At 42.5% G+C, this 144,179-nt stretch overlaps 2 protein-coding genes across 2 annotated transcripts in view; one reads left to right on the plus strand and one right to left on the minus strand.

The window, feature by feature from the left end:
- Positions 1 to 25,530: 25,530 nt before the first annotated feature.
- tmtc1 (transmembrane O-mannosyltransferase targeting cadherins 1) lies at positions 25,531 to 115,937 on the minus strand. Its single transcript, XM_085376360.1, has 19 exons — positions 115,586 to 115,937; positions 99,323 to 99,500; positions 90,850 to 90,923; positions 90,006 to 90,182; positions 74,386 to 74,467; positions 72,365 to 72,468; positions 68,730 to 68,919; positions 61,264 to 61,385; positions 59,415 to 59,582; positions 52,622 to 52,735; positions 49,839 to 49,982; positions 46,777 to 46,885; positions 46,554 to 46,656; positions 44,372 to 44,507; positions 40,602 to 40,746; positions 40,340 to 40,477; positions 35,169 to 35,291; positions 27,371 to 27,448; positions 25,531 to 26,816 (listed from the first exon to the last, which is right to left on the minus strand). Exons 1-19 carry the CDS (start codon positions 115,879 to 115,881, stop codon positions 26,691 to 26,693), a joined length of 2,607 nt encoding a protein of 868 aa, XP_085232486.1. The 5' UTR covers positions 115,882 to 115,937; the 3' UTR covers positions 25,531 to 26,690.
- A 20,611-nt stretch (positions 115,938 to 136,548) lies between these two features.
- Positions 136,549 to 144,179, plus strand: part of LOC146615528 (uncharacterized) — a 9,672-nt gene continuing 2,041 nt past the window's right edge. The window contains exons 1-10 of the mRNA XM_085375574.1: positions 136,549 to 136,744; positions 136,861 to 137,003; positions 137,172 to 137,316; positions 137,413 to 137,456; positions 137,599 to 137,628; positions 141,711 to 141,755; positions 142,564 to 142,602; positions 142,780 to 142,800; positions 142,901 to 143,045; positions 143,226 to 143,300. Coding sequence (XP_085231700.1) covers positions 136,549 to 136,744; positions 136,861 to 137,003; positions 137,172 to 137,316; positions 137,413 to 137,456; positions 137,599 to 137,628; positions 141,711 to 141,755; positions 142,564 to 142,602; positions 142,780 to 142,800; positions 142,901 to 143,045; positions 143,226 to 143,300 — 883 coding nt within the window. The remainder of the gene's footprint in view (positions 136,745 to 136,860; positions 137,004 to 137,171; positions 137,317 to 137,412; positions 137,457 to 137,598; positions 137,629 to 141,710; positions 141,756 to 142,563; positions 142,603 to 142,779; positions 142,801 to 142,900; positions 143,046 to 143,225; positions 143,301 to 144,179) is intronic.

The raw sequence follows: 144,179 nt of genomic DNA on the forward strand, positions 1-144,179 counted from the left end.
CCCTCTCCTGATTGGTGCCCGAAGTGCCCTTTTCTTTATTTTCTATGTGTGCATGTGGACTCCTGCCTGTGCCCCTCAACAATAGCATTTAACTATTAATCACAGTTTTGCTAATCAGAGGGATCTGGCTTCCATCAGTCACATGATGACCATTAGCCAATGATCGTCCTTGACGGCAGAGCGGGCTGGTTACGAGCCGGGAACAAGCTCTCAAAGAGCATGTGCATGTTTTGCCCATTGTTTTGCCCATTGAAGCCAAAACGTCTCTATCGCCCCCTGGTGTCTGGCTGCAGTATAGGTCATAACCCCCCCCCCCCTCCACGTTAGCAGATGGGACTGGGGTCAGACTAAAATAAATTTATTCTCCTCAGATTTTTTTTTCAAAGATTCTTTCTTTTGTTTTCAATAGTTCTCATCACGCTGATTTATGTTCAAGGGGTCTCCTTTCCCATAAGTGTGATTCTAATTCCTAGAGTGGTGATGTTAAATTGTTGTGAAACGTCATCATAACAGCTTTGACTGGCAGCTGCAGTCACGGAGAAACTTGCGTATCTCTGTTCGGGAATAGCAGATAGAGCGTAGGCTCTGAGAGGAGTGCCAGCGTTTACGCTACGAAAACACGACCGAGTGTTTTAACCTGACAGCCTGAGGTAGTGAGGCCTCGTGAGGCGTTTCAGCACATTCCCAAAACTGTATCTGTTATATTCTCTCTTATAACTTAACTGGTAAGTAACGACGCCTTCTTTAGTTGTAGTGATTTACTTTAATAACCAGTCTAAGGAAAGGCGCAGGCATATCAATGCGCACATACACCACACTTTGTGTTCTCTACTATGTAACAGAAAGTAGTACCACAAACTATAAACTGATTTTACTAAATACATAACAGTTCCTCCCATCCAACTTTGATGAACACAATAGATACCAAACAATCAAAATATTTTCAGATAAATGCTGTAAACCAACAATTTAACTTGAACTGAAATATGACACCTACTCAGTGATTTACAACATGGAGGTAGGTTGTTTCCTCTTAAACATTTGAACTGCTTTCCTATAAAATTAACTTGAAACCTATAAGTTCAGTCTCTGAGGTGCTCTGCGATTTCTCTCAGGGTACCGTCTGCCTATTTGGTCAGACTCCATAGTGCTCTGTGTGGGAAGTTCAGGTGTTTGAGCATTGGTAGTTTCACGTAAATCCTGAACCTCAGGTGGTGGAGCGAGGGCAAACTCTTCTGAATCTTGGTGTGTAGATGTGCTCTCAGGTTGCTGTGGAACCATGTGACTTTCCGCATCTACAATCTGATCAACATGTCTACGCCAGACTAAGTTGGCTCCAACATTTACAGTGTATGTCAGTGGTCCGGTCCGTGACAGGATCGTGCCAGGCTGCCATTTCTGACTTGGGTCTCTGTAGTCCCTGGCGAGAACTTTTTGTCCAACATTGAAGAATCTAGTTTTGTTTCTTGTTGCTTCCACCATGGAAGACTGTTTGTCTTGGACATTCTTGCGAATGTCTGGTTTCAGCAAATCTAGACGTGATCTCAGATTCCGTTCCATGAAGAGCATTGCAGGTGTGTGTCCAGTTGTTGCATGGGTGGCGTTCCTGTAAGCCAGTAAGAAATTGTCTATTTTCTGTTGTAGCGGCTTCCCCTCTGTGCGACTGGCTTTCATTGACCGCTTGAAGGACTGGATGAACCGTTCGGCTTGTCCATTTGTTGCAGGATGATGGGGAGCTGAAGTGATATGTCGTATGCCGTTACGCCGGAGGAAACACTGGAACTCCTCTCCAGTAAACTGACGACCATTGTCGCTTACGAGCTGTTGTGGCAGACCTGTGCGTGCAAACAGTGACCGAAGGCTATTGATCGTGCTGGCAGCTGTTGCTTGCTTTACGGGGAAGATTTCTGGCCATTTTGAGTGAGCATCAACCACAACCAGGAACATTTGGTCCATAAATGGGCCAGCATAGTCTATATGAATGCGTTGCCATGGAGCGGATGGCCACTCCCACGCGTGTACAGGTGCTGTTTGAGGCTGACGCAGCGTCTGCTGACAACCAGTGCAGGATTTAGCCATGTTCTCTATTTCACAGTCAAGGCCTGGCCACCAAACATAGCTTCTAGCAAGAGATTTCATCTTAACCACACCTAAATGTCCATTGTGCAGTGAGTCCAGTACCGTTGTACGTAGTTTGGGTGGCAGGATGACACGAGTTCCCCACATAACACATCCTTGGCAAACGGATAGTTGGTCTTTGCGGGTGGAGTACGCAGAGAACTGAGTGTCAGTGCAGGACGGCCAACCATTCACAGTAAAATCGTATACTTTGGACAAGATTGTGTCTCGGCTCGTTTCTCTTTTCACCTGAGCACTTGTGACAGGTAGGGGTTCCATTTGTGTAACGTGAAACACAGTAGCTGGATCAGTCAGTTCTTCAGTGGGTTGCATGTGTGGAAGACGTGAAAGTCCATCTGCATTTCCATGTAACTTTGTCCCTTTGAACTCAATGGTGTAGGTGTGTGCACCCAGGAACAAAGCCCATCGCTGCAAGCGTGCCGCAGCCATGGTTGGAATACCTTTCTGAGGGTTAAAGATGGACACCAGCGGTCGGTGGTCTGTGATCAGGGTGAAGTGTCGTCCATATAAATACTGATTAAACTTCTTCACGCCCCACACTAGACTGAGTGCTTCTCTGTCTATCTGCGCATAGTTGCGCTCGGCTGCATTTAGGGACCTTGAAGCAAAGGCAACTGGGCGTTCCGATCCATCAGGCATTTTGTGAGATAGCACAGCACCAATGCCATATGGTGAGGCATCACAGGCGAGGCGAAGTGGTAGATTGGAGTCAAAGTGTGTCAGAACCTCCTCTGATGTAATGAGCTGCTTAGCGCCATTAAATGCCTCTTCACAGTTTTTTGTCCATTTCCATTTGACATTTTGTTGCAGCAGAGAGTTCAGCAGGTGCAGGACTGTTGAAAGGTTTGGTAGAAACTTGTGGTAATAATTAACTAAGCCCAAGAAAGAGCGTAGCTGACTCACATTTTTAGGTTCTGGTGCCTTCAGGACTGCTTCAACTTTGTCCTTGGTTTTGTGGAGCCCATGTCTGTCGATCTTGTGTTCACAATACTCAATGGCATCCTTAAAGAACTCACATTTGTTTTTGTTTGCTCTCAGTCCATATTTTTCTAGCCTGGCCAGGACTGCTGTTAGGTTAGCCAGATGAGTCTCCTCATCAACACCAGTGACGATTATGTCATCCAGAAAACACTGTGTTCCTGGAATGCCTTGTAGGACCTGATCCATGGCACGTTGCCATACTGCTGGGGCACTGGCGATACCAAATACCAGTCTGTTGTACTGATATAGGCCTTTGTGAGTGTTTATTACCAGATATTTCCTGGATGTCTCTTCTACTTCCATCTGGAGATAAGCCTGGGCAAGGTCAATTTTTGAAAAGTGTCTTCTATCCGTGGAAGTGGGTATTGATCTATGCGGAGAACTGGGTTCACTGAAACCTTAAAATCACCACAGATCCGCACACTGTCACTTGCTTTCTTGCTTACTGATACTATTGGTGTAGCCCAATCTGACCATTCCACCTTGGTGAGTATTCCTTGCTCTTCCAAGCGTTGAAGCTCTGCTTCAACTTTAGGGCGTAGAGCATAAGGTACAGGGCGTGCCTTGTGGAATCTTGGTTTTGCATTGTCCTCTAGTATGATCTGTGCTTTAATATTTTTCAGGGTGCCGATTCCATCTTTGAACACCTGGGCATGGTTATTAAGGATCTGTTTCAGTCTTTCATCTACAGAATTTGCACTCAGGCCTCGTTCCAGTCTCATTGACTTTATTTCTTTCCAGTTGAGGCGGATGTGTTTCAACCAGTCACGCCCAAATAATGGCACACCTCCATTTTTCAGAACATAAAGTTCCAGGTTGCATTTCTTTTTCTCATATTCCACTTTCACTTTTAGTTTTCCCAGAGGAGTTATTCTTTCACCTGTGTACGTTTTCAGTTTCACCGAGGTGTGCTTCAGTTTCAGATTGGGGAATTTGCTTCTATAATCTTCATATGAAATCAGTGAGAGAGCAGACCCGGTGTCCAGTTCCATCTGTAACTCAATCCCTTGTATTTTAGGTGTGAGCCATATTGCATCGTTATCTTTCTCTTGCATTGTGTACAGTTCCAGGCATGCCAAATCCTCCTCAGAATCAGTTGGCTCTGACTCGTTTACTTCATGCAGCTTTCTGTCTCTTTTCCACATTTTGTTTTTCTTTTTATCATACTGCTTTGATTTACACATTTTCTGTATATGCCCCTTTTTGTTACATTGCAGGTGTAACAGAGTCATAAATAACATTGTTATAATTACACAAAATGTGTTCTAAACCGCCAAACTTCTCCTTTTATACCTGACTTTTAGGACCTCCAAGTCTGTAGTTGTGTTCATTATCAGTTAGAGCCCCTCCTCATTCTTTTCTTCTTCTTTGGTGCAATACTATAAATACAGTGTACCCCTTTTGCCTCTCCCCTTTTTCTACAATTCCCCTGTGGGAGAGGTGGGTGTCATTTCTTTCCAGCACCTTAAAGCACACATAATTCATATTTAACCACCCTGATGTTTATGATTGCGATTTTAATTCAGTTATTGTCATTATTGAGCCTGTTTTTGTAAGATGTTATAAGTGTGTAGTATGTGTGTGTCATAAATGTGTTTTAGGCGCCATAAATGATAGCATGAATATGTATTCCTTGCTAGCTTGGGAGCTGTGGTGGGTTGAGCTAATCCTCTTCCCCACTGTCTGTATTTGGTCGTAGGAGCTGGAGTGGGCAAATTATTTACTTGGAGGTCTTTCTTTCTTTTACCTTTTTTATCAGGTATGTCAGATTTCATGTTGTTTTTGTTTTATCTTATGTCAAATATGTTACGTGTAAATGCATATTTTATGTTTAATGTAAAAATAAATGCCAGCCCTTTTTCTACAATTCCCCTGTGGGAGAGGAGCTGGAGTGGGCAAATTATTTACTTGGAGGTCTTTCTTTCTTTTACCTTTTTTATCAGACACAACGCAGAATCACACCGGTTACACTTGGTGCCGCTGACCCGTCACATCGCCAAACCGCGATCCACCCCTCCTCCTTCTGCTGCCGCTGTTTTCCCGCCTCCTCTCTGCAGCTGTGTGCCAGAATCCTGTGCCCTGCGCTTTGACTCACAGGTTTTTATATCGCGTGTGTGATCGATGCCCCGTAATTTGGCTTGCAGGCATCTCTGTCACGTGTGAACTTAAAGGGCAAATACGTAGGTGATCATTTCTGTCACTGTTTCATATTGTTGCCTCAAATTATGCAGGCACGGATTGTAATTTTTTTTCTCTATTGATATTGGCTTTTACAGCCTGTTTTAATTGAGAGGAGAAAACAACATTTTATTTTCTATGGTGTTTTGATTCTTTGATTTTTTTTTTTCTTCTCCCCACATTTCATTGTTTTGTGAAGTTTTGCATAATTGTGTGTGGGGGTTAGGCTCGTTTTTTTTTGCTGTTGAACAGTGATATCTCACTTGGGCCAACATGTTAAGTGAGGAAACTGTGGATAGCGCTTTGCCTGATCTGTTCTCTGCGGGGAGTAATATGACCTTTGGTTTGGGGAGGGGTCATCAGATTGCTCCAAAGTTTTTTGGGAGGGGTAGGCCAGTAGTCCCGGGTATTGGTGCCCACACTGTAGACCAGCCAGTGATGCACTCACCATTAATGCCAGCAGCTAGCTCCACACCAGCTGCTTGCGAACGCCAAACACACACCCAGGCTGTCACTAGTGACATGTTGAGCAGCTTGATCACTGACTTAGCAAAGCAAATTGGGGAAAATATCACATCCTCTCTTAACTCTATGCACCAGCCAGCCCCCACCCAGCCACAGTCTCCCCAGAATGTGCCCTCGAGCTGCAATGACCAGTCCCAGCTGAAGGTTGTTGTTCAGTCAGACACCAAAGCTCCACCATACTTCAAGGGTGACAACACAGATCTATTTCCCATCGGTGAATGGGAGGACATGATGAGATGTTATCTGCACAGAATCAGCTGTGACACAGATGAAGAAATGTTTGCCATATTAATGTCTAGACTAACTGGCAAAGCCAGAGATGTGGTCAAGGTGTCACTTCGTTGCCGCCCTGAGTTGAATCGGAATGATCCTATTACTGCTGTGTTTGACATACTGAGGTCTAACTTCAGCGACTTGACATATTCCAGCCTGCCCATGAAAGATTTCTACAGTACTGTGCCACGTCCAGGTGAGAACGCCATGGATTACTGGATCCGGTTGAACAAGTCTATTGATGCTGCTGATGAGTGTCTCCGCAGGCGCGGCAAGATGGTAGAGGACCCCAGTAGTGAGGTTGTTTCGATGTTCATTAATCACTGTCCTGACCACAGTCTTACGTTGTCTTTTCAACTGAAGGCCCCTGAGGAGTGGACTGCAGCTGAGGTTCAGAGCCGTCTGGACAACTATGTGAGGAAAATGAGACAGTCTAGTGTTTTGTCTCATAATACAGCAAGTCTGTCCATCCCGCATCAGAGCCCTGTCGCTGTTAACAGCCAGCCCCACTCCAGCGGTGCTCAAGCAGTCCCAGTAACACATGAGCCAGCCTTGTATCCTATGCCCTCTGTTCCCTCTGCAGCCACATGTCAGCCTCTCTCTTCTGATGGCATGGTAAGTGTGCAGCAGCCCTCTGCTTGTCCTCCTTTGACTCTACATGTCATGCCCCCATCTTTGCCAGTTTCTGGCCCTCCTCCAGCTGAGCCAGGTGTTCAACAGATGGTAGCACTGTTTGACAAGGTTCTGTCCATGTGCACTGCATCACTAGCCACTGGTCCTAGGTGCCCACAACCCACAGGTCATTCCCATGGGCACCACAATGCTCATCGTGCTTCGTGCAGAGTGTGTGGCTCACATGAACACACAACCCATGTGCATTGTAGGCTGTACAAGCTATGCCACAGCTGCTTTGACCCTGGACACATGAGGCGTGAATGCCCACAGTTGCACCAGAAACCAAGCGTTTCAGTCCCTCCTCCCACCGATGCTGCTTTAAACTAGCCAGCCCATGTAACGAGAGGGGTAGCATGGGCAGTGTTGATGAAACCCTCAGAAATGCAACAGACCCAGAAGCCATATATGTTAACTGCTGTAGTAGCCTCTCTGATGAGAAGACTGTTATTATGGGTTCACAAAGAGTTGGCAGGGCTAGTGAGTTGTTTTACACTCCAGTGTCGGTCAGTGGCCGGTGTTCCCTGACAAGCATGCTTGATTCAGGAAGTATGTCATGCACACTAAGTGAAGAGGCTGATAGCAAGCTAAGAGCCGCTGGTGTTGCTCTGATTCCGCAGCATATCCCTGAAAATGTGGTGCTGGTTGGTTGCGGTGGCCTTCTCACACAACCGAAATGCATCTATGATTTGGACATTGAAGTATATGGGACTAGGTTTCTTGTACCAACATTTGTGGTTCCTGGGCAAAAAGATGAGCTCATCGTGGGGAGCAATGTGATCCGGCCCATCATTCAGAAGATGAAGGCTGATACAAAGTACTGGGAGCTTATTAACTCCAATTACACTGGCACTGATTGTGAAGACTTCCTGCAGTTGCTGAGCTGTATCTCACGGTGGTCTGCTCCTGTGTTGCCAGATAAAGTAGGTACAGTCAGGTTGCGGAAGAGTGTCACTCTCCTGCCACAAAAAGAATATGTAGTTTGGGGAAAGCTGCCACCTTCTGCCCTCGTGTCTCCAGGAAGTACTGTCGTTGTGGAACCCACGTCAGCCCGTTCCACTCCAAAGAACATAATGGTGGGGCGCATTATAACACCCATGTGGGGAGATCGTTGGGTCCCTATGAAAGTCCTTAACCCAACAGAGAGCCCTGTGACACTTCGTCGCAATGCTAAGATTGCGGATGTCTTTCCTTGTATTGCTGTGGAGGACCTGCCCATCACTCAAGGTCTCTGCGAGACTCTGACTGACCAGCATACCAGTTTTCCCCCCTCATCAGACTCTGTGCCTGACTCTGCACAGCTACTCAAAGATGCTGGGTTGGCTGACATTGATGTTGAGGGCTGTGAAGTGTCAGATGGGTGGAAGAGGAAATTGGTGGAGCTTGTGTTGACTTACCAAGATGTGTTCTCTAGAGACAAACTGGACTGTGGTGAGGTGAAAGACTTTGTCCATCGTATCCACCTCACTGACGACCGCCCTTTCAGGCTTCCCTATCGCAGAGTACCCCCGGCTCACTATCACAAGTTGCGAGAGGTGCTGTCAGACATGGAGATGAAAGGCATCATCAGTAAGTCCACCAGCGAATACGCCTCGCCACTGGTAATGGTTTGGAAGAAGTCAGGTGACTTGAGGATATGCACTGACTTCCGCTGGCTCAATGCCAAAACCATTAAGGATGCTCACCCACTGCCCCATCAGGCTGACTGTCTTGCTGCCCTTGGTGGGAATGCTTTCTTCAGCACCATGGACCTCACATCTGGGTTCTACAACGTTCCCCTCCATGAGTCTGACAGACGGTACACTGCTTTCACTACACCTCTTGGCCTGTATGAGTACAACAGACTTCCCCAGGGTCTATGCAACAGCCCAGCATCTTTCATGCGGATGATGCTCAGCATCTTTGGTGATTTGAACTTTTCCAGCCTCCTGTGTTATCTTGATGACCTGCTGGTGTTTGCGCCTTCAGAAGAGGAGGCCCTAAGACGTCTTGAGATTGTTTTCTCTCGCCTGAGGACCAGCAATCTGAAGCTGGCGCAGAAAAAATGTCACTTTCTCAGACGCTCTGTGAGGTTTTTGGGTCATGTCGTGGATGCTGGTGGTGTCTCGGTTGATCAGGATAAAGTGAGGGTTATCGCCAATTTTCAGAAGACTGACCTTATGGATGGTGACGGTTGCACCCCTTCTCAGAGGAAAGTGAGATCCTTCCTTGGCATGGTGATGTTTTACCAGCATTTTATTCCAGGGTGCTCTCGTATTGCGAAGCCACTCTTTGCTCTAACTGCCGGTCAGAAGAGGACTAAAGGCTGCCATGGGAGTCGGAAACCTGGAACTTTTCGCAAGCTCACCCCTCAAGATTGGACTCCTGCTTGTGAGAAAGCATTTGAGGGACTCAAAGGTGCACTCCTCAGCTGTGCGGTGCTGGCACATCCTGATTTTGAGAGGCCATTCATCCTTTCAACTGACGCTTCCATGGATGGGCTGGGTGCTGTCTTATCCCAGGTGCCAGCTGGTGAGGAGAGAGCAAGACCTATAGCCTTTGCTAGTAAGTCTCTCAGCCGCAGTCAGGCCAAATACCCAGCACACCGGCTCGAATTTTTGGCTCTGAAGTGGGCTGTGTGCGATAAGTTCAGCCACTGGCTCAAGGGTCATCGGTTCACTGTCTGGACTGATAACAATCCTCTCACATACATTCTGACTAAGCCAAAGCTGGATGCCTGTGAACAGCGTTGGGTCTCTAAGCTTGCACCATACTGCTTTGAGATCAAATATGTTCCTGGAAAGCTGAACATTGTGGCAGACACCCTGAGCAGGGAACCGTTTGTGAGGCCGTTGGCCCAGCGGCTCCTGTCGGAGCCCTACTTTGAGCTGCTAGAGCAAGTCAGTGGTGTGAAAGATGCCAGTGTCCAAGATGCCTTCCGTTTGACCTGTCAACCTCAATCGATACGCAGTGCTCCACCCTCTGCTGTGCTTGATGTGTCTCTGTCAACTGATGACGTGTCTTCTCTCATGTCTTCGCTCTGTGAGTGGGAGTCTGCTTCTCGCCAGCGTGCAACATCCCTCGCTGGTCACCTAACCTCCATCAGTCCACCTGACTGTGATGTTACTCATGCGCTGTCCCGTGCTGATCTCCTGTCTCATCAAACAGGGGATCCTGTGATTTCCAGAGTAGCCCGCTATGTTGAGCGTAAGCGCAGACCCTCCAGACGTGAGCGCTGTCATGAGAACCAACATACGTTGCGGCTCCTGAAACAATGGGATAAGCTCACATTCCTCAATGGTGTCCTCTACAGAGTCGTGAGGGACCCACTGACCAAACACAAGAGATTCCAGTTTGTGGTACCTGACTCCCTAAAACAAGTGGTGCTGTCTGGCATACACGACAATGCTGGTCATCAAGGTCAACCTCGCACACTCTCCTTGGCTCGTCAGCGTTTTTTCTGGTATGATATGGAGAAGGATGTGCGCGGTCATGTGAGAAATTGCCGCAGGTGTGTTCTCAGCAAGACCCCAGAGCCAGCAGCTAGGGCCCCGTTGGAAAGCATTAAGACCTGTGCTCCACTGGAACTTGTGTGCATTGACTTCTGGTCAGCTGAGGACAGCAACAACAAGTCTGTGGATGTCCTTGTGATTACTGACCACTTCACAAAATTAGCACATGCATTCCAATGCCAGGATCAGACAGCTAAGAGAGTCGCTAAAAAGCTCTGGGATGGATTCTTCTGTGTGTATGGCTTCCCTCAGCGCATTCACTCTGACCAGGGAGCTAGTTTTGAGAGTGAGCTGCTTGCAGAGCTTCTGGTTTTGGGTGGCGTTGCCAAATCCCACACTTCACCATACCACCCCATGGGTAATGGTACCACAGAGAGATTTAATCGCACCCTTGGAAACATGTTACGGTCCCTCCCCCCCAGATGTAAGCAGAAATGGCCGCAGATGATACAGTCCATGACGTTTGTGTATAACTGTACGGCACACGAGACCACCGGCTTTGCGCCATTCTACCTGATGTTTGGGAGGGTGCCAAGGTTGCCAGTTGACCTCATGTTTCGGGATGTCCTTCATGATGACACCATTTGTGACTATGATACCTATGTCAAGTCACTGATGGATGACCTGCGCTCTGCCATGCTCCGAGCCCAGGAACACAGCACAATGGAGCAGAGACACCAGTCCGACCAGTACAACAGAAAAGTGAAGGGTCTGCCTCTTTCACTAGGGGACCAGGTGTTGTTGGCAAACAAGGGAGTCAGAGGAAAAAGGAAGCTCTCTGACAAATGGGAACCTGTTGTGTACACGGTAGTTGACTTGGATCCTGCTCTTCACATCTGCCGTATCAGAGACAAAGAAGGTCATGAGCGTGTGGTGCATCGCAACCTGCTCCTTCAAGTTAACTTTTTGCCCTTGGACACAACACTGAATGACGATGCTGCACATCCTGCTGTGAGCGTTGTCAGTGGCCCCGCTGAGTCTGACCTGGATGGGTCTGTGACATCTTTTGGGGGCACAGGAGCTGTACCTCCTGCCACCTGGACTGTGGATTCCGTCTCCAGCATTGGCGAGTGTGATGACCGCACACTATCATGGATCCATCAGCAATCTGCCGCTGACCCGGTCGAAGATGGCGTTCATGGGACCCCTCCCATAATGGGTGTTTCTGATCTTGGTGGGCTGGCTGGTGATGGAGCCTCCCCAGGCTCCCCTGCTGCTTTCCCGTCCCACACTTTTCATTCTCTTGAACCCAAAAATGTGGACGTGGATCAAGGACTTACCACACGTTTTGGTAGAATCATTAAACCAGTTCGTCGCTTGATTGAATCAATGGCTCAACTTGAAACACTCCTTGGTGTTGAACCTGTTCAAGCAGCGGTTATTGATGTGTGAATTTGCTTATTTCTGTATGTTTTTCATTGCTATTGTTTTTGGAAAAGAATAATACAGGCACAGAGTTCATTGTATTTTGTCAGTCTGTGCAGTCTGATAGTGACGCCCATAGATATTATGGCCTGTTTTGTGTGGTGTAAATGGCACCTCATTTTGTCTATAGAAAGTCCTGGGATCTTGCTAGGCGCCGAGCAGGTCTCAGGTCTCTTATCCTCCTTGGAGGAAGCTATGTTGCTGATCTAATTCATTGTATATGCGATGTGAATTTGTTTGAGGCCACTGTATCTGTTATTGTGGGTTTATATATATTTTTTTGGTGTACCCTTTAGGATTTTGTGTAATTCTTGGGGGGTGAATGTAACAGAGTCATAAATAACATTGTTATAATTACACAAAATGTGTTCTAAACCGCCAAACTTCTCCTTTTATACCTGACTTTTAGGACCTCCAAGTCTGTAGTTGTGTTCATTATCAGTTAGAGCCCCTCCTCATTCTTTTCTTCTTCTTTGGTGCAATACTATAAATACAGTGTACCCCTTTTGCCTCTCCCCTTTTTCTACAATTCCCCTGTGGGAGAGGTGGGTGTCATTTCTTTCCAGCACCTTAAAGCACACATAATTCATATTTAACCACCCTGATGTTTATGATTGCGATTTTAATTCAGTTATTGTCATTATTGAGCCTGTTTTTGTAAGATGTTATAAGTGTGTAGTATGTGTGTGTCATAAATGTGTTTTAGGCGCCATAAATGATAGCATGAATATGTATTCCTTGCTAGCTTGGGAGCTGTGGTGGGTTGAGCTAATCCTCTTCCCCACTGTCTGTATTTGGTCGTAGGAGCTGGAGTGGGCAAATTATTTACTTGGAGGTCTTTCTTTCTTTTACCTTTTTTATCAGGTATGTCAGATTTCATGTTGTTTTTGTTTTATCTTATGTCAAATATGTTACGTGTAAATGCATATTTTATGTTTAATGTAAAAATAAATGCCAGCCCTTTTTCTACAATTCCCCTGTGGGAGAGGAGCTGGAGTGGGCAAATTATTTACTTGGAGGTCTTTCTTTCTTTTACCTTTTTTATCAGACACAACGCAGAATCACACCGGTTACACAGGCATTCTTTCTCTTTAAACCAGCAATTAGCAGCGTCATGTGACTTCTTGCCGCATCTGAAGCACATCGGTAATTTGTTATTGCGCTGCGGATATATTTTGTTTACAGAACCCTTCTCCGTGCCTTTTCCCTGAAGCTCTCCGGCATCTTTTGCTGCTGTCTCCATCGATATCGCTATCTCTAATGCACGGTGCAAAGTGAGGTTATCCTCTGTGAGAAGTCGTTTCTGTGTGCCTTCATTGTTCATGCCGCAGACGAAACGGTCTCTCAGCGCATCTGACAGCCCCTCCCCGAACTGACAGTGTTCCGACAGCCGCCGGAGTTTCGCGATGTACTCCGATGTGGACTTTAGTTGATTTCGTTTATGAAATCGGAAAGGTTTCGGCTATAACCAATGGCTTCGGTTGGAAATGTTTTTGGAGCACTTCTGTGATCTCCTTGAAACGTTTGTCAGCTGGTTTGATCGGTGTGATGAGGCTGCGCAACAAGTTGTATGTTTTCGCTCCCATCACACTCAGTAACACAGCAACTTTCCTCTCATCCTCTACTTTGTTAGCCCGACAATACTGTTCAACTCTCTCAACATATGTTGTCCAAGCCTCTGTGCCATTATCAAAAACGTCCATTTGTCCAACGCCTCCTGACATTTTCTCGGTATTTTTATAAGCGTCCTTCACTTAAAAGAATTGATGTTACTCCTCTCTTTAGCCAGGCAGGTGAGCTAGCATCCACACGGAGGGTTAGTTGTTTTGGCCCTAACCTTTTTCGTGTCTTTTTGGCCACTTTCACAAGGATTTCCCCCTCTCTGTCGTCCAATGCACATCGGGGATCCGTTTTAATCCTCGTCGCCAGTCTGTTATATTCTCTCTTATAACTTAACTGGTAAGTAACGACGCCTTCTTTAGTTGTAGTGATTTACTTTAATAACCAGTCTAAGGAAAGGCGCAGGCATATCAATGCGCACATACACCACACTTTGTGTTCTCTACTATGTAACAGAAAGTAGTACCACAAACTATAAACTGATTTTACTAAATACATAACAGTATCGATACTGTGTCGACACAGTGTTGCTGTTTTGCTCCATACTGACACCTGCTGGACCTTAAATATCATTGCAGGCAACTTACTTGAGACTCACAACAGACACTGATACTTGTTTACACTGTAAGGTATTGTACTTTCCATGGAATCATTTTATATCTTTTACATTTCAAATATTGTGAATGACATTAAGTGAAAATTAAAATGAAAGTATTGTGAATATAATATTACCCATTTAAATGTAATTGACTCAGAGTTTAAGAAAAATAAGTTTATTCAATGTTTTTGCATTCAGTCTATTGTGTTTTTTTTGACACCATTTCCCCAGCTTTGGAAAACTCAGAGGCATAAATGAAGCTGGGGTACACAAAAACTGTAAAGCCAGGTGGAAAAGGTTCGGATGTCTTCCTTTTCCCCCAGTATGTTAAAGGATCCTCTGATCTTGGAATGTTTCTCTCCGACACTCTCCACAATACTAAGGGGTTGGCAGTCTTTTATAATAAAATTCAGGACTGCCTGGTCCAGAACAGTCTTCCTAGATGTTTGATTTCAAAATAATAAAACACATTTTAATAAAAAAAAAAAAAAAGATGATAAAGCTGTTCAGTGTCAGTATAGGCCTACCTGTGTTCATTCTCGGTGTGTTTATCTCCTCATCTTCATGTTTGGCTCTGTAATGCCTTAACACTGAGGAGGTGCTTTTGTTTGTGTAAGAAATGCAGAACAGATGCGACATTTAACCTGCATAAAATAAAATAAATAATTTACACTGCAGGTCACATTGCTGTTTTTTCTATTCTGATAGATCACACTGAAACAAAGACAGACTAACTATTTGCAGTTAAAAGATCAAAATGATCCCCCGCAGCAGAAACATTTATTTTTCTTTCGGGCTCCATTTTGTTATGGAGAGATGTGTATTTTTTTTTTATCTTTGCCAGAGTAAATTTGTGTTTTTTTGGTGGCGACTCATTCCGTTGGCAGATGCGGATGCGGTACCTTTTAAACACAGTTTGGCGCGTTGGCAATGAGCGATACAGCAGCTGTATCGATCACGTGACTTTTTCTTAAAGCGACGCACGCACCGATACAGGTTTCACTCTGTGAGCTTGATACATGCGTCGGTGGGTACAGGTGATCAACCACTTCTCCAAAGCTTCTGGCCTACAGCTGAATATTAATAAATGCGAAATTCTAGCTCTGCATGAGTGTCCCCTGCAAGCAATAAATAATATACACATCAAAAAAGAGGTGAAGTATCTGTGAAGTATTTGGAATACTTGCTGAGAATGCAGATTTTGACCTGTTGATTAGGACGTTTTTGTTTATGGGAAAAAATTTTATTCACAAATGCAGATACTTTAAAGCTAAACCATGTATAAACAGATGGCTGAATGACTTTAACTTTCCCTGGCGGGTCGCGGAGTATGGGGGTCACTTGCCCCTCCCTTCCTTCCCTCCCCATCTCCAGCTGCCTCCCTCTTCCCGCTCCACCACAACCACCCACACATGCAGGGCCTTGGAGTAGGGGTATGTCACCAGGGTGCAGAGGAGGCTACCCCCCTGTCCCCTTCTGGCTGCCTCTGCCTCAATTTTATCCCACAACTTAGACATTCACATTACTCACACTCTCATTACACATACATATAGGACCTTGGGGGTGGGCACGCTACACGGACTCCAAAAGACCATCAGGGTGTACACCTCACCCCTGGCGTCGTTGCCCACCTCTCAATTTTGAATACACGTAGACATTGAGGGCTAGCAGGAGGGACTATGCGCTTACCTGCTGCTCTCTGGCAGGTAGCTCCATGCCCTCCTGGGTTTTAAATGCACCTTAGATCACACATGCATCAACACTACAATGAGTGGGTGGAGGGAGGTTTGGAGTCTTCTCTCACCCCCGTTCTCTGCGGCCTGCTGGAGCAGGGGGGCTAGGAGGAGGAGTTGGCCGTCCGACTGCGGTCTGGAGTGTGGGGCCTCCCTGCTGCTGCGGAGTCGGGGCGGTCTGCCTCCCCCCACCGCAGGGAAAAGGGTAACACCACCTGGGTCTGGGTGCAGTTCCCCCCTCCAGGGGCAAGGGTACCTAGACCCGGTTCGTAGAGTACGCTTGGGGAGTGTGATCGTGTGTACAGCGTCTCTTTATGTCTGTCTCCACGTTGGTTGAGTGTGGAGTAAGTGCATATGAGAGCATGAGGGTGGGAATGGATGTTTGTATCTGTGTGTGCCTGTATGTCTGTGTCTATATGTCAGGTTGGGTATCAGACGCCACCTCTCTGGGGACATCTCAGGCCCTCCAAGGTTTGGAGGCCTATCTTCCCCCACCACCACTTCCCCTGCCAGTGGCGGACTCCCTCAGACATCGGTGCGTTGGTGGTTCTTTGTGTCTGGGGATGGGCATCCAGGTACACACCGGCTCACTCCTTGGCGGCCGCTTGTCGGGGCCTGGAGCCTGGGGCTCGCTCGGGCCACTTCAGAGGTGGGGTGCCCCCGGCCTCTCGGCCTGGGGCTCGGTCACTCAGGCACAGCTGGGGGCCGGCGGAGCTCACGGGCGCGTCACTGCAACTCCCCCTGGTTTCTGCTCCGCGGCTGCTGAGTGAGCCCTCATCTGGGACTCTCCTCAGCTCTTTCCGGGACAGTGGCGCGGCTGCCCCTCTGTTGGTCTTCCTTGGTCTCTTGTGTTCTGGGAGCCTCTGGATGTCTGGAGTTTTGATCTCCTCCATACCTGCTTCATGCCCTGGAGGACGGGGCTGTGGCCCCCCCACACCCTCTAGCAGATCATTACATGAAGGAACCTTTTAAAAAAACAAGCGCGTCCATGCTCACAGGTGTACACACGGGTGATCACACCCACAAACTACACCCTTTTTGGCTCTTACCTCAAAGCACACTGTGTTCTGTTGATCTTATGTGCTGCACAATAATGTTTAATATTTAGTATTTACTGTCATATTCCCATATATCATTGTGATGTTGTTTATTCTACTACTCTTGTTCTCTTCTGCTTGTTTTCTTTTTTCTTTCTCAACAGGTGATCCAGGTGATCGATATATGCATTTTTTTTCCTGCCCATTCTGTTGGTTTTTGTTTTTTTGCCCTTCTCCCCCGTCCCTCTTCTCAGCTGTTTCTCTTTCCCTCTTTCTTTCTCCCCTTCTTTCCCCCAGTCAAGTCTGTCCCGTATTCAGCAAGTGAAAATAAAATAAACAATAAAAGGTGAATCAAATGGACCATTACGGCAAGGCTGGGATGGTCAATTTGGTAAAGTAAATCCATTGGGCATCTTTCTTTGCCTTTAGACAATAATTCTGATGGCAAAAGAGCCAAACGGGACAGGCAAGAGGGAAAAAAAAGAAAAAATGAAAAAGAAAAAAAAATCAGCTTTATTTCAATTTTGAGGGATAAAATTTATATTTGAGTTTGATGGTTCTGTTGTCTTTGTGATTACAGGAGCTGCCTTCAGATTCAGACCTCAGCAACACCCAGTGACAGCAGACAGATCATCCAACATCAGAATCAGAATCAGAATCAGAAAGGGGTTTATTGCCAAATGTTGAGCAGGTTTACAACATTAGGAAATTGCTGTGGTGCTTCAGTGCAAACATAGTGTCATAAATAGCACTTAAATAGGGACTTCCGGTTGAGCTTTGATGGAGTAGGACGCGAGTCTGGGAGCTCCCGCCGATTTCGATTAAATTGTTATTTATTCGCGCGTTTTGGCCGTATTTTCAGTCCTGTTTTGGTTTGTGGATTGTCTTGTTGAGAAGTTTTACTCGGGCCGGCGTAAAATGGCAGCAAAAAATGTTAAAACCCGCAGTACTATTCAGACACAACTGAGGCCTAGTTTGCAAACCGCGACCACACCCTCGAGTGAGCCGTCGTCTCCTGCAAAGCCCCCCACATGTCAAGCTAATCCTGATATTGAGGCTCTCAAGGTCGAGTTGCTGGCTTCGCTGAGGAAAGATATCGCCGACATCTTTAAAAAGGAACTTCAGGATACTCTGGGTGATGCTTTGTCTACCATTAAGTTCGACCTGCAGGCGGTGAAGACGCAGCTGGCGATCGATAAAGCTGCAAATGACGCTACCATGTCTGAGCTAAAAGGTACGGTGAAGGAGATGGAGCACGCACTTACTGTCTGCTCTGATGATATAGCTGAGATGAAAAACACTATCAAGGGTCTCACAGCTCATGTAGCCAAGCTGGAAAGTAAGTGTGAAGATTTGGAGTCCAGATCGCGGCGCAACAATGTTAGGATAGTGGGAGTACCGGAGGGCCCTGACACGTGCACCACTGCCGCCGTAGCTTCCTTGCTAAAAGAAGCATTTGATCTGGGGAAGGAGCCGCTTTTGGATCGTTCGCACAGGACCCTCCAACCCGCACCTAAGCCTGGCGACCGTCCACGAGCCATTGTATGCAGGTTTCATTACCACACTGACTGTGTCGACATTTTACGACGTGCTAGAGAACGCCGACAGATTAAAGTTGGAGATCGGACCATCTCAGTCTTCCCCGACTACACCGCCAGGGTGGCACGGGCTCGTGCTGCATTCAACACGGTCAGGCAGCAACTCCGTGGCATTGACGGTGTTCGGTATGGCCTGCTTCATCCAGCGCGACTCCGCATCACATATAAGGGTGTCGAGAAGGACTTTGTTTCGGCAGAGGAGGCCAGTGATTATGTCAAAACTTTGATTTCTGGGTGAGCCTCGTTAGCTCCTCAGTTTGATACTGTAATGCTGCTAAGGGTTCACGGTCTCCTTAGGTTTAACGCCACCTGTGCATTGTTTTCTTAGGCCATTGTGCTGGTTATTGTACTGTTGGTGTGCTGGTTCCTTTTATTTTCATTGTTATTTATTGAAACTGGATCATATAATATACTCTTGAACTTCGGACCAGTCCGGCACAATCTTCTCCAAGCTTGCTGCATTGATTTGCATAGGACTGAGTTGTTTTTCGTTTCTGTTAAATTTTTATTTATTTATTTTTTTGTTTGGTTGTTTTTGTTTTAATTGTTTATCTATTTATGTATGTTGTTTTTGTTTTTTGTTTTTTTAAATTTTATGCACTTTCGGTGATTTGTTGGAAAGTTCTCCTTCTGAGGAAGTCATATTTTGTACTGTGAGATCTTTTTTTGGTTGGTTGGTTTCCTTTTTATTTTTTCCCTTTTTAAAAAAAACATGTTTACTGTTACGCGCACACTGTTATGCTGTAGAGAAGTTGGTGAGAGGTTATTTTTCCCTCTCTCGCTTTTATTTTTATTTAGACAACAATTAGTCCAGTCACTTCGGTGAATCATTTTTGCTACTTTGGGGGTACACTGCTGTCTCCTTTGTTCTGTTCTGTGGAGACTTGGGGGTGTATTTGTGTTCAGGGTTGGGTTGGGGGGGGGGCTGTCCCATTTCGGCTCTTCATGGCCACTGGCATTTTGGTTTGGTCTTTTTCCTCTTCCTTTTTGTAAATGGTTAATGGAAATATAGACCCCAGCATTGCTGGGTCAGGTATGCCTCTTAGATTCATTAGTTGGAATATCAGAGGTATGGGTAACCCTGTTAAGAGATCTAAGGTTTTTACTCACTTGAAACGTCTAAATTCTGACATAGCATTTTTACAGGAGACTCATCTTCGCATTAAGGATCATTATAGGTTATATTGCCCTTGGGTAGGTCAGGTCTTTCACTCAAATTTTAATTCGAAGGCTAGAGGAGTGGCCATTCTCATTAATAAGAAAGTTCAATTCACTTTGACCAATGTTGTCGCTGATAGGAACGGTAGATACATCATTGTTGCTGGTACCCTAATGCAGAAAAAGGTTTTGTTGGTAAATGTATATGCCCCGAATTTTGATGATGCTGAATTCGCTAATAGATTGCTGAGTAACATCCCCTTTCTGAATACACATTTGCTTATCCTTGGTGGTGATCTGAATTGTGTTTTTGATCCAATTTTGGATCGATCTAGTCCTCGTAATTTGACTCAATCATCTATGTCTAAAACATTCTCAGATTTTATGAAACAGAATGATCTTGTTGATCCATGGAGATTTCGCAACCCTTCAATCAAAAAATTTTCATTCTTCTCTCAGGTCCACCAGTCTTATTCCAGGATTGATTATTTTTTCATCGACAGAACTCTTAATTCATGTGTTAATTCTTCCGACTATTCTGGTATTGTAATATCTGATCATTCTCCTCTGCTATTGGATGTTCATCTTTCTACCCATAAACGTAGCCCTCCACTTTGGAGATTTAACTCTCTCCTTCTGGCGGATAAAGAATTTTGTGAATTTATTTCAGGCTCTATTGAGGAGTTCTTGTCCTTCAATCAGGATGATTCTGTCTCATATTCTCTGCTATGGGAGACTCTTAAATGCTACCTGAGAGGTCAAGTTATTTCTTACTCTGTCCGTGCTAATAAAAAGATTAATGCCAGGCTTAAAGAACTTATAGCTGCAATTAGTAACCTTGATCAAAGTTATACACTGAACCCTTCTCCAGAATTACTGAAGCAGCGCCTTGATTTGCAAGCAGAATTTGATCTTATGTCAACCAAAGAGGCTGAGTACTTATTACTACGCAGTCGTGGCTCATATTACGAATATGGTGACAAGGCTAGTCGCTTGTTGGCACATCAGTTACGACGTCAGGCCTCCTCGCGTGTGATCCCCATTATTAAACACTCTGATGACAATATTACTACAGATCCCTTGGAAATTAATTCTACCTTTAAAACATTTTACTCTTTGTTGTACAGGTCCGAATTTCCCACGGATAAAGCTAAAATGAATGCATTTCTTCATAATCTTTCAAACCCTGTTATTGGTGCTAATGATGCGGGGCAATTGGACTCCCCATTATCTGTTGAAGAAGTATTAAAAGCTATTACAGCTATGCAGTCTAATAAAGCCCCGGGCCCGGATGGGTTTCCAATTGAATTCTATAAAACATTTATTGGTAAATTGGCACCATTGCTTTTGTCTGTGTTTAACGAATCCTTGGAAACCGGTTCATTACCACCTACTTTCACACAAGCAACCATAGCGCTCCTTCTCAAAAATGACAAGGACCCAACCTCCTGTGGTTCCTACAGGCCATTATCTCTGCTTAATGCCGATGCAAAGGTATTGGCTAAAGTAATTTCATCTCGCCTTGAGGATGTGCTTCCTCGAATTATATCTGAAGAGCAGAATGGCTTTATAAAGGGACGGCAATTGTTTTTTAATACCCGTACACTCTTTAATGTTATTTACTCAAAGCGTCTATCTGAACTTCCTGAACTTGTGATTTCTTTAGATGCTGAAAAGGCTTTCGATAGGGTGGAGTGGGAGTACTTGTTTGCAGTTTTAGAGAAATTTGGTTTTGGTGATAAATTTATTTCCTGGATTCGGCTTCTTTATTCGTCCCCTAAAGCCAGTGTTCATACTAATGATGTTTACTCTGATTATTTTGCGCTGGGTCGTGGTTGTCGTCAAGGTTGCCCTTTGTCTCCCTTACTCTTTGCCATTGCCATCGAGCCTCTGTCTATTACATTGCGATCTTCTTCTGTATTCAGGGGAATCATCCGTAATGGAATTACACATAAAGTATCATTGTATGCGGATGACTTGTTATTATATATGACTGACCCCGCATGCTCCATCCCTGCTGTTTTAAGTATTCTGGAGAACTTCAGTTCGTTTTCAGGTTATAAATTGAATTTGGGGAAAAGTGAGTGTTTTCCTGTTAATACGGCAGCACGTCAACTTCAACAGTCCGATCTACCCTTTCGTCTCAGTCCGTCTGGGTTTAAGTACTTAGGGATTAACGTGACTCGCTCTCTAGCTGGCCTTAAATCAGCAAATTTGTCTCCTCTTATATCTAGGGTCACATCTGATATTCAAAGATGGGGTAATCTCCCCCTTTCTTTAATCGGTAAGATTAACGTTGTTAAAATGAACATCTTACCAAAATTTTTATTTTTATTTCAGTCAATTCCCTTATTTTTGCCGAAACATTTTTTTGTTTCACTGGACAAGATTATTGGTTCTTTCATTTGGGGAGGGAAGCCACCTAGGGTCTCTAAAACTTTGCTGCAGCGATGCAGATTTAGTGGAGGACTTGCATTACCTAATTTTTTAGTCTATTACTGGGCCGCTCACATCCATAAACTTTGCTACTGGCTAAAATCTTCTGGTTCCTCGTGGTGTAAATTGGAGCTATCATCATGTAAGGGCTCTTCTTTACCGGCTTTGCTCTATTCCTCTTTACCCGTGAGACCCTCTCTGTACACTGATAATCAGGTGGTTCTTAACACACTCAAAATCTGGTTTCAGTTTAGACGTCACTTTAATTTTGTAATGCCGTCTTCCTCGGGTCCTCTAAGCGAAAACCATTTGTTTCCCCCTTCACTTTTGGACTCGACATTTTCAGTGTGGTGTGACAAGGGTATAAAACAGTTCAAACATTTATATGTGGATGGTGTTTTCGATAGTTTTCCCAACTTGTCTTCTCGTTACAATCTCCCTGTTACCCATTTGTTTCGCTATTTTCAAATTCGAAATTTTGTTGCTAAGTGTTTCCCAAATTTCCCCTCTTTACCTCCAGAACAGCAGTGGGAAACTACGTTATCATTTGTTCCTCATCACAGAGGAACCATTTCGAAACTCTATGATGCTATTCTGTCTTTTAGTAACCACTCTAATGTTAAGCTTAAGCGTACATGGGAAGAAGAACTGGGATTTCGAATACATGAGGAGTCTTGGGAACGGGCTATAACGAGGATACGATCTTCCACCTCCTGTGCTCGTCTTGGACTTATTCAATTTAAGGTCATACACAGGGTGCATTTCTCTAAGTCTAGACTTTCTGAATTGTATCCAGAAGTGGAAAATAAATGTGATAAATGCCATGGTTCTCCTTGTCACCTTAGCCACATGTTTTTTCTGTGCCCTGAGCTACAAGGTTTCTGGACAAGGTATTTTGCTATTATGTCAACTGTTCTTGGGGTAACTCTTCATCCTTGTCCTCTGATTGCTGTGTTTGGGATTCCTGCTCGCTCACTTACACTTGATTCCACACAAAGGGATATTATAGCCTTCACATCCCTATTAGCGAGACGTCTAATATTGTTGCATTGGAAGTCTGCTAAGTATCCTACTATTTCCCGGTGGCTTAAAGATGTCATGTTTTTTTTAAAACTTGAAAAAATTAAATATACGTTGAGAGGTTGCACAGCCAAATTTTTTCACAAGTGGCAACCCTTTATCTCTTATTTTGCTAGTCTAGAGGTATTGCCTGTTTAAATCTACTTTTGTTACTGTTATATTCCTCTAATATGTTTGATGGTTGTGTTGATCTGTGTGGGACTGGGGGGGGGGGGGGGGGGGGGGCGTTGTGTTTTGTTTTTTTGTTTATTTTTTTTTGTTTTTTTCATATATATATATATGTTAATTTACTTAGGAAAATTAAGAAAGGTTGATTGTATTTCGGTAACTGCAAGTACTGTTTTCTTTTTTCAATAAAAATATTTTCAAAAAATAAATAGCACTTAAATAGACATGAAAAAACATGTTCACATGTTAACTGCAAAATGAACCGATGACAACAGTACAAAGGTCAAAGTACCACACGTGCTGTAGTGAAAGCTGCAGCTGTTTTTGTCATGGTCCTGGGTCGTGTGACCCGGTGTTTTGTGTTTAGTCTATTTTGATGTTTATTGATTGTTTAGGTTCATTAAGGTAGTCCAGCCATTTGTATATATCACCCTTGCATTACGTCTCCCTTGCCCTTCGTGTGTTTATGTCTGTGTGTCTTGTACTGTCAAGTTCATGCTGTCAGTATTGTCACCTCCCCCTGTACTACATCTCCCCGGTTCATGTCTCATGTTTCCTGTTTTACTTTGAAGGCCTGCATTCACTGTCAGTGTATTCAGTTTCACTCCTCCTGTCCTGTCGTTAAGTTCATGTGTGTCAGCTGCGTTCCCATGTGTGGCCACTTCCCCTGATCATCCCTCATGTGTATTTAGTCTCTGTGTTTCTTACAGTCTGTGTCGCGTCGTCTGTGTTCCCACCCCCCGTGTTTCCATGCCCGGTCTGTTGTATTCTAAGTCATAGCCTTACCTTAGTTCATTCCCAGTTTAGGTTTCTGTTTAGTTATTGCTTTTGTGCTGCCCTTATTCTTGTTTGTTTCTCGTGTTACCAGCCACAATAAAAGGCTCGCCTTCTGTTAAAGCTCACTCCCGTCTGCTCACTTGTGTACGCACCTGGGTCCATTACACGCATTCTCCACTCGGTTCGTCACAGCGGACCGTGACAGTTTTATTGATAAAGTTCCATCCATCCATCTTCATCTGCTTTATCCGAGGCCGGGTCGTGGGGGCAGCAGCCTAAGCAGAGAAGCCCAGACCTCCCTCTCCCCAGCCACCTCCTCCAGCTTATCCGGGGGAACACCAAGGCGTTCCCAGGCCAGCCGAGAGATATAATCTCTCCAGCGTGTCCTGGGTCTGCCCCGGGGCCTCCTCCCGGTGGGACATGCCTGGAACACCTCATCCAGGAGGCACCCAGGGGGCATCCTGCTCAGATGCCCGAACCACCTCAGCTGGCTCCTTTCGATGTGGAGGAGCAGCGGCTCTACTCTGAGCCCCTCCTGGATGGCCGAACTTCTCACCCTATCTCTAAGGGAGAGGCCAGCCACCCTTCGGAGGAAGCCCATTTCCGCCGCTTGTATCCGTGATCTCGTTCTTTCGGTCACTACCCACAGCTCGTGACCATAGGTGAGGGTAGGGACGTAGATCGACCGGTAAATTGAGAGCTTCGCTTTTACACTCAGCTCCCTCTTCACCACGACGGACCGGTGCAGCGTCCGCATTACTGCAGCTGCAGCCCCAATCTGTCTACTGAGAATATTTCATGTTTTTTTCTTAGACATTTAAAAGAAGAACAACTCCAAACACCATTTAATAAAAGATATATTTTATTTTCTTGGTGCAACCCAGTCACTGCACTAGTCACTTCACTTTCATCTCATTGGCATTCCACAATAAAATTCACTCGAGAGAATCAATAAAACCACAACGATCAGCGAAACAGCATTCCTCAGAGGTTATGTTGCACATGAACCCACAAGTTGGAGCTCCACACAGGAGCCGACACATTAGCTTATTCTACTTGCTGAAGACTTGTGACATCAGGCTGTTTATTCTAGCTTCTGCCATAAGTGGAGATCAGATAAATATGATTTAGGTAATCTAGAGAGGAAGCAGCTGTTACCAGAATAATGACATTTTAAGAGAGCTTTACACATATATTCATTTAAATATCCCAGCAGAGTGGGATCCAAATGAATCTGTCCTTATTTCCCATTGGGTTATACAAATATAAACTTCACTTACTTTGCAGATCTTTAAATAACCTTCTTTAGTTAATATAGTTACTGATTTAATCATGAGGCCCAAGAATGGAGCTCAAGTATGATAGCGGTGTGCGTTGCTTATCTTAGCTGAAAAAACATTATAGACAGAGGCAATCTGATGTCTGTAATGAACTCATTTAAATTTTTATTCACCATCTGATGTTTGCTCATTTTCAATTAGAGTTTGGAAATTTTATTTTCTAAAAATGTAAAGTTAAAAGTCTGAGGACAGACAATGCTGCAAACAAGACAGCGTAACACTGCCTGTGTGATTTTTGATGATGGACACAATGTATCAGAGAATACAATCATATCATTGTTACACTTATACCACTGAACAATGTACAAGGAACCAGTCAAGCCAAAACTTCCTTCTGCTGCAGAGAAGTTCAGAGTTAGCAGTCTGAAAGTCCCCAGCTGCTGGAGGGCAGGAGCCATAAACTGTAACAGCAGAAATGGGACTACTTTTGTGTCCCGTGGATACAATATCAGAGCATCAAGACACTGTTTCAGCAAAGAGCTCCTCTGCTGAATTTCAGAGTTGCTCAGAGTTAAATGTGCCTGATTGATTCCAACTCCAAAGCCACATTGTACTACCACTCATTTTAAAATAATAAGTAATCAATAAAAACTTTGCTGAGACGCTTCATTTTGAATTGATAAAGAACAACAATCCAAATGACAGCACGTTCCAAGAGTTTGTGTGAGTTGGTTTGCTGTGATACTGACGGAGATGGAAATCATTGCTGGCTGGGATTTGGAATTTTCAGAAGCTGGAAGTTACCAACATCATAAATGTTTGGCTCTGAGGCTTACCAACAGTTAGGTTACACTTGGTCTTGATTTGAGATTTGTCTTCAATATTAATTCATGCAAAAGCATAAAAATAATCGATACACCTCCGTTTATGGGCATTGATTCACAAAAATGTCTTTGTGTGAAGTGTAGGTGTCTTATGTCAGGTTGGGACATGGTTTGTTTGCATGAAACAGTGGGCTCTGATGTTCTCCGTGTCCATGAGCTGAAAGAACCCCAAAGCAAACAGGTGACTTCTGAACCTACATCATTTTATTATTCATACCTTAGGGTCAGGAAAATACCTGCCCACTCGTTCCCTTCATTAAATCTGCACACTTTTATTGCATTAATGTAAATATGTGAATCATTTTCAAAGGCAGAGCACAGAGCTCAGGAAGATCTCTGATTAAGTGCCTTAAAGAAAATGAAACGCAAATGTTGAAAACAGATATGCATGTTGAAGAAAAGCTGATGCAGGCTGGTAATGCACAGAGCTCTTACCAGCTTCTCTTTGTATCCTTCAGGAAAGGCTTTGGGCCTGTAGTTGGGGGCCAGTCTCTTTGAAGGCCCGAGAGGTTCACCCTACTTCTTTTCTCTCCTACCCATCGTCGTAACAGACTAAGTTTATTCAACAGTCTTAATGGGTGGTGTTTGGGCTCCAGAGCAAGTGTTTGTCCCACTGTGTCGTGTCACTGGCACCAGTCTACACAGCCCCTGTCAGTCTCCTCTCCAGTCGGTCCAGCTTGGCAAGGTTTTCCTTCAGAAGTTTGGAACCTGGACTGAGAAGGAGGGCGCGTTGGTAGTACATCCTGGCAGCTGCATAATCTCCCTAAACAAACACACACATATTACAAATCTGATTTCACATTAGACCTGCCTGCTGCCGCTGAGCTCTGCCATTAGGTTGAGGTCATTTTGAGTTGGGTTTAAATCTGCCTGACCTGGATCAAAATCACAGCACAACACGACACTGTTTTTGCTAGCAGCTTATGTGTAGTTCAGCTTCACAGCTGTTGCACATGTTTCCATGACCTTTTTGAGACAGAAGGGGGTGAGTGATCACCATGAATGGGGTGAAATAAATGGACGTGCGGTTTGGGCTCAAACTGGTGGATGGGTCCAACAAGGCCCATTTCCCAAGGACAGCTGTTGGTTTCTGTCAGCCTCTAACATGGTTTCTGTAGTGGAAGACTTGGGCAGTACGAGCCAGCAGACATCTTGGGCAACCACCCCAGTAGTGATTTAGAGAGTGAGGTAGAGTGGACAGAAGTTTATATAGCACAAACATCACAGTACATGCTGATGCTCGCAGATGTCGGACACATGTAAAGTTTGTCAGGAGTGTTCAGTTGTATTGTCAGATTTTAAATGTGTCTTTTCTACCTTGATGTGCTGAATTCCTCCCATGTTCATCCAGGCCTGTGATTGGTCTGGTTTGAGCTCAACAGCGAGCTTGTAACTCTGGTGATAGAGAAGAGGACTCAGTTATCTCTGGGGGCAAATCTCAGGTAAACACATATTATTTTGTCATAATGCAACCAGGTACAAACCTTGCAGCTTTGTACCTGGTTGCTTCAGTTGCTTTCTGAAAATTACTCAAAGGCTCACTGGTAAATTTACCAACTGATAGCAGCAGCTACAACTCTGGGTTTTCCATTCACAACATTTTTAACAGCAGAAGTGGGACCGGACTCAATATGTCTTGATGCATGCTCAATCATCCAGGTGAGTAAATCCCAAACGGTCGACTCTGTTCATCTAGACCATCCAGATGAACAGAATCGACCAGACTTAATAGTTAGTTGGTCAGCTGGTGTAGGTTGCGGTTACACCTAAGCCACATAACCCACAGCAACACATGCTAAAGGTTCACTACTGGGTTCAGATCTGGAGAGTTGGGCTCCTGAACTTCTCTGAACTCAATTTGTAAGATCTGACCATTCAAAAAAGACACAAATTTTGATGGAGCGCTGTAATCAAATCTCTGCCATTGGTTTCAATAACTTATTGAGTCCAGTTTGACTCCATGACATTATCTGGCTAGAAGAGACCTTTAGAGATGGTCATGAAGGGATCCATATGGTCAGAAACAACACTCATCAGTCAGGAAGACAAACATGTTTTAACTATAATTTGTGACATATCACATGATATGCCAACCTTTATACCATTTTATAAAGTGTTGTTGTATTTAGGTGATTATGTTTCAGCTCGGCAGCATCCTGGAGATCCTGTGACTTCAATTCAATTCAATTCAATTTATTTATACAGATCACAACAACAGTAGCCTCAAAGCGCTTTATATTGTACAGTAGATCGTACAATAATAGATTCAGAAAAAAGCCCAACAATCATATGACCCCCTATGAGCAAGCACTTTGGTGACAGTGGGAAGGAAAAACTCCCTTTTAACAGGAAGAAACCTCCAGCAGAACCAGGCTCAGGGAGGGGCGGCCATCTGCTGTGATTGATTGGGGAGAGAGAAGTAAGACAGGATAAAGACATGCTGTGGAAGAGAGACAGAGGTTAATAACAGATATGATTCAATGCAGAGAGGTCTGTTAACACATAGTGAGTGAGAAAGGTGACTGGAAAGGAAAAACTCAATGCATCATGGGAATCCCCGGCAGCCTACGTCTATTGCAGCATAACTAAGGGAGGATTCAGGGTCACCTGGTCCAGCCCTAACTATATGCTTTAGCAAAAAGGAAAGTTTGAAGCCTAATCTTGAAAGTAGAGATAGTGTCCGTCTCCTGAATCCAAACTGGAAGCTGGTTCCACAGAAGAGGGGCCTGAAAACTGAAGGCTCTGCCTCCCATTCTACTTTTAAATACTCTAGGAACAACAAGTAGGCCTGCAGAGCGAGAGCCAAGTGCTCTAATAGGGTGATATGGTACTACAAGGTCATTAAGATAAGATGGGGCCTTCAGTTTTAGAATACAACAGGCAGTAAGAGATTAAAATTATAATATTATAAACCAGTGCGTTTGATTGAAAGTGTAAAATTCAAACTGCTTCTCAGGCTGTTAGCCTCACATTGGCTTCTTTAGACACTGTGCTGATGCTGTGAAATAAAACATCCCACGTGCACAGACATGGCCTTCTTTGAAGCTTCAGTGACCTCAGATGACCCCCACCCCTGTTTCTTCCAGTCTCTTTTTCAGTCCATCAGCGTTTCTGGCAGAATCATCAGTCTCTTGCAGTTCTGTTTGCTTTCTCTCCTCTCAAGCCTCCTCAGAAAGTCATTTCAAGTTTCCTGTATCCTCCACAAATTTCCTTTGCAGATTGCATCTCAACCATCGGTCTCGGATGACTTCTTGTGAGTGTGCCAGCAATTCTGAATGGGTGGAACTTCCACAGTGGGAGGAAGGCCAGCAGGCAGGGACAAGCCTGCCTGACTTTAATCACATTAATGACCTGATTCCTTTCAGTTCACTTTCTGCTGAATTTCCAGAGATTGCTCAACTTTACAAAAACAAGAACAAAAAAACGAAACCTCGATGTATACCCGAGTTCAACGCTATGTTCACTCCAAAGAAGACTCCATCTTTCTCTGTGTCATCTCTGTTGATGTGTGGCATGTGCAATAAATATATGATGCCAAGAGAGATCAGAGGAAAGACACAGGAGAGCCTGATGAATCTGCACTTAATAACTGAGGAAATTAAGCAAAAATAACAGCAAAAAAACCCTCTTGAATGACTTTGGGCGGACCGTGCATCGTACCGTGCACCTTTGTTGTGAGAGCAGTTACAAATGCTATGCACATTGTAGAGAATGAAGTTTAAGCACACAGCACAGCATATTTTGGACATAGGTTTTACATCATTCCCTACTGATAAAGATTTCCACCATTGCAATTAAATTTAAAACTACACTGATAATTAATAGATAAACAATAACAATTAAGTCACAGAAAAGTTGCTGTTTTTTCATTATCCACTCAGAAATGTCTATTTTTCACAGTGGATCCACAGCATGGGGAGAAAAGGACATTTTCTGAGCAGGATTTTTTCTGTCATTTTACACATTTATTTATTTAGGCTGGAAGATCAAAGTGCACCCGGTGGAAGTGCGGTGCAGGGGCTTTGTTGCCAGTACAACAGCAAAGCTGCTTAGAGAGAATGGGATCAGAGGACAGGCGCAACGGCAGGCTATAAGAGAACTAGCTGACACTGCTGAGAGGACCAGTCACTGGCTATGGTTAAAAAGGGCTGACATCACTTGGGCAGCTAAGGCAGTCAGCTAACCGCGAGAGAAAAGAAAATACTCTGCTCTTCTCCCCTCTGCTCTTCTTCCCTTTTTGGGAGGCAGTGGGGAGGTAGAGCGTACAGCCCGATCCGGCGGGGAGGTGTAGGAAGCCAGATCGGGCGCCCCACTTCCGGCTCTCCGCTCTGCTCTCTCCTATCTTGCTAAAATAGCAGTTTAGCCAGAGGTTAGGTTATGCTTTGTGCTGTTAGCTGCTTATTAAAAAGCACTAGTTACCATCTAGTACTGTTAGTGAATAAACCTCCTCTGTCAGAAACCTCTAAAAGCTCCCTTTTTCCTTTTACATCTCACCCTTGGTCAATATGGAACGCCAGGACTGCCATAATGAATTAATTAAATACACCATTAAATAATTAATTAAATGTGGCAATAATGAATTAAAATCGGAAATAATTAATTACGTAAATATTTACGACACATGTAATTGATTAATTATTGACACATTTAATTAATTATTGACATATTTATTTAATTAATGACATAATTAATTATTAACATATTTAATTAATTAATAACACATTTAAATAATTATTGACAGTTTTAATTCATTATTTAATGATTTATTTATTTAATTCATTTTGGCACTTTTGTCCCCTTCATCTCTCCCCTTGAAATAATTTTATCTGTCAGCCTCACCCATCAAACTAAGTGGGCGGGGTTAACGCTGCCATGCAGCTTCTCTAACATTTGATTGGTTGCCGTGCAAAATAAGTCAAGACAGGTCGATCCTAGATAATCGATTGCTTGTGTAGACTTGGGGCAGCCAGGTATCCCAGAATGCATTTCAAATCACAGGCAGCAATGGTGGTGGTGTAGTTTTAAAATACCCCGTTTTTCTGTCACCAACTACACTTTTAACAGTGTTTTAGCCGCGAATGTCGCGCCGTAATCTTCACACGTCTGGTCAGGTTGTCAACATAGAGCACGTTTGCAAAAGTGCTCAGATGTTTTCAGAGATGTCACTCGCTCTGCTAACAGTCAGCTGACAGAGTGCACCGAGCTCACAGCCCCGGTGTTCCAGCTTAACTGTTTGTTTGTTTTCTTTAGTTTTTTATAGTTTGGTTTTTTTTTTTGTTTGTTTGTTTTGTTTTGTTTTGTTTTTTTTTTTGGGGGGGGGGGGGGGTGTACGTTAACCGGTTTGTTTATTCCACTCTCCGTGTTCCACATGTTGCATTCGCAGATTCTCATTTTCACCGAACGATCGTCTCTTTCCGCCTGGTCTTGTGTCTCTGTGCTTCTGTAACATAAAGAACGAGCTGACATTTTTCTCACGACACCAGCGATCAGCTCAACAGACCCTCAGTTTACCTGCATGCATCCTCCTCTTCCTCATCTGTCAGCTGTTTAACACCTGCTGCTAATTCAAGAAACGCGCCCACGTTACCTGGTGATAGTCACAGTTTAACTGGGCAGCCGGTGCTCGATATAAAGCAATGTCAGCGCATTTTTCTGCACAAGATAAGTAAATATAGTGTTTTCCCCGAGCGCAGAGCTGCTGGAGCTTGTTTCCCAACAGAGCACTTTATAGGCGAACAGCTTCATCAGCGGCTGATGTCCGATCACTGGCACAGCTTTGAAACCTCACCTGAGTTTTAGCTCTCAGTGGTTAAACGCTGGACTTAATTCACTCAGGTTTTGTCTGTCGGGTCACGTTTACTTCGCTGTTTTATTTACAACTGAGCAAATCGGTTTGGCTGAGGTTAAAGTTACGTTTCAGAACTGCACAGTTTTACAGACGTTTAATGGTTCACATGTGTTAGACTGAACCATTCGCTTTTCTTTATCTGGTGTGTTTTGGATTTAACAGTGAATTTTGAGAGTAAACTGACTTATAAAATGTTTTAAAGAAAGAGAAGAGAAGGCGCATTTCCACCGAGAGGAGCAGAGTTTGCAACAGCGTGTTCATCATGCAGACTGCAACCTGGACAGAAATATTATATCATCTGTTTTTTAATAGTTATTCAACTGTATTCTAAGCACCAGCTGTCTGTTAGAATTTTTAGAGTTTACTTAACTAAAATAAATGAGGTTAACATATAATTTGTGTGATTTTTTTTCTCCTTTTTTTTTTGGTGTTTCGGTCATGTTATGTTTACCTGTCAAAGGCTTGTTAGAAACTATGAAACACATGGTGCAGACTTCTGGATGTTAGACGAAAACTAATACTGCTCATGAATGAGACTAAAGGCAGGAAGGTGTCCTTTAAAACTAAACATGTTAATAGGACCTCCCTGTTTATATCATAGTTTATGATATAGCACGTGTATTTCAGTAATAGCCTACTGATTTCAGTGTAGTGGTGAACAGTCACACAGCTCACGTGGGCGTTATCTGTGATACTCCTTAACTATAATTTATCCAAGTTAACTTCAGTTAACCATTCAGACGGTTCTTTTGCAATGACAAACATAAACACTCATGTTGCTGGTAGGTTTCCGCTGTGCCAGCTGTTTACATTACAGCTGCTTATGCAGTAACCATGGTAACCACGGACTCTGAGCGGCTGGATCGACGGAGGTCAGACAACAATTTTACATGTATGATCTTAAAACAGGACACAGCCACTATACGTGCTGGCCTCATATCAAATGTGAACGCAGACTGAGTCTATGTTTGACGTTTTTTATATCTAATCTTCCTTTTCAAACATTTAAACAACAGCGAGTCTGCAGCTGAGGGAATACAAACTCAAACTGTCCGAACAGGTTTGTTAATTTTGTGATTTATTAAATGTATAACTGTTATTCTAATCTGCTGCTGAGTCTCTTACGCTGATGAAAATGCAGAAAACACAGATCACACCTGTTCAACCAATCACTTTCATTCCACTTTGATCTGCGACAAACTGACGGTTCATCTCTGTTACAGTGTTGCGTTAGACTGCTATATTTTTGTGTTCTTTATGCTGTAGATTTTCACGTCTCTGGAATAGTTGGCAGTAATACGGATGATTTCCTGTAAAATCATATAGATATGAGCCGTGACATATTCGTAGATGACAGTTAGATAGTCAGCTGGGAAACTCTGTGTTAACTCATGGAGCTGAGGATATCGTGGATATGCTGACCTCGCTCCGTGGTGTACAGGGCCGTTTACCCTCATGATTAATATTCACAATAAAAATATTAGCCGAACATCATGAAGTCTGTATGTGTTTCATAGTGTCGAACAACCTTTGTACAGTTAAAGCCAGCAGTTACTACATGACGGAAACACCAACGTTATTTCTTTTATGCGTTTATACACAGGTCACGTTGATTACTGAACAAAAACCCAAAGATCAGCTGTTAATTGAATTTATTTGCTCTCTCTCCTCCTTAAACATGTTTTTAATGTTAGTTATAATTCAGAATTGGCGACTGAAACACGTAGGACACATAAGAACATCAGGAAATAAAACTCCGATAAATATAACCTCAGTAAAAAAAGTCAGTGTCAGCGGGGGTTATTACAGCTGTGTACCAGGCCTGCGCTTTGCCAGTGGCAATAACAGCTCGATTGCTTGCGAGGCGAGCGGGTCTATCCCACGCTTTGCCGTCAGACTGGGCAGACATCTCCGAAATCATTGAAGCACTTTTGCAAAGAGGCTGTATCTTGACAAACCGACCAGACACATGAAGATTAAACCACTACATTCTCGGCTAAAAAAATATTAAAACGGTATTTGGTGACACACAAACAGGGTTTTTCAAAGTTCAGTTCTGTTAGCTGCCACATGCCGGTTGTTGTGTGCTAAAACCAATGGCCACCAGGCCAAAGCAATGGTTTTGACTCGATCAGCGTTAACCCCGCCCCCTGAGTTTGATGGGTGAGGTTGACAGATAAAATGGGTGAGACCTGGTGAGACCAGAAGGAGTCAACTGTGCCAAAATGAATTAATTAAATACACCATTAAATAATTATTTAAATGTGGCAATAATTAATTAAAATGTAAAATAAATAAATAATTAATTAAATGTGTAAATAATTAATTAATTACATGTGTCGTAAATATTTATGTAATTAATTATTTCCAATTTTAATTAATTATTGCCACATTTAATTAATTATTTAATGGTGTATTTAATTAATTCATTATGGCAGTCCTGGCGTTCCATAGGGTCAACACACATTCATATGATGATGTTACCAGGCCTCTGGAGAACTCAAAGACATGCTGATGAGGTCATTTAGCCATTTGAATCAGCTGTGTTGGACCAAGGACACATCTAAAACCTGCAGGACACCGGCCCTCGATTCGCCACCCCTGCTGTAGTGGGAGGAAAAACACTCTACAAGACAACTTGATTTCGCTTTGATTTGTGAGTCTAAAAAACAGTTTTGCTGATCAAATTTAGTGATTTGTTGTAAATATCTTGAGAAGATTAGCCCAGACCAGAAAAATACTTTGTTTAAAAGTAAAAGTAAAAGTGACTGAGTTAGCATTAAGCACAGTTGCAGACCATGTAATTTTGTACCTGGCATCGTTTCTTACATTCAGGGTTCATACACCTTTTTCGGGGTCAAATTCAAGCACTTTTTAAGGACTTCCAGCTTTTCCAGCCCCCCCCCACCAAAAAAAAGAATGCATGTTTCAATTCGCATCACCTCAGTAAGACCATATGAAAAGATAGTTATTTGTGGTGAATGAAATACAGTTACACTTTCCAGCACTTTTAAGCACCACATCTTGAATTCAAGCACTTTTCAAAACCTTGAAAAGACAACATTAAAATTCAAGCATTTTCAAGGATTTCAAACACCCATACGAACCCTGTACATTACTGTTTGCATCACAGAATCAAACACAGACAGAGAGTCATCATTAGCAGCTACAGAAAATCCATGTTGCTTACAGGAAGAAAAAGAGAGAAAAATATGAGAGGGGAAAGATGATAAGTCTGTGTGTGACAGAGAGTGCAGATTGTAGTACCTCAAAGGCTCGGTCCAGCTGGTTCATCTCTCTGAGCTGGTTCCCTTTGGAAAAATATAGCTCTGCTCTCACTGTCAGGTCACTGGGATTCTGCTGCAGGGCCTTGTCCAAAGCCTCCAGAGCCTGGAAAACACACACACACACACACACACACACACACACACACACACACACACACACACACACACACACACACACACACACTGCAGGTGAACAGACCTGTCGAACTCTACATGCTAGTCTGACTGTATGTGTGTGTAGGCTCTCAGTCAAATGTGGCAGTCTAAGGAGCTTGGAAAGAAAAACATCTGGACATCTTCAAGTTTCTTGAAGATGTTTGATGCAAGATGTTAGTGGGGATTAAAGTGCTCGGAAGGGGATCTCAAAACTGCATTGTAGGAGGCACTTGGTGTTGTAAGCCACCCCCTCTGTTCAAACATAGTCAATCACACTCCTTTTTTAAACCATGTGAACATTGGCATCCTTGAAAGAGTGACCGTTATCCTTTAAATGCAGACGTAGAGGTCTGAGCACTGCTCGCTGCATTACACAGCATACTCTGTTTCTGTTTGGGCTTGCTTTATGTGTGTGTTCCCTTTCTTTCCCTTCTGGCTTAGAGGGAACATTTTCTTCCCGGTGTTGTAGGGTCCTGATTACTCCAAGTTTGTGTTCCCGAGGATGGTGGGAGTCAAAGAGGAGATACTGGTCTGTGTGTGTTGGCTTTAGGTAAACGTCAATGTTGAGGTTTCCATGAACAGTGAAGGCATCAAAGTTTTTAAGAAAGTGCTATTACTATTTTGCTTGTAAATTAATAACTTCACCTGCAGTTTCTCAGTTCTTCTTTCTTGCTTGGTAAGAGAAATCTAGTCTTATCTAAGCTTGAACAAGTGCATTAGTATCAGGTTCAATGTCTGAGGTGAAAACGTTAAGTATAATCACAACAGCAAATGCAGGATCCGACTCCCATTCTGCCCATTCTGCATCTGAGAACTTCTCCCTCTCAGATCTGGACAACCATCAGTTGTAACAGCTGCCAGTTTGTCCCATTTCAGTCCAAGTCCATTCAGGCCTATCCGGTCACTTCCTTTAACTACTTACTTTCTGTCACAGTGCCTTTCATTGATTGCATTGCTGCTAGCTCTCCTGTAATCACAAACTTTGTCATTATCCTACTTACAAAAACTAATCAGCGGGCTGTGACATCACAGCTCTAGTCCAGAGCCAGGGAGAAAATGTCAAAATTGCTTGTTTATTAACTGAAGCTCCAGATCCGTCCGTCCATTCAGGGCCAGATGGTGAATTTGAAAACATTCTCAAATGCTTCTTTTTTGTTTTTGCTTTGTTTTTTTTAAATCAGTGTATATTAACATGGCAGAGTCTACCAACGACTCTTTGATAAACTCTCTATGAGAGAAAATGTTACTGTTATGGTAAATGGTAAATGGCCTGTATTTGTATAGTGCTTTTCTAGTCCCTAAGGACTAAAAGCGCTTTACACGTTCAGTCATCCACCCATTCACACACACATCCACACACTGGTGATGGCAGCTACATTGTAGCCACAGCCACCCTGGGGCGCACTGACAGAGGCGAGGCTGCCGGACACTGGCGCCACCGGGCCCTCTGACCACCACCAGTAGGCAACGGGTGAAGTGTCTTACCCAAGGACACAACGACCGAGACTGTCGGAGCCGGGGCTCGAACCGGCAACCTTCCGATTACAAGACGAACTCCCAACTCTTGAGCCACGATCGCCTGTTATTTTGGGGCAGATTTTTGTAAGAAATTACAACTGAATCCTAATTTCCCATTGGCCTCATGGGATGGTCAGGGAGATGAGGATGATTTAGAATGCATAACAGCGTCTTACCCATATGTTAGGAGGTTTTTCTCCTACATACATATAAACTTACGTTCAGTCTTGTACTGTATATAAATAAGATTCTCTACCACCTTGGTTTGTGCAAGGCATACATTCATGTATCATCATTCAACACACGAATCATTACACTCCAGACTTGACTGATTGGTAAAAGCCGAGAAATGTGCTGTGTTTGATAGCTTGCTGTGAGACCTCACACCGAGCACATCTACTGCGGGTGTGGTGCCTGTTATCGGACCCGGAGTTAGCAACATCCCCCAAGAACCCGAAGAGGAGAGTCCTGGCCCCTAGCCCTGCCAGTGTAGCAGAAATGATGAGGATGATGATGCAGCAGCAGCCGTTCTTCTCTGCGTGTGTAGCTTAATGTTGTTCGTGTGTAATTTACGTTGAGTAGGCTAACCACGTTATTACATTAATGCATGTAAGGTGAACTAGCAAACACCGTCGTAGTTACATGCGGCTGCCTTCTTGTTTGATGGCAGGTACTCCCTTCACCCTGGCCAAAAATGACCAAAGAAAAAGTGGAAAACAGCTAAACATGAGAGGTTTTTGGACAAAGTTTGTGTTTTTTCCATTGTTTAAGCACTGCTTCCAGACAAGAGTGATACCATATATGCCCTATAGCTGCAGAAAAGGCTAACATTGTTATCTTTTTACAAAAAAACAGCTACACATGAGAGGTTTTTGGACAAAGTTTGTGTTCTCCATTCTTTAAGCACCAGTTCGAGCACCGTTTAAGCACCGGCACAGTTTCAAAAGTACCGGTTTGGCACCGGTATCGGATAAAACCTAAACAATACCTAACCCTATCTACATGTCAAAGAATTCTTAGGCAAGATACCAATGCATCCTTGCAGGAGTCCACTCTGCAGGTGGGGGAGAGACATAGGAAAGGTGGAGAATAAACTTAACCTGGGTGTCTGTTGTCTTGTGTAGTATGGGAGACGATTGAATGTTGGGGTGGGTACAGTTTCCTCTGCGGTGGGGTAGGGTGGGCTGCCCCGGGTCCTGTGGGGCTTGGCAGTGCTACCGTAGGCCCCGGTCTGGATGGACCTGGGCTCCCTTGCCTTGGTGGGTACCAGAGGACGGGGGTGCCTACTGGGGCCAGCGGGGGAGCTGGCCCTAGGGAGGGGCATCCTCCCCTCCCTCCTTTTCCTCCCCATCCCTGGCTACCTCCCTCTTCCCGCTCCACCACACTCACCCACACAGGTAGGGCCTTGGGGTGCGGGTGTGTCACCAGGGTGCAGGGGAGACATTCCCCCCCCTCTGTCCCCTTCTGGCCACCTGTGCCTCAATTTTATCTCACAACTTAGACATCCACATTACTTACACTCTCATAACACACACATATATATAGGGCCTTGAGGGTGGGCACGTTAACGGCGTCCAGTGGACGGTCTGTATACTCAAACCTACCTCTGGCACCGGTGCCCACCTCTCAATTTTAAATCCATGTAGACATTGAGGGTTCTCGTGAGGGGCCGTGCTGACACCTGCTGCTCTCTGGCAGCAGCAGCACCATGCTCTCCCTTGTTTTAAATGCACTTTAAACAACACGCAGCAACACTACACATGAGCGGGGGGAGGGAGGTATGGGGTCTTCACACACCCCCGTTCTCTGCTAGCCATCGGGGCGGGGGGGCTGGGAGGAGATGTTGGCTGTCCGATTGGCCTCCCTGCTGCTGCGGAGCCTGGGACGGTCTGCTTGCCTCCACCCCGGGGGGAAGGGTAACATCTCTTGGGTCTGGGTTCTGTCTCCCCCTCTGGGGGCGAGGGTACCTGGACCCGGGGTATAGAGCATGTTTGGGGAGTGTGATTGTGTGTACATGTCCAATCCTTACGTTGGGTGAGTGCTGAGTGTTTGTATATGTGTGCATGAGGGTGGGAATGCATGTTTGTGTCTGTGTGTGCCTGTTTGTCTGTGTCTATATGTCAGGTCGGGTCTTAGACTCCACCTCTCTGGGAACTCCCAGGCCCTCCAGGGCCTATCTCACCTCACCACACTCCCTGCCGGTGACTGATGCCCTCAGGGGTCGGTGCATTGGTGGTTCTTGGTGTCTGGGGCTGGGCACTCAGGTATGTACCGGCTCACTCCCGGTGGCTACCTGGCGGGGCCTGGCGCCTGTTGCTCAGTCAGGCCTCCTCCGGGGTGCGGGGGGCCCTCGGGCCTCCGGCCTCTGGGCCTGCGGCTCAGTTCACTCTGACACAGCTGGCTGCCGGCAGAGCCGGCGGGCACGCCGGTGCAGCCCCCTCTAGCTTCTGCTCGGTGGCTACTGGGTGATGCCTCGTCTGGGGATCCTCAGCCCTTCCCATGAGGGTGGCACGGATGCCCTCCGGTGGTCCTCCTTGGGCTCTCGCACTCTGGGGCCTCTGGATGTCTGGGGCCTGGATCTCCTCCATGCCTGCTTCATGCCCTGGGGGGCGGGGCTATGGCTCTCTACATCCTCTTGCAGACCATTACATGTGGAAACCATTTGAATACAAGCGCGCTGATCCACACAGGTGTGCACACGGGTGTTCACTGTTCGTAGACTTAAATTACACCTTTCTTGGCTGCTACTTCAAAGCACATTGTGCGCTGTCTGTCCTGCATGCTGCACAACAACATTGAATATTTAGTATTTACTGCTGTTTACACTTAGCTAGATTAATGCGATGGTGTTGTGTTTAGTATGTTGCTTTGGTTTTTTTTGCTTGTTTTCTATTCTTCTTCTCTCAAAAGGTGATCCAGGAGATTTTATTTTTTCTCCCCCCCTTTCTCACTGTCCCTCTCCCCTTCTGTTTTTCTTTTCCTTCCTCTTTCTTTCTCCCTTTCCTATCCCTGACTCATGTCTGTCCCGTCTGTAACAATTGAAAATAAAATAAAATAAATAATAAAAACAAAGGTCGATCAAATGGACCAATACGGCAATGCCACGATGATCCATTTGGCAAAATAAATCCATTGGGTATCCTTGTTGGTCTTCAGACAACAATTCTGACGGCTAAAGAACCAAATGGGACAGGCAAAAAAAAAAAAAAGATACCAATGCATCGGAGTGTCAGTGGATACAAGTGTCCTGATGACTCTTGTATGAATATTTTTGAGAGTGATTGCAGCTTGTACTAAAAAGTGCTTTGAGTGCTCAGTTGGAGTAGAAAGGCGCCATATAACTACCAGTCCATTTACCATCTCTTCTGTCAAACTGGGTCATAAACACTGACGGCCGTACACGCTGCTGGTGCTAACACAACAGATTCAGAAAGATCATTAGCAGTTGCTCTTATGTAAAGCAGACGCGATACCTACCTCTGTGTAGTTGCCACGCTTGCTGTAGATTGCAGACAGGAGGCGGTAACATTCTATGCAGTTGCCTTTTCTGGATATGACATCGAGCATCATCTTCTCTGCCTCTTTGGTACGACCAGCCATTGCTAAAACCTGAGCCTGAAACATACATAGAGAGTTTTTGTGTGAAACAAGTTATGGTTAGCACGTGGTCTCCTTTCCAACTAACGCACAAGAAACTAAATGCTATTCTTAGTAAGTCTGAGTATGTATGCCTACTCACGAGAGCCAGCCAGATGTCGGTGCTCTCCGGTTGCAGGGCCACAGCTTCTCTGTACACCTGCAAAGCCTCCTCGTAGCGACCTGTGTTGTAGTATAATGCTCCAAGTGGTGTCAGAATGTCCACCTTCCTTGTCACCTGCAGTGCCCTTCATACAAAGGTCAAAGGTCATGGTTTTCAATGGAGGGGATTAGAGACTCAATGGTAGACAGACTGGCATCTGAAAACAACTGTATTAAACCTCATTTACCCATTCACACATAATTCAAGAAAGCACTTTATTCTATGCATTTTAACCTTTTTTACTAATGGTTGGATGGATATCAGGGTTTCTGTGCAGGGGACTCGGACCTGTACATGACCCACTATATATACAAACTTGTTGTAAACCCTGGAGTACTTCATCTGAATGTCACAACTTTAAAGGGTCCCAGAAAGACGCCAGCTTTTTGATCCCCATAAGAAGATTATTCTCTTAACCCATCCTAAATATTAGGACCAGTGGGAACCTCCAGTGTTTAATTCCAGTTATAGGTCTATGCCTCGGTTAAGGACTCAAAGTTCCTCAAAGAAATCCTTGCATGAAGCAAAATTCAATTCAATTTCAATTTTATTCAAACAATGACAAAACACAACAACAGCAGGTGCCTCAAAGCAAAGTGATAACAACTGAGCAATCGTGCTTAAAAGTGTTTCAGTAATTTGATTGCCAATATCAATTTAATTTCTGGGTTCAGACTAGGACTGGGCGATATATCGAGTTTTTAAATATATCGATATGAGATGTGAGATGTGACAATATCGTTTATATCGATATAGTCTATGTTACGTTATAATTATACTTGTGGAGCTGCAAGTTTGCCTCTCTTTCGTCCATTTTTATTTTTAGCACCTGGCGACTCTTTTTGGCTTCTCATCCGTAAATACTCTGCATCTTTCACGTGATTCAGTTTATTTTAAAGAGTCTCAACAGGATCTTCAGCTTTATTGTGAAAGGTTAATATGCAAAACAAACAAGCAGACGGCGGAGCCATGCCATTGTTTTACTGTCGTTGTTGCTAACGGCAACACATAAAAACAGGCGCTTGTCCGTCCGTAGTGTGGTTATATTACATAGAAGAGAAAGAGAACTTTAACAAATTAATAAAGCCACTACAGTGACCATCAAAACGATAAAAAAATATTCCCGTAAACAGTTTATTTTGCGACACCACGAAACAAACGACAGCGTAAAATGAAACGATAGACGTTTTTATATCGTCATCCGATATATATATCGTTATATCGAGCAGCCCTATGCTCAGCGTCTGTTAGTTTACATTTTGACTGCACAATTGTGAGCTTTTTGTTATGGACAAAAACAACATTGTTTTATTTTATTTATGGAGCATTATTATTTAATAAATGCTGATAATTTATTTCTGAGTAATTTTTTCTTGTACATCTGCGCTGTATGTTAATAAAAGTGCCTGTGTGAGATCTGGGACACAGCTTTGGCGAAGAACTCTCTTTTTGTTCTTACTTTATGGCTTTAAAAAAATATCGAGATATATATCATATATCACCATCCAGCTAAAGAATATCGAGATATGAATTTTGGGCCATATTGCCCAGTCCTAGTTCAGACCACAAGAACAACCCGCAGAAAGAGGAGTCTCTCTCTGTCTGTGCTTCACTCCATGCTATGTCTCTCTCTGCTGTCTGGTATTCCAGCACGCAGTGTAACTAAACTGATTTCTTTTGACACATATCTTTTCCCAGAACAAGTGTATGAACAGAGAGACGCATAAAAAGGCTCAGCAGGATCGCCCTGAAGTGCACTCACACATAGACTTTAACTATGTTGTCGTTTCTTCCTTTGAAAGAGAACAAAGGCATTAAACCTGTCGCTCCAAGTGTCCCACTTTTGAAGAAATTTCTTCCTGCTTCGTCATTCGAGCTGGAGTTTATCATCTGTCCCATCCATTTTCCACAGACACTGACTGATGCCGTGCACAAGAAAAAAAACCCTCTAACCTGTTACTCAAACTGCTGTTTGGGAGGGGGAGGCCAGCAGCAGGAAAATGACTGGGAGGGTGATGTAAATCCATAGTTTATGCAATCGTTTTCACACCTTACCTCATGTGATTAGGTAGAGGACCAATAGGGCGTCCAGGCCCCTCTTAGGGACACACACCCATAGGGCTTAAAATCTGGAACTGTTCACCAGTTGCTCTCAGAGCTGAAGAAGCTCCTTGAAATGAAACTTAAAGTAGTCCAGACGCTTTTCTTTCTAAGCTCCTGGATGACTGAGAACCTTCACAGACATATTCTCTACAGAAAGGGGAATTTCACTGGTCTGTCCCAGTTAAGGTGAAAGTGGGCTGTATGTGGCCCGCGAAATGAGTTTGATGGCCCAGTCTACACAATGAGCCAAGATGTCATCTAGGAAACATCTAGAACACCCAAAAGTTTGTGCTTGGATTCTATTTGGTGATTTCAGTGTCCCTGGTAACTTTTCTGGTTTGAGTTTCTAGTATTCAGTGTGAGAGTTTTTCTCAGCAAATAAAACTTCTGCTTTGAGTTTACCTTTACACGTACAAGTCCTGCATTTGGGCCTGCCACAGCACAAACCTCAACAGATACTGATCCAAAAACAGCTGCCCTCACAGGTGATATGTTACATAGCAAAGGGGGACTGGATATCGGCATGAAACAACACTCAACAACTTCAGGAAAAGCATTTTGGAAAAAGAAACGTGCTTCGATGACTCTTCATCATTCATTTGTATGACCTGGAATTTATAGATACAGAGCAATATTGGTGGAGGCAGCTACAGTTGTAGCCACAGCTGCCCTGGGGCAGACTGACAGAAGGCTGCCATATCGCGCCATCGGCCCCTCTGGCCATCACCAGTAGGCGGTAGGTGAAGTGTCTTGCCCAAGGACACAACGACCAGGACAGAGAGAGCAGGGGATTGGTTACAAGTATTCTAGCACGATGTGTAAGTAAACTGATTTCTTTTGACACATTTCTTTTCCCAGAACAAGATTAGAGAAATGTATAAATGTCACGGTCCTGGGTCGGTGACAGTGTTTTGAATTTCGTACTATTAGTGATCTTCGATTTTCATCGTGGCTTATGACTGCTAGTGTTTTGGTTTCTGTTTTGTATTTCTAGATGATCTCTAGTTCTTAGGTTTTGGTTCCTGTGCCCCTCATGTTTAGTGTAGGTTTAGTTCTGTCATGTTTATTTTCTTGTTCCCTAGTCAGTCGTGTTTCATCTTGCAGTTTGTTACTCCTGTCCCTGTGCTCCGTGTTCCCTTTGTTCAGGGTCTAGTCCGGATTGGATTTTTGCTTCTATTATCCTTTTTACTACAGTGCAATAAAGATGCCTCTTTTAGTTTATCATTCTGTCTCCGGGGCCTGCGTTTGGGTCCTACATCGTGCCTGCCACAGCACACCATGACAATAAAAAGGCTCGACAGGATCGCCCTGACGAGCACTGGCAAAGACTTTTGCTCCTTTTCACGAGAAGAAATGTGTTAAACTCGCCACTCTGAGTGTCTAATCATATGAGAGAGTTTTTCTGACAGGAGCTGAACAACAGAGTTTTGTAAGGCTCTGTCGAGTGTATTCCTGTCGTGCACTGAGGATTCTATTATTTTTGGATCCTGTCAATTCTGAATGTTCTGAACATGTATGTGAAACTCATTTTTAGCCACACGGCAGCACAGATAGGTACTTTTGCTGACAGATACTTTTGTTCTTCTTAGAAAAACTATTTTGCTCACCTTTTGTACCAAGACTCAGCTTCTTTATTCTCATTGGACGATCGGAGCAGACGGCCCAGGTTTACCATGGCTACGTAATGTGCCGGTTTGAGTCGCACAGCTTGCTGGTAGTGAGCAGCTGCCCGCTGTCCTTCTCCTGGGGGAAACGAAAGTGTAAGAATGAATGAAAAGAGGGAGGAAAGGAAAGAAGTGTTATGGGGAGGAGTGAATTAAAGAGCACGCTGGTGTGTCACTTCCTATCAGTGAAGAACATTGGCATTGTATTAATTTGCAACCCCATCAGCAGCCGCAAACTACCGTAAACAATTTCAGTTGCTGCAATGACATTTCTGCAAAATGGACTTTGATGTAGGGTGTCTTTTGAATTTAACCCTCTGTAGGTTGATAATTTTTTTATTTCCATCGAACAATCTCCAAAAGTTGATTCTGTTCATCTGGTCGTAGCGTTTTCAGTGGTACAGTACATTTGCATAATGACTGAAACTAGCACCTCCAAGCTCATTGTTCCTTTAGTGGGCTGGTTTCAGTCATTGTGCTGTACTGTTTATAAGATTGGGGAAAACTTCAGTCAGCTGAGACTGAAGAAGCCACTTGGATGAGTGATGAAACATTTCTCCCACTGAAAATGTCCAGATCAACAGAATCAACCTTTGGAGATTTACTTACCTGATTGAGAATGCATTGAGACGTCCATCAAACAATGTTTTTTGAGCAGTCTATAAGCATATACTTTGTGAAAAAGGGCAAAACAGTCAAAATATTGACCAGTACAAGTAGCTCTCTGTCCATGTTTTTCTTTCTCAGTCCCTCTTTTATTTCCATTCTGTTCTCTTTCTGTTAATACATATGCAAAATATGCGGTATAATATATGGTAATGCTCAGCCATTATGTTACCACATTGTCCCTAGCATTTGACAGACTCGGGTCTGTTTTTTAGCACAAACTTTTATTTTGGAGAGATAATCTCATACAATTCTTCCACTGAGTGGACCCAGAGTGTCAAGGGGCTCGGTCCGTGACCCAGCATTTTTGAGTTTTTTTGTATTTTTATTGCTTATTATATATTGATATAATGTTAAGTTCTAATATCATAATTAGTTTGTCTTCATTGGGTTTTTGCCTAGTTTATGTTTCTTCTGTGTCTCCTTATTTACTAGTCTTCCTGTCCTCTGAGTGGTTTGTTTTACTTTAAGTTACAGTGGCTTGGAAAAGTATTCGGCCCCCTTGAACTTTTCCACATTTTGTCACATTACAGCCACAAACATGAATCAATTTTATTGGAATTCCAGGTGAAAGACCAACACAAAGTGGTGCACACGTGAGAAGTGGAACGAAAATCAGACATGATTCCAAACATTTTTTACAAATAAATAACTGCAAAGTGGGGTGTGTGTAATTATTCAGCCCCCTGAGTCGTAGAACCACCTTTTGCTGCAGTTACAGCTGCCAGTCTTTTAGGGTCTGTCTCTACCAGCTTTGCACATCTACAGACTGAAATCCTTGCCCATTCTTCTTTGCAAAACAGCTCCAGCTCAGTCAGATTAGTCGTTACCCTTGTATCTAAGTCCTCTGCGTCCCTCTGTTAAGTGTCAGGTCGTCTGCTCGCCTCATGTCTATGGATTTTTCATGTTTTGTCAAGTCTGCGTTTTTCATGCTTCTGTTCAGGTTCATGTCACAGTTTTCTTGTCTTGTTCTATCTGTTCCCAGTTTAGGTTTATTATTCTTTGCCTCAGTTCGCCTTTGCCTTTGTTTTTGTTATCACCCTAAATAAACGGTTTGCCTTATGTTACACTTCATTTTTTGAGGTATGAACCCGCTTTTGGGTCCACACCTCAAACACCCCCAGGTGCTCCGCCGTGACATAGAGGTGCTTTATATATGTATTTTTCGTTTTTCTTCCACCAGTTTAATATTTGATTACCAAAGGGCCAAATACTTACATTCATTTTTTGAAATTGTTGCTAAATGTGAATTTCTCTGGGGTGTTAATCAGAAGCCCACTCAAATTTTGATACAGTATAGATTATTATATTAAGGCTCAGTTCTCTGGCTGTGGGTTCATTTTTAAAATTCTGAAAGGAAGAAAAATGAAGTCCTTTAAAACAGGCTTATATATGGTCAGTGTTTGAATCTTTTAGTTAAAGTAAGCCTGCGTTTGGAAAACTGGAAGGTTCAACTCACCCGTATCCACCAGAAACACGCCGTAGTTGTTATGCAGGTCGGAGCTGTCGGGACAGTTCTCTATACCTTTTAAATAAACTTCATTGGCTTCAGAAAAGCGTTTCTGTGGGAGAACAAAGAACAATCAGAAAGGATTAAAAAGAGTTACAACAGCCTTTCAGGCACAGTAATAGAATGTGATACATTACAATGTATGTACATTTTTGTTTGTGGTTTGAGTTACCTGTTCAGCATAGAGTGATGCCAAACTGGAGTAAGCATCAGCAAAATGTGGACCAAAGCGAATCGAGTCCTTGAGCAGAGCCTCAGCTTCTTTCTCCTTCCCCTGAGATCTGTAGACATCACTCAGCATTAGCATCATTATCATCATCATCAATTCCATTAACAGCATTTTTATCATTATATCCTCATTATCATAATAACAGCAATACTCTGTTATCGTCATTATATAGTGTTTTTCAACTCTGAGTGCTCAAAGTATTTTGTTTCTACAAGGAGGAGATAGCTCAGTAGGTAGAGTGTTTGCCCCATGAACCCACAGGGGTTCAAATGCACCGAATACTGCTCCCCCGGCGCTGTGTTGGCGGCTTCTTGAGGAGAGCCTTAATTTCAGGATTTATCCATGGCTGGAGGTCATCCTCCAAAGGGCTGCAAAGGTTGTCCCACACAGTAGAACGGAAACAGTCCCTCATAGCCTCTTCAGTCTCTGCCGACTATTTCCTAACTGTGCCTTTCACAACTGGTTCTCTGTGTACTAGAGGTTTATACACAGGCTGGAGATGAACCAGGTTGTGATCTGAGCCCCCCAGGGGAGCAAGAGGTGATGAGCTGTATACCTCCTTGGTGTTGGCATACAATAAGTCCAATGTTTTATTGTCTCTGGTGTGGCAGGTAACATACTGGGTGAAGGTGGGGAGAGTGGAGGACAGGGAGATGTGATTAAAGTCCCCAGAGATCAGGAAAAGGGCCTGAGGGTGCTGTGTTTGGAGTCTGCTGGTTACAGTGTGCAGGACCTCGCAGGCTGCTGCAGCGCTAGCAGAGGGCGGGACATACACAGCTATCACAATGACATGTGTAAACCTTCATGGTTTACACACAGATAGTACGGTCTCATGCTAACCGCTAGCAGCTCAATGTCCTTACAGCATAGCGTCTCTTTGATAGATAGATAGATAGATGCCCAGAGTTACACCATCTATCGTTCACAAACACAGCCAGACCCCCTCCTCTCTTCTTACCACTCTCCGTTGTTCTGTCGGCCCGGATCAGATGAAAACCATCCATGTTTACGTGTGAGTCCGGAGTTAGCGCAGTTAGCCACGACTCTGTGAAGCTGGATTTAAAAACAACCACTGATGTAGACTGCCTGATGTGAAGAGGAAGATCGTTCCAAAGCTTCGGGCCACCATAGAGAATGCTTGGTCTCCTCTAAGTTTCAGCCATGATTTAGGGACTGAAAGCAACACCTGCTCATGAACAAGGGGGGGCACAGGGCAAATATACCCTGCCAGACCAATTAAGGATTTAAAACCACTAAGAGGATTTTAAATTAGATTCTAAATTCAGTTCAAAGCCAGTGTAAAGAGGCTAGAACCAGAGTAATGTGCTCAAATTTTCTTTTACCCGTTGTGTCGCAGATCACACCCAGTGGCAGGAGACACAATGAAAACAGCAATGGCCCAAGAATAGATCCCTGCGGTACGCCCCATAGCAGAGGGGCCACAGAGGATGAAGCCGAACCCAACTTAACAGAAAAGCTCCTGTTAGAGAGATATGATTTTATTCACCAAAGTGCCAAGATGGAAAATCCTACACAATGCTGTACTCGAGACCAGTGTTGGTCAAGTTACTTGTTAACTAATTACTGATTACTTCCCCAAAAAAGTAATCCCGTTACTTTACTGATTACTTATTTTCAAAAGTAATTAACTACTTAGTTACTTAGTTACTTTTTAAAAACACGATTTACAACCTGAAGAGGTGATAAAGCGATAGATCTTTCAGCCCAATTCTACTTTTTCTGCATAATCCATCATACAAAATGTAATCAAATGGAAAAGTCTCTTTTTTTTAATCTTGTTTTATCAGTTTTAATCTTTTAACTTTATGCATCAAGCAAAAATTTAATTATATGCACCATTCTCTGACTGGAAGAAATTTGTTTAACATTTAAACCTATTTTCTGCACATTCCAGCACATAAAATAATTTTTTTTGTGTTTACACTCACTCTTTCAAATAGATGCAAGTAAAACGCAGCAGAAAATAAATAAAGTCAAAGACTCAGCGGTCCTGTTGCTCTATTTTAACCTGTAAAGCAGGACTGGGGGTAGGCGGAGGTTTACCCTGGTGCAGGTGTGCCGCGGTCAGTGGAAGAATCCGCGAGTTTCTCTGTGAATTTCCCATTACGTCGTTGCGCACTCTGTGCTTGCTTGGAAGTTTAGGGGTTTTTTTGGCTGTAAAAAGTTTTCTTCCCACGCACAGCGGACGCTAATGTTTTTGTCACTTTTTATGGAATCAAACTCAAAGTAAGGTCAGTACTTCCATGCTTTCAACGCTGCACGCTCATACTCTCTCCCACAATTGATATATGATCCATTGTTGATATGCACACAGCTGTTGTCACAAACAGCGCACTCGCTTACGTCACTGTCATGAGACATTCTTGCAAAAAAAAAAAAATCATGGTTTTAGTAACGCAGTAACGCAGCGTTCCTACGGGAAAGTAACGGTAATCTAATTAAAAGTAATCAGATTACAGTAACGCGTTACTGCCCATCTCTGGTCGAGACATCAGCAGGTCATGATGCACAGTGTTGAATGCAGCAGTCATATCCAATAAAACAAGCACTACATGCTTACGACAGTCCATCGCTAACAGAATCTCATTCAGGTCTTATCTTGGTGCTAACCAACTCTTCATACAGTGGATCCAAAATCTACTCAAAGCGTTTCACTTGTTCCACATTTTGTCATGTTGCAGCCTTATTCTGAAATTAAATTCTTGTAAATTTATTAAGAATAAAAAACTAAAAAATACCACATACAGCCTTTGCCATGAAACTCAAGACTGAGTTCAGTTTTAAAACTAAACTCAACTGAACTCAACTTTTCAGAGCTGAGGGAAAACAGAAGCTTTAAGCAGGAATTGAATGTTGCTGATGGAACAATAAGGCATAGTAAATAAATTCAAAAAAGTTCCCAAAAGTTCAACGTTCAAACCAAAATTAGAAAGTAGTGATGAGTGGTGGTCACGTTTCAACCTTGTTGTTTGTGTATCTCTTACTTAAAGAGGTTTCCCAGGTTAAACAGAGCTCGGTTGTGCTGAGGGTTGGTTTCCAGTGCTTTCCTGTAGTACATCTCTGCCTCCTCTGGGCTGCGAGTCAAAGTGCCAAGATTATTCATGGCACTGGCATGACGGGGGTATAACCTGAGAGCAGAGGAGGATGCTATTGATCAAGAACATTTTGTATAATCAGCATTGGAGAATGCTGGACAGCACACTCCAATTAACTGATAATAGTCTTATGTGTCAACAACACTTGCCCTACCTGAAACTTTGCGCATATGTGAATCTTATGACATGCTCTGAAGCCATGTTTCATCCCCTCATGAAGCTTTTTATGAGGAGGCAAATTTTTAACACGTCAGTGGTGGCTTCAGAGCAAGTTAAACACGTATATATCTCTGACTGCCATCTACATACTCGTTCAAGTAAAGGACGCAACTTTCATACAAATGAAGTTATTGATATGTCAATGTTACTCACCGGATTATAAGGCACACTGTCAATTTTTGAGAAAATTAAAGGATTTTAAGTGCACCGTATAGTGCGGAAAATACAGTAAGTAAAATTGAACTGAATTTACTAAGAATTACATTATTGGGAGCCCCCAGCAGCCTAAGCCTAAAGCAGCATATAGTTAGGACCAGCCCTAACTACATGCTTTGTCAAAAAGAAAAGTTTTAAGTTTGATGGTGAAAATACAGGGAGTGCAGAATTATTAGGCAAATGAGTATTTTGTCCACATCATCCTCTTCATGCATGTTGTCTTACTCCAAGCTGTATAGGCTCGAAAGCCTACTACCAATTAAGCATATTAGGTGATGTGCATATCTGTAATGAGAAGGGGTGTGGTCTAATGACATCAACACCCTATATCAGGTGTGCATAATTATTAGGCAACTTCTTTTCCTTTGGCAAAATGGGTCAAAAGAAGGACTTGACAGGCTCAGAAAAGTCAAAAATAGTGAGATATCTTGCAGAGGGATGCAGCAGTCTCAAAATTGCAAAGCTTCTGAAGCGTGATCATCGAACAATCAAGCGTTTCATTCAAAATAGTCAACAGGGTCGCAAGAAGCGTGTGGAAAAACCAAGGCGCAAAATAACTGCCCATGAACTGAGAAAAGTCAAGTGTGCAGCTGCCAAGATGCCACTTGCCACCAGTTTGGCCATATTTCAGAGCTGCAACATCACTGGAGTGCCCAAAAGCACAAGGTGTGCAATACTCAGAGACATGGCCAAGGTAAGAAAGGCTGAAAGACGACCACCACTGAACAAGACACACAAGCTGAAACGTCAAGACTGGGCCAAGAAATATCTCAAGGCTGGTTTTTCTAAGGTTTTATGGACTGATGAAATGAGAGTGAGTCTTGATGGGCCAGATGGATGGGCCCGTGGCTGGATTGGTAAAGGGCAGAGAGCTCCAGTCCCACTCAGACGCCAGCAAGGTGGAGGTGGAGTACTGGTTTGGGCTGGTATCATCAAAGATGAGCTTGTGGGGCCTTTTCGGGTTGAGGATGGAGTCAAGCTCAACTCCCAGTCCTACTGCCAGTTTCTGGAAGACACCTTCTTCAAGCAGTGGTACAGGAAGAAGTCTGCATCCTTCAAGAAAAACATGATTTTCATGCAGGACAATGCTCCATCACACGCGTCCAAGTACTCCATAGCGTGGCTGGTAAGAAAGGGTATAAAAGAAGAAAAACTAATGACATGGCCTCCTTGTTCACCTGATCTGAACCCCATTGAGAACCTGTGGTCCATCATCAAATGTGAGATTTACAAGGAGGGAAAACAGTACACCTCTCTGAACAGTGTCTGGGAGGCTGTGGTTGCTGCTGCACGCAATGTTGATGGTGAACAGATCAAAACACTGACAGAATCCATGGATGGCAGGCTTTTGAGTGTCCTTGCAAAGAAAGGTGGCTATATTGGTCGCTGATTTGTTTTTGAATGTCAGAAATGTATATTTGTGAATGTGGAGATGTTATATTGGTTTCACTGGTAAAAATAAATAATTGAAATGGGTATATATTTGTTTTTTGTTAAGTTGCCTAATAATTATGCACAGTAATAGTCACCTGCACACGCAGATATCCCCCTAAAATAGCTAAAACTAAAAACAAACTGCAAACTACTTCCAAAAACATTCAGCTTTGATATTAATGAGTTTTTTTGGGTTCATTGAGAACATGGTTGTTGTTCAATAATAACATTATTCCTCAAAAATACAACTTGCCTAATAATTCTGCACTCTCTGTAGAGACTGTGTCTGGCTCCCAAATCATGGACTGGGAGCTGGATCCATAGGAGAGGGACCTGACAGCTGAAGGCTCTGCCTCCCATTGTACTTTTAAATACCCTATAACCCACAAGTAAACAACCCAGCTAAGAGCAACGCGGTCTGTTGGGGTGTCACAGTACGATGAGGTCTTTAAGATAAGATGGTGCCCGATTATTCAGAATCAGAATACTTTATTGACAAAGTATTTGCTTCATATCTTTACATGTATACATTTCATAAATGTATACATGTAAAGTCATAAATTTATACATAAAATGTTGAGGCTAAATCAGATGTGTTTTGACCATGGACGACACAAAATATGGGGGAAGCTTCTTGGTTTAGAAAGTGAAGCCAGCAGAGTGGAAAGCTGTCCACATTAGTATCACTTTATCCAGCATGGGTTGTGTGTTTTTTACTGTACTTATGTATTCCTCTAATGTCCATTGCTCGCTTCCATAGAAGCAAAAGTATGTTTTGTGCAAAAAAAACAACAAAAAAAAACCTGAGGGCAGTGGTGTAGTGGTGAATTGCCTCCTGGTGCCGACCGGCGTCTTTCAGGAAGTTGGCATAGTTGTAGTGGACTTTGGCATTGTGAGGCAGCGTCTGGATACCAGAACTACAATAAGGAAAAAGAGCATGTGGGAAAAAAACACTTTTTGAGGAAAGTTCTCTGCAAACTGAGCAAATGTGCAAATTTGGTTTGATGAGTGTGACAGTACTAGTCTGTGGTAACTGAGCAGTGGCTAAATTCTAGGAGCTCACTGGTCCTATAATTTAATAAACGTCATAAATAAATAACTCTGAGATACTGATATCTTTGGCATATGCATTGTGACTGGATACAACATTAGAGCCACCTGCCTAGTCCTGTGTATGTAACCTTCATTCCTGGTGCAGGACACCAGGCTGATGTGTCCTTGATCCAACACAGTTGATTCAAACGGAAAAATGACCTCAACATGGCTGTATCCCAATTCAGGGTCTGCAGCCTTAAAGGCCGCATTTCACGTCACAGCGACGCGACGAAGGCTGTCCCAATTCAAAGGCTGCACGAAATGCAGCCCTCAAATGCGTCCTTCGTTTCCCCGGATTTGAAGGATGGGTCCGTGTATCCTCCATGGCCCAACATATCCCAGACTTCATAGCGCGGCGGTGGGTGTGGATAATTTTGCCGGAAAAAAACGGCGGACGGCTGAAGCGGGGCGGAAGAAGAGTAAACTTTCAAAAGTAAGTACTGAATATGATGTCACTTATTTATGTGCGAATGTTTAATAATGAAGAACATTAAACATGACTGTTGGCCACATGTCGGCAAAGTTATGTGACGTTAGAGATGTTTGTACTAACTTGGTTTTAAAGCCTTTACTTTAAAATATACGCCGTTCAATAGTCGACCTTAATCTTACAGAGAATGTGATGATTTTATGGATAATTAAAGTCAGTCATATATCCACAAACACAACAAGCTGAAAGTCGGTGATGCTGCTCGGTTTGCAGTCCTGAATATCACGGCACAAGCAGGATTCACTGCACTGTTAATGTTAGCTATGTTATATTGCTGCCTCTGTTCGGTGGTGTCGAGCCAAACGGACTTTAACGTGTGTTTGAACGAGCTGACGGTTCACTCGTTAAGCTGAAAGAAAGATGCTTTAATCACAGCAGTCACACATGTGTCCACTGCACCATCTGGAACTCTTCTTGTTTACACTCGTAATAACACAAACACTAAATCCTGCTTCTCTGGTGCTGTTGTGTAGCAGTGTGTACACCTGAGACTGTCACCTGTCTGTCTGTCCTGCACTCTCTCTCTGTTTCTTTCTCTCTGATTGTGGAATAAAAGTATGAACATGTGTTTATAAGTTACACTTGTGTCTGAATCCTGCAGCTTATCACACATTTGATTTCCATGTGTGACGACTGCAAGTGTCCAGAGTGAGGACAGACTGAGGGACCCACTGCTGTACATCATCTGTGAGGCTTTGCAGCCCTGATGATCCACCAGGACAAACTCAGCAGTGTGTGAGGAAGAGGAGGAGGAAGAGCCAGCAGCAGCTGACAGATGGAGAGAATAGACAGACTGTTCCCTGTTTGTGAAGGACTGCTAGGAAAGTTTAAAATAACTAACTGTCTGTTCTGAATCAGTCTTATTAGGTAATGTTCAAATAATGTTATCATCCCAGTGTTTTCAGTGTGGGAGAAAGTACTCAGGGCCTTCAAGTTACACACTATGAAAGGCAGCAACAAGTTTATATGTAAGCACTGAGCCAAATTTAGTAATGCCAACATATCTTTGAGTGAAGATTTAAGGTGATAGGAAATTTAAATAACTTGAATATTTGCTGCAGCTCAGTATTTGACACAGAGTTCAAGTTCACTGCTGTAATAAATCATAATGATTAATATAATAACTTTAATATTGGCCATATTATATTTACATTACCACAGTGAGATAACTTTAATCTCATGAACAACATGAGCTAATTGTTATTTACTAGCTAATCTTAAATGACTGTTCAGTACAGAAATGAAGCCCAACAATCATGTTTTACAGTCCTGTGGTCTCAGCCTCAACTAATCACACAAAGCTCATGTAGAAGCAAACAAACAAATGAACAAATATTTTCTCCTTCATTTCTGTCAAACAAAGCTGTTTGAAACGTTTCCAGCTGTTAGTGTCATAGTTGCTAGGCAACCTGAGCAGTGCGGGGAAGGTTAGACCGTCCCATTTCACAAGCCTCGCACTTCCGACCTCAGCAGTCTTTGAGTGCGCGGCCCTTGTGGACCGTTAAGGCTGCAGACCCTGAATTGAGATACAGCCATGTCTTGAAGTTCTCCAGAGGCCTGGTAACGAACTAATCATGTGATTCACGTGTGGTGACCCAGGGTGATGTCCCCCCGACCCCTGCTCTAAAACATAAAGCAGATATTCAGCTTTTCACTCAAAATGTTAAACACAAACTAGTAATGGTTAGAATTTTCAACTACAACTACAGTGGGGCAAAAAAGTATTTAGTCAGCCACCGATTGTGCAAGTTCCCCCACCTAAAATGATGACAGAGGTCAGTAATTTGCACCAGAGGTACACTTCAACTGTGAGAGACAGAATGTGAAAAAAAAATCCATGAATCCACATGGTAGGATTTGTAAAGAATTTATTCGTAAATCAGGGTGGAAAATAAGTATTTGGTCAATAACAAAAATACAACTCAATACTTTGTAACATAACCTTTGTTGGCAATAACAGAGGTCAAACGTTTACTATAGGTCTTTACCAGGTTTGCACACACAGTAGCTGGTATTTTGGCCCATTCCTCCATGCAGATCTTCTCGAGAGCAGTGATGTTTTGGGGCTGTCACCGAGCAACACGGACTTTCAACTCCCGCCACAGATTTTCTATGGGGTTGAGGTCTGGAGACTGGCTAGGCCACTCCAGGACTTTCAAATGCTTCTTACGGAGCCACTCCTTTGTTGCCCGGGCGGTGTGTTTTGGATCATTGTCATGTTGGAAGACCCAGCCTCGTTTCATCTTCTCACTGATGGAAGGAGGTTTTGGCTCAAAATCTCACGATACATGGCCCCATTCATTCTGTCCTTAACACGGATCAGTCGTCCTGTCCCCTTGGCAGAAAAACAGCCCCATAGCATGATGTTTCCACCCCCATGCTTCACAGTAGGTATGGTGTTCTTGGGATGCAACTCAGTATTCTTCTTCCTCCAAACACGACGAGTTGAGTTTATACCAAAAAGTTCTACTTTGGTTTCATCTGACCACATTACATTCTCCCAATCCTCTGCTGTATCATACATGTGCTCTCTGGCAAACTTAAGATAAGATAAGATAAAACTTTATTAATCCCTCGGGTGGGTTCCTCTGGGAAATTCGATTTCCAAAAAAGCACAGCACCGACAGAAGTTACAGTTACAGAATGTTATATATATATATATATATATATATATATATACACACACACACACACACACATACACACACATATATAAATACAGAGACAAATATAAATAAAATATACAAAGGGGATCAATAGAATAAATAGGAATAAAAAATAAAAATACAAGTGATGTCACGGACCCGGTGCCGGGGACTCGGGGTTCGTGAACAGTGTGGACCTTTATTGTTATTAGTGTATTGGATGTATGTTTGCTGCACTGTGCTCTTGTGTTCCATGCTGGTGTGTGTGTGTGTGTGAGGCTGGAGGATGAAGGACAGCCACCTGCAGGCCTGATGGGTGTGGCCCTGCCAGCTGCTGGTCACGCCTAGCTTACCACACACCTGCTTCTGATCAGGATCGTCGGGGGAGCTACTTAACAGAGCGATGGAGCTTCCTCCGGCGCAGGATCGTTGAGTTAGACTCCATGAGGACAGCGGAACACAGGACTGCAAGACACACGGGGTGTGTGAAGGCACAGGGGCAGAGAGCACGGGATACCAGCACTTGGGAGAAGACACGTCACGGGAGTCGAGGGAGCACTTTTGGAGATTTAATGTGTGGTGTACAATTACCTCACTGTAAATAAACCCACTGTTCATTCCATTAAGTCTGCGTTTTGGGTCCCTTCTCCTACATCCCCCACGGTCTGCCCTCCAGACCGTGACAAGTGAATTGCACATTTCAAGTATTGAGTCTATTGCACTGTTGACTATTTACAAAAGTATTGCACAAGGTATTGTACAGTGAGGTGAAGAGGCAATACAGCTTAGTTGTTCCCCCCTCCTTTGTCCTCCTGTCTCCCCTCCCTCTCCCCTCCAGAGAGGAGTTAAACAGTTTGATGGCGTGTGGGACAAAGGAGTTTTTAAGTCTGTTAGTTCTTGTCTTGGGGAGAAGCAACCTGTCACTGAACAGACTCTTCTGGTTGTTTATGGCCGTGTGCAGAGGATGCCCAGCATTGTTCATAATGTCCAGCAGTTTCTTTAATGTCCTTTTCTCTGCCACTGTCACCAGAGTGTCCAGCTTCATGCCGACCACAGAGCTAGCCTTCCTGATCAGTTTCTCCAGCCTGGATGAGTCCTTCTTTGCTGTGCTGCTCCCCCAGCACACCACAGCATAGAAAAGTACTCCAGCAACCACCGACTGGTAAAACATCCTCAGGAGCTTCCTGCAGATGTTAAAAGACCCCTATCCCCAAGCCATCCGTGCCCTAAACACACACACCCGCCCTCTCACATCATCTATAATTGACTGAGACAGGACTCTTCCAGACACTAAACCAAGGCACAATGTACATTCCAATTCCTTTAATTTTAAATATGTTTATATTGTCTATCCTGTAAAATAGTCAGATATCTATTCATACTAATGTACAGAATTCACCTGCTTGCTGCTACTACTGCACATTCACCCGGTGTATATACTAATACAATTTTTGCACATGTCGAGGAGCGTGTCAGGCTACATTTCACTGTGTGTTATACTTGTATAACTATGCATGTGACAAATAATAAAGAACCTTGAACCTTGAACCCCTCAGCCTCCTGAGGAAGTACAGTCGGCTTTGGGCTTTTTTATACAGGTGCTCTGTGTTGCATGACCAGTCCAGTTTATTGTCCACCCACAGCCCGAGGTACTTGTACTTGTTGACCACCTCCACCTCCTCCCCCTCTATCTGAACCGGCAGTGGACCTTCTCTGGACCTCCCGAAGTCCACAACCAGTTCCTTAGTCTTTGAGGTGTTGAGTTGCAGGTGGTTTGTGTGACTCCATGCGACAAAGTTCCTCACCAGACTTCTGTACTCCTCTTCCTGATCATCCCAGATACACCCCATGATGGCCGTGTCATCTGCAAACTTCTGAATATGGCATAATTCAGAGTTGTAGCAGAAGTCAGAGGTGTACAGGGTGAAGAGAAGAGGGGACAGCACAGTTCCCTGTGGTGCTCCTGTGCTGCTGACCACAGTGTCAGACGTGATGTCCTTCAGCCTGACGTACTGTGGTCTGTCGGTGAGGTAGTCGGAGATCCAAGCCACCAGGCAGGGGTCCACCTCCATCCTGTTCAGTTTTTCCTGAAGCATACAGGGCCGGATGGTATTAAAGGCACTGGAAAAGTCAAGAAACAGGATCCTGACCGTGCCTTTTCCCCCATCCAGGTGTGAGTGGGCTCTGTGTAGGAGGTACAGGATGGCATCCTCCACTCCGACACCCGCCTTGTATGCAAACTGTAGTGGGTCCTGGGCATGTTGTACCTGTGGTCGGAGGAGGTTGAGGAAGAGCCGCTCTAGAGTCTTCATAAGATGTGACGTCAGTGCCACCGGTCGGAAGTCATTCAGCTCATTGGGCCGGTTCCTTTTGGGGACCGGGACGATGCAGGATGTCGGATTCAGACAGGCCCGTCTGAATCCGACATCCTGCATCGGACATGCACTGGCTTCAGCAGCGGAACACATCTGGCACTGCGGGATTTGATTCCCTGCCGTTGTAGTGTGTTACTGATGGTGACCTTTGTTACTTTGGTCCCAGCTCTCTGCAGGTCATTCACCAGGTCCCCCCGTGTGGTTCTGGGATCTTTGCTCACCGTTCTCATGATCATTTTGACCCCACGGGATGAGATCTTGCGTGGAGCCCCAGATCGAGGGAGATTATCAGTGGTCTTGTATGTCTTCCATTTTCTGATGATTGCTCCCACAGTTGATTTGTTCACACCAAGCTGCTTGCCTATTGTAGATTCACTCTTCCCAGTCTGGTGCAGGTCTACAATACTTTTCCTGGTGTCCTTCAAAAGCTCTTTGGTCTTGGCCATGGCGGAGTTTGGAGTCTGACTGTTTGAGGCTGTGGACAGGTGTCTTTTATACAGATGATGAGTTCAAACAGGTGCCATTCATACAGGTAACGAGTGGGGGACAGAAAAGCTTCTTACAGAAGACGTTACAGGTCTGTGAGAGCCAGAGATTTTCCTTGTTTGAGGTAACCAAATACTTATTTTCCACCCTAATTTACGAATAAATTCTTTACAAATCCTACCATGTGAATTCATGGATATTTTTTTTCACATTCTGTCTCTCACAGTTGAAGTGTACCTCTGGTGCAAATTACTGACCTCTGTCATCATTTTAAGTGGGGGAACTTGCACAATCGGTGGCTGACTAAATACTTTTTTGCCCCACTGTATATGAGTAGTTTCACCTTGCAGCAGAGCTGGAGTCATAGAGTCTGTTTTCTTAGATTTCTTAGCATGTCATCCGTTATATTTTCAGATTGCACTCTTTTGATGGAGTAGATCTCTCTGCTGATCTAAAACTTCAGTGTGAGCTGATAACTGTGACTAAAGTACACAGGAACTCTTACAGGAACAGGGCCTCCCTGGAGAGCCACACATTGTTCTGATGGACAGTCTTCCATGAGAACAGCAGGACCAGTAGCAGCATGGACACACTGAGAACTGCGGTGCCCCAACGGCCAACCGACGAACACAGACGACCAAGTCCATGAGCCACCAGGATACAGTAACCCATGCTGCGAGAGGACAGACAGTGAAGGAGGAAGAAAGAGAAGAGGAAGGAAGCAGTGGGAGGTTTGTGAAGAACAGAAAAGTTACGTTGAAACCAAGCACACCATTGTTTTTCCTGTGACATTACCAATAAGTTTGATGTGTCACATGGCCCTCTTCCTATTGAAAAAAACAAAAGTTGTATCCAAGATGGCCGACTTCTAAATGGCCACCATGGTCACCACCCATCTTGAGGAGTTTGCCCCCTCACATATACTAATGTGCCACAAACAGGACTTTAATATCACCAACCATTCCCATGTTGTTACGGTGTATCCATATAAATGGCCCATCCTGTACATACTAGCTGTATACAGCCACAACCCACAACCCTATATAAGGAAAAAAGTTTACCTTGAAGTAAACTGAAGAGACTTGTGATTATGTTGTAAGAGAGAAGCCTACACCACTAAGACAAGAAAGGAGAAAGTTTTGACTGAAGGAACTTAAATTATTGTCCATGGTCCAAGGATGAATCCAGAAAAGGGGGTTTATAAATAAATAAATTAAAGCAAAATAAAACGCGATGCTGAGGCTAAAACAAGCGGGTAGCTGAAAAGTAGTTTTTGGTTTGCTTGTTTTTTTCCAAATATAAGTTTAAAAAACCATTTGGACTCAAAGTCCTTCTGAAAAAAGTACTAACAGGCCAGAAGAAAAAGACGAATACAGGTGAAGGACAAAGAGCATGTCATGGCTGGAATTTCCATGAGGCTCCTGAACCTACCTGGGATCCGCCCCTGGACAGGGCCACCTCCTCCAGCTCCTGCACACCTGGAGCCAATTGCAGGCAATCAAGCCAGAGTGATTTAAGCCACATGCTGACATTCATTTAACGCCAGTTTGTCATCGACCCATTTCCTGGATTTGTCTTGGCTCGTGCTCTCCCTTCGGACTCAGGATACCATCATTCTGAAAATCACTCTATGCCTCACCTGCCTGCCCGCCATCACACTCCATCTGAAGACACCGGATCTCAGGTCAGCCTTTCCACGCCATTCAGCTCCCCTGGATTCTCGTCACCCCCCCTCTCAACACTCTGTCTCCCCTACTGCAATATGACTGTTTCCTGCCCAGCTCCAGTCTGCATCTTAGGCCCCGTTTCCTCGCCCTAGTTCTGCATTCCCCTAGCCACTTTTTCCAGGCCGCGCCAAGCTCTACGTTTTATTGCTTTTGTCCTTGCCACATTTACAGAGCTTAAGTCTAATAAAATATTGTTAAACCACCTGCTGTCTCGTCTCTGTTCTGGGTTTCTGCGCCTGAGTTCAGTTCAGTACAGACCACTCGGTCCCGTGACAGAGCACTTGGTTTGTCAGGTAAGATAAGAAATGCTAGAATATGTTTACATTAAGGCTAAAGCTTAAATCTGTGATTTATTATTTTTGTTTTCCTAACATACAAATTCTAATTGAGCTTTTTGTGGCTTATTTTTGAAAAGCTAAATAATGCTTAAGAGGTAATAATAATCATCATAATAACAATAATAATAGTTATTATTATTATTGAATATCACATTGTGTCAAAGGTAATTTATTAGACCAAGGCAAACCATCTCCACAAAAAGATATCATTGTTTTTTAAAGCAAACAAACATCAGATGTAGAGCTGTGCAATTAGTAATCAATTGCCAATAGTCTGACACGCACTCACCTCGGCATGTAGAGAACCCTTTCAGCCACGACAAATCCAACCCTAAAGAACAGGTTACTGGCAGGAATGAAGGGAAACACCAGAAACAACAATCCCACCAACACCTCCCTACTGTCTCGCCTCTGTGGAAAAAGAGAGAGAGATGAGCACAGTCACAGCAAACAAATCAAACCAAAAAGTTCCAAGTGAAGAAGCTTCAAACACCATGTGTGAGAAGTTTATTCATTTGGCAGAAAAACTATGTACATTACTCAATAACACATCAAATACACTTGAGAACAGACTATTTATTTATCAACACTGAAGACCGGCATAGAATCAAAGGGTGAAAGAAAGGAAGAGCAGACGTATCAGATCATAATCCACTGTTTCTGAGGAGGTGGAAGAGAAGAATATATCTGTAAGGCTGAGTTACTACAAAATGGGACCAAAAGTCAACAAACGTCTACCAAGACAAACACAATACACACAATTTAAAACTCATGAAACATATCACCTCCTGAAGATTAGCTCCATTGTCAGCATGTCAGTTATCCACAAATTTAAACTGGAGGAAAAAAAGATTTCCTTAGGACTTGCTGAGGAACATCACTGTTTACTTCAGTGTCAGTATAAATCCACTGATACCTATCCGTACATCTATAGAAGCTAAGTAACAGTTAAACTGTCAAACTTTTAATTGTGCAAATATATTGTTAGGCGGTAGGGCTGGGCCATATTATACCGTTCACGGTAATACCGGTATAATGTTAGGCAACGATAGGAAAATGAAATATCGCGATAGAATATGAGTGAAACGCGCATGCACAGTGCCTTTGTTTTCATACGCACATGGCCGATTGTTGAGTGAAACAGATGAACCAGAATTGGTTTGTACAAATGGTGCAACTTCAGTGATGTGGAACTGGTTTGGTGTTTGTCCGTCAAATACACGACAAAGCACATTTTTTTGCAGAACATGCAAGCGGCCGTCGTTATTGTCGGACTAAGATGCTCTTAAATCTGGGAGTAATCTGGGTCCTAAACTCCGTACTCCTCAGTTCAAACGAACACTGCAGCATCACTGAGAGTTAAAAACTGTCTAAATTCTTTCATCTTTAATAAAACAATCAGCATTGCTGCTTTACCAGGTGTAACTATGAAGTTTAACTTCCAGGCATCCATGAAAACAAAATTTATTACATTTAACGGAGTTAGAAGTTAGCAGGAAGCTAGCGGAAGTTAGCTCGCTAGTTTCGCTAGTTACCTAAACATGATATTGCATGTTTTGACTGAGAGATTTCTGAAAAAAATCAAACGTACAGCTCTGCTATCACTTCCAACATAAATGAAGACAGGAAACTAAACAGCAGTGACGTTTGTAGGGTTACTGAAGTTGGGCTAGCTGGTATATAATCATGTGCTACGTGATCGCTAGCGACACAGCTATGTTAGCATAACATAAACAGTGAAGCTGGAGGACGAACACTAACACTTTTCCACTTATAAAAGTTAACGTGAAGGTTCCTCATGGTTAGAGACAAATGCAATCGCATGGCAGGATGCTGTAAAAGGACCAATCTTCAGTCAGGAGAACAACTGAGATAATCCATCCACAATACGAGGTTAGTCATTAATATACTGCAACAACATGGGAATAGAGCAGCTGCCAGAGAATTCAACATTAATGAATCAATGGTACAGAAGTGGAGGAAGCAAGAAGAATGAGTTTAATAAAGTTTGATTTATCTGACTGCTTTGTTTCGCTTAATGTGCCTTATAATCCTGTGCACTTTATGGTCCGAAAAATACGTACTGCACACTGCAGTTTAATGTTGCAAAGCACCTCTTTTTAACTTCAGTGGATATTATACATGGTTATGCTCAGGATATGTCAGCCCATTTTCACTGGAAATGCCTTTTGGTTAAACTTTCAGCAAGGAATTTGCATTTGCACTGTTACATTTTTATAAAGCTTTAATGTACATAAAAACCAGCTTCTTGTTTAAGTGAAAATAAATGGAAGGTTGTCTTTTTGCGCTAGTAATGTTGTGGAGTTGTATTTTGTCTCGCATCAATTATATCGTCAGTTATATCGTTATCACAAATTTTCAAATATATATCGTGATAAATATTTTTGGCCATATCGCCCTGTTCTATTAGGCGGTACAGTTTACTGCAGTTAACATTAACAACCCGCTAGCTGCAAATGATCACGTGCAGTTCTGAAAGCAGTGTGGTACAAACAACATTTGAACTTGAATTCATGTTGTTTGTACCAGACTTGTTCTCCAGACAGTGAAGTAGGACCGTCTCTGTCACTTAAATTCCAGTGAATTAAATACAAAATGTTTGAGAAAAACTTATATGTGTACATTCACAATTTCCAACCTTCCCTTTATTTCAAAGGCTAAGTGATCATCTGCAGAGGAAAAAATTTGCCACGGTGTGGTGCACCAAGGTATTTTTTAAATGGACCCAAGAGCAGACACTGCAGGAGACAGAGTGAGCCTTTATTAGGGCTGAATGAAGGCAAAAAACAAAAACGCTAAGAAGAAAAACAGAAAAAGACAACTAAACTGAGTACAGGCTATGAACTACTATGAAACTGTGAAAAACTGAAAACTATGATGAGTATGGTGTGGAATAACAGAGGCCTTGACAGTGAGTGAATGGAAACACAAATAAAATGTCCATCAAAAGCACAGGAGCGCAGGGAACAGTTCATAACTCCTCAGGGGGCCGACCCGGAGGGTGACGGTCCAGAAATTCATAGTTCATTTGATCAGGGGGCCGGCCCGGAGGCCGACGGCACAGGAGTTCATGGTCAAACAGTTCCGGGGGCCAACCGTGCGGACGGCAGCGGCGTAGAAACAGTTCCGGCGGCCGACCTCGACGGCGATGACGTCCAGCTGGTGGCCCGGAGAGTGGCCGGTAATTCCGAGGTGCAGAACGTGGCCTGGGCGGTGGCATAACAGCCACAGGACCAGGCGAAGCAGATGCAGAAGCCGGACCAGGCGACGCTGAAGCAGAGGCCGAGGCCGGACCAGACGAGGATGACGACTCGGATGAAGCTGGACCAGGCGACGCTGATGAAGCCGAAGCCGAAGCTGGACCAGGCGACTGCGTGGGCGGAGACACGGAGGCCGCAGCTGGCGTGGGTGAAGACACGGCTGCTGCAAACGTGGATGAGGCTGCTGGTGGAGCAGCTGGTGGCTGAACGGGCCCCTCGGACCCTCCAGCGGAGACAGGAGGCTGAACGGGCCCCTCGGACCCTCCAGCGGAGACAGGTGGCTGGTGCGGTTCTCCTGAAACCCCAGCTGACGTGGCATGAGGCTGAACGGGCCCCTCGGACCCTCCAGCGGAGACAGGAGGCTGAACGGGCCCCTCGGACCCTCCAGCGGAGACAGGTGGCTGGACGGGCTCGCCAGAACCCCCAGCGGACGAGGAAGGTTGCTGGACGGCCTCCTCGGGCCCTCCAGCTGACGAGGCATGAGGCTGGTGCGGTTCTCCTGAACCCCCAGCTGACGTGGCATGAGGCTGGACGGGCTCCTCGGGCCCTCCAGCTGACGTGGCATGAGGCTGGACGGGCTCCTCGGGCCCTCCAGCTGAAGCAGTGGCAGGACCAGTAGGTGCAGAGACTACTGGCTGAACAGAAGGCTGAGCGGGTGATGGAACAAATGACTGAGCTAAACACTGGGGAGCTGGCTGAGCTGCACAGTGGGCTAACGGCTGAGCTAACGGAAACACAGGAAAATGAACTATGGACTGGGCTGCTAACAGAGCTAATGACTGAGCTATAGACTGAAAAGCATGCAGTAGTGATGGTGGCGATGGTTGTGGACTGAACTCTCCTGAGCCTCTGGAACACAGGGAGGACTGCTGGGGGGGTTGCCTGAGCCTTCAGCAGAAACAAGAACTGGTGCAGGCACCTGCCGGACACTAGCCGCTCCCACCCGAGGAGTAGGTACGGGTGCGGAGACGGGCTATATCCTGGCTGACCTCACCCTGGGGACCGGCATGGGTGCAGGGGTGGACTGGTTCACAGCCCCCCTCACCCTGGAAGCCGGGACAGGCACCGGCAACGGCTGGGCAACTGCCCTTCTCACCCGAGGAGCTGGTACGGGTGCAGAAACTGACAGAGCCTCAGCTGGCCTGGAAACCAGAGCAGGGACCAACTGGACCTCAGTCTCCCTCACCCGAGGAACTGGTACGGGTGAAGGGGCACGCTGGGCCCGAGCTGCCCCAGGAGCAGGAACACGAGCAGGCAAAGGAGCAGGCTCAGAAAAAACAGTCTTAGAATTGGCAGGCTTAGGGTTAATATGTACCGGGTCGACAAAAACAGACCTATCAAAAATGAACTTAGCATTTTTCCCACAATGTTTTTCAGTCTTTGTTTTAGCAGGTTTTGACGTCCTCGGGTTAACAGTCTTAGAGTGAGCTGACTTGGGGATGACTGAACCAGACTTGACAAAACCTGAACTGACAGAACCTGAACTGAGTGTTTTAGACCTGGTGACATTGCTCAGTTTTTCCTTTAACAGCATTTACAGCCTTTGGCGAGTGCTTATTGTCTGTGATTTCTCCCTGTTCAAAGGGAGAAAAATGAAAAAACTTTTCCCAGTCTATGTCATCATCCAAAAGGGAGACTCCAACAGTGTCTGGGGTGAGTTTATTGTCCTTTTCAGTTATGGCTTCAGGTGGGATGTGTGAAAGGCAGTCATTATAACTCACCACCGGGAGTTGCTCAGCAAGTGAAAAGTGACGGCGGCGTGAGCGTCGCTTCCTCTGAGGAGAGGAAGCTGACGGGGCATACAGCTGAGCCTCTGACGTGCGGGACGGCAAGGCAGAGGCTGGAGCGTGAGCATCCGAAGAAAAACAGAGCACTCCCACCTCCCACCGGGGCAACAGGCGGAGGCTTTTGGCAACTTCGGGGACCTCCAAAAGCCAGCCGAGTTCCGCGGAATATGTGCTCAAAATCCGGAGTGCGCCACGGCTTCCAGCGGAGCTCCTCCTCCAGCTGGGCGAGGGCTGCCTCCTGGCGCTCATACAGCTCACTGTCTGCTGGGTCCATGTAATGGTCGTAGTCTTCTGTCATGTTTCGGCTGTGTACAGGCAGGAGAAGGACCCAAACGCAAAACTCACGACAACGAAATTAAACTCAAAAAGCTGCTTTATTGCAGAATGGCATGGAAAACTAAACTGGGACATGGATAACTAACACACAGGGAAACACAGCCATGAGGGAGACTACGACACTGACAAAGAGAAACACAGGGCTTAAATACACAGAGGGATAACGAGGGAATGAGACACAGAAGGAGAGCACAGCTGGGAGTAATCAGGCATGGACGAGATAAGGGAAGCAAAGCTAGAAACACTCACATGAGACATGGACCTTCAAAGTAAAACAGGAAACACACTGACTGAACTCTAAACATGCAAACTTAACAGCAACTGAGAAGACAGACTATAGGGACCAGAAACATGGTACAAAGAGGTCACAGTAGACACAACATTGAACACAGGGAAGCCATATTACAAAGCCAAAGAACTAAACCTATGATAACCATAACTGAAATCTAGGGAAACAAGAAACAGTACAACAAAGGACTCAAAACATAATCCATAATATAAAAACACGAGATCTCTTCAAAATAAAACAGGAAACATGAGAGGCAGACATGACAACATAAGACAACAGACATGAAACACACGAAGGGAAAGGGAGACTTCACAGGGGTTGAAAACACAAGGGGGAGCTAATAAGCAAATGAACATAGGAAACCTAATAAGCTTAAACATACACTATAAACATCAAAAGAACCAAAACTCAAAACACTGGGTCATAAGACCCAGGATCGTGACATAAATGACTGTTCAGTACAGAAATGAAGCCCAACAATCATGTTTTACAGTCCTGTGGTCTCAGCCTCAGATACTCAACTAATCAAAGCTCATGTAGAAACAAACAAACAAATGAACAAATATTTTCTCCTTCATTTCTGTCAAACAAAGCTGTTTGAAACGTTTCCAGCTGTTAGTGTCATGGTTGCTAGGCAACCTGGGCAGCGCGACGGAGGCTAGACCGTCCCATTTCAGAAGCCTCGCACTTCCGGCCTTAGCGGTCTTTGAGTACGCGGCCCTTGTGGACCGTTAAGGCTGCAGACCGTGAATTGGGATACAGCCATACACACTAGGGGTAATCAGGGGAAGGAAATAGCTGACACAAATGAACCCAATGACGTTACAGGGGAAGTGAACCTAAACACAAAGATAAAGACACAACAGACTCTTTCAAAATAAAACAGGAAACACTAAGAACATACAAAAATCAAAGAATAAAACTAAAATACACAAATCACTGAGTGTTAGTGTTAGTCAAATTTTAGCACAGAAATGGCTTTAGTGAAGGTTACAAATTATCTTCTTATGGCCTCTGACAGTGGACTCATCTCTGTGCTTGTCCTGCTAGACCTCAGTGCAGCGTTCGATACTGTCGACCATAATATCCTATTAGAGCGATTAGAACATGCTGTAGGTATTACAGGTACTGCACTGCAGTGGTTTGTATGATATCTATCTAATAGACTCCAGTTTGTGCATGTAAATGGAGAGTCCTCTTCACACACTGAGGTTAATTATGGAGTTCCACAGGGTTCAGTGCTAGGACCAATTCTGTTTACATTATACATGCTTCCCTTAGGCAGCATCATTAGAAGACATAGCATACATTTACACTGCTATGCAGATGACACCCAGCTCTATCTGTCCATGAAGCCAGATAACACACACCAATTACCGTAAATCCCGGACTACAGAGCGCACCTAATTAAAAGCCACATGCTGTAATTTTAGAAAGAAAATTAATTTTGTATACAGAAATATTACACCTGAGGATTTTTACCGTTTAATTTAATCCGTAAGGTAATATAAACATAGTAACATACAAAAATACATACTGCAAATGCTTTTTTTCCCCTCGAACAGCGCCTGTAACACGGCTACCTGTAAGTATACGTACGTATTGGTAACACACAAATTACGCTGCTTATGGTTTTTTTACGGAACAGTGCACAAACAACATTACAACGTCTCTTAACAACCGGTAAAAATATATACCGTATATATACACTACTTATCAATTTTATTGGTCTACTATTACCAGGCAAAATGTTTTTGACCGCATGAAAAAAGATATGCATTAGCCGCACGTCAGTATAAGCCGCAGTGTTCACAGTGTGGGAAAAAAGTAGCAGCTTATGACCCGAAAACTAGAGTAGTTAAACTGCAGGAATGTCTTAAAGACATAAAGGCCTCCAATTTTCTGCTCTTAAATACAGATAGAACTGAGGTTATTGTACTCATCCCTAAAAAACTTTTATGCCCTTTAAATGACACATTTGAGGGCAGACAAGATTCACGAGGCAGCAGAGATCATGGGAAATGTGATCTAAAGCTTTTTTGAACTACATTTCTGTTCTTACCTGCAGTGAAAAGATGCAGTGCAGGCATAAAGCAATCATCACTACAGCCAGCAGCATAGTGGCCACATTGCGCACATCACCCAGCGATTCCACCAACATAATGCTGCCAACCTGCCAGTCATAACACAGCACAATGGGGGCCAGCAGCAACCAGGCATTAAAGGACAGCAAATATGAGTAGGTTAAAAACCTGTGGAGAGAGGTTAGAGAAAAAAGAAGAAAAGGACAAAGATATAATAGATGCTTGGTTGTCTAAGGTTACAACTAATTTAGAATAATCTAATAAACTGACATTTAAAGCCCAGTCAAAGAAACCTATAGCAGATCATGGTATACTGAATCCTAAACGTCTTTAAAAGAGTCATGCTGCAGTTGCTGCTGGTGTTCATGTTTGCTCTGATTTAGTCTTTGTATTCTCCCCTTTTGTAAGTGCAGCACAGTATTAAATCCCAGTTCTTTTGTGTTCTTTACGGCCAAGAAAGACACAGGGCTCAGAGTGGTCAAACTGAAACAATGATCTTTAATTTTACATATCTGGGATATGGAGACCTGAACACAAAACACACAACCCCAGGTCTGAAGCACAAACGGAAGCCTAGTTATTTATATACTTGCTCTCTACGTCACACCACACTTTAAGTTTCGATCGAACAGCCTAGTTGGTTTCACTTTCTACTGCAGTTACCATGCTTCTGCAAAACCATGTCGTTTCCTGTCAACACTTTTGGCACAGAGTGTACTCAGAGTTAGGCCTTTCTTATATAAATCTGAAGATTTGTTGTAGCTACCTGCTTCTATTAAAACAGCAAAACTCAACAGTGAGAACTGACAAACAGGACATTGAAGGCTAAAACACCTCTTAATTGAAAGAGTAATTTGGCACCCAGACTTTGCTGTCTGCTTTTATAAATTACAAAATTCAAGAGGCAATGTGTTTGATATGTCAGTAATAATTAATTTGATCCTCAAAGCCTGTTAGGACGTTAAAGTGGTTCAATCTTTTGGCAGAAAGCATCTTTGGATACTTCCAAACTATGGGCACTAATGTGTTACAACCTCAACTCTTTTAGATTTTTCCAAGTAATGCTGACACCACCAGTGGGTAGGAATAATGGTAAATGGCCTGCATTTGTATAGCGCTTTTCTAGTCCCTAAGGACCCCAAAGCGCTTCACACTACATTCAGTCATTCACCCATTCACACACACATTCACACAATGATGGCAAGCTACATTGTAGCCACAGCCACCCTGGGGCGCACTGACAGAGGTGAGGCTGCCGGACACTGGCGCCACCGGGCCCTCTGACCACCACCAGTAGGCAAACACGGGGTTAGTATCTTGCCCAAGGATATTTGGCATGCAGCCACGAGGCAGCCTGGGATCGAACCACCGACCTTCTGATTAGTGGCTGACCTGCTCTGCCACCTGAGCTACAGCCAGCTAAATAATGTAAACTTCATTCTACTCCTTTTTTAAGTATATATATTTTGTGGTATATTTGTGGGAACTTTATTTTTATTTTCTATGTTGTTTTGAATTTACAATGTATTTTCTTGCTTGTTGTTATTTCTATTTACATATTCAAAATAAAACAATTGATCAGTCAACCAGTCAATCAAAATGTGCAGTGATTTGTGCCAGTTCATATACAAAAAAGGTTATGGTGCTTTATATTGATTTATATTGATAAACATATGCAGATACATTAACATTAATTAAAACTAGATACAATATAAAAATAAGAATAAATAATAAATAAATGTCAAACTTTACTACAGTACACAGGGTTTACCAGATGAGAATTTCATTCACTGTTAAATGCTGTGCACGGAGCACACGTGCTAATAAGAGAACACACAGTCTTGCCAAAAAGAAGGTTTTCAAAGGACTTCATGTGGTCCTGTGAAAAACTAAGTACATCCTTATGGAATCCAAAATACATGGGTAACATGAAAGACCAACACAAAGTGGTGCAGACGTGAGAAGTGGAACGAAAATCATACATGATTTCAAACATTTTTTACAAATAAATAACTGCAAAGTGGGGTCTGCGTAATTATTCAGCCCCTTTTGGTCTGAGTGCATAGGCAATTGTCTATGGTGTGAAAAAAGTGTGTAAAAGCAGCAGGATATATATTTCAGTTCTGCTGAGCCAAATAAGACTGGTCAGGGTGAAGAAGTGACAGCCAAAGAAAAGCTTACCACAAAACAGAAAAGTTATGACAAATCAGACTATAAGGCAAAAAGAAAGTGCAGCTTTATGGTTTCATGGACAAAATCATTTCTGTGGCTGCGATATGATGAGCTATATAACCAGGGCTGCACATAAGTGGTCCGCAGGTGCGCATTCGCTGTCAAAATAAAAAACACGCACAAGGGTTAGGGTTAAATTTAAAAACTGTACTTTTGAGTTAAAATATATATTTATAATTTTAATAAATGACAAATTAAAAAGGCATGAACATTTTTTTTTGTATCGAAAAAATATCGAACCGTGACACCAAAGTGTGTGTGTGTGTGTGTGTGTGTGTGTGTGTGTGTGTGTGTGTGTGTATATATATATATATATATGGGCGATCGTGGCTCAAGAGTTGGGAGGTCTAGTAAAACGCTATACAAATACAGGCCATTTACCATTTACATACTTAAGGCACATATTAAACAAATATGTAATAAATATCCTGTCTCAGAGTGACGCTGAAAAACTAGTTCATGCATTTATTACTTCGAGGTTGGACAGCTGTAATTCATTATTATCAGGAAGTCAGGATGAAAATCCTTCAATTATTCCATAATGCTGCAGCAAGAGTACTGACTAGAAAGAGAGAGCATATAGTTAGGGCTGGAACAGGTGACCCTGAATCCTCCCTTAGTTACGCTGCAATAGACGTAGGCTGCCAGGGATTCCCATGATGCACTGGGTGTTTCCTTTCCAGTCACTTTTCTCACTCACTATGTGTTAACAGACCTCTCTGCATTGAATCATATCTGTTATTAATCTCTGTCTCTCTTCAACAGCATGTCTTTATCCTGTCTTCCCCCCCTAACCAATGACAGCAGATGGCCCCGCCCCTCCCTGAGCCCTCCCTGATCAATTTTAATTATTATTTTATATTTAATTATTGATGACTTGCTGATCTGCTTTCCATTTTTAATTTTCTTTATCCCTCCTTTTGATCTCCTTGCAGTGCCAGTATTCCTATATCAATTTTTTTATTTTTATGTCTTCTTAAGTGTTTTATTTTCTATTTATTTCCAATCTCTGTCTTGTGCAATAATGATAAGTCTTATCATTAGTGGCTACTTAAACACAATGCACAAAAAACCCCAAACAGGATCAGGGTTAGTTAACGCTCCTATTGTTCATTTTTGTAAGCGGCTTGTCATAAATCAATGATGTAGCATAAATCGGCTGCCTGGACACATCAAGTTGTTTTTCCCCGTGTATCAGATAGTTCAGTTGCGCCAGGCCTCCACTCCCGTCCACCACTGATATAAAAACCATATATATGTATTTATGGTTTACCGGACAATATTTCAATGTTAGAAACAAGTTATATGGATATTAGAAGACTTTTTAGGACAAAATGTTCAATACCAGATTCTTCTGTCTCCATCTGAGTGTGATGCTGACCTGGTGAGAAAGTGAGGTGAGAAGGAGGCGGGATTGTCTTGTTCAGAAAAAAGCGGCATGGATCCTCCCATCAGCCAAAGCCTGAAAGACACGATGATCACTACCTGCAGGATAGAGGAGAGAAACATCTCAGCAAGCCACTCCTTTTTAGACGAAAGTCTTTCCAGGGATTGTGAGTCTACAGCAGGCAAAAAGGTATTGAACATATCACCAATTCTCTAAGTAAATATCTTTCTAAAGGTGACATGGAATTCTCATCAAATGTTGGAAACAGCCTGTCCAGACCACACACGCAAAGACATTAAACCATAAATTATGTGTAATCATTTCCATTCATCCTTTCTTCAATTATATGAACCATGCCAGTGTCATATTCTGAAAAACAGCCCCACACTTCCAAACTTTTCTTTTGATGTTGTGTTTTTGGTGATTTTTGATCTGCAAACATGCGTGTATTATGGCAGAGTTCAACGTTTACCAGACCATTCTTCTGGGATTTCACAGGCTTATTTAAATGTTGCTCAACAAACTTTAAAGGATGTTTTTGCGTGGTGGATGTGCATACTTGCCAAGGCACTTGACTGCATCACTTATCATTTTCTTTAAAACAAGACCAGTCATTACCTGCGGATTCCAGGTATTTCTGCAGCTCTCCACAACTGCTCCTTGGCTCTTGGATAACTGATAGTTCTATTCACTCCTCTGTCTGAAACAAGGCAGGGAGGATCTGGTCACAGCCAGTTTATGGTGAAATAATGTTCTTCCCACTTCCCAGTTATAGATCCAACACTGCTCAATGGGACATTCAGTGTTTAATCATTTCTTCTGTAACAATGCCATCAGCATGTTATGAAACAACAGGGTTGTGAAGGTCATAGGAGACCTCAGCGGTTTTACCCGTCATGAGAGGTTTCGTGTGCGACACCTTGGTAATGTCGCACCATTTACAGGCCATCAGTTGGAACTGAAGCAGCTGGTGTTCATTTGCACTAAGTGGCAGGACTGATTTCTAATTACTGATAGATTTCAGCTGATGCCATGAATTTCCATGGCTTTTTGCACCTTCCCTGTACAATACTTTCTTTTTTTTACAATTATTATAGGTGTTTTAAGGCTGTAAAACCCATCACTACACACTTTATACACTTTTTTCAGACAGGCATGAACATTTTCACACTTTTCTGTCTTGTTTAAACTCTCAAAGTTCAAATCTTCGTAGAAAAATAAGTCCAGTATTATAGAATGAAACCAAATATCAAACCCTGTTTTCAGGCCAACAACACGGGAACAGAGCAGCTGCCAGAGAATTCAACATTAATGAATCATTAAAGAATCAATGAGGAGTAGGGGAAGCAAGAGGAATGAGTTGAGTAAAGTTTGACTTATCTGACTGTTTTGTTTTGCTTAATGCACCTAATCCAAAAAAAAATAGGGTAACTAGCATGTCCAGAAGTCCAACTTTTTGTGCAATGGATAGCATCTTCCTCTGCCCTTTCGGTGCTACCATAGGAGCCTTTGATGGTGCAAAATGTTTCGTCAACAGTGTTGTGTTTGTTGGAGAGAAAACTTACAAACATACAGTATAGCACCTCAGAGTCACACTGCTAGTGATTGAAGATTTATATAAATTTGACAAGCTGAATGCATTCTGGAGACACAGCACAAGATTGATTGATAATTGTCTACAGCCAATCAGGATGCAGAACACAATGGCTGTTTAAAAAAAAAAAAAGAAAATAAAAGAAGAAAAAGTATGGAAAATTGCCCCCCAAAAAATCCACAAAACAGCGAGGCCGCGAAAGGTGGACCACATTATAGCGATGGAATAACTTAATTCTTGGAAATCTATGGTTTCATTTCTTTGAATGTGTGGAGTTGATGGGTTGTTACCAACATTTGGTGATAAATTCATGTAAATAGCTCCTTTAGAAATATATTAACACAGAACATTGGTGACGTGTTCGATGCTTACTTTACCCGGTATATATACACTGCAAAGCTATGCACACACAAATACTCACATAGCCGGTGATAAGGCAGGCTCGTTTGATGAAGGGGCTACAGATGTGGAGGAGCTCCCTGAGTGTAGAACTAGACAGGTGACTGTGAGTCAGAGACAGACAGACAATAGTCAGAGTAAAACAATAAAATTAAGTTAGAATTTAAAAAAAAAACACATAGGTGTCTATGACAGACTCAATTTTTAACAGCAAAGTTATAGTTTATGGGAATAAAGAGCAAAAAATTGTCGTAGAAGGGAAATAAAAACAGGAATTATGTATAATGTCAATTCCAAAAAATGTTGACTGCAAATATCTTTTTAAAAACCAAACACTTTTTAGCCACGTTTATTTTTGTAATTTTTTCTGTATTCTGTATGATTTAACTTCCGTTTGCCTTGTATGCTTTTGAAGCGTTGTTTCAGTTTAAGCATTTATTGGTTTTCTGTCCGACTGTAAATGAAAAATTTATTTTTGAGATTTTCATGCCATTGCATTTTGTGTTAAAAAATGTCATAACATTTTTAGGGCCCGAGCACTGAGAGTGCGAAGGCCCTATTGTATCTGCTCCGTTTATTATTAATTATTATTATTAGTAGTATTATCATTATTAGGGCCCGAGCACTGAGCGTGTGAAGGCCCTATTGTATTTGCTCCGTTTATTAGGGCCCGAGCACTGAGAGCACCCTAAACCCTATTCTTTGATCCCCATGATAGAACAGAGAAAACCCGACTCAGAGTGGTCAAAACATTTATATTTCTTTATTCAATCATCTTCTGGAAGAGAGAGCCCTGCACAGCCCCAAAAGCCAGTTGCAGAAACTCTAACATTAGAATTTAAAAATGTGTCTCATATAGGTGTTATTTTGGTCCTTTACACGTCACACATAGTTTCATGTTACTAGTTCCTCTTTTTGTCTGGGTGTCCTGTTTTTATTTATATGCTTGTATAGCTCTACACCACGTGTCAAAGTCAAGGCCCGCGGGCCACATCCGGCCCGGCGGACATTTATATCCGGCCCGCGAGATCATTTTATATAGATGTACTATTATTGTTATGCATGACCCGGCGATATGAGGTGCTAATAATATACAAACTACAGATCCCATAATGCAGCGCTGCAGCCTCCGTGCTGAATGCTAGGCTAACTGGGAACATTCCCGCGTCAATCAAGTCAAACTTCTGTTATTGCGAAGCTAGCCGCTCACAATGGTGGAGAGAAAAGTTGATTCTGAAAGCAGAGCCTTTCAGCGCCAGAGACTGAATATATGTTTACAGACATGCTGGTAAACCCGTGTGTCTTATTAGTGGAGCTAATGTGGCTGTAATGAAGGAATTTAATTTTAGACGGCACTATGAGACAAAACGTCAGGATAAGCTGAAAAACCTAAATGCAGAGCAGAAACTACAGAAAGTAGACGAGCTAAAGAAGAATCTGACATTTCAGCAGAGTTTTTGCACCAGAGCAAAATCACAAAGTGCAGGTGTTGTGAAAGCAAGTTTTATTGTAGTAGAGGAGCCAAATCAGCCCGGTACCACTCTGAAGGGCTGCATGATGAAGCTGTGCGACGTCTTGTGTCCAGACAAAACGCAGATTTTGGCAAATGTGAGCCTGAGGAGAAATACGATTGCTGATCGGGTTTGTGAGATGGCCACTGATTTAAGAACACAGTTGTGTGAAAGAAGCAAAAAGTTCATTGCATACTGTCTGTGGATGAAAGTATAGACATGATGGACATTGCACAGCTGGTCATCTTCATCCGTGGAGAGGAAATATTGAACATTAAATCGATGCACGGGACAACGACAGGAAAAGACATTTTTTAAAACGTATGTCAAAGTGTAACCGACATGAAACTGCCCTGGGACAAACTTGTTGGACTTACAACAGATGGAGCGCCGGTGTTGTGCGGTGAAAAAAGCGGACAAGTCAGCAGGATGCAAGTAAAGATGCAGGATCACTGTACCGGTGAGTTAGCAGCATATCACTGCTTCATACACCAGGAAACGCTGTGTGGTAAAGTCCTAAAAATGGAGCATGTAATGATCTGAAGGCCCGCAACACCGCCTTTAGGTCAGGAGATGCACATGCCTACGCCCAGGGCTAATCTAAAGAAGGGTATCAAAAAAGCCAAACACCATTACAAAAAGAAGGTAGAAGAACACTTCTCTAACTCCAACCCCCGATGCAGGTGGCAAGAACTCCAGACCATTACAGACTACAGGACCACCAAACCCTCCCCCGTATCCTCTGATGTCTCCTTCCTCAACGAGCTCAACAACTTTTATGCTCGTTTTGAGCGAGGGAACCCCACAATCACAACCAAAGCAGACATGACGCCAAACCACCAACCTCTGACTCTCTCCCCCACCGATGTAGGAGCGGTGCTGAGCAGGATCAATGTCCACAAGGCTGCAGGTCCCGATGGCATCCCCGGACGTGTTCTCAGAGCGTGTTCTGGGGAGCTTACAGGAGTGCTGACAGACATATTCAATCTGTCCTTGGCCCACGCTGTGGTACCGGCCTGCTTCAAATCCACCTCCATCGTCCCGACACCCAAAAACTCCAACCCATCTAGCCTCAATGACTACCGCCCAGTAGCCCTCACCCCCATCATCACTAAGTGCTTAGGGCAGCTGGTCCTAGCACACTTCAAATCCTGTCTCCCCCCCACCCTGGACCCCCACTAATTCGCATACCGCCAGAACAGGAGCACAGAGGATGCAGTCTCCATCGCACTGCACTCTGTCCTCTCACACCTGGACAACAACAACACCTACGCCAGAATGCTGTTTATAGACTTCAGTTCAGCATTCAATACAATCCTCCCCTCACAACTCATCAGGAAACTGACAGACCTGGGCATCAGTTCCCTCATCTGCAAATGGTTACTGGACTTCCTGACCAACCGCCCCCAACATGTCCGGCTGGATAACCGCTGCTCATCTACAATCACAATGAACACCGGTGTACCACAAGGCTGTGTGATGAGCCCTTTCCTCTACTCCCTCTTCACCCACGACTGCAGACCTGCTGATGGTTCCAACACCATCATTAAGTTTGCAGATGACACCACGGTGATTGGCCTCATCAGTGACAACGATGAGACCGCCTACTGGGAGGAGGTAGATCGTCTGGCTGAGTGGTGCGACACAAACAACCTGCTGCTCAACACCGAGAAGACCAAGGAGCTCATCGTGGACTACAGGAGGAACGCTGACCCACATCCACCCATCTACATTAAGGGGACAGCTGTGGAGCGTGTGAGCAGCTTCAAGTTCCTGGGAGTCCACATCTCCGAGGATCTCATCTGGACGTCCACGCTCACCTGTGCCTCTTCTTCTTGAGGACTCTGAGGAAGAACCACCTGTCCTCAGACATCCTGGTGAACTTCTATCGCTGCACCATCGAGAGCATCCTGACCAACTGTATAAGAAAGAAAGAAGTGTACTTTATTGGTCCCCGTGGGGAAAATCCCTCTCTGCATTTAACCCATTCACTCAGTGAAACAGTGGGCAGCCATTGGGCGCCCGGGGAGCAGTGTGTAGGGACGGTACCTTGCTCAGGGGTACCTCAGGGTAGCTGTTCAGGGGAATCGAACCCCCGACCTTCCGATCATGGGGCCGCCACTCTACCTACTGAGCTATCCCTGCCCTACAACAGGGTACGGGAACTGGTACGGGAACTGCTCTGCCTCGGACCGGAAGGCGTTGCAGAGGGTCGTGAAAACTGCCCAGCGCATCGCCAGAGCACCACTTCCTGCCATAAAAGACATCTACAGGAAGCGGTGTCTGAAAAGGGCTGGGAAAATCATCAAAGACCCCAGTCACCCATCACATGGACTCTTCACCCTCCTGCCCTCTGGGAGGCGCTACAGGAGCCTCCGGACTAAGACCACCAGGTACCGGAACAGCTTCTTCCCCACAGCTGTCAGACTCCTGAACTCTGCGCCCTCCACGCCACCCACGTCTAGCGCGCCCTCCACACCGCCCACGTCTAGCACGCCCTTCACACCGCCCACGTCAGCGACCAGTGCTTCATAGGCCATGTGCCACTCCTAGCTGTTGCTCACCGGAGCAGTGCCGTTGCCGTCGGACCCGGGGCAAGCCGCCGGAGGAGCAGCGCCGCCGCCACGGGGCCCGGAGTAAGCCGCTGGAGGAGCAGCGCCGCCGCCACTGGACCCGAGGAAGGCCACTGGAACCGTTTCGCCGCTACTGCCGGACCTGTGGCAGGCTGCAGGAGGTACAGCGCCGCCACCTCTGGACGCGTGGCAAGCCACTGGAGCTGCAGCTCCACTGCCACTGGATCAGTGGCAGGCCCCCAGAACAGTTTTGCTGCTGCTGCCGGATCCATGGCTGCCTGCCGGAGCTGTAACGCTGCCCCCACTGGACTCGAGGTCGGCCGTCTAAAGCGTCCCACTGCCGTCACGGGACCCGAGGTAGGCCACTGAAACTCTTTTGTTGTAGTGATGGGCCGCCTGAGACTGTTTTGTGGCGTTTTTGTTTTTGTTCTTTTTGCACCGCTGCGGGATGCGCGGTCTGACTTTGGGACTGTGACCTGGGAGGGGTTGTTGATTTATGGTTTTTGCTGGTTTTGGTTCTGCAGTGTAATGACACACTCAAGGGAAAGTACGACACAGAATGGCCCGCACAGTTTATTAGTTCCATTCCTGAAGCAACGCCCAGCTTGAATTTGCTTTCATTTATTTTTTCTGGGGTTTTTGGCAGCATGTTCATATTTCTAACTTGCATAATTTTGACAGGATATATTTTTATGAAGAGCAAAATATTTAAAGTTAAAGTTTATTTTTTTAAGTTTATTTAATCTGGAATAATATTCCTGTCTGTTTTTATTAAAAAACATTGTTTTAGTGTGTTCAATAAATGTTTATCTTGTTTGGCCCGCGACCTAAAGTGTGCCTTGAGTTTTCGCCCCCTGTGCAATTGAGTTTGACACCCCTGCTCTACACTAACTTCCTGTTTTCAGTCTGGCTGAGCCCTTAGTTTACGAGTCAAAAGTGGCCTTGCTTTACAAGCTTTTATTACTAACATACATTAAACATTATAATAAGAAAATAAGCACTAAGAATATATTAATTACATGACACTACCCCACAGTTACAGCATGTCTGACTGCCTGTTCATGCAAAAATATATGAGTTTAAGCATGTGATGACAAAGGCCTTCTATTATGTTGTTTGTCATCACATGTCACAGACATCTGGATGATCATTTGGAATAAACAAAAAACTCAAAACTTGTTACTTTATCCTTTACCTTTAGTATTATTATTATTATTGTTCTTATTTTACATTTTTCATTGTTAGGCATTAGGTTTATTTGTAGTTGTCCTTTCCAACTTCTTTCCCTCTTCCATGTTACTGTGTCAGCTTGCCAGCATCTATTTGGGGTTGGGAGTGGAACAGAAAGTAAGGAAATCCAAAGTGCCATTAAAACCAGGAGAGGTTCAAATTCAAATTCAAATTCAAAATTCAAATTCAAATTCAAATTTTATTTGTCACGTACACAGTCATACACAGTACGATATGTAGTGAAATGCTTGGACAACTGCTCGTGACCTAAAGAAAACAAAAAAGGAAAAGGCTATGAATAAGATAGGAAATAAATATGAAAAATTAAAAAGGGTAAATTTAACTAGGGAGGAATAAAATATAAATTAAGGTTAAAAATGAAATAACTGTACAACACAAATTAGAATGAAGGGTAATTTTAACTGGGAAAGAATAAGATAAAATATATAAATTAAAGTTGAAAATAAAATAACTGTACAACAAAATACACAATATAGAACTATATAAGAATGTATGAAGAAATATAAATAAATATATACACAATAACAGCAGCTGTACAAGTATTAACTGGAAATGAAGAATATAATGTCCAGTGTTGTGCAATCCACATTATGTCTTGTGCAGTGCAAATATGCTTAAAGTGATTTAAGTGATGAAGTGAAAACAATGTCCAGAATGTCCAGTGTGTGTGTAAGAACTATATGTGTGGGTCAGTATTGTGTGGTGGTGTGATTGAGAGACCGTATCGCCTGCGGGAAGAAGCTCCTCCTCAGTCTCTCTGTGTTGGTCTTCAGGGAGCGGAATCGCTTTCCTGACCTCAGCAGAGAGAACAGTCTGTTGTTGGGATGGCTGAGGTCCTTCACCATCTTCCTGGCCTTGGTCCAGCACCGCCTGCTGTAGATTGAGTGCAGGTCAGGGAGCTCGGAGCGGATGGTGCGCTCAGCTGATCGCACAACCCTCTGTAGAGCTCGTCTGTCCTGCATGGTGCTGTTCCCGAACCAGGTTAAGATGTTTCCCGTCAGGATGCTCTCTATGGTGCACGAGTAAAAGTTCCTGAGCACCTTGGAGGGCAGTTGGAAGTCTCTCAAGCGTCTGAGGTGGTAGAGACGCTGTCGGGCCTTTTTCACCATGGTGTTGATGTGACAGGACCATGACAGGTCCTGCGTGATGTGAACTCCGAGGTATTTGAAGCTGTCCACTCTCTCCACTGGGCACTCGTTGATGACAGGGGTCTGGTAGTTCCTCTCCTGCTTAGTGCTGAAGTCCACTATCAGCTCCTTTGTCTTACTGACGTTTAGAAGGAGGTTGTTCCTCTGGCACCAGTTCTCCAGATTCCTAATCTCCTTCAGGTAGGCCGTCTCGTTGTTATCAGAGATCAGGCCCACCACGACGGTGTCGTCAGCAAACTTGATGATGGTGGTGGAGCTGGTAGTGGCCACACAGTCATATGTGTACAAAGAGTACAGCAGGGGGCTCAGAACACACCCCTGGGGGGCTCCAGTGCTGAGAGTGGTGGAGGCTGAGACATGTCCGCCCATCCTTACTGCCTGTGGTCTGCCAGTTAGGAAGTTGGAGATCCACTGACACATAGATGAGCTGAGTCCCAGATGCTCCAGCTTGGTGGTGAGTGTGGAGGGAATTATGGTGTTAAATGCAGAGCTGTAGTCTATGAAGAGCATTTTAACATAATTCCCCCTTCTAGTGTCCAAGTGGGTGAGTGATGTGTGGAGGAGATGAGAGATGGCATCGTCTGTGGAACGATTTGGACGGTAAGCGAACTGTAGTGGGTCCAGTGTGTCTGGTAGTGAAGAAATGATGAAGTCTCTGACCAGGCGTTCAAAGCACTTCATCACTACTGAGGTGAGGGCTACAGGGCGATAGTCATTGAGAGAAGCAGGGTGGGGTTTCTTCGGGACAGGAACAATGATGGACTCTTTGAAGCATGTGGGGATGACCGACTGAGATAAAGAGATGTTGAATATCTCAGTGAACACAGGAGCTAGCTGGTATGCGCAGTCTCTTAGGATACGACCTGGGATGCCGTCTGGTCCTGCTGCTTTCCTGGTGTTCACTCTTTTGAAGGCTCTCCTTACTTCATGCTCGGAGATGACGAGCACGTTTCCGGTGCTGGCAGTATCTTCCTGTCTGCAGCCATTAGCGCCGCTAGCACTAGCATTGTTGGAGTCCTTAGCTGCAGCCTCGAAGCGAGCATAGAAAGTGTTTAGCTCGTCTGCCAGAGTCACGGCCGCGTTCGTCATACCGGTTGTTGGTGCTTTATAGTCCGTTATTGTCCTTAGTCCCCGCCACAGGCTCCTAGAGTCACTCTGTTGGAGTTGTGACTCTAGTTTCCTCCCGTAGCGCTGCTTCGCCTCTTTCACCGCCCTCCGCACGTTATATGACGCGGCTTTGTACGGGTCCATGTCCCCCGTCGTGAGTCCCGTGTTGTAGGCAGCGGTGCGGGATCTCAGAGCGTCGCGGATGGTTTTATCCACCCACGGCTTCTGGTTGGGAAACGTTGTGATAGTCTTTGTCTCCACGGTATCATCCACTAGTTTCCTGATGAATCCCACAACCGCTTCCGTAAACACGTTGACATCATCATCGGAGCTGTTTCTGAACATGCCCCAGTCTGCGTCATCGAGTGCGTCCTGTAACGCGGCCACCGATTGATCCGTCCAGCGCGCGACCTTCCTCTGAACCGGAACTTCCTGTTTCAGCCTTTGTTTGTATTTTGGCATGAGGAAGATGGTGGCGTGATCAGATTTGCCAAACGGAGGGCGGGATTGTGCCTTGTAGCCGTCCTTGACCGTAGTGTAGCAGTGGTCCAGTGTCCTTTCACCTCTGGTGGGGCAGGTGATGTGTTGATAAAAGTTCGGCGCTGCGCGTTTGAGGTTGGCGCTATTAAAGTCCCCCGTCACAATAAGCGCAGCGTCCCGGTGTTGTGTCTGGTGCTGTGTGAGTGCCTCATGCAGCTCGCATAAGGCGGTGACCGTGTCCGCTTGTGGTGGAATATAAACGGCACTTATAATGACCGATGTAAATTCCCGAGGTAGATAAAAAGGACAACAGATGATGGACAGTAGTTCCAGATTTGGTGTGCAGGAGCGTGTGAGAGGAACAACGTTCGCACTGTTGCACCAGTTGTTGTTCACCATTAAACACACGCCGCCTCCCCTTGACTTCCCCGAGTCCCGTGTCCTGTCCATGCGGTGAACCGAGAAGAACTCGGCCGGCTGGATGGCGTGGTCCGGCACCGCTGGGTTCAGCCATGTCTCGGTGAAGCAGAGGAGATTGCAGTCCCGAATGTCTCTCTGGAACTTTACCCTGGCCCTGAGGTCGTCAAGCTTGTTCTCCAGTGACTGGACGTTGGCGAGCAGGATGCTAGGCAGAGGTGTGCGGTGTGCACGAGCTCTCAGCCTGTTCCTGACGCCGGCTCGCTTCCCTCTAGGCCGCCACCGCTTCCCTTTGTTCTCCCTCAAGATCTCACTCGGCCAGCTCTGATCCGGAGTTAAAAACTTCGAATTGTGAGTACATTGTATACCAATAGAAACAAGAGTGTCACTGTTATACCTAATGTACCCAATGGTGATGATTTTGCCGATTTAGAAACGCTGAAAACTAACTTAAAAAACAAAGACAAAGAAAAAGTGGTCGGAGCAGTCGTGACGGCAGCCGACCTCACCGGCGCCATCTTATTATCTTATATTTCTTATATTTCAGAACAGGGATTAATTCAAAAGAAATGACCTCAATGCCATATTTTATTTAGGAACCCTAGAGAGCACTTTGAAAAATAACACATTCTTATAATTTCACCCTCAGATGAGCCAAGCTACGACTGTCAGGGAAGGTGATGTAGGTACAGAGCATGTGAGAGTGGTTAAGTTAATGTCTCTTGTCTAGATGAAGGCACAAGTGGGATCAATGGCAAGGTGTAGAGATTCAGTATCTTCAGTCTTCAGTGGACACTCCATTTCTGGCACAGAACACCTGTAAAAGATGGTCGGGTCACCTCCTAAATCGACAACTTCAGCCTGTCAAACATAGTAATGGAGCAGTATGTTTAAAAAAAAAAAAATCTAATTAAGCATGCACTCAGCACCCTAAGAATTATTATGGTAGTTAAACACAGTGATAGTCACATATCATATCACTTCAAACAGAGATGATCCAGTAATGCTGCACTAACGAATTAGACTAACTATTCACTTTAGCTAAAGTTATTAAGCCAGCTAAAGACTTGGGATGCTGTGTAAGACATAAATAAAGCTAAAACACAAAGGTTTGGACACCGTTTTGCATGTTTCCCTACTGTAGGGGTCTTTGGAAGCATACAGGGCTCTGAGAGGGTGACAACTTTGGAATTCTACTAGAAACAGTCGATCATATTTGTTTGTCAAAGCTGAATCCAGGGCAAACTACGCTAAATTAGCGTTTTTAGCTAACAGCTACAATAAGCATAAAAGTTACTGTACGGCTATCATTTGTTAACATGACGCTTGTTCTTATACGTGTAATACATTTATTACCAACCTGAGAGTTTATCCGCTGGTCATTTGACATGACGAATGACTTCTGAAGTCTTAATTCAGCTCATGATGCTGTAGATTCCCGTCAGTAACACTTTCGGTCCGTTAGTAAAACGTAGCTCTATTAATCTGCGCTCGATTACTCTTGAACCTGAACCGGATGTAAGTCCCAAAAAACTGGATTTTGGAACTGAAATTGAATTGTAGAACTGAAACTGAATGGTGAGAAGTGAATCTGAAATTATTTGAGAACATAAATTTTAATTGATAAAATACAGTTTCAAAACAATTGAATTCATTTTCAAAATATAAAATTCAATTTAAAGTTAGTGATGATCATTTTCAAACCAATAAATTGAATTTCAAATTAGGATAATTCATATTCAGTTTTTAAAAGCATTTATTCAAGTTACAATTCAGATTCAATCCAAGCAATTCAAATTCTAATTTAACTTATTCAAATACAGTTTCTGATGGCACAGATTTCTGCCCATAGGAGTCACTCTGCAGATGCGGCTGAGAAGGTTCAGTTGATTATAATGTAACTTGTTTCCACAGCACACTTGAAATTTTTCATATGCTTATACTTACAAGTACTTATATTATAAAAAACAGTGATAGAGGGACTTGAAAATGGATAGTTTTATCTTTATAATAATTTTGTTTACAAGTTCCTGTTGTAATGAAATACTTTTATTTAAGTATTAGAGACGTCATAGAACCATGAGGCACTTTGTCATTTTGATCTGAGGGATGACGTGAGCAGCAGCAGAGAAGCTGTAGCAGCAGTTACTTTCAGCAACCACAATCTGCTGTATCTTGTCTGTACACAGACGTTTGTGTTAATTTTACCTCATGAATCACATCCAATTTTTATACAGTGGAATTAAAAGAAAAAAGAATCAGTCATTGCAATTTGTGTTCTATTGTCCTAGTTGTCCAATACTAGGCAGATTAGAATTAATTAATTATATTATATGAGCTGCTGTAAGATCTAGCTTTTTTCATTTGAGGGAATTAGCCAAAATAAAGCCTATCTTATCGAAACAGCATTTTGAGACAGTAATCCATGCCTTTGTTACTTCTAGGCTGGATTATTGTAACGCACTTTATTTTGGGGTTAGTGATGCGTCCATTAGGCGCCTGCAGGTTGTGCAAAATGCTGCAGCACGTCTTTTAACTGGAACAAAAAAGTTTGAGCACATTACCCCAATTTTAATTTCACTCCATTGGCTACCTGTACATTTTAGGATTGTTTTTAAAATTCTCTTATTTGCTTTTAAATCTCTTAATGGCCTGGCCCCCCCCTACCTCTCGGAGCTACTACAACCATATACACCTCCCCGTTCCCTTAGGTCCGCCAATCAGCAGCTCCTTAAGGTACCAAAAACTAAGTATAAATCTAAAGGTGATCGTGCTTTTGCTGTAGTTGCTCCAAAGTTGTGGAATGATCTACCCTTGCATGTTAGGCAGGCCTCTTCTCTCTCTGAATTTAAAAGTCTTCTTAAAACATATTTATTCGCTGAAGCCTTTGGCATTGATTAGAGGGGTTGACTAAATTTGTTTTGACATGTTTTAATTTATTTTAGTTTTTTAGTTATTTATTTTATCTTATCTCATTTTAATTTGCTTTTAGCATGTACAGCACTTTGTGAACTCTGGTTTTATGTTAAAGTGCTTTATAAATAAAGGTGGTATGGTATGGTATATTATGACATTAGAAATTAAAATTCTAATATCAAGCCCACGATGTGAAAAAAAAATTCTGCTGCTGTTAACAGCAGGATGCCAATTTTCTGTAACTGGGGAAAAAGGAAAGGAGCGAAGGGATGGAGGTGTGCATATCTCAGGGAAGATGTGGTGAAAGTAAAACACTGATTTTGATCGAGTTCAAAATCACCAACACTGTCTAATTTTTGCACTGAATCCAACTCAGCCTACATTTCACTCAGAGCTGAAAGTTTTCACATTCCTCACTCTGTATGGAATTTCCTCTCCTGTTCCTTCATTGTACCCCTTAGAGGGTAATTAATTAATTAGTAAGTATTAGAGATGGACCGATCCGATATTACGTATCGGTATCGGTCCGATACTGACCTAAATTACTGGATCGGATATCGGAGAAAAATAAAAAATGTAATCCGATCCATTAAATATCACGAAAGCACCTCGCAAAACTTGCAACACGCCGTAACTCACCTCAGAACGTTAGCAAGTCGGAGCAGTATGCATCACGTGATAGAGCAGCTGTGGCATGCCGGACCTGTCGGTGGTCTGGATAGCATGTGGAGCTTCGCTAGCAACCTGGCATTTCATCTCCGACAAAGTTATCCCCGAGAGAAGTAAAGCAAGTGTGTAAGTCCATCTCTGAATGTTTGTAAAGCATTCCCACGTTAAGCTTAACAAGTGACTGCCTCTCGCTCTCCGGCTGCTACTTCAATCGTGAAACTGCTTAAATGATCAGCTGATCGGCTTTTCTGTCGTGAGTCTCTCTTGTTTGTTTTTGGCCCACTTTGCACCAGAAAGAGGAAACCAGCGGCTGAACAACAGCAGAACGTTTAAGCTTGATAAGCTGTTGTTAGAATTTATTTAATATTTCTTTCTACACCAGGATCTTTTTCTACGTAGCTGACGCTGGTAACTGTGCAGGGGCGGATCTAGCAAAGTTTAGCCAGGGGGGCCGATAAGGCATGAACAGGGAAAAGGGGGCACAAAGACATACTTTTCTTTCTTATTCTCATTTAAAATGTCGAGCTTTTAATAAATAATTATCTGACACCCAAAGTTTTAATTTGATGTAAAATGAATAGAAGTCAATTACTGTATATAGTAACTATTAAGTCTAATATATATACCCTAGTAAGCTATAGTACTTTTTCCTTTGGGAAGGTACCATCTGTGCAGTCTGCAATTTTGTTGAAGAAAGATGTTGAATCTATTTAATATTTCTTGAAAAATAATTGATTTCTGTGCATTTTTTTTCACACTGCATCAAATTAAGGTTGATTACGTCGATTAAGCATCATGAGGTGGCGCGTGAGGGGTGGTTCCTTATTTTTTATTTATTTATGTTTGTTGTTGCTGGGAGTTGGAACCCTATTAGTTAGGTTGCTTAATATATATGCTAAGTACTCTTTAAAATACCAGAATAGGGAGGATGGTGTAGGTCTAAGTTTATTAGATTGATCAGTATTGCTGAACTATGAAATATTTTTTTTGTATACAGGTATAACAGAATAGCTTTAGTGTAGTTGTTGTTTTAAACTTGAGTATGAACTTGCAGACTTGCAAAATGCAGCAAGATATTTTAAAAAACAGTTTTGTTGATTAAAAAACACTATATCGGATTCATATCGGTATCGGCAGATATCCAAATTTATGATATCGGTATCGGTATCGGACATAAAAAAGTGGTATCGTGCCATCTCTAGTAAGTATGTCATGAGTCATCACGTTGGGATGTATTATTGTGTGTATTGTAGTGTAGTGTAGGGTCTGCCTTACAACATAAAGCACCTTAAGGTGACTGCTGTTGTGATTTGGCGCTGTATAAATAAAACTGGTTTGAACTGAACTGACGTATAGTTGCACTTCTAAGCTATATAATGTGGTTGAATTACTGGAGTCTTCTTACGGTAGAGATATTATATACTGTTTCTATGAATATGTAAAACTGAAGAATAAAGTACATCAGAAAAAGTGATAGTCCTGCTTCTAGTAAAAACAGTCTCTTTTTCCATTCAAGAAACTGCCCTTAGATGCTTAACTAATAATCTTAATTATTTCATATTTGTCTAAAACAACATTAATACGAAAAAATGCATAAAATATCCCAACAATTGTTGTAATAATTTTTTTTTTTTTTTTTATATATGTATTTTGTAACTAACCCTAACCTCCTTCGTGTCAAGCATGTGCATGCTACAAAAATATGGCAACTTTAAATAATTAAGCATTAACTGCAGAAAATAGCAGATGTTTTGGGACATTCACCTAGCTCATATTTGGATTTAATTTTAGCAACCATTCAGTGGCATGACTTACTCTTTTCTCCAGCTTTGCACTTAGGTAATGCTAATGCCAATATATAATATAATATACAGCATAACTGTATTGGCTTTACATAAAATATTCAAAAGACTAATGTAGTTATTTTTCATAAGATTGTTTTCATTATGTATGATGATCATTTTTACGCAGGAATTTGTCATAACTTTGAATAAACCCTAACTCATTCGTTGCACACTTAAATACAATCAAAGGGTTTAGTTTTTTGGACAGATGTTGTATGCAGTTTATTTTGAAAAAGTTTTTTGTCTTTTGAATATTTATAATTTCCCATGAATAAAAAAAAGTATTTCTTATCCAACTACTCAATTAATCAAAGGAATAATCGATACTCTATTATTAAAACAATCATCCCTAGTTACAAGTATTTAGGTCAAGTTTGTTTATTATAGCACATTTCCAAACAGTGCTTAACACTGTAAAATGCCACTAAAATAAATAAAATGCACAACAATGATGCAGTAAAATATAGAAAAACAAATAAATACAATATGTCAATAAAAACAACTAAAACAACAACAACAACTAAGGCTATTAAAGTCAATGTGTGTTAAAATCCAGACCACAAAAATGTCTCTTTATTAACGATTTGAAATGTTTGAGCGTTTGTGCAGATCTAATATCAGGAGGAAGACTATTCCAGGCTCTGTCACCACAACGAGTTTAGACTGTGGAACAGTTAAAGGTTGGTTAAAACATATTCTTGGATTGCTGTAGAAAGTGCTTGAAAGGTCCAGGTCAAAACTAAGCCTAAAAATGGTTGTGTGGCTCTGGGGAGAGCAGCCAAAGTGCACAACTGGGAACCTGACAAAGAGTGAGTGTGTGGGGTCAAGGGGTTAATCTGGCTCTCGTTTAATTCTTATCTTTTAAATTCACTGATGGATAAAAAAAAATCCCCTCAAACTGCCTGCTGGATCTTTTAATCTGGTAGATTTAATCTCGTGTACCTTGGACAGCACTAGCACAGAGAAAGGATGAGCAAGAGCATAATACAGTAGAACACAATGTATGTATAGAGGAGTCACCAGTTACACAAATACAAAACATACTCTGATATATTTGTGTTTAATTCATTTATATTGTGATAATTATTGCCAGCTTTTTTGAATCAGTCAGCCCCTAACACTTCTAGAGTAAGCTTGTTCACTTCCTGTTTAATAACATCAGGTGTACACCTCTAATAAAACATCTGAAGATCCAGCGGCATCACGCTCTGTTACAGGCACAAATTAGACTGCTCGTATTATTTTCAAACACTGTTTAAAAAAGCTCTTTCTCTCTGAAGGTCTGACACTTTTTATTAGTTTCTTTTAATTTTATAAGTCCAAAGCAAGTCTTTCAGAAATATAGAATGAAATGTGAAGACGGATAAAACACAGATCATAAAAAACAGATTGGGTGTAAAGATGTCTAAATCAAACCTTGACCTTTACACAAGACTTACACTAGACCTCTTTATGAAAGCTGTCATTATTGTTTCAATATAAAAGTGTTTTTTACTTGGAGAAAGTAAAACCCAACAGAAGCTTTTCAGTGATCTATTCTTTATGCGCACGGTGCCTGAAAAAGCTCATTTTGTCTGCTAACAAACAAATTCTTTATGGTTGTAGTGGTAGCTCACAGGTGTTAGAATTTGCTGAAAAACGATGCCCACGTTCAGCAACATGTTGGCCAGATAAAAGAAGATGGGGAAAAAATAAACAGGAAGAAAGGAAGAGCCTGTGTCCTTACTACATGAGAGGCTTGCGGCAAAGCACCAGGGCGTCGTAGAGCAAGCACACTCCAAACACGGTGATGCCTGTCTCTTTCACCAGCATGGCGCAGGTGCCCAGCAGCAAACTGAGGAACAGCGAAGATGACGACACCGTGAAGGCCAGCGAGTCCTCAGAGACACGCCCACCCACACTCCTGAGAGAGGAGACGAGACAAAAGTATGAGAGAACAAAACAGCTCGGCTTTTGTAAAGTCACTAGCTTCAGGACAGCTTCTGTTCGTTAAATGTGACGTGGCAGTCATGTTGCAGCACGTCTAACACAACGACAGAAATCACTTGTTACATTAGCTAAATTTAGATGTTTTTTATGGCTGTAATTAAGAACTGTCAGACCTGCGTGTTCATAAGCTTTTATATGTTCAGCTGATATACTGAACATATAAATTATACACTAATAGGCTGTAACACTTCCTGTATGTAAATGAGACTAAACATGATGTTTTTATGAACAATTTTCCATCCATCCCGTAACAAATCTAACTATGGTAACAGTAAAAGTACTCTGTAAAATCTTATGTGCTTTGAGATTCTGTTCACTTTTTAAACACCAAGCTGTAATCATAAACCTCACAAAGTCATATGCATTACACGACTGAACATGAGTAACAAAACCGTTTAACATTTTCACTCACTTGTTAAAAATAATTCAGTATTACAACCACCCGTTTGTAGGAGCTTTCCAAGTTTATTCTATTCACTCGATCTGCATCAGTCTCTCAGGCAGGCCAATCTAATTTACAGTTGCAAATGTGCATAGAGAGGTTGAGGATGGTGTTGTCTTACAATAATCTAATATCTTACCTAATATAGGAGAGGAATGTCAGCAAAAACAGCAGACAGGCCAACACATCAGCTCTACCCACGATACCAGACACCTGCGAAACAGACGTGCACAGATTTGAGAGATTACGCATGTGCCAGAATGCTCCATTGAGGACACACTGCTGGATGTCTATGTGCAGCCCATTACTGTTGCTATGCTACAGTGAGCTGCACATCACTGTCTCAGTAGAACCAGCCTCTGTACTTTCCTTTCAAACCTTGAGAGCGATACGCAGTGTGACCATGGCTCATGGTTACTGGTGCCAAGAATAAGTATTAAGGCTTTTCTATAATGTCTGATCACACACGTGTTTCCGTTGGGCAAGCATGATTTGTTCATAAACAATTCTCCCCAGAACTTTACTTAGACTAACAGGTCTGCTACTGACACCATTAAAAACAGCATTCTTATTTTTTGGAATTGGAATTCTTTCCGATTCATTCCACTGCGATGGAAATAAGCTGCATGCCAAACATCTATGTGATGTATAGGAAGGGACACAAACTTGGCTGCAGCTTTGAGCAGTTTACTGTCTATGTTATCAGAACCTGAAGATGTATCATCAGGTAGTGATATTAATAAACGCTCCATCGTCTCAACATTCACTGCCTCAAACTTAAATTGGCATTGCTTATTATCCATGATAGCATGATAGGATGGGATCTCCTCTACTCATTTTAAATTTGTTATTTTATTGCTGTAGTAAATCTTGAAATATATCCTTAGCTTTACTTATAAACATTCCATCTGTGCTGATGTGTGGCACCACCAGAGCATCACTCTGCCCATTATATTGGTTAAAACTTTCCACATCTTCTTTCTGTCCTTATTGGCCTCCTTGAGCTCATGTTGATAATATAAATTCTTCTTATTAAAATATTTGTCTGTGTTAAAGTTTATGTATGATCTACGAAAAACAATCTCTCGTGCAGTTTTCAGTGGTTTCATTTTCTTGGTCAAGCCTACAAGATTATGGTCACTATAACTAACTGGAACAGAGACAATGTTTAAGCATTGTTCAGGAACATTTGTATATATATGATCAATACAAGATGATGACCTATGACCTGCCTCTGTTGACCGTCATCCGCGTGGGAATGATTACCATCTGAGACAGACAGCAGTAGATGCTAATGAACTCTTCTTTTTCCTTAAAGGACAAGAAGTAGATGACCAATTAATATTAAAATCTCCAAATAAAAATATGTCCTTGTCTTCCATCTTTCCAACATTTCACAGATTCGTTCTACATACAACGTATTGCTACTAGGGCGTCTGTAGCAGCAACCTACCAATAACAGCGTGCCATGGAGCGGGTGTAACTGAACCCACACGATTTCCAGATCGTCAAACATTAAGTTCATACGTAGTTTGCTTGCCACATTGTCATTAATATATATAAGGCAACACCCCCTCCAAATCTGTTTAAGTCTTTCCTATACAACTTATAACCATTCATTTCAAATTCATTATTCTCAAAGGCAGCACCTAAATGTGTCTCAGAAATGAGTTTGTTGACAGCAATGACTGAATTTCCTGAAACTTATATTTAAGGCTACAAATACTACCATGAGCTACTGAAAAATATTTTGCGGAGAATCCGGGAATAAACTGATCAACCATAACGGCTAGAAATCAGAATCAGCATTCTGATTCTGATTTCTAGCCGTTAAATGGCAATATTACTGAAAGTGTAAGTGTTAAATCCAGCATTCCGGGACCTCGGTTTAACAATAAATTTATCATGTTTCAGGACGGCAATATCACCTCTGTCTCTGGCCACTCTCAGCTGTAGTAATAGTTCTTTCCTCTTCTTCCTGATCTTTGTAACCTGACCACAATCTGCCTGGCTCAGCCATACGTGACCGCGTTCGATTTGAACGTGTCGCTGTCGAGGCCCTGCTGGTTCTTCAGCAAGTGTTGGACTTTATCCTCTAATTCAGGGGTGGCCAACCAGTCAGAGACCAAGAGCCACTTTTTTTTCTTTTACTGTGTTACCGCAAAGAGCCACATCATACACATGGGCACACATGAACATCACCCATCCTCCCTCTCTCTCTCTCACACACACACACACACACACACACACACACACACACCTCTGCTCAGCCAGATTTATTGTAAATGTCACACACCAACATGATAATGACAGAAATGGACTCCTACAGTACTAAAACCACAGGCCAGTCATTTTCAACAATGAACATTGTGTGCACTGTCTCACACACACAAACTCTCAGTTTAACCAAGTCCACAAACAAAAATATAATAATCTACAATAGCATTTACTTCTACAATGCATGTTGTTTAGTGGGACTTCTGGCATTCCTTGCCTTGAACAATCCTCTTCAAATCTGGCTTGTATTCCGTTGTTGCCACTCGAAGCAATTCGAGTGTCAGTCAGAACAGATCGATGCTTTGATTTCACAGACTCGCAGACGTATGTTGACCCAAACATTGACAGTATCTTAAGCGCGGCCCATTTGACATTGGGGTATTTTTCCATTGGCACACTTTTCCAGAACTCAATGGTCCCTTCCCTTAAAGCAGGTTTCAATTGGTCCTTTTCACAAAGATCGATCATCTCCAACTCAGCCGCAGCTTCATCTGTGACTAGCGGGACTTTCAAACAGCTGGTCTCTGCATTAAATCGGTCGACGAGGAACGTAATCTGTGGCCTTTTCAATTGTAGATCATGGAACCGGGTCACGAAGCTTTCGTGCAAGTTTTCAATCAGCATTGCATATCTGGCTCTTTGCTTACTCAGGGCAGCGCTGGCGACTTGCCCGCTGGCTTTTAGCAGTGGGAAAATGCTATAACTCCCTTTTGAATATGTCTTGAACAGCTTCAGTTTGTTGACAAATGCAAACACACTTTGCACCAGGTCAGGCAGCATTTTTAACTTACCCTGCAGGGTCAGGTTCAGTCTGTCCAAGTGACACAGCATGTCGACCAAAAAGGCCAGATCCATAATCCACTTGAGGTTCGAGAGCTCGGGATAGTCCTTCTCTTCCATAAACAGTTTCACGGCATCCAAAAGCTCAAAGAAGCGAGAGAGTACCCGGCCTTTTGACAGCCACCTCACAGTGCAGCGGCAGGTCACCTGGAAGCCCTTGGTCCAGCTCAGCAATGAGATTCTTGAATTGCCTGTGGCTAAGCGCATGTGTGCGGATATAGTTGACGATTTCCATCACAGGCTTCGTGACGTTATCTAAATTCAATGATTTAGACACGAGTTGCTCCATGTGGATGATGCAGTGGATGATCCAAAAGTCAGGAATAGTTTGGTCAGCTTTGCACAGCCCCACAAGCCCGTTCACAGATCCCATCGTGGCTGGTGCTCCATCCGTGGCTATTGCAGTTAATTTCGTTATGGGCAGATTTGCTTTTTCAAATGCAGCCATCATGGTTTGTTCACATCTATGCCACGGGTTCTGTCTTTTAATGGCACAATATCCAGGAGTTCTTCTTTGATCACACAATCGTTTGACACAGACCGTGCAAATATTGCCAACTGAGGCTTGTCTTCTATATCACAACTCTCATCCAAAGCGACACTAAAATACTCACATGCTTGAAGGTCAGAGTGCAACTGTGATTCAATAGCCGTGTTAATGTCCGATATTCTGTGTTCAACAGTGTGGCGGGACAGTTGGACGTCTGATACCACGCGTTTTAATTTGTTGTTTTCAGGAGACAAGATTTCAACAACGTCACTGAGGCATTTTTTAACGAACTCCCCTTCATTGTATGGCTTTTTAGCCCGTGCAATGTTCCCAAGCCAGCTGATAGGATGCGAGCGTTATGGTCTCTGACCGCTTCGTAAATTTTTGGAAAAACTGTATCTGCTTTTCTGCCTGACTTTTCAAAGTGTGCTTGTGAAGTTCAGTCCCTTTTGGAAATTCCTGGTCGATGTTAGCATGGAGTGAGCTGAAGTGGCGCTGAAGATTTGAAGCTTTGAAATGCACTAATGACGTCTGACATATAAGGCAGAATGGCTTGCCATTGCGTTCAACAAAAAAAAATATAAACTCTCCCACTCTGTTAAAAACGTCCTTTGTTCATCTTCATATTTTCTTTTCACTGTGCATTTTTTCCCTGCCATTTTAAGGGCGAACTTGCTCCTACTGGGAGGAGAGTCCTGGCCCCTAGCCCTGCCAGTGTAGCAGAAATGATGAGGATGATGATGCAGCAGCAGCCGTTCTTCTCTGGGTGAGTCGCTTAATGTTGTTCGTGTGTAATTTACGTTGAGTAGGCTAACCACGTTATTAAATTAATGCATGTAAGGTGAACTAGCAAACACCGTCGTAGTTGCATGCGGCTGCCTTCTTGTTTGATGGCAGATACTCCCTTCACCCTGGCCAAAAATGACCAAAGAAAAAGTGGAAAACAGCTAAACATGAGAGGTTTTTGGACAAAGTTTGTGTTTTTTCCATTTTTTAAGCACTGCTTCCAGCCAAAAGTGATACCATATATGCCCTATAGCTGCAGAAAAGGCTAACATCTTTTTACAAAAAAACAGCTGAACATGAGGTTTTTGGACAAAGTGTGTGTTCTCCATTCTTTAAGCACCGGCACCGTTTCAAAAGTACCGGTTTGGTACTGGTATTGGATAAAACCTAAACGATACCCATCCCTATGCACGACACGTTATTAAGGCGAAACTCGGGCTGATCCCCAAAACGGTCACACAACTGAAAACTCGGCTCAAAATGGGCCAAAAATTGCACAGTGTATGCCCAGCTTACCTGACTCGATGTCAAACTCTTATTAAAATGTGTTGAGTTCATTTTTGAGCAGTGTTGTTCTCATGTGGCTTCTAAGCACCTCCAGATGTGCTAGGTGTAACTGAGAGAGAGGTTGTAAATATCTATTATCTATAACAGCCACAGACAGACAGCCCCCATTCCAAAAAGAGCACCTGTGCAAAATGTACATAAAAACCTGATGAACAAAATGATTTGCAAATACTGTAAACCCCCATTTTATTCATAAAAGAAAACATTCATGGAAAACACGAAGTTGACAAAATATATATTTATAAGAAACAAATCAGCACTTTGAATTTGATGGCAGAAACACATTAACACAAAATACATTTTTCACTCCTATTAGTATTTATCAGCATGTGTGTTACAGCCAATTAGCAGCTCCTCATCCTCTCCCCCAACCGATCCAAGAGTTTGGGCCTGAGATGAGCATCAAAGTCTATGCAAGACTGAACTAGCTGTTTCATGCTTCCTATTCTCACTTTGTTTTCTACTGCGTAGTCTTTCCAGTTCACTCTCTCTGTCTCTCTCCCTCGCTTCTTTCTCTTAATGTCTCTCTGTCCTGTTACAGCCCCTGCTGCACTCAATTCCTATTTTCTTGCCCGATCTCTCTTTGCCTGCCTCTGATTTCCTTTCATCACCCTCGTGTGCCAATTTCTATACAGCTCTTTTTCCACGCTACACATTCATCTACCCTCCCCTTCTGCTCCTTCCATCTCCAATTTCTCTGCAGCGCTCCTGTAGTGAACGTCTGAGCCCTTTGTTGTTGTCTCACCTGTTGAAGTGAGTGAGAAGAGTCGTAGACTGTAAGCTTACAGAACTTGACTCACCACCTCTCAGAGGCAGATCAGGAGAAATGTTGCCCTTTGGGAATCACATGGAGGTTGAGCCGAGGGCACAAAGAACTCAGAGGACTGATAGCCAGTGATGGGAATAACGGCATTACTTCTTTCATTAACGAGTAATCTAACTAATTACTATTCCTATCATTACAACGCTGTTACAGTTACTAACAAGAAAATGCGTTTGCGTTACTATTCTTCAACTAACAGACGGTTGAAGCTGTGTTCAGCTTACCGCACCTTATACCAGCTGCAGGAAGTAGCTGTAAGTAATCTGGACGCTACAGCTTTAAGTGGCTGCGCGCTCCCGCGGACGGCGATCACGATCACTGTCTAGAACAACACCTGGAGCTAAGGGGGCAAAACAATCGCATGAGTGCTGCTGTTTGACTGAGGAAGAATAAAGTAGTCGTGGTAAGCCAATCACATGACCACTTAAAGACAAAGCAACAAGGTGACATATACCAGTGTATAAACTGTGTTGATAGGCCAGTAAAACCAGAGTCATGATAAAAAATATATACGCGTGTTTTTCCTCAATAGTTTGGTCACGTTTACTGTCTAAGGACAGCGCAGCGAGCACTCTCTGCTTATGAGCAAAAAAACAAAACAAAAAAACAGGGGAAGTTTTAGGAGAGAGAGAGACAGCAGAAAAACAGAGAGAAGGAGTTTTGAGATGTGAGAGATTTGTGACGTTTAGCGTGTTTGGAGTGTGTAGTTAATGTGTAGTGTTGTGACAATGAGGCGACTGCTGTCTCCAGGTAGAAACAGTAGTGATACACCTGCTGCTGTCAGACCTGCAGGTATCAGCCTGTGATGTTCTCCTTTATAGTGGACAGAAATTATTTTTTTGGAGTGGCACAAATAATTTGTGTGGCATCTTATTGAAATTTGTCTGATTTTAGATCAGTTGTGTTAATACAGTATGTCAAAATGAAAACCTAACTGTAATTTCAGACACGAAAATCAAAAGTAGTTAAAAATGGCCAATTATACCCTGGACCCCAGAGGGTTAAACTTTTTTTTTTTGTTTAGGCTAACGCAATAGTTACTTTTCAAGTAATTAATTACTTTTAGAATATTGTAACTCAATTACTAACTCAGTTACCTTTTTGAAGAAGTAACTAGTGACTATAATTAATTACTTTTTCAAAGTAACTTGCCCAACACTGCTGATAGCAGGATACCTGAGCCCTGCTGTGTTTCTCAAAGCTTTGCCCCCGTAGCTTGATAATGCTTTCTTTCTCCTTTCCTTGATCCTTTGGCTCTGACAGGGAAAAGTTGCTCCATTTGAGGGATGATTTTAGATGAACAAAATGAATAGATAATTTAAATAAATTAAACAATCTTTCTTCTTCTTCTTTCATATATTGCAATCTATTTGTCATACAAGTTTATATCGTGAAAAAAATATGAATACTCAGTGAAGAAGTCAGTCAGAAATCAGTTACTATTGCCTGGCCACTGATTTCCTCTGCATACCAAGATGGTCAGCGATTTCATCACCTCCTTCAATTGTTTGTTGTCATTTGGTTTTAGAAGCATTTTTTGGTTGTCATTTTCTAAATCTGTTAATGACTGAAATATCATTATCATTAACAGATATACAGTAATTCTCCAACTGCCCCTGCGGGCGGTCTATCCTTCAAGCTGAGGTCCTCTACCAGAGGCCTGGGAGCTTGAGGGTCCTGCAGTATCTTAGCTGTTCCCAGGACTGCGCTCTTCTGGACAGAGATCTCTGATGTTGTTCCCGGGATCTGCTGGAGCCACTCGCCTAGCTTGGGAGTCACCGCACCTAGTGCTCCGATTACCACGGGGACCACCGTTACCTTCACCCTCCACATCCTCTCGAGCTCTTCTCTGAGCCCTTGGTATTTCTCCAGCTTCTCGTGTTCCTTCTTCCTGATATTGCTGTCATTGGGAACCCCTACATCGATCACTACAGCCGTCTTCTTCTGTTTGTCTACCACCACTATGTCCGGTTGGTTAGCCACCACCATTTTGTCCGTCTGTATGTGGAAGTCCCACAGGATCTTAGCTCGGTCGTTCTCCACCACCCTTGGGGGCGTCTCCCATTGTGACCTCGGGACTTCCAGGTTATACTCGACACAGATGTTCCTGTACACTATGCCGGCCACTCGGTTATGGCGTTCCATGTATGCCCTGCCTGCTAGCATCTTGCACCCTGCTGTTATGTGCTGGATTGTCTCTGGGGCATCTTTACACAGCCTGCACCTGGGGTCTTGCCTGGTGTGATAGACCCCAGCCTCTATGGATCTGTGCTCAGAGCTTGTTCCTGTGCTGCCATGATTAGTGCCTCTGTGCTGTCTTTCAGTCCAGCTTTCCACTGTGACAACTTGGTCTCTACAATAATGACTCAGTTTCTAACTGGAACACAGACCATCAGCTCCACCCAGACATATGATCTCATCCCAAAATACAGGAGAAAACACAGACACAGATTGATGCTTCATGAAAATCAAAACCTTCATTTTTGAAACCTGGCAACAAGGGGAATGGCTGTCTGACAAATGTGTGACAAAAAGCAACAAAACGAGCAGCGGGAGCAGCTTAATGAAGATAGACTTGAGAAGATAAAAGTCACTGCTCTGTTGGTTACCATTTCAAATGAATGAAATATCCTGTGACTATCCTGTGGTCAACGTTTCAACTTAGAGGAGGAAAAATTTATCATTTTGAATGAACCTCTTTGTCTGAGATGTTGAAGTGGAAACCAGTTCTAGTGGGCCAGGACAGTCAAGTTCAATATGTTTCATGTGATAACTGAAACTCTGTTGTCATATTCCCCGAGCAGCCTGTAACTTTATGGTTATACTCACAGCCTCGGTGTGGACAGGGTGCACGGTGAAGAGGAGCGCCGTGACGAAGGCCAGGCGGCGGTTTTCAAACACGTGGCACTGGCATACATGCATCAGCAGGCAGGTTACGGTGCAGTGCAAACACACGTTGACAATGTGGAAATACAGAGGTGTCATACCACCCAGCACGATGTTCAACCTAACAGAGAGAAAAATTCAGCTCTGTGAGATGGACAAAGTATAAAAAATAGAAATCTTAAAATATCATTAAGAGAGTGAAAAATAAAGTTTAATATCTTTATTTTTCTCAAAGACCGACACTGTTAGGGGACAGCCTTGTCTAAAACACATGCACATCTTTGGATTTACTGAGACAATTCCTGAAGTAAATTCGGTTCTGTGTTCGTGGATAAGGTGACCGTCTTATAATTCTTAACAGAATCTCAGTTTTCACAGTGGCATGAATTTCAAACACAACGTGATTGCTTTGAAGGAAAATGTTAGAGCAAGTAAGTGAACATTTTGTCCTCAAAGTTGATGCATTATACTGGAAAGATGTTCATAAAGCTATTCAAAACATCTTTAGCACATATTTACCCTTTGATTTCAAATCTATATTTTAGGATACACACCCTCAAACATAAAGAGTGCAGAATAAATACTTGGTCTGCTGTTGGCTGCAAGTAAAAAGGCACTGACCAAAAGATGGCTAACACAGGATTCACCAACAATTAAACACAGCTGGATTGATGTAACTTGAGAGATTTATAAGATGAAAAAGATAACTCTTTTTTTAGTGAATTTAGAGTATGAGAAATATATAAAACACTGGAGAAAATGGCTCTGCTATGTGGGTTCTATGAGGCTGGGTGTTAGGCCTGGGCGATATGGCCTAAAATCCATATCGCAGTATAATTTGAAGCATGTGTGGTAATGATATATATCGCGATTTATTCTTTTCTTCTGTATCTTACGCACTTAAAATCCATTACTTTTCTCAAAAATCGACAGTGCGCCTTAAGTATGAATTCTGGTTGTGCTTACTGACCTCGAACCGATTTTATGTGCTACACGGCGCTCAAACCTCTGTCAAAAATGTTTTAGTATGGCTTTGGTAAGCTACGAAGCCGCACCGTTTGATGAATTGTTGTAGTCAGGAGCCTTGCGGAGTAATCTGGGTCCTAAACTCCGTCCGTTTCAGGTCCCAAAGTCAAACGAACACTGCAGAATCACTGAGAGTTATAAACTGTCTAAATTCTTTCATCTTTAATAAAATGATTAGCGTTGCTGCTTTACCAGGTGTAACACTTAAGTTTAACATCCAGGCATTCATGAAAACAACAGAGTTAGAAGTTAGCAGGAAGTTAGCTCGCTAGCTTCCACCTAAACATGATATAGCATGTTCTGACAGAGATTTCTGAAAAATCCAAACGTACAGCTCTGCTGTCATTTCCAACATGAATGAAGACAGAAAACTAAACAGCAGTGACGTTTGTAAGGTTACTGAAGTTGGGCTAGCTACTATATAACGATGTGCTACGTGATTGCTAGCGACACGGCTATGTTAGCATAACATAAACAGTGAAGCTGGAGGATGAACGCTAACTTTTTTCCACTCGATAAAAGTTAACGTGAGGGTTTCCGATGGTTAGGGACAAATGCAATCGCATGGCAGGATGCTGTAAACGGACCAAACTTCAGTCAGGAGAACAACTGAGATAATCCATCCACAATACGAGGTTAGTCATTACCTCCTAGGACCTGGCGTCCACATATGTGGACATCACATTTTGGGTTGTTTAGACCAAAATACTAAATTTTGCTCTACAAGGGCCTGATATCCACTTATGAGGACATTATACTGCCACTGTTCTATCAAAATTTAAAGCGAATGTCCTCATATCACTCAATCAATCTTTATTTATAAAGCACTTTTCATACAAAGATGTAGCACAAAGTGCTTTACATGGTTAAAAGCAGCCCACCCCACCCCGCCCTCCAACTCACTCCCCACACTCTCATTAACATAAACGATCATGGATACATACACCCCCCCCCCCCCCCGCACACACACACACACACACACTCACATTTAAAGAGTAAAATTGGGCTGGGCACACATGAGCCAGGTGAGGAAACACTATCACAGGGAGCCATCTGCACCGGGAGCCGGTCACAGACCGCAGCCTCCAGGCTGGGCACACAGCAGGAGGGAGGCAAAGAAGGCCCCCAGCCAGGCTGAGAAGTCCCACAGAGCCCCAGCAGCACAGCCCCGGTGCAGAAAGCCCCCTCCGAGGAAATGTGGATCTTGTTTTTGTCAGAAACAAAAATCAGGTAAAAAAACAAAAACAAAATAAAAATCTGGTAATTCTTTGTTTTTACATTCATCGGGTCCCAATCAACCCAAATAGCAGAGAAAAATTAAAAATGCATGCCATGAAAGAGTTCGGGTCTTAGGAGGTTAACATACTGCTGCGTGGGCTGGGCTGTAGTTGCCCAAGGGTAAAAACTGAGCTTTAAAATGAACAGTGGTAATAAAAACCGAGAGAGGGCGACAGTGATCACTGACTGTTTTTAGGGGCTTGTTCAGATTAAATAGAACAAGATGCAGAGCATTAAACATGTCAAAAGTACAACAGCTTTAATAAAAGTCTTTTTGTAGCCTTAATGTTACAATCTATCCACTTAAGTCTATTTACAACTGGAATATAAACTGTTTAAATTTACATTTCCTGAGCAAATTCTAATTAGTGATGCCAAACCTAACGATCTTTACTTCTCACACGTGATGCTTAAATAGTTCCAGCAAGGGTTCAAGTAGGTTTATCGACACACCAACAACAGCCAAGCACATTCCTAAAGGTGACAGATACAACAAACGAAAAACAGCCACCCTGAAACCAGTTAAGGTCTTATCAGTAACTTATGGAAATATTCCATAAGTGAGTGGAGGTGAATTTCAAAGGAGCAGATCAGTTCAGTCTGACATTCACAGAGACATCACATGTTCTTATATCTCCACAGAGTGATGTGACATCCTTCTCTTCAGCTTTAGCATATACACAGCGCCTGAGGTACAAAGGCTGTGGGATTTCTCGCCACATGTTTGTAATGGAGGAACATAGTTGACACACACTCCTCCAGGAAGCAGGTCCCAAATCTTTCACACGGCAAGCTAATAAAGGTGGTGTGAAGAAACGGCTCTCCAAGCTTCCACCCAAAGCGGTGAGCCTCCTCCCTGTGTGAGCAAGAAGGCAACAACTGCCACTCGTGAGAGATTACCTTCCTACTCCATTGTCTGATCAAGACACACTCATTAAGTGCGTTTGTCTGTAAATCTGGGAGCAGATGCTTGTGGAAAGCTGTAAGCCACGCTTTTCGCTCTCATGAGATGCATTAAGTTGCTAGTACTTCTTCAAAAACTATATTACCAGGGAGAAGGACAACTAAGCAACTGCTTGAGAGGCTGCAACAGTCTAGAGCAAATAGAGTGTCATCAAACAAAGAAACAATCCTGCTGCTTGACCAAACACACACACACACACACACCTTGCTGATTTAAGGCCCCAGTATACCCGCCGCAATGGTTGCTTCGCTCACCGGAGAGGTGCACGACCAGCCGATTTGGCCATATTTCAATGAATGTGCTGCTCCATTCAGAGTGGGATGGATGCAGTCTCTCCTAATAAGACCAGGTATCCTTCAGAAAGTTTCCCAATTAATTATAAAGCCCACATCGTTTTCTGGACACCACTCAGACAGACAGCAATTTAAGGAGAGCATGCAGTTAAACATGAGGAGGGGACCAGAGAAAACTACAGAGTCTGACATCCAGAACTAGAATACGTAAAAACTCTTGCTGGTGAGGATTAACTTCCTGAGTTCAGTGTTTTTGGATGTAGAATACATTGATACTGATACCGCTCCTAATTTTTCAGTGTGTGAGCTGGATATCAAATCTGAACAATGACAATTTCTTTTTCTTAATCTGACTTAACTCATTCACTGCCATTGACGTCTATAGACGTCAATTACGTTTTTCAATGGGAGGGGGCAGGTGTGGGATTTGAAGGGGAAGGTGACTGGAAAGGCAGAAAAACCCCAAGGGCACCTTACAACACCGACCCTGATAGCAGGCTAGACGGTGACCTAGGCAGGCACCAACTTGAAAAACTGAAGCCCACCAGCAGTAAAAGTAGACCTGCAAGGAGGTGCAGGGTTTGCGCACGTAAGGGATTGCGCAGTGAGACAAAAATGTGGTGCAAGTCTTGTTGTGTGCCCTTGCATCCCGGAAAGTGTTATAATGATTACCACACAAAAGTGAATTATTCATTGTGAATAAATGTTTCACTATGTACATTTTATTTTTTCATATATTTGTAAATGAATTGTTTTGATAAAACATAACCTTTCTCAGTGTTATTTCTGTTTTATAGAAGTGAAAAACTATTTTATATGTTAGAGGTGTCACAAAGCAAGAAATATTAGTGTCAAAGGCACGTTTCTGCTTGAAATGTATTTTTCACAAAAAGCTCGTTTTCTCCCTTTTTTTGGTCAAAACAGGCATTTTTGGTGGAACCCACCTCTCTTCTACAGCGGATTACTAAAGAATGGAAAATGGTAGAAACAAGCTTTTTTTTTTGGATGAAAGAAGAGAGTCTGTTCTTCATTTTGGTAGGTTCAGCGTTTATATGATCATAACACACGGTTTTCTGTGGCTCTTCAAAAATGAGTAAAAATGCTCAAAAACCCTGGCAGTGGGGAGTTACCTGATTTGAAAATGGCTGGCAGTGAATGAGTTAATATCGGTTTTATTGCTAACAAAGGCCTTTTCACATACTGGATATGCAATTCCATCTGTTTTCTCCAAAACGTTTTTGTCCCACAGGCCTAGAGCATCTGGCAACTGCACTATTAAGCAATGGTCATCAAAAATGTGCATTCCCTGACCAGTTGTGAGGTTATTTACTGCTGCTAAGTAAAAATTAGTATACAGTGCTGCATCATAAACCTCTTTGTGACTGCTTTGGTCACTCACAGATAGCGGCAGTCACCTGCAGCTTGCATGGAAGACGCTGACTTTTCTTGTTCCTTCAAATTGATCAGTACAGAAGAAAGCTATTTTTAACTGCTCCCTGTTTCATGGGAGGTCACCACAGCAGGTAGCTCCACATGTTTGACTTGGCAGGGTTTTTTTGGTTTGTGAAATAAATAAATAAATATTTATTATTTAATGCTGATCGAGTCAAAACCATTGCTTTGGCCTGGTGGCCATTGTTTTCAGAAGGTGTTTCTGCACACCAACAACCGGCATGTGGAAACTACCAGAACTCTACTTTGAAAAACCCTGTTTGTGTGTCACCAAATACCGTTTTTGTTCAATAATCAGCGTGACCTGTGTATATACACATAAACTTTATTAAAATAGATAACATTGGTGTTTCTGTCATGTAGTAACTGCTAGCCTTAACTGTACCAAGGTTGTTCGACACTGTGAATCACATACAGACTTCATGATGTTCAGCTAATATTTTTATTGTGAATATTGACCATGAGGGTAAACGTGTCGGCAGCATCAAACTAATCTAACTGTCATCTACGAATATGTCACGGCTCATATCTATATGATTTTACAGGAAATCATCCGTATTACTGCCAACTATTCCAGAGACGTGAAAATCTACAGCATAAAGAACACAAAAATATAGCAGTCTAACGCAACACTGTAACAGAGATGAACCGTCAGTTTGTCGCAGATCAAAGTGGAATGAAAGTGATTGGTTGAACAGGTGTGATCTGTGTTTTCTGCATTTTCATCAGCGTAAGAGACTCAGCAGCAGATTAGAATAACAGTTATACATTTAATAAATCACAAAATTAACAAACCTGTTCGGACAGTTTGAGTTTGTATTCCCTCAGCTGCAGACTCGCTGTTGTTTAAATGTTTGAGAGATATTAGATATAAACAAACGTCAAACATAGACTCAGTCTGCGTTCACATTTGATATGAGGCCAACACGTACAGTGGCTGTGTCCTGTTTTAAGATCATACATGTAAAATTGTTGTCTGACCTCCGTCGATCCAGCCGCTCAGAGTCCGTGGTTACCATGGTTACTGCATAAGCAGCTGTAATGTAAACAGCTGGCACAGCGGAAACCTACCAGCAACATGAGTGTTTATGCTTGTCATTGCAAAAGAACCGTCTGAATGGTTAACTGAAGTTAACTTGGATAAATTATAGTTAAGGAGTATCACAGATAACGCCCACGTGAGCTGTGTGACTGTTCACCACTACACTGAAATCAGTAGTCTATTACTGAAATACACGTGCTATATAGGGGTGGGTTTTTATAATCGATTTATTGATTAAAATCGATTCTGGCTTGGATAACGTAAAATCGATTCATTAAAATCCTGAATCGATTTTTTAATATAAATTTATTTTGCCCGAAATGCCAGAATCTCAGGTGAAAGATCACAAAATTTAAACAACCACCAAACAGCTAAGACAGTAAATGAGAGCAGGTAGACGGATTCTGCACAAAGACGTAAACACACAGCGCGGACCTGCGGATCAGAATCAGTGAGATGTCTCCTTTCTCAGCTGACGGTCGGGGCTGAAAGCCGACAGCTCGCTGATTCTGATCCGCGGGTCTGCGCTGTGTGTTTACGCCCTTTTTGCGCTGATTCTAAAGCTGTTAGTTTGATGTCTCTCCAAACAATACTGACCAAACCAGCAGCAAAAGAAGATCCAAACTACGCTTCACATAAACATCGTCATGAATTCCCTCTGACTTTTCCTGTTTTGCTTCCACCACGATAAAAATCACACTTCATACACAGCTCTCTCCCTCTCTCTCTCTGTACTTCAAGAACAGTTTCCCGTCTAAAAATCTGTTTTCTTCATTATTCGCTTGCTTGTTACGCACAGGTCTACCGCTGTTTACAGGCTGTCGGACGACGTTTTTTTTCTTCGTTTTATATACTTCCGAAAAGAAAACCTAATTTCTGCCATTCAATACTGAACAAATTTAAAGTTTTTAAAATTATGCAAAATGCAAAACACTTAGCCGTGTCTCTAATAAAACCGCTGTAACTTCAAAGGTAACGTTCATGTGTTGATTAATGGTTTTCTTTCGTTTTTGATGTACTGCAGAATATTTTTATAAAATCCCAGGCCAGGAAAAATCACCTTCATGTTTTTCTGTGTTTTATCTTCAGCTACTTTGACACAAAGGCATCTGCTGTGATGCTCACACCTTTGATAAAGTCTTGTGTGTGTCAGCTTCCTTTTTATACATACAAAAATATGTAAATGTGCTGATCTGAATTATAATATTTCTGACTGTCAAAATTTCCCAAATTCAAATCGAATCGAATTAAATCGAATCGTGGATAGAATCGATTCGGGACCTTGTGAATCGGAATTGAATCGATTCTAGAAATCAGTGACGATACCCAGTCCTAGTGCTATATCATAAACTATGATATAAATAGGGAGGTCCTATTAACATGTTTAGTTTTAAAGGACACCTTCCTGCCTTTAGTCTCATTCATGAGCAGTATTAGTTTTCTTCTAACATCCAGAAGTCTGCACCATGTGTTTCATAGTTTCTAACAAGCCTTTGACAGGTAAACATAACATGACCGAAACACCAAAAAAAAGAAAAAAGAGAAAAAAACAAATCACACAAATTATCATTTATTTTTAGTTAAGTAAACTCTAAAAATTCTAACAGACAGCTGGTGCTTAGAATACAGTTGAATAACTATTAAAAAACAGATGATATAATATTTCTGTCCAGGTTGCAGTCTGCATGATGAACATGCTGTTGCAAACTCTGCTCCTCTCGGTGGAAATGCGCCTTCTCTTTCCTCTTTGTATAAAAAAATACTCCTGACATGTACGGGATTCACTACAGGTTTTCGCGTGGGCAGCGTATGTCCTTCTCTCCTGGATCGGCTGGAGCTTTCTCTTGGCGCCTTCCCAGCTTTGACAAAAGTCCAGCTGGGATAACCACATTTACTCAGGACTTCTTGATGTGATGTTCTTCTGCCTCCCTGGCTGCTGTGTCAGTGGGGATGGCGTTCGCTTTGTGTTGTAGCGTCCTAATGACACCCAGTTTATGCTCCAATAGATGATGAGAATCAAAACTTAAATACTGATCCGTATGCGTAGGTTTACGGTACAGATCAGCTTTTAGATGTCCCCCATTACTGATGGAAATCTCACAGTCTAAGAAGGCTAACTTGCCACTTTTCATATCCTCCCTGGTGAATTTGATGTGTTGGTCCACTGATTTAATGGTGATCCGTGAAATGTGGTACGTCCTGAGATTTGATTTTCACCCAGGTGTCATCCACATACCTGAATCAATGACTTGTTCCAGAGTAGGATAGCAAAGCCCTCTTTTCCACTTCTTCCATACTGTTTATAAGGTTGTGGAAACCTGCAGTCAACTGAGACTGAAGAAGTCATTTGGATGAGTGACGAAACGTTTCTCCCACAAAACGCTATGTCCAGATGAACAGAATCAACTTTTGGAGATTTACTTACCTGGATGATTGAGCATGCATCAAGACGTTCACCTATAAAGTGCTCTGTTGGGAAACAAGCTCCAGCAGCTCTGCGCTCGGGAATAAAAACTATATTTACTTATCTTGTGCAGAAAAATGCGCTGACATTGCATTAAATCAAGCACCGGCTGCCCAGTTAAACTGTGACTATCACCAGGTAATGTGGGTGTGTTTCATGATTTAGCAGCAAGTGTTAAACAACTGACAGATGAGGAGGAGGATGCATGCAGGTAAACTTAGGGCCTGTTGAGCTGATCGCTGGTGTCATTAGAAAAATGTCAGCTCGTTCTTTATGTTACAGAAGCACAGAGACACAAGAACAGGCGGAAAGAGACGATCGTTCGGTGAAAATGAGAATCTGCGAATGCAACATGCAGAACGTGTAGAGTGAAATATGTAAACAAGCTGGTTAACGTATACATACATATATTTACAACACACACATACAAAGCAGTTAAGCTGGAACACCGGGGCTGTGAGCTCGGTATACTCTAGCTAGCGACATCTCCGAAAACATCGGAGCACTTTGCAAACATGTCCTATGCTGCAACCTGACCAGACATGTGAAGATTACGCCGCTACATTTGCAACTAAAACAATACTAAAAGTGTAGTTGGTGACAGAAAAATGGGATCTTTTCAAACTTTATGCCACAACCATTGCTGCCTGTGATTTGAAATGCATTCTGGGATACCTGACTGCCCCGAATCCACAGTTGTAATCGATTATCTGGATCGACCTGTCTTGACTTACTTTACATAGCAACCAATCAAATGTTAGAGAAGCTGCAGTGGCAGGGTTAACCTCGCCCCCTGAGTTTGATGGGTGAGGCTGACAGAAGGGGACAAAATGCCAATATGAATTAAATAAATACATCACTAGATAATGAATTAAATATGTCAATAACTAGTTAAATTTGTCATTAATTAATTAAATGTGTCATAAATATTTATTTAATTAATTATTTCCAATTTTAATTAACTCATTCACTGCCATTGACGTCTATAGCCGTCAATTGCAGTGAATGAGTCAATGGGTTTAACTCATTCACTGCCAATGGCTGGCAGTGAATGAGTTAATATTGCCACATTTAATTCCCTAGGGCCTTTTCTATTGCTGCTCCTAATGTCTGGAACAATCTGCCCCAGCGCATTAGAGAGATCACTGACCACTTTTAAAACACGTCTTAAAACCCATTTTTACTCCTTGGCATATGACACATTTTATGGTTTTAGACTTAGAGACTTAGAGTTTTTTATTGTCATTTTATTGTCATATGCGTAAGAAACACTGAAACAGAAACATTGTGGGTCTGTATACAAGAGCAGTTATATAGTACAATAAATAAATAAATACAGGTGGAGGGGCTATGGTCATTTAGGGTAGAGATGGTAATTTTACTGAGACCAAGATATTGCACAGGACCGAAAAATATTGCACATACCAAAGATATTGCACATGAGCCAATAAAAAAAATATATTGCACAGAACATGGAAAGACTGAGATGTTGCAATAGCAGCGTCAGAGTGGATGTGTTGGAGAAGTCTGTTCACACTCTCAGTTTGCATTAAGAGTTCTGACAGGCGCTGCTGGGCTTTCTTCACCAGGGCAGATGTGCTTGTGGACCAAGAAATGTTCTCAGATATGTGGGTGCCGAGGAACTTAAAGGAGGGCACCCTCTCCACATAGTCACCTTTTATGGCTAGGGGAGGGGGATCAGTTCTTGTTTTGCGGAAGTCCATGACCAGTTCCTTTGTTTTCTTGGTGTTTAGGGTGAGGTTATTGTAGCTGTAATCTAATTTGCTGATTTTATTGTTTTAAATGTAATTCTAATTATCATTTTATACTATTTTATGTTTTTGCTATTTGTGCTGATTTTATTACTTTAAATGTCATTTTAATATATATGGCAATTAAGTCCAATATGGAAATATGGGGCGATCGTGGCTCAAGAGTAATCGGAAGGTTGCCGGTTCGAACCCTGTTCCAACAGTCTCGGTTGTTGTGTCCTTGTGCAAGACACTTCACCCATTGCCTACTGGTGGTGGTCATAGGGCCCAGTGGCGCCAGTGTCTGGCAGCCTCGCCTCTGTCAGTGCGCCCCAGGGTAGCTGCAATGTAGCTTGCCATCACCAGTGTGTGAATGTGTGTGTGAATGGGTGGATGACTGAATGTGTAAAGCACTATACAGGCCATTTACCATTTTTATAATCTTATATTTTTTTACTTATTGTATCATTTCTGGCATGTCAAGTGTACAGTCGTTCTGAAAGTGCTATATAAATAAATTGCTTGCTTGCTTAATTAATAATTTAATGGTGTATTTAATTAATTCATTATGGCAGTCCTGGTGTTCCATAGAGCAGTGGTTCCCAAACCTTTTTCGCTAGACCCCACCCCCCCGCGCACAAACACATCCTCCAACCACAAACACCCATATTTTGCTCCATTGCAGTTTATTTCACACCTCAAACATTTAGTAAACAATTAAGCAAGTACAAGTAAACTGCAATAAATTACAGGTAGTAAGAAAATAAACTACTAACTCTTTTATGCTATGTCCACACCTACACGGGTATTTTTGAAAACGCAACCCAAAAAAGGAGTTTTAAAAAATCTCGTTTTCGGTGATTCCAAACGCCGTTTACTTGTGGACGAGGAATATAGAGTTCTTCACGCAGCGTCAAATGTATGTGCCTTTTTTCACGTCACGCTCTGCGCCACGTTATTGTTTATACGAGATGAATTGCAGAATGGCAGATAGTCAGATTAACAGTATTTTGTCTCTATCTTCAGGTTTTACACGCTTACATTAGGGGTGCAACGATACTCGTATCGATATTGAACCGTTCGATACAGTGCTTTCGGTTCGGTACGCATATGTATCGAACAATACAACTTTTTTTATTTATTTTATCAACTTTTCTTCTGACGATGCTGTCTGTGTTGAGCGCTCAGTGGATCTGCGTTCGACTACTCCGCCTAGGCTGCACTGTCGAGTGCAGATCCACTGAGCGCAGCGCAAGCTAGCAAGACAGAAGCTAAGCTCGTTGCAACATGGCAACTGCCTCAACGCTACCCGAAACTGAACCTCTCCCACCCTCATTCAGATCTGGCGCTTGGAACTATCTTGGTTTTCATGTGAAGCATGACCCTGATGGTAAGCGCGTCATGGACAAAAGTAAAACAGTATGTCGGATGTGCCACCCAATGCTCAATTGACGTCGTCCAGCCCTAAGCACGGGAGGATCCACGGTAACTTGTTAACGGAGATTTGCTGTGTTATGGCGTTAAAGTCATTTTAACGAGATTAACGCTGACAGCACTAGTGGGAACACAACGAATATGACTGCACATTTACGCCGACAGCATCCTAGTGCAAAGACAAGTGGAAGCAGACAAAAACAACAAGCACGCATGCTACAAACTTTACCCGAGTCATTTAGACAGCCGTTAGCACAGGATTCTCCTTATGGGGACCTGATATGTTTAATATGCTGCTGAGAATATAGCCCAGAAGAAGCGTATAGTAGAGCTTTTATTTTGGAAAGAGCCATTTCTCTGTAATAAACTCTCTTTTCCAAAGATGAGGGATTTCTCGATCAGATAGATTTATTTTTTTTTATTATTTTGTTGTTTCAGCAACATTAAATTTAAAAACTGTACTTTTGAGCTAAAATATATATTTATAATTTTAATGAATGACAAATTAAAAAGGCATGAACATTTTTTTGTATCGAAAAAAAAATCTAACCGTGACACCAAAGTATCGAACCGAACCGTGAATTTTGTGTATGTTGCACCCCTAGCTTACATATACACACGCAGTTACTGTCCCTCCATTTAGAAAGGCAGAGGCCTAATTATTTTACGTGTAGTTGTTTTTTTCCTGTATAATAACAAACAAATTTCCCACATGTGGGACTAATAAAGGTTATCTTATCTTATAATATTCAACATTGCTATCAATGCATTTTTCAAAAAAAAAAAAAATCCTCTCTTTGCAAAATGGGTTCAAAAACATAAACAACTGTGAGATACTGTTTGTCCGTGATTTGGAGAGCCCAGCGCGTGCTCACGACGAAGGGAAAAGCAATTCTGCAGGGGAGAAGTATTTGGGAAATACTTTTTTTAACTTTTGAAATGCTGCTGGCTTACCGACACGGAAAACTTTAAAAAAACAAAAAAACAAACAAACACACACTCACTATGAGAGAGGAATAAAATGTCTGATTTGATTAATGGCCCATCGTATCCCACCAGAGCTTTATGTCTCGCAACAGCCATGCTCTGTAACTAGGGTTGCCAACCGTCCCTTAAAATACGGAATCGTTCCGTATTTCGAAACAAAAGTACACGTCCCGTATTGAGCTAATAAGGGACGCACTTTGTCCCGTAATACAGTGAGAATCAAAAGTAGTCTATAAATGTTAATGGAATTAACGCTTTGTTTGAAAACATAATTCCCAGCCCCTCTCCTGATTTGTGACCAATGAGCTGACAGCACACTTATGACAATTCGAGTATGACAATTCAGATTACCGCTCATCTCATTGGTCGAGGAAAGGTCGCTTACGGAGAAAATACCGGAAGACAACAGATGACCACAACAACAAGCATGGCCAACAGGGAAACAAACGCCGACACTGCGGTGCAAGTCTCGGACGACAGTACACCTAAAGCTGGGCAGACACTGTGCGATTTTTTCAGTCGCGTTATTCAGCTCCTGCTCAAACTGCACGATTGACTCGCAGGGGTTAAAAGTTGGTAGGTCACGATGCAGGTCTCACACTATACGGCCCGATGCTCTGATGCGACCTGAGTGCTCACACTGTGCCTCCATAAAATGAAGGTTATAACAGAAAATCTGTCGCGCTCTCCCTCTGTCTTTCACTCACACAGACACACCACCACCACCATCAACTTTGCTAAATTGCTAATGAAAAACATTGATCAGGCAGCTGTGATTGAGCAGCAATGTAAATCCAACTATTTTCATGGTTGTTGTGGTCGTGATAATTTTGTGAGGCCACATCGAAAAGGCTCGGATGAGCTTTCCAAAGTTCTACAAGTTGTGCCTCCATCGCTTGTGTCCAGATCACACGCTGCACAGCCGTGCTGCGCCGTCTTTTTCGCTGACATTTGTGTTTGCGCGTGCGCAGTGTGACAAACTGCGGTGACACCCTCACGACCAAGCGATTGATGATCGGGAGCTGGTCGTGAGGTGTTAATCGCGTCTCGTTACCCCACGTATACTACACGACGCACGATGAAGGCCAAAATCGGGCCGATCGCCAAATCGGTCGCACGACTCAAAAATCGGTTCAAAATGGGCCAAAAATCGCACAGTGTAAGCCCAGCATTACACTCACACAGACACACACACCACCACCATCAACTTTGCTAAATTGCTAATGAAAAACATTGATCAGGCAGCTGTGATTGAGCAGCATGTAAATCCCACTATTTTCACGGTTGTTGTGGTCGTGATAATTTTGTGATGCCACATCGAAAAGGCTCGGATGAGCTTTCCAAAGTTCTACAAGTTGTGCCTCCATCGCTTGTGTCCAGATCACACGCTGCACAGCCGTGCTGCTCCATCTTTTACACCAACGTTTACGTGTTTGCGCGCGAGCAGTGTGAGCGGCTGTGATGAGACCCTCACGAGTGATTGATGATCGGGAGCTGGTCGTGAGGTGTTAATCGCTTCTCGTTACCCCACGTATACTACACGATGCACGATGAAGATCACTCAAAAATCGGCTCAAAATGGGCCTAAAACCGCACAGTGTAAGCCCAGCATTATAGCAGCAATGTTTGTTCCCCTAAGAGAAAGGGAAGAATGGGAAAAGGAAAACACCTGGCTGGAAAAAGTTAATATGGGCATGTGCAGTGAATATCAGCGCTATGTGGCCAGAAGTGTGATAATATAATTTATTTTGTGTAATAAACAACTGCAAGGATAGATGATTACAAATAGATGACTAATACATAAAAGTAATACATAGATGAATAATGATGATGAGTTAAGATGCGTAATCATGGGAACAAGCGGGTTTACAAACAGGAGCAGCTGATTAGCATTAGAAAAGCTGAAATAATACCTCAACTGAAGCCAATTGTACTAAATGCACTAAATGTGCACTGTTACAAGAATGTTTTTCTTTCTATTGTTTTCTATTATTTTAAGTTAAGCAGGACAGAGTTCTTTTAAAGAAAGATTTACTTATATTCTCAAAAGTTAAGCATGACAGGCTTCTGTTTAAGAAGGAGACCTGTTTTACTGTGTTAATGTTGTCATTTTGAGCTAAAAATAAATGGCTAAATGATCATTTGTTTCACATGTGTTCATATCACAAAGAATAGAATATGCATCTACTTAAATCAAATTCAAGTCAAATGGTTAAAAAAATAATTTCACACACAAAAAAAGAGCTAGAAAATTCACCACACTGGGAAGGGTGAAGACAACTGGGTCGCCCGGCCCTGGCCACGAGGTGTCCCTTATTTATTTTTCAGGGAGTTGGCAACCCTATCTGTAACCGATCCCGTACCAGCAGACTGAGAGACAGCTTTTTCCATCAGGCCATCAGACTGCTGAACACGTCATAGACACCTCAGCTTCACTACTGGAACTTCAACATTATGCACTCCACACTGTATATAAATGCCACTTGTTTTGCACATATTCAACTCTGTATATTTTATATATTTTATTATTATTATTATTATTATTATTTTATTTTTTTACTATTTAATTTGTAAAAATGTGTATACACACACACACACACACACACGTAGGAAAATATTTAGTATACACATCCAGAAATGCATACACTATTATATATTGTACATATATTTATTAGTTTCAGGTTGGCCATTCTTGTATTTTGCTCGTTTGTGTTGTTGTGTTTGCACATCTCTGTTGCTTGTGGGGCTCGCACACAAGAATTTCACTCGCATGTGCTGTGCCAGTGTGCCTGCACATGTGATGTGACAATAAAAAGTGATTTGATTTGATTTGATTTGAACTAACAAACTGCCTAATGAGGAGGAAACGTGGGGAATGATGGAAACATAGGTGAGCATTTATCTGGAGGCCATTGTGCGGACTGTTTACTCATTATGCTCTTCCTTATCAGACATTCCCACCCTGTTAAGGAAGCCCGACTGGGTACTCCCCACCCTCGCTATTTCCATCCATCGACGACCCGAGCACAACAGACCAGCCCACTCCAAAACCGCTCCAACCACTACTACATCTTCACCCATACAGTACACCTCCAACTACACCACCAGACTTCAAGCACCTAAAAACCTGCGCAACAGGTTCCACAGATGTCTGTGCGATACGTGAAACTTGAATCAAAGTAGTAACGTGGGCTGGACGGCTGGATGTGCTGAGACAAGCTGCTCTGCACGCTCCAACTCTGCATAGAAAGAACTGGAAGCGAGACTCTCGCTGTAACATTCCTCCCGAGAAGACCCTGCCTGGTATCGGCACATAGCCGGGGTTAGCAGCGTTCGGCTATTGCAAAGTTCAGCATTTCGCTACAGCAGCCCGTCCCTACGAGGGACAGCTGGATGACGTCAGCCCGAAACACGCGTTTACATCGCGGAGCTGTCGATCCAGCAGAACGACTAGCACTAAGTGTTGCTGTTCAGAGCTCCAGGTAAGGCGGGAAGGCTGAGTTCCGAGAACTTACTTGAAGGTGAGGATGCACAGCGGTCTGTAAGACTTGTGGCTCGTGTTGTCCGCCATCCTCTTGCCCCAAAAGTCGTCGCTGAAGATGTTTCTGAGGCTGGAGCCAGGTCGGACGTCCGGATTGTTGACGATAGCCCACACATCGTCGTGCACCAACTCCCCGTGGAGAGAGTTGCTATAGCACAGGATACACAGGGCGGCCAGCGCGATGTAGCGACCCGCAGCCCACACCGTCTCCGGACGGACCGTTACCCGCGACTGCTGGCAGAATTTCTTGTCCCGTGCAGACGCTGTCATGTCGGGCCTGGCTTTCCCCGCGGCTCTGGCGGACTGAGAACGGGAGTAGCAGAGAATACGTCCATTCCACCTGGAGTGTAGCGGCTCTGTGTTCTGGGGACAGCAGGGATGGTGGAGATGTACTTTGTTGCCTTTAGGTTCTGTGGGAGAATGTCCTACTAGTAGGCCATTCCTAGTATTAGAAAATGTGAAATCGTCTTTATTGTTTTTATTTCTGTTATATTTACATTACTCTTTTCATAAATAGTTGTTTCATATTTACTATTAACAAACCAAAGAGTAATCTGTTTTGTTTACATACAAAGGTATGCACTTGATTGGTCGTTCTTGACCTTGACAACATCAAAGACAAGTACATCAGTTGCCCCCTTAGAGTCTAGTCTTTTTTGGAGGGGGAGGGGCAAAATCGCTGGCAATATCGTTATTATGTTGTTTGGTTTGTTGTAAACCTAGTGTGACTTATATTTTTGAAAACAGAACGTATGACATTGCTGCTAACAAATAAACAGACACGACAAAAGACTGAAATAAGAGGAAGAAAGGGCAATTTTTTTCCATTTACTATGTAAGAGTCTATTAATAGATGTTATTGGTGGACCAAAGGCAAGACGAAGCCTCCGTGTACGAGCTTATGTGAAGAACCTGAATGCGACATCAGCACAGATCGCGCCTGCAGACGCATGCGCAGGAGACGATACCTCTCTCGCCTTTTAAAATATCAGCCGCAGATAATTAATGCAGGCGGGGCCAAAACTGCACGAGCCCATCATTGTGAACGCGCTCACGTGAGCTGTCCTCTTGCTCCGTGCCAGCCGGACCCCAAACAGCAGAAGCGGCAGAGTCCTTCTGTACACCTTGCTGCCTCGTCACATCTGAGAAATTATTATTATTGTTAAGGGAGCATATTTTCTGATACACAGACTTTAGTTTCTAACATCTCCTGTTCAATTCTGTGCAGTATTTCTGGGTTGTTGTATTTTTGGAGGGTTGTTATGGAAGCAGACCTTTTTGGTTAATGCTAGCAGAGCTCTCACCAGCTTCAATCATCTGTAAGACATACTGCATTGTTTAATACCGCGGTCAAGTGAGCCCTCACTTACGAAGACACAGTCAAGCTAGCCGCACCGCCAGCCGCACCTAAAATGTTGTTGCACTATTCTTATGCATATTACGGTACGGGTCTTTTGTGTCCTGACACTATTGTACTTCACAATCCACTCCCCCATACGGTAAAAAAATACATTTTTCCTGGCCAAAATATATTTCAAATATATGGTAAATATATTTTGTATTTGTGATGCTCCAAAAAAAGATATTTTTGAAATTTAAAATATATTTCTTTCAAACCAAAATACATTTCAAAAGATATTTGCGTTCAAGAAAATACATTTCCAACCTTTCAGTAGAATATATTTCAAAGTATCCCTTATCTAACCTCTTTGGACCTGGCGTCCACATATGTGGACGTCACATTTTGGGTTATTTAGACCAAAATACTCAATTTTGCTCTACAAGGGCCTGATATCCACTTCCGAGGACATTATACTGCTACTGTTCTATCAAAATTTTAAACAAATATCCTCATTTGTGGCTCTTATTTTTCTTAAAAACAAAAATAAGTTAAAAGAAAATCTGGTAATTCTTTTTTTTTTACATTCATCGGGTCCCAATATGCCCAAATATCAAAGAGAAATTAAAAATGCATGTCGTGGAAGAGTTCGGGTCTTAGGAGGTTAAAATGTATTTAGTGCCATAATAATAATAAAAGTAACAACATCTGCATCTAATCACATCTGCAAACACAGTTGGATTCAAACAAAACACAGTCAAAGGTCTAGCAAGAATTAGGTTATTTATTCATTTGCTTACAGTATTTCACATTAGACAATATTAGCATTCACTTGACTTTGAAATTAATGGTCATTGATACAGTACACAAAATACAACTGCTATGTACACTTTAGCTTTTGACAATATATACAATATACTACTTAAAGAAACAGTCCACTTTTTTTGAAAATAGGCTCATTCTCCATCTCCCTCAGAGTTAAAAAGTTGAGTTTGACCATTAAGTCTTTGGTCATTTTTCTTTTTTCTTTTTTACAGATTATACAAAAATCATAAGCACAATGTTCATTTTGTTGAGCAAAATTAAACAGCACTTCAAATTAAGCGAACAATCACTGTTACAACAGTTATTATGCTCATGATTGGCTGTGTGCCACTGATGGCAGGGTTGTTGGGTGTGTAATCAGGCAGCGGAGGCGGCGTCTGGGTTCAACATTTTATTTTAGGCTTTACAGCGGAGCTCCATCTTGTTCTCGCTCTCTACTTTCTTCTTCTCCTCTTTCTCTTACCCAGCCTCATTAGCGACACCCCTGGTCTGACAGGGTAACAGCATGTACTAATTTTCTTCCCTTATTATAGAACCTTGTAAACACAACATCTCCCCCTTTTCTCAAATAATACTCTTTCCCTTGTAGCACAACCTGAAAAATTCGACAGCCTTTTACTTTTGAGGGAATTAGTAACTTCAGAATAGTATTATATATATATCCTGATAAAAGAACTGTAATGGCAAAGTAAACGTGCCCCGGATCAACCCTGAATCAAAAGGAACAACCATGTGCCCTCTTCTCAGCTTATCAGAAGTCACAGCTGGAATTAAAGATAACTAATGAAACTCAAATGCACTTTCCCTTCACAGTCATTTCTCACATCTGCATATTTCTCCTTTCTTTTTACCTCTGAACTATTTCATAACAAAGTCTTTTGTCCATCTTGGTGGTTGTCTGTCCCTCTGCAGTGTGGGACGTGTAGCAGTCTGTGCTGAGCTGATGTTTTCTGTCTCTGTATCAGCTCTTTGTGTGTGTTTTGAGTTCTCTGGGACAAGTGAGAGACGTGCTGCATTCCATCTTCTCCCATCGCTGAGGATGAAAGAACTCTCACCCGTCTGCTGCTGTACCTCCAGCGGCTTGGTGTATTGTGGCTCTCCTTTTCCCACATGGGATGGCTTTCGTACTCTCACTGACGCACCCACAGTCACTTTAGTAGGTTTAGCACCTCTCTTTCTGTCTGTATAAAGTGCACTTCTTTTCTGTGTCAATGTCACTTTGGATCTGATGTGGTCATATTGTCCAGCATCCTTTGGTGGTGGCAGAATGTTGAGTTTAGTCCGCATGGCTCTTCCTCTGAGGAGCTGGAAAGGGGACTCACCGGTTGTCGCGTGGGGAGTCGCTCGATAACTTTGAAGCAGTTCTGTAACCACAGTTTTCCATGGTCGCTGAGTAGCTTGTGCTGTCTGTATGGAGTCCTTCAGTACTCTATTAAAGCGCTCCACACATCCATTTGCTTGAGGATGATAGACGCTTGTCCTGATGTGTTTTATGCCCCTTTCAGCGAGAAACTCAGCAAAGGCAGCTGAGGTGAACTGCGGACCATTATCAGTTGTAATTTCATAAGGGTTTCCTTCACGGGCGAAAATGGAAGTCAGGAATGCAATCACTGTCGCAGTTGAGGCGTTTGGTGTGAATGCGACTTCAGGCCACTTACTGAAATAGTCAACTAGTGTGATGGCAAACCTGCAGTCATAGGTTCCTTGTTCAAACGGACCAACAATGTCGACAGCAACATGTTGAAACGGACCCTCTGGGAATTTGATGGGTTGTAACGGTGCAGGTGAAACAGCTGCAGTCTTGTCACACGATTGGCAGGTTGTGCATGTGGACAATATTTCGTGGACCAGTTCATCCATGTTTGGCCACCAATATAGATCTCTCAGGCGTTGTTTGGTTCGGACCATGCCTTGATGTCCTTCATGGGCTAGGTGCACTACTTTTCCTCGCAGAGATTTAGGAACAATCAGCCGTGTTCCTCTAAATATCAGCGGTGACTCTGCTGCCAGTTCATGTCGGACCAGGAAGTAGGGTTTGACATCATCTGGTAAGGATTTTCTTACTTTCGGCCAGCCCGAAAGAACGATCTGTCTTAGTTTTGTTAATTCAGGACAGTCTTCACATTCTGCTTTGAAGTCAGCCAGTGGAAGCGCTGTTAGCTGAGGAGAAATTTCAGCAATCTCTGTAATTAAGTCCTGTTCAGAGTCTTCACTTGTGTTTGTGGTATGCAGGGGAACACGGGACATACAGTCAGCTATAACATTTTGGCTTCCTGGACGGTACTCTAAGTCATACTGGAAACACATCAGTCTGGCTGACCAACGTGCTATCCTCATGCCAGCTCTGTTCATCCCCTTAGTACTTAACAGGGTGGTGAGGGCCTGGTGATCAGTTCTCAGAGTAAATCTGCGTCCCCATATGTACGTCCTCCATCTTTCAACGGCCCATACGCAGGCGAGGGCTTCTTTTTCAATTGTTGAATATTTCCTCTCGGCTGGGGACAGGGTGCGGGAGCCAAAAGCAACAGCACGTTCCTCATTGTTTGAGTTGATCTGGGTCAGAACAGCTCCAAGACCATAATCTGACGCATCAGTGGTGATGAACGTTGGCAGATTTGGGTTGAAGATTGCCAGTGCTGGGCTTTTTAGTAGCATTTCCTTCAGTTTGTTGAAGCTTTCATTTGCTGTATCAGTCCATTGAAGTTCAGCCGTCTGGCTTGTCCGAAGTAACTCACGGAGTGGTTCAACCACAGTTGCATAGTTTGCTAGGAATTTGCTGAACCACGAAGTCAAGCCTAAGAAGGAACGAAGAGCAGCCATGTCCTTTGGTGCAGGGGCTTTGGCAATGGCAGTCAGGTGGTCTGGGCTGGGGCTCAGGCCATCCTTGGAAATGACGTGTCCCAAGAACGGAATAGATGTCTGTCCAAATGAACTTTTGTTGAAGTTGATCTGCAGACCGACATCCTTCAGGCGTTGGAGGACAGCCTGTAACCGTTCATCATGCTCTTCTCTGGAATGTCCATACACTATTATGTCATCCAAGTAGTTCTGTACTCCTGTCTGGTCTTTTAGGACTGTTTGCATCATCTTTTGGAAGGCAGAAGGGGCTGAAGCAAGTCCAAATGGAACTCGGGTAAACTGGAAGAGTCCTTCATGGGTTATGAATGCTGTGAGGCTTCGGCTATCAGGGTGAAGAGGTAGTTGGTGATAAGCTGAACTTAAATCAATCTGGCTAAAATGTGTAGCCCCAGCCAGCTGTGCGAACAAATCCTCCATGTGAGGAAGAGGGTAACAGTCCATGATCACACTCTTGTTAGGTTCACGCAGATCCACACAAAGTCTTAAGTCTCCCTTACTTTTTCTTCCAACCACCAGAGGACTCACCCATTCAGCTGCATCCACTGGTTCGATGATGCCTGCTTGGAGTAGACGTTTCAATTCAGCTGACACCTCCTCACGTATGCTGAGTGGTAGACGCCGCAGTTTTTGGCGAACCGGCTGTACTGTCTTGTTCACTCGAACTTTGTGGATAAACCCTTTAACAGCTCCGAGATGATGGGAAGAAGAGGAATCAATGTTATTCACCATGCATGTTTGTTTACTGGCTGGTGCTCCTCTTGCAGGATCCTCTCCTTTGTTGATGACTTTTCCAGCAATGATATCAATGTTAAGTGCTTTAATTAAGTCCAACCCCAGCAACGGTGATCCATCTTTAACTATGAAGAATGATCCTGGCACTTTTCTGTCATTGTTTGCAACCCTCACTGAAGCCTGTAGGCAGCCAATGACAGGCAAGTCACCTTTTGCATAAGTGACAAGCTTAACTTTCGGTTCAGTCAAAGCGCAGGGTGCAAAATGTTCTTTGTAGATGGCTTCTGGGAGGATAGATACTGAAGCTCCTGTATCCACAATTAACTCCAGAACCTGAGAGTTTCCCTGTGGTGTTTCAATGTTCATTTTGCATGTAATCTTATCACATGCTGCAGTCATCAGTTTGTGATCATCGACACATAAAACTGTAAACTCAGGAACAACTACTTCCCTGACCACTGCTACAGCTGATTTACAAACTCTGGCGAAGTGCCCTTTTTTGTTGCATTTATCACATTTTACTGTTGCTGCTGGACAGTTTTTATCATTAGCCAGGTGTTTCTCGGATCCACATCTGAAACAATGACGCTGTTGCTCTTTATCACTTGCCTTTTTGTGCCATTCTTTAGATGTAGGTCCCCGAGCTTGAGCCGGTCGCGCTCCTCTTTTTCCCCGAAGACGTGCGTCCTTCACCTCCACAGCTTGTACTGCCGCAGTCTGGGCCGTGGGCGCAGCAGAGAGGAGTGTAGCATTCTTGACCGCAGCCTCCACCTGACATGCAATAGTAACTGCCTTGTCCAATGTAAGGTCCTCCTCCAGCAGCAATTTTTCTTTAACAACACTGAGATTAGCATTAGCAACAAGTTGATCCCGAATCATTTCACCCTCCATTATTCCAAAACCACATGGCACAGCTAATGCTCTGAGGGCGGCAACATACTGGGTCACCGTTTCATCAGCCCGCTGAACTCACTGTCTGAATGTGTGCCTGCATGCCACTACATTCACTTTAGGGACAAAGTGGTTTTCAAGCGCAGTCATGGCTTCAGCAAACGTTGTACCTTGATTCGGCAGTGTGTAGAACAGTCGTTGTCCCTCTGGTCCCAAGCAATGTAATAAGACGGCTCGTCGTCTCGCCTCCGGCCATGCATCTCCCGTAGCATTTATCACTAGCATGTAGTTCTCAAAGAATTTGCGCCACGTCATAAACGGTATTGGCGGCTCACCCGCATGTTGCAAAAAGGGCGGTGGGCTCGGCACTGAAGCGCTCATCTTCGTCGCCAATTTGTTGGGTGTGTAATCAGGCAGCGGAGGCGACGTCTGGGTTCAACATTTTATTTTAGGCTTTACAGCGGAGCTCCATCTTGTTCTCGCTCTCTACTTTCTTCTTCTCCTCTTTCTCTTACCCAGCCTCATTAGCGACACCCCTGGTCTGACAGGGTAACAGCATGTACTAATTTTCTTCCCTTATTATAGAACCTTGTAAACACAACAAGGGTATTTTAGATGTCCTGTGGATCATTGATGATGTTCCTTTAATGATGCAATATAATATAGCACTTAATGACTTAATGTAATGTATATCTGACGTTTTGCCATTTAATGTTTAATTATGTATGTTTTTTTTTATGAACTGGTTTAAAATCACTTCAGAAAAATACCACATGGCAGAAAATCATGTTTTCTCGTGTTTAACCTTATTTAAGGAATTCACACTGATTAATGCTTCTAAAAATGTAATTGACTTTTAGTTTTTCAGTGTGAATGATCAGACATTTGCATTTGATCTCTGCAGCAAGAATACCTGTCAGATGCCCAAGGCGTTTTGATACTGGTTCAAAATAACTTGGATTTGAGGCACAGAGACTATGCTTTGCTCGTTCATAGAATCTTCCAATGGCATAACACGTCTCTCCACTTTCATTTTGACATATTACAAATCGTTTAATGTTAAAGAAATTTTGATCATTATCATTCAACATAACAGTGAATGAATTACGTTTGACTACACGACTGTAATCTTCTGAGTGAAACACCTCGCCATTTGTAATGATTCGTTGAAAGTACTTTACTCTGCTCCTTTGTACCCCATAACGACTCAGTGCCATATAGTCATCCCTCCTAATTAATCGCACTTTAGGATGATTAAGTGCAGTGATACCATGTGTGCGAGTTACATCTTTTAACTGTTTAGGTCTTGTTAGAGATTCAAATATCTCCTTGCATTCATTTGAGGCATCTTTCAGTAAAGTCTGGCCATAAAATGGTAAGGCCTTCTGTAGCCAGAACATTTTTACAATCTGTAGCGCAACCCCTTGAGTGCTTTTGATCATGTCTAGTAGTTTAGCATTGTAAGACTCAAACACAAAGGCGGAATGAGCCCACAAAGGCCCCCAGTTAACTACACTCCTTGGTAAATGGAGGCAAAGATGTACATTATAAGACAGATTAGCTTCCCCATAGAATACCTCCATGTCTTTCACAAAATCTGTTAGAAGTGCCTCAGACTCAGTAATCTGCTCTCTAGTTATATTTTCGCCCAACAGAAGGGATACTCCCTTGACTAGTTTAGACCAGTGATTCAGTAGTGGTTCTGGCAATACACCTTTCAGTACAGGTAAGCTATAATAAAAGAGCCACATATACCACTCATGGGCTTTCCAAAATTTCCTCAATGTGACAGACCTTGGCACACGAGGTACATTACATGGCGGTTTAATCTTTAAAAGCATTTCATCTAACAGTTTTGTAGACCTACCTATATACCAGTGCTTTTCATGGTTTTCACTGTTTAACCACAGCCCTGTTACAGTTCTTGCAACACCCAGAAGTACTGAATGCATATAGTCTGGGACAGACCCTTCGATAATATCAAAACTGGGAAGTCTACACAACATACTTGGCCCTTTAACACCCATAACAGCTTTACCAGACTGTAGCGCAGCTTCTACAAATTCATTAGTTTGTTCCTGATTGCGGAGCTGAATGTCCTTCTGAAAAGGATATACACGAGTGAATCCTCTGCCTTTTTCAACTACCTTTCCTTCATGAAGGCAGTAGGAGCATCCGTATTCACCATTAAACTGTTTAAAATTTTGGATCAGAGGTCTGGCAACTGAGTCACTCATTAGAATTAGAGGGATTACTTTGGTATTGACAGAAACGCCTTTGTCATCTTCCCATGTGAAACCACTGTCCTGTAGGCCCACACACTCATCAATGAAAGGTTTTAAGAAACTTCTCATGTGAGGCTTCTCATCCCCCGAACCATAGTGCACAAAGGAGTACATTATTGTGGCATCCTATGGGTGTCTCAAAGTGACGAGCAGCACGGAGGTAAGTGACGGAAGTGAGAGGTAAGTGACGGAAGTGATGTTGTAGGTGACGTCAGACGCCGGAGATTTTGGCGGAGAAAAAGCAAATGGTAGCATAGAGTTTAACAAAGGTTTTCCAAGCTTCAGTATTACCAAATATACTAATCAATTGTCATATAACTAACAACATCTATTTTATCATCTCTAACACCCTGGAGGACAACGGGGAGAGTTTAGACGCTCTCCAAGATTACATCGACCGCTGTTTTCAAGATTTAGTAATGCATAAGGCCCAGAGTGCATCTTCCCCGGCCAAAATCGAGACGCCGTCATCGAAGAGAAGTCGCCAGGCAGACTCCCCCGGTACAACATCGCCTGCCGGCAAAGACATCGCAGAAATCCTGGAGTCCATCGACAAGCGATTGTCCAGTTTCGATGCGAGGCTGTCCCTGGTGGAGATCTTACACCGGGAATTTAAATCTCTGAGAGAATCCCTGGAATTCAGCCAGCGGCAGGTGGAAACGCTTGCCGCTGAAAATGCCACGCTACGGGAGTCGGTTAAATCTCTCACCGATAACGTGACCCAGCTAAACATTGAAAATAAAAAAATAAAAGAGTCCGTTATCGATTTACAAGCCCGTAGCATGAGAGATAATCTTGTGTTTTCTGGTATTCCAGAAACTGCCGGAGAGGACGCAGAGGCAACGGTGAAAAGCTTCATTAAAATCCACCTGAAGCTGCCGGAGGACACCGTAAAGAATATCGACTTCGATAGAGTACATCGCTTGGGGGGCGCGCGGTCGCGGACCGGGAGACCACGGCCTATTGTGGCCAAATTCAGCCAATTCAAACAAAAGGAACAGGTGAAGAGTCGCGGCAGAGAGCTGAAAGGAACGGACTTCAGCGTGAACGACCAGTTCCCCAAAGAGATCCTGGAACGACGCAAGGTCCTGTTCCCAGTTCGACGTAGCTTTATCCAGAAAGGCTCCCGTGCTGTCATCGCTGTGGACCGGCTCTACGTGGACGGACAGCTGTACCGCGACCCCGGCACCACACCGTGGTTATACTGACTGCACTCCAGATAAGAACCCGCTACACTCTTTTCTTATTCATTCACACTTTCTCCTTTAAAATGTGTTTAACCTAGTAATATCAGTAGGATGTCATAGCAGATATAACACCGTCACCCTCCGTCATTGCTTTAATTGGAATGTTTCCGTTTCGTCTCTTTTTTTTTGTTGTCGCTCACAGTTCATGTGGTTTCTTTCTTTCTCTTGTCTTTCACTGCTGTGGTCACCTACTTCCCCACTCACCTACAAACAACACCCTCTATTTCTACATATTTTCACAACACGATCACGCAAACACATCAGCTCAACGGCAGCACATTCACAACAGCCTCACAGCACGCACAGACTTGCAGGACACATAAGCAAGCCACGCTTGTTCATATTAGTGAATATTCACACACATAGTCAGACTTATGGAGTCTCTCACCACACTTCTTTTTCTCTTTCTATTTACAAACAAGGGATGTTTCCATATTCTCTCCACCTGTCTAAACGAAACACCCAGCATACATCATTAAACATACACGCACAATTAAGGGCATGCTGAGGTTTGTCACATGGAATGTAAATGGAGCTGGCACCAGAGGAAAGAGGTTAAAAATATTTAACCAGCTTAAAAAACTACAGGCAGATGTTGTTTTATTACAAGAAACTCACAAACCTGTCACAGGTTTAAATGAACTTAAAACACCTGAGTTTCCTAACGTGTTTGCAGCCGGTTATAATTCTAGACAACGGGGAGTAGCAATTTTAATACATAAAAATGTTAATTTTACAGTACTCGATACAGTTATAGATCCAGAGGGTAGATTTCTAATTATTAAACTATCAATATTGAACAAAAAACTATGTATTGTTAGTATATATGGTCCAAATGTTGATGAACCCTCATTCTTCCACGGTTTTTTTAGTGCACTCTCTGAACACCTTGATTGCACACTCATTCTTGGCGGTGACCTCAACCTTGGACTAAATGAAGAAATGGATAGGCTCAACACAACAGGAACTCAGCGTAATTGGCAGTCCACAAATATAATCAAACAGTATATGAACGACTTTGGTCTTTGCGATGCATGGCGCTCTCTTCACCCCACCAGTAAGGAATATACTTTTTTCTCGCATGTTCATCACTCTTACTCTCGTCTGGATTATTTTTTGGTCAGCAGCTCACTGCTGTGTGACATTTCAGACACTGAGATTCATCCTATAGCTGTCAGCGATCATGCTCCTGTATCTTTAACACTAATGCACAAGAATAATACTACGCCAAGTAAAAACTGGAGATTTAATATATCACTACTTAAAGATGAAGACTTTATTAAATACTTTAAAAAGGAATGGACTTCATATTTAGAGTTTAATGACACTCCCGGAATATCTGCTTCTGTTCTATGGGAAGCAGGGAAAGCTGTGATGAGAGGTAAAATAATTTCTTTCTCATCACACAAAAAGAAAGAAGAAAACAAAAATATTCAGGAATTAGAAAAAAACATCAAATCACTAGAAGAAGCCTACGCGTCCCACCAAGATCAGGAAACATTGAACAAAATATGCAAAACAAAACTAGAATTAAATGAAACTATTAATAAAAAAACACAATTCCTTATACAAAGACTTCGCTTGCAGAATTTTGAACACAGTAACAAATCAGGTCGATTTCTAGCTAACCAGCTAAAAATAAATAAAGAAAAAACAACTATATGTGCTGCTAAAGATTTATCGGGGAACACAATATATGATCCTGGAAGAATAAACAACATTTTTAGGGATTTCTATGAAACTTTATACTCACCACAAATAAACCCATCTAAAAATGAAATTGATCTGTTTCTTGACAACGTAACTCTTCCAAAATTACTAGACAGTCAAGCAATGGAATTGGATTCGCCACTGACGCCAAGTGAACTCCAGGAAGCCCTGATAAGTATGCCCAATAATAAGGCTCCAGGTCCAGACGGCTTCCCTGCAGAATTCTACAAAGAATTCTGGACAATTTTGGCACCAGTATTCCACAGCATGTTGCAGGAAATCGAGGAAAAGGGCAGACTACCACCAAATATGAATTCTGCCAACATTAGTCTCCTGCTAAAACCAGGCAAAGACCCTTTATTTCCCTCAAGCTATCGTCCAATTTCTCTTTTAAATGTAGACCTTAAAATAATCTGCAAAGCTCTCTCAAAGAGATTAGAGAAAATGACCCCCCTCTTAATTCATCCTGACCAAACTGGTTTCATAAAAGGTCGGCACTCCTCAACAAACACTCGTAGATTACTTAATTTAATAGACTACTCATACGATAAAAACATCGAAGCCATAATATTATCTCTAGATGCAGAAAAAGCATTTGACAGAGTTAATTGGAAATTTTTATTCGCAACTTTACACAAATTTGGTTTTGGAAACTTTTTCATAAACTGGATAAGAATATTATACAATTCCCCAACGGCTCGTATCAGAACAAATGACCAGACATCCTCCAGCTTCTGTCTCCTGAGGGGCACCAGACAGGGATGCCCACTCTCCCCTTCACTTTTTGCAATTTTTATCGAACCTCTAGCAGCAGCATTTAGACAGGCTACAACAATTAAGGGCATAAAATGTAAGAACATAGAACATAAAATCAGTCTCTATGCGGATGATGTGTTGCTTTTTCTGCAAAACACACAAACCAACCTCTCTGAGGTAATTACTTTAATAAACTGGTTTTCAAGAGTTTCAGATTATTCAATTAACTGGCCAAAATCTACAGTTCTCCCCATTAACTGCTCCTTCCATAATTCTTCCTCTGCCCCACTGCAATCCGGAAACATTAAATATTTAGGTATTAATATCTCTCCTAAGCTTTCAGACTTAACTAAACTAAACCACATCCCACTTCTAAAGAAAGTAGAAGGCGATCTGACTAGATGGAAATCTTTACCCATATCACTCATGGGAAGGGTCGCCACTATAAAAATGATGATCTTGCCAAAAATAAATTACTTATTTTTGATGATCCCTAACAAACCATCACAAGATTGGTTCAGATCTCTGGATTCATATATTTCCAAATTCCTTTGGAAAGATAAACCCCCGCGTATTAGCTTAAAAACGCTACAAAGAACCAAGGATAGAGGAGGATTAGATCTGCCTAATTTTCACCAATACTTCTTAGCCAATAGGCTTCAGTTCATCTCAGAATGGTTAAAACATACCTTCTTAGTTGAGCCCTGGCTAGATGTTGAACAGGCACTATGCAAGGATCTAGAGATTTCAGACCTACCATTTATTAGCTCAAACATCAAAAGACATGAATGCTTTAAAAGTATCAACATCAGCTTTTCTCTAACAGCATGGTGGGAGTTTCTAAAAATAACGGAGTCTTCATTAATCCCATGCAAACGTACACCTATCTGGAATAACCCTGACATATTACAAAACAATAATATGATTAATTTCCCAGAATGGAGTTGTAAAGGAATTAAATACTTAGAACATATATTAGAGGGAACAGAATTTATTCCATTTGACAGACTAGTTGAACAATATGGGATCAACAAGACAAGGTTTTTAGAATATCAACAAATTAAATCCATAGTAAAAAAGAAATTTAACCTCAGTCAAGTTGAATTACAAACACCACTAAGTGCGGCACATTTTCTTACTCTTAAATCCCCCAAATTATTATCTAAAATATACAGAACACTTTCTAAATTAGATGAATCAATATCTCTTCCTACTGCAAAGTGGGAAGCAGATTTATCAGTCAACCTAGACCAAAACTTCTGGTCTCAGATTTGCTTAAAAACTTTTAAATTAATTAAAAATCCCAGTCTGCAATTAATACAATACAAAATACTTCATAGAGTGCACTATACAGGTCATCGGATGTTCAAGATGGGCTTTACATCTTCCAACAACTGCTCACACTGTCAAGGCAATACACCAGACAATTACATCCACGCTCTTTGGTTCTGTCCACCAGTGCAAAAGTTTTGGCGCGAGATATGTGAAGACTTATCAAAATGTCTGAAATGTAACATTCCAACCTCCCCCTTAGTGTGTTTGTTGGGCAGCTTAGATAATGTCACTTCAGAAAAGAATATAGCCCATATGATCTTCACTGCCCTATGCATAGCCAAGAAAACAGTCCTCATGAACTGGAAAAATAAAAATAATCTTAATTCTAACCAATATAGAAATTATCTATTAGATTACATTAGTCTTGACACAGCCTCTGCCACCACATCAGATCAATTGCTCTGGGCCCCTTTTATCAGCTCCATCACCTAGTGGGGGTGGGGGGTCATAGTTTGGTCCCGCCTTCACTGTTGTGATTGGTGAGGGGGTAGGGACAGGCTTAGGGCGTCGGGGGGTTCCCCGGAGGCATCTTCCTTGGGGGGCTCAACCCGGGGTAGCGGTCACGTCCGGTTGAGGGCTCTGTTGGCTCTCAGGTGACTGTTTCCTCGCGGCTGCGTGCAGCGGGGCTAGGGGAGGGTCTGTGCTGACGGACGTGGGTTACTGACCTGGCAACCTGGCTGCCCCTGGGTGGGTCCGGGATGGGCGTGAGGTTCTGGGGGTGCTCCGTCTCTGGGCGGGGGCCCGGGCCGGGCCTCGGGGGCTCGGGTCCTGGTTGGTGTGTTGCCGGGGTTGTGGGCGGGTGGGTGCATGGGGGCCCGGCCCTGGAGCAGGGTGCCGCCGGTGCATCGAGCCGCCTTGGGGGCTCTTCAACTGGTGGGGGGGATGGTCACATCTGGCAGGAGCTTTCTTCTCTCAGGAACTCTCTGCAGGAGGGGGAGATACAGGAGAGGTGGAGGAAGATCTCAGCCTGGGCGTTTACCGTCTTATGTAGTCTGGAAGATGTGTGGTTGGTGGGGTGGGTGCAGTTTTCTCTGTGGTGGGGTTGGGTGGACTGTCCAGGGCTCTGTGGAGCCGGGGGGCGCTACTGCACTGGGCCCCGGTCTGATGGGCCTGGGCCCCCCTTCCCTGGCGGGTCGCGGAGGGTGGGAGTGCCTACTGGGGTCAGCGGGGGAGCTGGCCCCAGGGAGGGGTTACCTGCCCCTCCCTTCCTTCCCTCCCCATCTCCAGCTGCCTCCCTCTTCCCGCTCCTCCACAACCACCCACACATGCAGGGCCTTGGAGTGGGGGTATGTCACCAGGGTGCAGAGGAGGCTACCCCCCCCCCTGTCCCCTTCTGGCTGCCTCTGCCTCAATTTTATCCCACATCTTAGACATTCACATTATTCACACTCTCATTACACATACATATAGGATCTTGGGGGTGGGCACAATCACGGAGTCCAAATCACCATCAGGGTGTATACCTCACCCCTGACGTCGTTGCCCACCTCTCAATTTTAAATACACTTAGTCATTGAGGGTTAGCAGGAGGGACTATGCGCTTACCTGCTGCTCCTTGGCAGGTAGCTCCATGCCCTCCTGGGTTTTAATTGCACCTTAGAACACATATGCATCAACACTACAATGAGCGGGTGGAGGGAGGTTTGGAGTCTTCTCCCACCCCCACTCTCTGCGGCCTGCTGGAGCGGGAGGGCTAGTAGGAGGAGTTGGCCGTCCGACTGCGGTCTGGGGTGTGGGGCCTCCCTGCTGCTGCGGAGTCGGGGTGGTCTGCCTCTCCCCACCGCAGGGAAAAGGGTAACACCACCTGGGTCTGGGTGCAATTCCCCCCTCCAGGGGCAAGGGTACCTAGACCCGGATTGTAGAGTACGCTTGGGGAGTGTGATTGTGTGTACAGCGTCTCTTTATGTCTGTCTCCACGTTGGTTGAGTGTGGAGTGAGTGCATATGAGAGCATGAGGGTGGGAATGGATGTTTGTGTCTGTGTGTGCCTGTATGTCTGTGTCTATATGTCAGGTTGGGTATCAGACGCCACCTCTCTGGGGACACCTCAGGCCCTCCAAGGTTTGGAGGCCTATCTCCACCCACCACCACTTCCCCTGCCGGTGGCGGACTCCCTCAGGTGTCGGTGTGTTGGTGGTTCTTTGTGTCTGGGGGTGGGCGTCCGGGTACACACCGGCTCACTCCTTGGCGGCCGCTTGTCGGGGCCTGGGGCCTGGGGCTCGCTCGGGCCCCCTTTGGAGGTGGGGTGCCCCCGGCCTCTCGGCCTAGGGCTCGGTCACTCAGGCGCAGCTGGGGGCCGGCGGAGCTCACGGGCGCGTCACTGCAACCCCCCCTGGCTTCTGCTCCGCGGCTGCTGAGTGAGCCCTCATCTGGGACTCTCCTCAGCTCTTACTGGAACAGTGGCGCGGCTGCCCCTCTGTTGGTCTTCCATGGTCTTTTGTGTTCTGGGGGCCTCTGGATGTCTGGAGTTTTGATCTCCTCCATACCCGCTTCACACCCTGGAGGACGGGGCTGAGGCCCCCCCACACTCCCTAGCAGATCATTACATGGAGAAACCTTTGGAATGCAAGCATGCTGATCCACACAGGTATGCACACATGGGTATTCACAGACGCGGACTAAAGCTTTCTTGGCTGCTGCCTCAAAGCACACTGTGCGCTGTCTATCTTGCGTGCTGCACAATATTGTTTATTACTTAGTAAATACTGATATCTATGACTAGCTAGTTTATTGTGATGGTGCTTTGTTTTCTCTATTATTATGTTGCTCTTTGTTGTTTGCTGTCTCCTCTGTTTGTTTGTTTGTTTGTTTGTTTTTTTTTTCTCCATACAGGTGACCCAGGAGTTTTTTTTTTTTTTTTTTTGTCTCTCTTCCCCCCCCTTCTCACCGTCTCTTCTCCCCTTTGGTTTTCTTTCTTTCTCTCCCCCTCTCTCTCTCATTCATTCCCCCTGTCCTATTTATTAAAAAAAAAAAAAAAAAAAAAAAAAAAAAAAAAAAAAAAGACAAAGGATGAACTGAAGCTCTGCCATCACGTAATGTCGCATACTGCTGTTTCTGATGTCATTTAGAAAAAAAAAAAAAAAAAAAAAAAAACAAAAAACAGAAGGGATACTCCCTTGACTAGTTTAGACCAGTGATTCAGTAGTGGTTCTGGCAATACACCTTTCAGTACAGGTAAGCTATAATAAAAGAGCCACATATACCACTCATGGGCTTTCCAAAATTTCCTCAATGTGACAGACCTTGGCACACGAGGTACATTACATGGCGGTTTAATCTTTAAAAGCATTTCATCTAACAGTTTTGTAGACCTACCTATATACCAGTGCTTTTCATGGTTTTCACTGTTTAACCACAGCCCTGTTACAGTTCTTGCAACACCCAGAAGTACTGAATGCATATAGTCTGGGACAGACCCTTCGATAATATCAAAACTGGGAAGTCTACACAACATACTTGGCCCTTTAACACCCATAACAGCTTTACCAGACTGTAGCGCAGCTTCTACAAATTCATTAGTTTGTTCCTGATTGCGGAGCTGAATGTCCTTCTGAAAAGGATATACACGAGTGAATCCTCTGCCTTTTTCAACTACCTTTCCTTCATGAAGGCAGTAGGAGCATCCGTATTCACCATTAAACTGTTTAAAATTTTGGATCAGAGGTCTGGCAACTGAGTCACTCATTAGAATTAGAGGGATTACTTTGGTATTGACAGAAACGCCTTTGTCATCTTCCCATGTGAAACCACTGTCCTGTAGGCCCACACACTCATCAATGAAAGGTTTTAAGAAACTTCTCATGTGAGGCTTCTCATCCCCGAACCATAGTGCACAAAGGAGTACATTATCCTGTCTTGTTTTCAATGGCAATTCATTAATGGTGCAAAAAAGGGGCCAAATACTACAAGGGGACTTTTTAAAAACTGGCACATCATCACAGCTAAATGTTAAGCTGAGGGTTTGAAGGGCCGTTTCTGAACCACTTAAAGCTTTCTGATACAAAAAACCATCACAAATGTCACTGAGAGAAGTAGATGTTTCTGTTTGCCTTCCTATTAATTCATCTGTAATTCCTGGCATTCTCAAGAGATTTTTGAGTTGATCTTCCAAGGAGAGGTATATGAAAAAGTTATTGGTAAACCTACTTGCTTTGTCATAGGTGCTGTTGCATTGAACACAATGAACTTGGTCCAGTTCAGCTGACATTATATTACTGCACTGTTCACACACATAACAGATTTTCATGATGTCTTTTGTATCATCAAAAGCTTTGTAAAATGAATATTTTGTCCTGCATGCTGAATCACTGCCACCAACAACATTAAGGATTTTCATGATATCTTTAAGACAGTCATTGGTCAAACTGTGTTTGAGCTTAAGTGCCAGAAGTAGTAGTTGATTTTGCTCTTTAGTTTGACCTGAATCCACTGGGACCTCTATCTGAACAGGACCTGCAGTGCACTCTTCATCATTAGTCATCAGCAGAGTTCTGTCTTCTGGAAGGGTGTCTGGGATTTCCTTGAAAAGAGAAGCGAGAGAGAGAATTATGGGTCCTGTAAGCAAATCTTCAGTGTAAGAGCATTAACCTAGTGGACTCATAGACGCATTCATGTCTATATCGGTGAGATCTGCCCTGTAACCGTCTTCTCTGTATTTATGCATCTCTTTTTTTAACATTACAGCAGAAATTTGAAATTGGTCTCATTCACTAATTGTGCACTATTTGACATGTCCATTCAGTCTTGCCAAAATTTAAGTGTGCTTAGGCTGTCAAAATGAATGCTTAGTGCTTTCTTTCATGATAAATTCTGTAAGAATATATGATTGCAGTAGAAAGTAGAAATTACCGTAAAAATCATAATTAGAACAATGATTACTTGTTTTATTTTTTCTTGTTCAATGCACTAATTCATGAATATTCTTTAAAAAATAATGTCTAGAAATGTAATGATCTTTTTGATTTCATTTCTTGACTTGAAAATTCAACTAACTATTGTGTACTTATTTCGACAAATCTATAGTCCAATATTCAGAATAAATTTAATTTAGGTTTATGCATTAAAAGTGTTTTCATTACAGTTAACCCAAAATGTTTGTATTCCAACACTAACCTTAAAAAGAGACCAATAAGATTATTATTAATATTAATATGAATCAAGCATTTATTATTTGGTATAACTGAGGTAATTAAATGCTAAGGGATAAGATAAAATGGATGATAAGATAAAAGGAATAAAATGTTCTTTTGGTAATCATCACCCTCAAGTTGTTCTAAACCTATTTCTTTGTTCTGTTGAACACAAAAGAAGATATTTTCAAGAATGTTGATAACCAGTTTCTTGTCCCTACTGACTTCCATAGTGTTGTTATTTCATACTATGTCCATACTATGTCAATGGGGACCAGCAACTGTTTGGTTATCAACATTATTTTGTTCAAAAGAAATTCATACAGGTTTATAACAACTTAAGAGTGAGCAATTGATTAGAGAATTTACATTTTTGGTTGAACTGTTCATTTATGAATTTACAAAAATGCAAATTGAACCACCAATCATATCATAAGGCATACCTTTTGACATTCCTTGATAACATTCTGAAGTTCTTCTTCTGCAACCTTAATTCTGAAAAAGAAAATATACAATAAAGAAAATAGAAATTGCTTATTGCTATACTTGAACTCTAAGTGAACTGCTATTAACATGATAAAGATGTGATCACTTATAAAGATGTTTATTGATCAGTAATAAGCAGATTAGACATAGCCTAGCTACATTCCCTGTTTAAAAGAGCCAACTCCAACTCCAGATCATTCATTTGGGAGCCAGAGTACCTTATGGTATGGTAATTTATAAAGATCATTTTTTCCTTACAATTTTCATTGTGGCTATTAATTACATTTGATAAAATTTACTTAGAATGATGTTTATACCATTGTTTTAAGCAACTGCATGTCCTATTTTTACAAGAACATAAGCTGAAAACACTAATTGAAAATCCTTCAATGCTATTCTGGAGTATTAAGCCCCAAATGTCTATTACACATTGGCTTTGTTTATTCTTGATAAAAAACAAACAAACATCTTAAGCATGCAGTGGACGATTATTTGCCACTTTGAACGATTACATAATTGTGGCATCCTTAGTGATTGCCACTAGATTAATTGATTGATTGCCCTATGGCATTCGTTAATGTTAAAGAGTGAGGGATATTACATTACCAACACACCTTTCTTTTTGTGCCCATCTCCGTTTGGTTCTTGAAGGAATTTCCTCTTCAGGATCAGTTAGATAACGTTTATACGAAATCCTTTCAGGAGGCTCGCTCATTTTGACTCACACGTGACCTGTTGATGACATTAAAATCACATTGAAGAAAACATCGAGGATTGTAAAACAGAAACTGCAACATATAAAATAAATGTAGTGAAATATATGCTTACCGAGCAGTTTTCCAGGGAGTTCGCAAAATTGCAGCGTCTTCTTCCGCGAGCGTCTGCACACGCAATGGAGACCTTAACAAAAACTTTAAAAACTTAAACGTAAAGTCCCAAAAACGTCCGTCTTTGTACGTCACAGGATTAATCGAAAAAAAGGTACTTAAAACAATATAATATGTTTTTTCTATGAAATCTATGCTCACCAGAGATTATTCAAAAAATGCAGCGTCTTCGTTCTAGATCTGTAGGTTGTGTGAAAGTGTAAAGGTTAATGAGCGGAGCAGAGTATGCGCATGCGCGTTGCCATTGTGCTTTTTATAAATAAAGATAAAATAAAAAGTAAATATTGAAATATTCCCAAACATGTGCAATGAACGCGCAAAAAATATTAATAATAGTAATAAAAAAAATTATTAGTTGTTGTTTCTTCCCCCCCCTTTTTTTTTTTTGAAATATAACCGATGTTTGAGGCGCAATTTCCGAATGGCCGATATACAGACGGGAAGACACAAGCGGATAATGTTCGCGTTAATTAAGTGGTCGGAAGATGGAAAGTTCTCAATTCTGCCAACTGAACACATTCGGGATTTTGATGAGGAGGAATACTTAAACGGTTTGGAGGAAAAGGACGTTTATTTGGTGGAGTGGCGACAAGGCGCCAAGGAGCCAAAAGGCGGGTGGCCGGTCTATGAAGCCTCCATCATTAAGCTAGCAGGTGCCTTTTCTCCAGTATAATATTACTTTATTGTCGCTTATTTGTTAATCAAAATATGTAACTTAATTATATTATGATGTACTTTAGCCTTTTTTATTATTATTCTGCCTCCTCAGAAAGGGAAAAAACTTTGCAAACAAAGCTTAAGGAAATCGAAGAACAACTACCCAAGCCAGAGGTGCTTAAGAGAAAAAGTAAACCTTCTATGAAACTCCTTGAGGCCACAGAGGTCACAGACGAACCGGCAGCTAAGAAAAAGGTGAGTGTTTCGCCACGCGTACACACACAGACATATATACTAATATATATATATACCTGTTTTGTGTATATATATATATGTATGTGTAACCCCCCCCTAACATTTTGAGATCATTCCTTCATACAGAAGGTGGCTTTTAAAGAGAGAGTTTTTTGTTCCATTTCTTAGGCATACCCAACAGACCAACAAAACGATCTAAAGTTATGGAATGAAAAGAAACTTGAACATCTACAGCGTGTCATTAATCAGTTGAGAGAAGAGAACTCGAATCTAAAAAGAGAGAACGATAGGCTGAAAAATGAAATACTTGAAAGTAAGTACTGTACTATTGCATGTTTTATGTGTGTGTTTACACTTGTCATATACAATAACTATCAAAACCTATTCACATTTAATTTCACTTTCACAGAAATCCCACCTCTCCTTCAGGCTACACAGCATTTAATTACCAAGGTTAGAAACAAAGCACAGTTATCCTTCATTAATAATCACTAATTACAATGTTCCACATTTCCTTGCCTTTTTAATCATTTTGAGGCCTTTTGGAGTTTTTTTGGGGTTGTTTAGCAGTAATGTTTGTGCCTATTTATTTTAGCCCATGAAAATGAATGCAGAGCTTCCTGACGTAAGTAAAATCTAATTAATTTTTTGTCATTACCATTAATTTTGTTGCTTTGTTGTTTTTGTGCAGTTTGCAATCATATAAACCTAACAAGCATCAGTCAGCAGTGTGCCTAACCTAAACAGATTCTTGCTTTATTCACATATGTAGTTATATGTACTTGTACATTGTACCTACACTGTAAAAACTGTGACTAGAGGTTACTTAAAAAAGTTATGGCAACAAAGTGACACTTGAAATAATTAAGTAGATTTTAATTTCAAAAGATTTATGTAAAATGTAGAGAAAATGTTAATTAAATTCAAATAGAAAACAAAAGTAGATATTAATAGAATTAAACTGTAAATATGTGTTGGATTTAGGGTCAAAATCTCAAACTGAAGGTTGAAATTGCCCAACTTTACCAAAAAAAATAATTGATATGAAATAAGTCTCTGAGAAAAATTACTTTGAATTTACTAACTATCTGGCAAAGGTTTAGTAAAAACTTCCTAAAATATCCATTACAAAGAAATGAAATCTTCTTGTTTTTTCAGTAAAACTCAAATTGGATTCAATAATTTTCCAAATAAACCTTAAAAATAATGACTGAATAATAAGAGAAAATGAAATGAATTTTACTTATTTTCTGAGTAAAATGAATCAATTTCACAAAGAAAACATCAAAACAGTAATTTGTTTTATTGTGGAAAATAAAACACAGTAATTTATAATATAACATTTTTCTGCTCGTATACACTGAATTCTCATCAACAATCTCCTGATCTCCTAAATACATTCCTCTGCTGTAAATTTGTTTTAGTGTCATAAACAGTTTATCACACAGCTTTGTGTACAGAGCAACAGCAACATAAACTGCATGAATGTAAACCAGTTTTGTAAAAAAGAAATTAATCTTTAGACTGTAATATCAACATGAACCTGAAATTTGAATATCCTTTACCGTTTCCTTTATCTCTGTTACTTATTTATGATTGACAAACAAAAACTTTAGTTTGTCAATCTTTTGTTAAATTGAATCACTCAATATAACTGTAGAACAAAGGTTTTTCACTCATGTACATGGAATATCAATAATGTAAATCAACCTTTTATCCCAATTTGGATGTTTAACCTGAGAAAATCTAAGACACATGTAAGAGGAAGTAACATTTCTACAGCTACAGGACTGCACTTCTGTTAAATTTTAAAGTTGTTTTAAACCAATGTTTTATAGTAACATACACTATAAACAAAGAAAAGCTTCACTAGTGATTCCTCCAATTTGCTGCCTTTCAAACAGAATATTCCTAAGAAACTTGTAGGTAATAAAAAACAAAATTAAAATGAAGAGCACAAATACAGCCTGACACATTGCAGGTCATTTGGGTAAGATATGAATAAGATGAAATTAACTTAAAAACTGAAAAGATAGCTGCATCTAACAAAGACAAACCAAAGGTTTTCAGTGAGCTTACTTCCCTTTCATTCTTTCAGAGTCCTCGTTTAAGCCAATAACTTGTTCTTGAGGCTGTTCACTTTTGGTGAGAGCTTAGCACAATCCAGTTCAAGGAAAAGTTTCTGGAATACTTCCAAGGTGTATTTTAGCTCTTTGGGATAGGCAAGATCGACTGCATATGTCAATCCAACCAGCATTGCGCATGCTCTTGGAAAATTGCCCAGAGCAGGCATAACTCTCACACCCTCCAGCACAATGCCAATGTCATCCTCCTCAGATCCAACAGCCTTGATTTTGTAGATTTTCATCCTCTGTTCAGAAAGATCTTGTGACACACCATCCTCATCAGCATCCTGAAACAACAAACACATGGGTTTTCTGACTGTAGTTGCACACATGAAATATTTCCTGGACACATCCTGTAGCTGAATGACAAATAAAACATGATAATGCCTCAAATTATTTGAAACTTGACAAACACATATGAATAACAAAAACAGAATAATGTTTCTACTTCAACACTTACACTGTACTCTTTGATCAGTTGATCAATGGACTCCCCAAGGTACACCATCAAGCACTGAATAACCAGATTTCTGGTTATGTTATTGCTAGGATTGCTTGGTGACTGAAAATGAGCAAGAATTCCAAAAATTACCATCAGATAAGTGACCATTTATTAAGACAAAACTGTGAGAATTGGCAGTATTAAAAAAAACTGTTAAATATCAAATTATCATCACATGGAGCATTATGTGCGATAATTAGCTGATGTTAATGCACATGCCTGGGTGCTGACAGTCAACACAAAGGTATTGTCAACATGCTTGACAGGTTCAATCTTTAAATGTGTCGTTTTAGTAAATTACATTAATTTAGTAATTTAGTTTTTTTATCTAATTTAGTTTATGTTCGTCAGAAAGGGTTTTTCCTTCTTGGGACAAAACAAAAACCCAGCAATACCTGTACTTGTGTTTTTTTGTTTGTTTTTTGTTTGTTTTTTTTTACTAAGAATAGACATGTATTTAAAATACAATTAAAACATGAAACCCATAATTGTGTTGTTAATTATATCAGTGACGTCCTGGCGTCCTCTTGCACTGACAAAAACATGCAAACAAATTAGTGGAGCTGTGCACCATGCAAATGAAATTTGACAAAAAAATTCTTTAAATAAAATTCCAAGCTGAAATGTCTGTGGAAAATACCTTGGCTATGATAGCCTGCAACTTCAATCCCATGCTGATCAGGTGAATTTAAGTTGAGGGATCTTCCATTACCTGAAAGGAAAGCAACATTATCATTTTTGACGTTTAGTCAGCTGTGTAAAAACCAAGGAGGAACCCACCCGGGGGATTAATAAAGTTTTATTTTATCTAATCTAATCTAATAACTTTAATCTCAGCCAAACCGATTTACTCACGAACAAATAAAACACTGAAAAAAACCAAACAATAACATTTTTAGGTTGTCTAAGTGACTTATACATTACGTTTAAACTGAGTAGCGAAACCCCGCGGTGATCTGAAAATGATGTGCCGGGAGTTGTGCCGTTCTCAGCGGCTTCAGTGACCCTCGAGCTCCCGGCTTGCTATCGAGCTGGTGGGTAGCAGATGCTCCGAAAACGTCGAAGCACTTTTGCAAACATGCGATATCTTGATAAACCGAGCAGATATTTGATGTTTACACAGCTACTTTCGCGCCTGAAAATATGTTAAAAGTTTATTTTGTGACCCAGAAAGATTACTAAGAGTAATTTTAAAACTTAGTAGCGGCCGCCATTATTGGAAACTGGAGTTCGAAAAACTGACTGTGGCTGACAAAATCACTCACAACTGACCGCAAAACCTTTTCATGAACTTTTAAACGTGGATGAAAGACGTTAAAACTCATTGGAATATACCGTTGATATTTTTTAATACGGTAAAACATGTGGTTAGTTAAAGCTGTTCAGTAACACAGTCGTGAAGGCTTGGAAAGTGACCTTGTGCTAGCAGTCCACTAACTGCCATTTGTGTAAAAATACGATACTATCATTACAGTGATGATTATTAATAAAATTTCGACGTATCATACTGTTTAAAACCTTTACTCAAAACCGATATACGTTATTGTTTAAACCGTGTCTTATATTTGAACAAATTAAGAAGTCTTACCTCTGACAAAATGGAGACGTCCACTCATGAAGCGCGTGTGTCCTGCACGTGGCACAAAGGATTATGGGCGGAAGTGTACAATGATTAAAATGAAAATGCTTTCATCAGTTAAATCTATTAGATTTCTTAAATTTTTTTAGTACTCAAACATTTTTTTTAAATCTACTCAACAAACCATTGCTGAATTTACCCCAAACAAAACTGTGTAAATTTAAATAACTGAACATCTCAAAATTGTTGAATTTTGCTTAGATTTGATTAAAACTACTCATACACGTTTTTACTGAGTAATAATTACTATTACTCTCCTATTAGATTCTAATTAACCCCAATCACAGTTTTTACAGTGTAGGGTTGCGACGACTTGGCACCGCCCCATTGTTGTGACAGCCCTGATTGTACTTGTACACTGCATCGGAACAGGGAACAGTCTGCCACATTAATGTATTTTTAAATGACTTGTTTCTAATACATCAGTTTTTCTCTTACAGATGTCAAAGTCTCAACCTGATGCTGCCCTCCCTCATCCTCCTAAAGTAAGTATTAGTTGTTGTGGTTTTTTACGCAGTGTCTGTGTCACGTGATATTATGTCACATGCTAAGCATAACTATTGAAATAATAACTGTTTTATAACAGATTTTCCCAAACACTAGCTATGTTTGTTGTCATTCAGACCAGTACTACTGGTTAGACATTGCTTAATAAGGATTGTGTTTTTTTAGCTGCCATCACCAGTGTGTGAATGGGTTGATGACTGAATGTGTAAAGCGCTTTGGGGTCCTTAGGGACTAGCGCTATACAAATACAGGCCATTTACCATATAATTGATATTCCCGATTAATTTCTCATCTCTGATTGAATGCCTTTGTTTGTTTGCCTTTTTTTGACCATAACAAGACATTTTTGCAGGATATATATGGTGAATTTATATGCATAGATACAGTCGTAGTGCTTGACACATGCACAGAGCAGTAGATGGACTAGTAGGGAAATAATTACAATCATGATGTTGATTGCTGATGTCAGTATATATATTTTAGAGGAATGTTTTGTTTTTCACCCAAAATGAACTATATTCTTCAGAAGAGATTTTTTACCCCACTGGATTCTTATATATTGTTTTTTTTTTTGCTTGTTTGTTTGTTTGTTTTTTCTCCAGAACATGTATGCTGTACCTATTTACTTGAATTGTATAGATATATTTACGTCATCAAAATATGTCACATGACTTACAAGGTTTAGATTGTTGTGCAACATTGTCACATTCTGATATTTATTCAGTGTTTTTATGGCAGTCAATGCTATGTGTATTTTTTTTAATCTTTAAATATTCTCCTTTATAGGTGCCCAACTCTTCATGCAAAGCGTCTGGGGATTCTAAAGTAAGTATTTTTGATTCTGCTTTGTGCCACCGCGAAATGTCAATCTTTCTTATTAAAGTGTAAAGACTCAATCATCTAAGTTATTCTGAGTTCTTCCTTCTTTCATTTAGTTTACCAGTAATACTCTGTCTGTAACAACATTGTTGACTTCATATGTATGTGTTTATTTATTTAAAGGGTTCCAGTGATGCTGAATATGTAAGTAATTTTGCTGAGAATTTAGGTAGGTGCAAACTCAAATGTGTTTTTTAAAAACAATTTATATTGAAACACTCTTTTTATGTGATTGCAACCACAGGTGGAGTTAGCACATGCTACAGGGATAAAAATTCTGAAACATCAGTGGGCTACTGCTCTTCAGGCCCAAACACCCACTTTAATGGTGCGTGTTCTTCTGATGGCCGTCTTCCCACTGGAGGTTTTGATCCAGAGCAATTTAAAAGGTAAACAGCTTTGAAACTTAGTTCCAATGGTTAGCTAATAGTATTTTAAAAAGCCTACTTCTCTGTCACCAGTTTCTTTACCAAAAAGCATAATATTGTAGTTCAAATGTTTAGATGAACAAAGATCAGATTTTTGGAAATGTAACTAGCCAGACACTCAAATGTTAATGCTTTTTATAGGAGGACACAGCAAAACAGACATCGGCGCAGAGCGAAGAACTGCCCTTGATAAAGAAACCATGACAGCCATATATAGTAAGTGAAGACTGTGTATCTAAAATTGCATACTGCACAAGTAACTCACTTTGCAACAATAAAAATTGCACAGATAGGTGATGAAGCATTGAAGTGGTTGGACTCAGACAAAGAAGGTCAACAGATTGAATGCTGGAGAGTAAGGATAGATGACCAAAAGGGGTGTTAGTATTACTGTAATGTGAACTGGATAGACTTTCCATCGAGGGGAAAAAAAAAGGTAAAATTATGTGGAAAATATATCTGTATCTCTATAAACTCTATAGATATATATTAATATATATATAAAATATAAATATATTTTGAAATGTATTTTAGCGCATATATTTTTTGGCCAATTTTTGTATATTTTGAAATATATTTCAAAATATATTTCAAAATATTTTTTTTTACCGTATGGGCCCAGTTTTGGTTCATCTCCACTTTTCACCCTGTGATCCACAGCCCAAATTACTGTACGATTCAGAGAAAATTAACAGTAAACTTTACCCAATATACAGTACTGTACTTTTATTATCCTCATCTTTGAGCTCAGATTACACAAAAACTGTAAGAGGTGACACTGATATTTCTCTAGATTCTGGCTCTAGGCCATCTCCACTTTTTACCCAGTGATCTACCCCAAATTACTGTATGGTTTTCCAGAAAATTAATACTAAAATTTACCAGATTTACAGTACTGTACTCTATATATTCTCATCTTTGACATCAGATTACAGGAAAACTGTAAAAGGTGACACAGATATCTTACTGGATTCTGACTCTGGGTGACCCCCACCCTTCACCTTGTGATCCACGCCCAAAATTACTGTACAGTTTTCTGATAAAATTATAACCTAATCCATTACTGAACAAATACTAAAACATAATATATATACA

This window comes from Diplotaxodon limnothrissa, linkage group LG17 (assembly GCF_057381915.1).
Source record: "Diplotaxodon limnothrissa isolate DT_005_m linkage group LG17, D_limnothrissa_male_GT1.1, whole genome shotgun sequence".
NCBI classification, from domain to species: domain Eukaryota; kingdom Metazoa; phylum Chordata; class Actinopteri; order Cichliformes; family Cichlidae; genus Diplotaxodon; species Diplotaxodon limnothrissa.

Bases quoted from the DNA above. Each gene is read 5' to 3' on its own strand.
- tmtc1 (XM_085376360.1), bottom strand. From the start codon at position 115,881: ATGACAGCGTCTGCACGGGACAAGAAATTCTGCCAGCAGTCGCGGGTA. The intron at 90,924-99,322 runs GTGAGTATAACC...TCTGTTTCGCAG, and splicing joins ACCCTGTCCACACCGAGGCT to GTGTCTGGTATCGTGGGTAG. The intron at 26,817-27,370 runs GTAGAAAAGACA...GTGTTTGTTTAG, and splicing joins GAGGAATTCAGCACATCAAG to GGAGATTATGCAGCTGCCAG.